General features: G+C 35.6%; 3 protein-coding genes across 9 annotated transcripts; 1 reads left to right on the top strand and 2 right to left on the bottom strand.

Moving 5' to 3' along the window:
• Positions 1-2,339: 2,339 nt before the first annotated feature.
• Positions 2,340-39,691, bottom strand: FAN1 (FANCD2 and FANCI associated nuclease 1). Of its 7 annotated transcripts, none has more exons than XM_074234262.1 (16): positions 39,292-39,607; positions 38,685-38,885; positions 38,403-38,549; positions 35,855-37,293; positions 32,550-32,690; positions 25,669-25,870; positions 21,899-22,132; positions 19,925-20,056; positions 18,100-18,208; positions 16,692-16,811; positions 12,867-13,031; positions 12,119-12,278; positions 8,295-8,398; positions 7,410-7,604; positions 3,757-3,885; positions 2,340-2,559 (listed from the first exon to the last, which is right to left on the bottom strand). In XM_074234262.1, exons 4-16 carry the CDS (start codon positions 37,161-37,163, stop codon positions 2,422-2,424), a joined length of 3,138 nt encoding a protein of 1,045 aa, XP_074090363.1. In that variant the 5' UTR covers positions 37,164-37,293; positions 38,403-38,549; positions 38,685-38,885; positions 39,292-39,607; the 3' UTR covers positions 2,340-2,421. The 7 variants fall into 7 exon arrangements, with proteins under 7 accessions (XP_074090363.1, XP_074090364.1, XP_074090359.1 ...); XM_074234263.1 differs by having other exon boundaries at positions 38,685-38,819; XM_074234258.1 differs by lacking the exons at positions 38,685-38,885; positions 39,292-39,607 and adding an exon at positions 39,635-39,691.
• A 1,280-nt stretch (positions 39,692-40,971) lies between these two features.
• On the bottom strand, positions 40,972-58,654 carry MPHOSPH10 (M-phase phosphoprotein 10). The gene is made up of 11 exons (XM_074234256.1): positions 58,245-58,654; positions 55,225-55,882; positions 50,343-50,497; positions 49,630-49,795; positions 48,999-49,140; positions 47,607-47,674; positions 46,580-46,717; positions 45,414-45,524; positions 43,934-44,041; positions 42,172-42,402; positions 40,972-41,195 (listed from the first exon to the last, which is right to left on the bottom strand). Exons 1-11 carry the CDS (start codon positions 58,349-58,351, stop codon positions 41,046-41,048), a joined length of 2,034 nt encoding a protein of 677 aa, XP_074090357.1. The 5' UTR covers positions 58,352-58,654; the 3' UTR covers positions 40,972-41,045.
• A 33-nt stretch (positions 58,655-58,687) lies between these two features.
• MCEE (methylmalonyl-CoA epimerase) lies at positions 58,688-99,464 on the top strand. The gene is made up of 3 exons (XM_074234257.1): positions 58,688-58,910; positions 69,222-69,562; positions 95,851-99,464. The coding sequence occupies exons 1-3, from the start codon at positions 58,856-58,858 to the stop codon at positions 96,001-96,003; spliced, it is 549 nt and encodes a 182-aa protein (XP_074090358.1). The 5' UTR covers positions 58,688-58,855; the 3' UTR covers positions 96,004-99,464.
• Positions 99,465-106,451: the final 6,987 nt, after the last annotated feature.

Raw genomic sequence — 106,451 nt, 5'->3', positions numbered from 1 at the left:
AACTTGCCCTTAGAGGAGAAAATACTATCAGCTGCTTTTAGAAGACTAGTTTACATTTGAAAATTAGATCATTGTACATATCACTGGGTATTCTATGGATTTTTCTAAAAGTAAACAGTAGTACTTCTAGCTAGCTCTAAGGATAATAGCTGATATGTTTATAGTCCTTTTAGCATTTACAGTGTTCTTAACAACAATTATTTCATTTGGTTTGCATATACCTGAGTGAGATAGAAACTTCAGATTTTATTATCCTTGCATTTTTCCTTTGGACTCAAGGGTTTTTAAGGCCAAAGAATGAATCACTTAAATCCTACTGGCTAAGAACCACTCACTACTCACTGCACTTAACTAGGCCATCCTTGGAAGGCAAGCAGTCTACCCCAGGACTACATATATATATATATATGCCTTTCTGAGATCCATTAGCGTAGTGTCTTGAGAATCCAGGGCCACCCCCATATCATAAGGAGGCATCCAAATAAGAATTATTACCTGTTTAGGCTAAGCTGGAGTTGAGTTCCTCCTAACTACATCATCCAATATTAATTATTCATGAATTATTTTTTCATTTTCATGTCAAAGCAACAGGCCTTCAGGGCCACTAGTAGATCCTAAGCATGTTTGAATTTTGTGACATTCTGGAGAAAAATTACATTATACTTTCACAAGCAAAATACTTTCAATCAGTTCTGGTGCTTGTCTATTGTATAGTGAACTGATGAAAGGTATGAATTTTTAAAAAGTGAATATTTGCATCTGAAATAGGAGTGCAGAAAACTTCCTATTTATAGAATTTCAGTTACTTGCTATGTGATATTATTATCAGTCGGGTTTGTAGCTATCCAACCCAAAGGCATTGAAACATTGTATATATCTCTATTATTTTCTAATTAAGTGTACTAATGGGAATAAAGCATTAGACTCTATTTGCCATGCACAGGGAGTATCTTCTATATATACAAGGAAAGTTCCTGGGCTAATAGAAATATTATACTAAATGCTAGAGATACAAAAGGAAAGAGCTTCTGCTCTCTAGGAGCATACATTCTAATGAAAGAGAAACATAAATAGGTTTATATACTCACAGGTCAGTGTGCTGGAAGAGTGTGAGCTATAGTGTAGAGAGATAGGAAGGAGTCATTATTAAAAGCTTTAAATGACAAACCAAATTGCTCTTGGAAATAATGGAAGTCTCATGCTCACTGAGTGGTGACATGTTCAGAAAATCATCTTGGCAACTGAATGGAGACTAGGCAGGGAGACGAGTTAGCTATTGCAAATCAAAAACAAGCTGAAATGCTGATGGAAAATGGAGAGTTAGCTGGTAAAGATGCTGCTTAACCTAAGGGATCACCAAATGAAATGGAACACAGAGCAGAGGACTCAAGACAGCTTTGGAAAACAACTATGATAAGCAGACATTCATCTACAGGAAAATCCAGTAAAGAAGACTAAGAAGCCATCAGGCAGGAAAAGCACCAGGAGAGAGTAATACAAAAATCTAATGAGGAAAGAGTATCCAGAGTGATCAACAGTGTCAAATGCTACAGAAAAAGGAGGATCCAAGAATGAGAAAAGACCATTTGATTTGCTAACTGGAGAGAGCAGTTGTAGATGAAAGATGGTCATAAAACAAATTTCAAAGACTTTATTAGAGCAAGGAAAGTGGCACTACTAAGTAGAGGGATCTCTCGAAGAATTTAGTTACAAAGAGGAAGAAAGAAAAACTAACCAGGAGAGTATTGAGAGGTTTTACAAGGAAGGATGTGCTTGTAAATAGTAAGCAAGGACCTAACAGATAATGAAGACTAGAAATGGCGGGGGGGGGGGGGGGGGGGGGGGCGGGGATAATTAATGGAGGCAATGTCCTGAAGAAGTTTGGGAACAACAGGATCTGGGTGCATGTAGAAGAATTGGCATTGGCAAGGAGGAGGGCCAAAGTGAGAGAGGAAAGTAGATTTCTGAATGATGTGAGATGGGGGGGAAGGGGGAGCACTTCAAGCACATAGTGGTAATATGCAGTGTTAACAACCTTAATCCACTAAGTAAGTAGGATTCAAAAATGGAATGTATGTGTGGTTAAACGATATTTGGCATAAAATACTGTGAGGCAGATGCTACTTTAGAGAGGAGAAAACTAAAGTTTGGAGAGCTCAGATGAATTACTGATCTTATGCCACGTTCCCTGGATCTTTGTACAAGTCTAACAATGGATTGTGAAAAAAAAGGAAAACTGGTTTGAACAAGTAGCAGTGAAAGTGTGTGATAAATACGTGTGTACCTGCTGCATATTCTCAAACGAGCCCTTAAACCTGGCAACAGAAATAGTCAAAATCAAACATATATATGTAGCAGTAACATTTTATTCTTTTGGAAAAAAAAACAGCAAATGACAAAACATGACTCAAACTATAATCTTTAGCTGAGGCATCTGCTCTTAGCTCCAACTGCAACTACGTGGCAGACTTCTACTTGGGCTCCTAATCGTTGTAGTTCATCCAACCAAACCATCTGCTTGTGGGAAAGACGATCATTGGGTCCTTTAACTTCCACCAACTAGAATTAAAAAAGTGTTAAAATCTGATTAATACTTTTAAGTGAGTAGCTGTAAAAATTTATAACATTTATCAAGGCAGGGTTTTTTATTTTTAACAATTGCAAGTGTTTATTTTTTTCCAATTAATCATTCCAAAGGCCTTCCTTGACTACCTACATTTTCTCGAGCAGGGGAAGGAGGGGACTAGCAGAGCAAATAACAACTCCAAATGTAACAATACTTGTTGAAGAAATTCAAGTTCAGTATCTTTGTCTAGGAATGCTAAGTGATTCCATTATTAGACATGCCCTGAAGAGATCTAAGAAAGAAGGAAATTCTGACCCAAATGCAAAAAAAAAAAATTTGAAGAAGCCTTTCTGTTACAGCAAAACAACAGCCGCAGCAAATGGAAACAAACTGGGCATTTATCAGTTCGAGAATGAATGACTGAATAAAATAGGAGCTATGGATGGGATGGAATGTTAAGAAAAAAATGAAAGGAACATCTGGGAAGTCTAATTTAGTTTGCTTTTTTTTGTTGTTAGGCTTCTTCTTCACTCCAGGCTGACCCCTGCCACCAATTTAATATTCTGCTATATCTTTCACATATTTTTGCAACATCTCAGGGTTGTATCCCGCCCCCCATTATTCCCTTATCTGTCATCTAGTGAAGATGTAAGTCACCTATTATAGTATAGACTCTTTGCGGCTGGACTACGCTTCTCTCATCAAGCATCTTAGTCACCTATGGTTCAGTAAAAGTTAAAACAGTTCATGCTTTTTGTTACAAGGGAGAACTTTGGGGGGGGAGATTTTAGATTTTAGAAGTAATGATAGTGATGTCTTTGATAATGATACAATCATTAAAATGAGAGAAATATCATTTGATATCATGATAAAAAATCACCAAAGAGAGTAGAAGGCAGTTGATAAAGGGAATACAGGCAAAAAGAGAGATAGTAATGCCCCTTAATAGATTTGAAAAAAAATTCATTAATGTTCCTCAAATCTCTTTGTTAAACACCAAAATTACAATCAGAAATACTATAGAGAAGTAGAGGGATTTTCATCTTAAAAAAGCAAAACTATATTAAAAAACAAAAGCTATTATATTAGGTATTAGAACTATCAGTAATTAACATTTAGTAATTCAAAGCTAAACTGAGATAAATGTTAATATAATTAGATATATGACTTAAATTCTATCAAGAGTTTACCTTAAAATAATTATTGGAGGAATTCCATACAACCAGATCTGGGAGACCCCCTCTGTGATGCCGAAGATCTGTAGCTAATATTCTACAAACACCACTTAAGAAAGGTCCTCCAAAACAGGATACCAGGTCCTTTAAGGTAAAACAAGAATATTTTTTAATCCATTTTTTGGTCATTTTTAAAAGTACTAAGCTCCTGTAACTTTAGGACAAACAAAAAGTACCATATTAATCCAATACAGTTATTCCCAGAATGAGATCTTTTAAAGAGAATATTTTCCTTTTAAGGAAAATATACATAAGTATACAATAAACAGGAAAGCACCAGAATAAGGAAATTTTGAGTTTGTCTTACCTCTAATATATACATTGGTTATGTAACCCTGGGCAAGTCAGTGAATCTCTTAGTAGCTCAGACAATTTTTAAAGATGGTAACTGAAAGACTTACTTCCATCGGTGAAGGGAATTTTTTCACCAAGAGTTCCCTTTGCCAATGAAATCATGGATTGGGGTGGAGGGATACACTGAAACAGAGTACCAATTATATGCTGCTCTCAGGTTGTTCTTTATATGAATCAGATTTGAGGTTTTATAACCAGAAAATATAGCAATCATTTTTAAGTTTAATCAATGAGCACTCTAAACACCAAAAAAATACAGCTAGTAATTCTGACTTCTGAAACCATCATAGGATGAATGAAGGAAAATAAAGGGTCAAAGATTATGCTGAGGTTAATAAACCTAGAAAATGGACAGAAAGGTGCTGTCTTTGAATTAAATAAAAGAAGTTTAGAAAACAGATGTGGAAAGGAAACCCCTATCTAGGGGGATGGGGATGGGGAAAGGGGGGTAGAGATAATTCTGTTTTGGACATAATAAGACTGAAATGTCTCTAGAATGGGCAGTTTGAAATGTACAGTTGGCAATTTATGATGCAAAACTAGAACCAGGAAAGGGAATTAAGAAAAGAGAGTCAGAAGGTTGGAAAAAGAAGCACAAAAAACCCAAAATTGGTCAATGGGGGAAAAAACACTTTAGAAAACAACTTTTTTCAATATAGAATTGGCCAAATGGAGAAGGTGGTACAAAAGCTAACTGAAGAAAATAAATCCTTAAAAATTAAAATTGGGAAGTGGAAGCAAACAATTCTGAGACATCAAGAATCAGTCAAACAAAATCAAAAGAATGAAAAAAATGCCCAGAAGAAAATATAAAAAACCTCACCCCCCCAAAAAAAAATACTTGGTCAATGCTATCCCCATCCAGAGGAAGAAAAACAAAACAAAAAAATCCTTCAGAATCTGATGAACACTGCATTCACTTTTTTAAAAAATATCTCTTATGAATCTCTTTCCCTTAGTTCTAATTCCTCATACCAAAAATGACTAATCTATAAACAGTTTAACAAAATGTGTATGTCCAATTTTAACCTGTTTGCTGCTGAGAAGGGGGGGGTAGGAAGGGAGGGTGGAAGGAAATTTCGTAACTTATAAATACACATATGCATATGGATGAATGTTGAAACACCATAATATGTAGTTGAAAAAAATAAAATATCAATTAAAAATAATGAAAAAAAAATAAATCATCAAGGGAAACTGTCCCCATATCCTAGAACCAGGGGCTAAAATAGTCCTTGAAAGAATCAACTGGTCATCTACTGGAAAAGATCCCAAAATGAAAACCCCAAGGAATACTATAGCCAAATTCCAGATCTTTCAGGTCAAACAGAAAATACTGTAAGCATTCAGAAAGAAACAATTCAAATACCAAGGAGCCACTGTCACGATTACACGGGACTTAGCAGCTTCTATATAAAAAGACTGTAGGACTTGGAAGATGACGTTCTCGAAGAAAAAGAATGAGATTACAACCAAGAATCAACTACCCAGCAAAACTGAGCATCTTCTTTCAGAGAAAAAGATAGGTATTCAGTGAAATAGGGAAATCTGAATCTTTCCTGATGAAAAGACCAGAGCTGAACAGAAATCTGATCTTCAAATACAAATCTCGAGAGAAACAGAAAGGTAAAGAAAAAAACGAAAGAAAAAGAAATGATATTCAATAAGGTTAAATTGTTTAAAATTCTACATGGGAAGATGATACTTACAAACCCTTAAAGAACTGTTTCTTGATTGGGGCAGTTAGAAGGAATACACTTAGTCAAAGGGTGTGAATATGAGTTGACTTTGATATGATGATTTAAAAAATTAAGGGGTAGGAAAAAAAGATCATACTGAGAGAAAAGGAAAGAGGAGGCAGAATAGGGTAAATTATATCAAATAAATGGACATGAAACCTATTACATTACAACAGAGTAAAGAAAGGAGGGAGTGAGCACTATTTGAACTTATTCTCATCAATTTGGCACAAAGAGGGAATAACATCCATACTCAGTTGGGTAGAGAAATCTATCTTACTCTATAGGAAAGTAGGAGGAGAAAGGGGAAAGAAAAAGAGGGGAGGGAATTGATAAAAGGGAGGGTTGATTGGGGAAGGTCAAAGAGATGGGGTAAGAAGACACAGAAAAGAATAAAAGAGGAGGAAGGAAGGAGAAAAATAGATAGCAATCACCATGAATATAAATGGGATGAATTCTCTCATAAAATGAAAGGGAAGAGCAGGGTGGATTAAAAAGTAAAAATGACAAGGTATGCTATTTACAAAACACACATCTGAAGCAGAGAGTCAGACACAGAGTAAAGGTAAAAGGCTGAAGTTAAATATATTATGTTTTCAGTGAAATTAAAAAAATGGCAGATGTCTCCGGACATGCCCTGAATATAATCCCTAATGCGTCTTTTGGATTTTCAAGGAAATTCGGCATGACAAAAATATGGTAGTGATACCTACTTCAAGAAGAGCCAAGGGGCGGCTAGGTGGCGCAGTGGATAAAGCACTGGCCCTGGAGTCAGGAGTACCTGGGCTCAAATCCGGTCTCAGAAACTTAATAATTACCTAGCTGTGTGGCCTTGGGCAAGCCACTTAACCCCATTTACCTTGCAAAAAAAAAAAAACTAAAAAAAAAAAGAAGAGCCAAAACAGAGAAAGAAAATTATAAGATCACTTTCCCAAATGAAGATTAATGCAAAAATATTTTAAATAAAGTATTAGCTAAGAAATTACAGCAATTTATTACTGGGATAATATAATATGATCAGATAGGATTTATACCAGGGATGGTTTCAATATTAGGAAAACTAGTAGCATTATTTATTTTTTAGTTTTTTTTGCAAGACAATGCAAATAGTTTTTATTTTCAAGACAATTCCGGGAGTCAGGAAGTCACTGATTTCAAATCCAGTCTCTGACACTTAATGATTACCTACCCGTGTGACCTTGGACAAGTCACTTAATCCCTTGCCTTGCAAGAAAAAAAAAACCCAGAGTCAGGAACCTAGGTTTAAATTTGGCCTCAGACACTTAATACTTAACTAGCTGTGTGACCATGGACAAATCACTTAACCCCACTGCCTTGCAAAAAAAGCCCCCCCCCCAAAAAAAAGAAAAAAGAAGGAATAACACAAGGAAGGAAAGGAGACTACTGTAGTCTTTAGTTGCTGGAAGATGTTCAGCAGAAGCTACCCCTGGTTTATTTGGGAGAGATTATTTTCTGGCCAACCTTAGGGCAGAATGTCAGACACTTCCCCTTTACCTGTGCTTGCTGAAGAGAAGAAAACCTGTCCCAAGTGACTCCTGATGCTACTTTACCCTCCTGAGCATTCCATACATTTGCAATCCAATCTTTCAGTATCTCAGGAGAAGCCTTCTGAATCATTTGAAGCCTAGACTCAATGGCATCATGTCTGTTTTCATAGAAGCTGTCTGTGTAAAAATCCAATGGGAATGCCTGTATAAAAATTTAAATATGTCTAACTGGAATTAGAAGAAATTTTCAAAAGTTGTCAAGTTTTTAAAGGTCAATTTAAATAAAATGTCATTTTCATCTAAATCTTTCTTCTTAAAAGGTAATATAGCCATAGCAGATGTTTAGATGGCTGTATAAAAGTAATTTGTGATGCTAATTTTTTTACTACTGATATAACCTTAAAAAATATTTTTGACTAAATAGCAAGAACGTAATAAATACCCATATGGCATATTCTGAATTCATAATATTTAAGATTGATTTACTAATAATTTGGAATTCAACAAAACAATTATTCAAAATATCAGTTAATAAGTACAGAGTATAAAATAGTATGCTATAGTCCATAATAATGTTATATAGCAAGGCGGTCCAAATGTGACCCACAGTGCAATTTTATGTGTCCCCCTGTGGGTTTACTAAATGCTTTAGTAAATGAAGTTGAGCTATTGCAGAGGTATTATTAAAACGGCAAATTAAAATATATTGTCTATTGTTTCAATAAAAATTTTTAAAAGTAAGGTTGGGCAGCCCTGATATGATAATTTTAGAATAACAAAAAATTTAAAATAAATGTTTTTCATTCTATATCACATATAAAACTAAATAGTAAAAATATGACTTACTAGAAAATTATTTTCTTAAAGTATTACTAAAAATATAGATAAATACCTGATAGGAATTTCTAAAAACATCTGGTATTCCATCCATGAAAATGATGTCCCACAGTAGAAGACTGTATAGTGTAATAAATGTGGACCCTTCTCCATGAATACCTAGGGTAAAAGTCATTTATATATTTTGATATGCAGTAATAAAATGGAAATTTGACAAAGTTTAATTTCTTCCTTTAAATTAATTGCAACAACCCCCAAATAGATAAATATTTACAAAATGCTGAGCTTTTAAATTAGTAACAGAAATTTTCTTTTTGAGGACTATGATACAATATAAAAATACATTATGTATTGGTATTGTCATTTGTTTATGTAAGAAAGCCTGGTTTAGAGAAGCAAAGTTTTATTCCAAAGATAATTAATTTTTTTTCAGTTATTATCAACTATGTCATTCTGGATATTTTCAAAGACCTAGAAGAAATATCTGGAGAAGTCTTGACACATAATACATTAAATCCCTGAAAAGGGAAACCAAGGTAAAGCAAAGAGGCAGGAAGTAGAATCTGATACCTGGTCAATGAAAACTGGAGGGAAAAGAGAGGAAGCCATAGAAATTACCAGAAGATGAATTCCCATCACACCAGATAATAGTTAAGGATATTTACTACTTGTTTTTCAGAAAATTAAAGGTAAGTATGTGCTAACTGCAAATTGAATATTAAGTAATTGGCTGCACAGTCAGTCAGTAATATTTATTAAGGGTCCTACTATGTGCCTGCTACATATTAGAAAAAGGCAAAACAATCCCCTCCCTAAAGGGGCTCAAAAGACTAATGTGGGAGACAAGTAAACACATATGTAGAAACAAACTATATACAGGATAAATAAGAGAGAAGGCAAAATATGAGGAACTGGGAAAGGCTCCCTGTAGAAGATGGGATTTTAGTTGGGACTTCAAAGAAGCCAGGGAAGCCAGTAGTTGTAGATGAGGAAGGAGAGATTCCAGGCATTCCAGCTAAAGAAAGCCTAGTCCAGAGGGTCTTGTCCATAGAACTGCCAGGAAGCAGTATCAAATAGTTTGGGAACTATTTATTCATATCCCTTTATTATTTATATATTGTGAAGTGTTCTTGGTCAAGCTGACCCACCAGTAGGCTGATGCAACAGAACTGAAATGAGGTGGTAAGGGAGGGCCTACACTAGTATGGTGACAACATCAGAAGAGAAAAGGAAGCATCTCAAGAGTTATAGTAAAGGTGAAATCAACAGACCAAGGCAGTAGATTAGACATGGAGGTAGAGGTGGAGATAAGGGATAGAAAGCAAGCATCAAGGAAGATGCCTACATCATTAAGCCTGAGGAACTGGGAGGATGGGGTACAGTAATGGGGGCAGGAATGGGGGGGGGAGGCTTAAGGAAAAAGATGAGAACAGTTTTGGACATGTTGTGTTTAAGTGAAAAACAGCAAGATTTTTTTTTAATGAGTTCCTGAAATAGATGTGGTTTAACTAGAGCAGAAGAGTGACTAACTGGTTTGATCCAACACAACTATAACAAAGACCTGGACACATTCAACCATTGGCTATAGTACATTCAGAAGTCAAAATAGTAGAACAAATGCTATGTAGAAACTAAGTCAGGGGCTGAAATACTAGGATGGAAACTGGTGGAAATTTTAGGGAATCATCCCAGATCCTTACTTCCTAGAAACCTGGGGGAAGATATAGCCTTGCTCCCAAACCTGAGTGAGATTCATTTGTGGGAGTATGATAGGGGATAAGATATTTTATTTTTCCCTGGTTACATGTAAAAATGCTTTTTTTTAACATTTGTTTGTAAAACTCTGAATTCCAGATTCGTTCTTTTCCTCTTGTCCTTCCTCTTCCCTTCCCCTCTATATATTAAGAACAAACAATTTGATACTGGTTATAAATATGTAGGCAAATAATACATTTCCATAATAGTCTTTGCTTTCTTTCATAAACACCCCCTCCCACAAAAGAGAAACCTCTAGAAAAACAAAGTATAAAAATGTATGTTGCAATCTGTATTCAGACACCATCAGTTCTTTCTCTGGGGGATGGATAACATTTTTCAACATAAGTCCTTCAGAGTTGTTTTGGGTCATAGCATTGCTGAAAAAAGCTAAGTAATTAACAGCTGATCATCTTATAATATTGCTATTACTTTGTACCTAGTACATCTGACTTTGCATCAGCTCGTGTAAGTCTTTTCAGGTTTTTCTGAGAGCATCTTGCCCATCATTTCATATGGTAGAATAGCATTCCATCATAATCATATGCCACAGTATGTTAATAAATGCTTTTTGAATTTTGGGGAACTCACTGGAAAGATTCTCCACCTGGCACTTTCATTATTAGATACCCTGGTTCCAATAAAAAAACAGGACCTCCCCCCCCTTCTTTCTTTTAAACTGCAATTTTCAGTTTGGGGGCACATTTCCTTAAAAGTCAAATGAGTTTCTTTTGAGACAATTTTTGCCTGAAAGGATGGTTATTGAGTACTAATATCTATTATATTACTGTAATCCTTTATGTACACTTCAGCTAATGCGAGAAGTTTTTGAATTTTGCATCCCAAAACACTATTGACTAGTGTAGCTTGGCTAAAGCACACTATGGTAACTCATATCTGTTCATATTATTTGCTTTCTCTTTCTATCAGACTTGGACTGCTCACTCTTACCTGTAATATGAATCTATTCATTGAAAATAAAGGTCCATAGGATAATGTTTGTCTGCTGGCATAGAAATCCCAAGTATTCAACTCCAAATGCTTAAAACCTTTTTCCTAGGAGTCTCAACCCTGTTCAGGACTTACTTGATATTATATTTAGCCTACTTGTACTGGTATTTGGTGAATTTGGAATTTCAGTTAAGTGTCCTTGCAATAGAAGGAGACTGGGAATTTCCAAAGGAGATTCAAAGGAAATCCAGTTCAAAGAGGATTAACTTTGGTACCAGGACGCTGAGAGAAATTCTCATGTGCCTGGTACAGAAAGGGACATCTTAAATATTTCTTATGGATTCCATTGAATGTTTTTATATGTTGATAGGATCATAAAAAATTGATCTCTTGAGCTCATCTACCTGAAAGGAGAGTTCCATATGACCTGGGAACTTCTGTAGGGACTAAATTTTCCTTTTTTGAGATACAAAGCTTTATTTTCTTTTCCTATTTAGGTTACTCAGTGATTAGGCCTAGTTTATCCATGGGGTAGGGATTGGGACTCAGAGGAAAGAGATCCCTTTAATAGGAAAGGAAAAATGGAAAGTACCCCAGTACCCCCAAAAATCAGTGCCAGTTCTGTTGCAGCACTTTGTAGCCAACTGAGGAGCAAATAAAGTAACTAAAACATCTATAGCCTTTGATCCAGAGTCCACTGATAAACATATTCCTAAAGGAAGCCATTGAGAAGAAGTTTCTACATATACCAGTCATTATAACAGCACTTTTTGTGGTAACAAAACTGGACATAAAGTAAATGTCCATTGATTGGGGAATGGCTAAACAAAAAGTGTTACATGAATGGAATGGAATATCACTGTGAAGTAAGTAAGACATGATGACTACAGAAAGACATACATGAAAAGTGAGGTAAGCAGAGCCAGATGACTATCTACACAATGACCATAACAATATAAATGGAAAGTACTGAATCTGAGTGTTGTAAAATTATAAAGAATACACCTGACACCAAAGAAAACTATGAGAAGATGCCATCCCTTGCTGCTCTTCAATGAGAGTGGGAATCTTAGAATATCTGACTTTGAAATGTGCTAATTGGCTAGAGAAGGAGATATAAAAACATTAGATATTTTAATAACTATTTTTAAAAAATGTTTTTGATTATTTTACCTTGGTCAAAACCATTCTGTTTGTAATAGGCTAGAGCCAGCTCCTCAACTGAACACATGACTGTGGTTGGAGTAAATTCTTCTCCTGTCTCAGTTTCCTCCATAAGAAATACAGACTTTCCCATTCCACTCTGGGGACACATTTTCCCTTTTATGGTCACCTGAACAATATCAAAACGATATCAAAACAAATTAGTCTCCCTTAATACAACTGTTTTCCTGCAGTAACAAAATGTTCTCTTAATCTCTAGGTGACCATAGTCAGAAGAGATATGTTGTCAGGAGATAACAGAATTATAAAGCTGATAATCTTTACAACAATAAGAAATGTAGAATTTATATAGTTGTTTTCCCCATCTCCCATCCACCCCCATAATAGCATATGACTGGTAGAACTGACTGCTCTGGAATCAATTCAGGATAAAAAATACTAGCAAAATGTCATTGATAGTATTTTTCCTCAGATGATATAAAGAAAAAACATAAGGAGAAGAAGAACTTTTATTCATTTGAAAGGAAGAAAGAAAAATAGCAGACTTTGTATGTTGGTAGTAAATCATACATTCTGTGAGCAATTGCTCATAAAGATAGAAATATGAAAAAAGAACAGATTTTGTTCAAAACATAAAAAGAAAATTTCTAATACTAAGATAGAAAAAAAAGTTTGTTCTTAAGTTGCTGACTGCATAAAGGGAAAAAATGCAGTCAATTAAACTTGACTATGTGGGAACCAAAGGAAATTTACTCACATGGGTAACATCTTTAATAGTTATAACTGGTATTTTATGAAAGAGGTGGCTGAAATTTTTACAACTCGGAGAATCTTTTAGTCGCATTGCTCGTTGGTAAAGAGAAAAACGATGTCCTGTTCTTACATGTGGATCCAACAACCCTTCTGTGATACAGCGAACTGCCTAGAGTACAACACAATCATACTTGAGAATTTTACATATGGAAGAATTTCATTTAGTTTAATGGATTGCTGTGAATTATTCAACTTAGCAAATTAGCGAAATAAACTTCAAAAATTAGGACTGTGCATTGAATTTTGCTTTATGCAGTTCTGAAACTCCTCTGATATTCCTCATAGTAAATGTATGATAAAGTACAACCTAGCTAGTTGCCTCTATTACCCTATTACAGAACACAATAAAAACTAGCTACTAAATCTTTGAAAAACAACTTTTTAAACACAGAATTCAAGTGCTAAATAATACAAAATTATAGATCTGCTCTAACTTCCTCATTTTATAGATGAGGAAACTGAGACCTACAGTAAGTAACATGTCTAAGGTTACATAAATAGAAAGCCGGAACTAGAAATTGGATTTTAGCCCAGGTTTTTCTTGAAATTAATTCTTTCCCAATCTGAAGAAAACAAACAAACAAACCTAGCAGCTTCTAGGGTTAAGTTTAGAGAAATAAAATCTAATTAAATGCAAGGTTAAAAAATGATTGGTTAGACATATGTTCAACAGGAGAAAGCATGCAACAAACACAACACTCAGGATTAGCAAAGGAAGAATCCTTACTTGCCTTTCTTGTCAGTTCTTTATTATAATAGTCTATCTAGTTGATCATAGCTTCACTACATAGGTTTGGAAAGAGTAGAATAAGAATATTCAAGGATGTCAACTAGGTCCTATGAGGAAAGGCTTAAGGAACTGAGATTCTTTAGCAACAAAAAAGAAAGCTGAGGAAAACTTAAGTATCTCAAATACAATAGAATTTTCAGATAGCAACCTTAAATAAATCAATCTAGATATTAATTCTAAACTTACAGGGAAATCAAAGGAAGGCAATGTAGCCAAAATATGTTTCTGTTTTTCCCCTAGTTAAAAAAAGTATGGAGGTAATAAAAGAGAAGAACAAAACACCATAAACATATACTTTTAAAGAGAAAATGATTTTTATTCACTTGAAACTCTTTATGCAGTTTTTTAGATTTGCAGCAAAAAAGAATAAGCAATATTTCCACATTCCATTGTAAGTTCTTTCTTCCCTAAAATCATCATAATTTGCTTAATGTGCCAATGGAAGAAACAAAAGTCCAAAGAGGATCAAACTCAATCATTCAACACAAATGCAAGACTGGAATGAGGATGGGGGTGAAACCAACAACTGGACAGACAAAGAGCTACTGTTCTGATTCAGCTGTGCTTTAAATAGTCTTTTGATTCCCCACTCTGCCCTCTGATCATGTCAGCCAGCAAAACCACTTTCTACTTCAAAGTTCTTCTACTCCACTAAGCACAGTATTAGGTAGGGACAGGTGAAACAAATCAATGGTATGAGGCTAATCATTCAAAATCATATAATCATATAACAAAGTACTAAATAAGGTTTCAAAGGTTTGTTTTCTTAATCATGGACAACATAGTAAGAAAATGGGCAGATCAGGTAGTACCATATTTTGTCATTATCAGCTCAGAGAAGTGCATAGAACTCTGCTTCTGGAATAAGGAAGACCTGTGTTCAAAGTCAGTCTCAGAAACTGTCTAGTTATGTAACCCTGGGCAAATCACTTCACCTGTCTGTCTCAGTTTCCTCAACTGTAAAATAAGAATAATAATAGCACCTCCTTCATAGGGTTATTATGAGAATCAGATAAGATAATTTTAAAGCACTAACCCTGTGTCATAAATGCTTGTTCCCTTCCCCTCTGTCCCTTCTCCCTGAGTCCTCTCATGGATACCACTGACTCTATACATCCTGAATAGAACACCTCCCTCATTCTAAACCCTCTCTTACTCAAGTTACTGTTTCTGTTAACGGCAAAAGCAATCTTCTAATCAATCACTCAGGTGCAAAGCCTGTTTATCATCTCTGGTTCTCTCCATCTTCCCTACTCCCCAAGTTTTATTGATTATGCTTTCAAAATGTCTTTCTACTCTGTCCCACTTCCACCATTTTAAATTCATGTTTTTACCAACAATAATCTCAATTAATACAAAGAGCCTTCTCATTGGTTTTCCTACCTCTATAGTCTTTTCTTCTGCCAATGCATTTTATATATATACACACACACACACACACACACACACACACACACACTATTGGGAGGTTAATATATATATATATATATATATATATATATATATATATATATGACCATTTCATTATTCAAAGATCTTTTTTAGAAAAACCCTTAAAATCAATACTCTTCACTTTAAACAAAGTATTATTAAAATGGCTGCATTGTGTAAGTTATCTAGTTCTGACTAAAAGAAATATGGTCCCTGTCCTCCAATAACTTACATTGTAATGCCTACCAAATATAATCCTAAAGCCTGGTGTTCAATGCCACATTCTGGCTTCAACCCAGTCTTTTCAATCTGTCTTTCACTACCTGCCTTTTTAGGCTCCAACTTATTGTCCAAAACTTTTAGGAACTCCCCCCCCTTCCCTTCCCTCCCTCCCCCCATCTCTTTTTGTCTGATGAAATCTATTTTCAAACCCCAGCTCAAAAACACCTCTTCCAAAAAATCTTCTCTGATCACCCAGAAATGTGAGACCTGGATTTAGAATCAGAGCCACCTGGATTCAAATGTTCATTCTGCCTCCTATTCAGGGGCCTTGGTGTCAGCTACTGAACTAGACAATCTCTCAAGTTCTCTTCCAATAAAAGCTTATGTTCATCTGAGGCTACAAAACCTTACTCTTAACTCTTAGGAGTATGTGATATGTAGTTCTGATATTACATTCCCCTTTGTTGGTGGTGGAAGCAGCTAGGTGGCCCAGTAGATAGAGGGCTGGGCCTGGACTCAGGAAAATCTGACTTCAAATTTAGATTCAGACATTTACTAGTAGTGTGACCTTGGACAAAGTCACTTGACCCTGGTTTGCCTCACTTTCCCCATCTGTAAAATGAGCTGGAGAAGAAAATGGCAAACCACTCCAGTATCTTTGCCAAGAAGAAATGTTATTTCTGCATATACATACCTTATTTCTTCCATTAGGTTATAAACTTCTTGAAGACAGAGAAGGTCTTATGTTATTTCCATTTCCCCAACAGGATTTTTTTGCATAATAAAGTAAATGATTGATAAATGATTGAGTTTAATCTATTATTTTGACACTTCATATTTACCCTCACAAAACAAACTTAGGATGATTAGGATATCTACAATTTTCATGAGCATATCCTATATTCAATCTAGTAAGTATTTCTCAAGTACTTAATGAAATGCTAGCTAATGGAGATACAAAGAAAAATATGAAAATGGTTTCTACCTTTAAGGAGCATATACTCTATTCAAGGGCATATGACAAGTTCTGTTACTAGGACATCATTACTTAAAATTAGTTTTACAATAAATAATAAATATAAGACTTCTATTTGAAAAATCTTCTTTAGAATCCTTATGTAGTTTCTTGGTCAGGGTGGAGGAAATGGTGAAGGATGGATAAACATAAACATCCAACAAAAAAATAAGTATTTTAATTACAATCCTTTTTCAAGAGTCATACTCAAATACTTAATGTTTTTATGGTCTTTTAAAAATATTTTGAAATTGTAGCACAACAGTTGATCATATTTTTTTTAAAATATAAATGTTATATAATAACAATACCTGTTCAGTACGTTTCAGATGTTGATGTAAATTAAGTGCTAGTCTGTCCCACCATCGACCTCTGCTCTCAAGACAATATATTTTTTGTGACAAGAGATTTTCAAGTTCCTTTACTGCTTCCTATTGAAACAAGATATCAATTTAAACAAATAAAAAGTAAATCAAGGTAAATTAAATCTATGAATCAGTAAGAATTGCAAACTGAAGTAACAAATCACATTTACACCCAAAGAAGCTGATAACTGGCTATGTTTCACATGCACCCTGCATTATATCTTTCATGTAGTAAGGAAGAACTGGATAATCACATTTTTTATCAAATCATCCTTGAATCAAGAATAGAGAAGGCTAGTCAGGTTTTAGGAATGTGGTTTGTGTATATAAACTTTTTACAATTTTTCTGGAGGCCACATAAACTGGACCCTGTAAAAATAGTGCTTTTAACTTACTATACTTTGGTCACTTGAGTAAAGTGGTTCAGATATGACTTTATTATAGTCATTCTTTACTAACTTATGAAGTCATCTTTTCACAATGATTGTTTTCCCTTTCTATTTCCTCATTCAAAAATAAAAACTTACAGATTATTCAGACAATCTCTGGAGGACGTTGCAGATAGATGAGATTGCCCAAATCCTTAGGATACATGCTTTTCAATCTTGAGGAGGATTCCAAGTAGATTTCTAAGTAGAAAAACTTACAAAACACAATCTAGTCTAGGTGGGATCTTTCCCTAGGAAATAACCTACTGTCACTGGGATTTCTATCAGAATTTATGGTAAAACAGTTTATGAAAGGAAAAGCCAGTCATCAAGGACTGGATAGAGATGACTCTTCTGTTCAGATTATTGGAGGTGGCCAAGTCTCACAATTGGGTCATATTCTCTGCAGGATGAGCTATAGTCTTTTTGCCTATCTCCTCAATATGTATACCCCTTCTTTGAATGTTATCCAGTGGGAGTTGATTCCACCCTCAAATACACTCCCTTTTCCAAAGACTTTTTAAGCATTCAGAGACCCTCAAAGGTTTGTCTATGTTTTGGGAGAGAAAGACAAATGACTACCATTTTATTATCTGCTACCCATAATTAATAAAAATTGATTATTAATTACCCAGAAATTATGTCTCTCAGACTTTTCATTCATCACAAGTCAAAACAGAGTAAGGATTCTAATAATGTTAGTCCCTTCCTCTCCTCTCCTTCCATTCTCCCCCCCACCAATCCCAATAAATTACTTATAATGACTAATTTAACTATATTATTATTGGCTGCAAAATAAATGGAAAAAAATTCAGAGCAAGTCTACCTTGATAGCAAAATAAGGAAATCATATGCAGAAATATAATTTTTCTTCATAATCTTAGTACTTATCTACTTAAAAGAACAGAAAAGTACCCAAGACATACCTCGTACATGTGTAGTCTCTGAAGTACTTCAACTGCTTTAGAGAAAATCCTTGTATAAACCCATCCAACAGTAAAACACCTCAGGAAAAGAGGTAAATCTTCATGGTACCTAAAATAAAGTTATCATACCAAGAATGTAATGTTGATGACAGGTCCAATAATGCATGCACAGATCTGGGTTTCAGAGTAGATATTACTTATGTAGATGCAGATCACAATCTCCCCTATTTAATTAGAGGTATCTAGAAGATTTAATAGAATCTTCCAGAGTTCAAATCTAGCTTCAGATACTAACTGGGTGACCCAAGACAAGTCATTTGACTTCCATTTGCCTTAATTCCCTCAACTATAAAATGGGTATAATATCATCCACCTAGCAGGATTATTTGAGATAATAAAGTGTTTTATCTCTTTCCCTTCCACATAGTAGTAGATGCTATATAAATGCTCATTTCTTTCCTCTTAATTAGGTAACTATTGCAAACTGTCATTTGATGACCCACCTTCAGTTTGTGGTGGGAGTGTCCTGATTAGGCATCAGAGTGGGACCAGAGTAGATGAGACTAATAATAAAGGCAAATGGGATTTTCAGATAAAAAAATTATCATTATTTTATTTTATTTTATAGGTTTTTGCAAGTCAATGGGGTTAAGTGGCTTGCCCAAGGCCGTACAGCTAAGTATTTATTAAGTGTCTGAGGCCGGATTTGAACTCAGGCACTCCTGACTCCAGGGCCAGTGCTCTACCCACTGCGCCACCTAGCCGCCCCCATTATTTTAAAAACAAACTGAACATCTTTAATTCTATCCATTATTCACCTTATCCATCTATGCTTTTTTCACATTCTAAGCACAAATACAAATAAAATACATATATCCTTGCACCCTTGAAAGGCAGCCTTGCATCCTGAAGAAAAATTCACCATATGCAGGTTCAAATCACCTCTGATACTATGGTGACTGTGAGTCCCAGACAAGTCACTTCTCTCTGGGTCTCAGGCACCCCTCCTAAGATGAAGCTGCAGAACAGCTGCTAATTTGCATTAGTGAAAGGAGCTAGCTCCCTGGAGCACTAAACAAAAGAACTAGTATTCTTGGTTTACTCCACTGGTCACTCCCCATCTATTTCATCCACAAGTCTGAATTTAATAATAAGAGTTACATTCTAAAGAATAACCATTCTGGATGGATGAGTAGTTCATTTAAGTAAAAACTATTTCCTTAAGGGATTTATAATCTAAATAGTCTAAAAATAAAAGGATTTCAGTGATGAATATTTTATACATGTTGAGAAGTGAAAAGAATAAACAGGAAAGAATCTCTTGATATATTAAATAGTGAAGATGCTCAGTAACTGTCACGTAATATGATGTGAGACATCTTGTGCTGACCACATGAAACTTTTAAAACAGTTACTCACTCTAGCTTCATCTACAAAACTGAACCAACTGAATTTCCAATTCATGAATAAATCTTGCATATTTCTCATAACCTCTGCACCATTTCTTTGTTTCTTTTGCATTTCAAATTCGGCTGACTGGTCTGCAATCAATTAAATGACAAGTGAAAAACAGATCATTGTTCACATGAAATGTTGGTGCTCAGAAAAGTGCACTTTCTTAGATAATTGTTCATTTTAAGCTTTTGGATTATTGTTAATGTCACATAAAAGTATCTAAATAAGCAAGAAATGTAATGCTTCCAGTTATATTTTAGGATTAACCACAGAATTAATCAACATAATCTTCATGCCAAAAAAAAAATTTTACCAAAAATGAGCATGCTTGTTGGAATGTGCAATGGAAGACATAGTTCTAAGTTATTACCTTAGAGACGGATGATTTTTCAGCTTGTTCCAATCCTCTTCTGCACATTTGCAGAGTTCATTAGCTTCCTTCCAGTTTCCATTAACCATAGTAGTAGAAATATCATTCAACATATGAGCAGCTGAAGCATATCTGATGGTTTAAAAAGTCATAATGAAAAGGCAAGTAAAAAAGCATTTGTTTAAAAATGAATGAATTTAATCCATTTCTTATAATTAATTTTTCTCCAAGATCAATTTTTCAAAGTTGGAAAAGGTATAGTAATTCAAACCAGTCAATATTAGTTAAAAGCAAAATGTTTAATTTTGGAGCAATAATTTACTAACTAGTTAACTAGAAGTGCCAATACATTTAGTTCCATGAAATAATTCACTCACCAGAAGAAATATAAGATACAGAGATAAACAGATGTGTATATTTTGAAGCACTTTGCTAGCCATCTATTTTTGAGAATGTTTTTAACATTTTCTTATGACTGTGATTCATATTTGATAAACTACTCATTCAAACATAGGTGTCCTTCCCAAGAGGGTCCTTCTCATGTTCTGAAAAGTTCTTGGGTTTTTCAAAAACAATGTCAGTAACATTAATTTGAATGGCTGACAAAATGTCATAAGGAGTTGTCTCAGTATGAAATAAACAGATGGTGTTTATAAATTAAAAACAACAAACCTATTACTTATGAGCCATGAACTTTGAAAACACTGCTGATGAGTTGGTTAGGCAGAAGACAGAGATAGGGTTAATCTATTCTTAAGCAAAGGTAGTCTATTCATTTAAAGACAGTCTAAAATAAATACAGACAGAAATTTTATTTTTTCCAAACCTGAACATTTCTGATCATTTCAAAACTGAGATAAGTTTCACCTATGGATGTTCTAGAATTAATATATTTCAAAGGAAGAAAATCATATCTCATTAGGCACCTGAGGATGTCAAAAAAATCAGCTCTAACACTGGCTTTACATTTGATATAGTCATATTTAAAGAACTTTGCTTTAACTTTTCGAAGGAGAGGGCCTAATAACTGGGATACAAAAACTGTCCTGCTGTCAAAGTAAGAAACAAAAAACAGCAAAAGAAGAAAACACAAAGACAAATAATTTAAAACAGGTCTGAAGACAGAGATTGTTTCACTTCTGTCTTAGTATCCCCAGCACATGGTCCATAAACATTTCAGAACTAAAGATTACAAATTTAACTTCCAGTTCCAATCACTGCTTTCATGTATTCACTTTTTAACCATGTGTTTTCTTAGTAACATATTTGTCAAAACCACAAATCAACAGCCATTTTTAGTTAGTATTTACTATTCAAACAGCAGTAGAGATATGTTAGGGAGGTGGAAATTTGTTATGACATCTATCATAATTCCATGTTCATTAGGGTCAAAGACTGAATATATCATGTAATATTATTTAGGTAAATGTGTATTTCCGTAATATTGTTATTTGTTTTTTGTTTTGTTTTTTAGTTTTTTGCAAAGCAAATAGGGTTAAGTGGTTTGCCCAAGGCCACACAGCTAGGTAATTATTAAGTGTCTGAGGCCGAGTTTGAACTCAGGTACTCCTGACTCCAGGGCTGGTGCTCTATTCACTGCACCACCTAGCCACCCTCCTTAATATTGTTATTAAAGATAAGCTGATGATCTTCAGTCTTGCTAGTGAAAATAATGTATCTCATTTAAAAAAAATATTATTTAGAGTGAGATAAAATAGTGAAACAAAGGGAATGAAGTAGAATAATAAATCAGGAAAAAAATAATAAACCAGCTTTTTTTTTTCTCTTGGAACCTGGAAAGAGTTTATGACTTTAGGACATTAATTCTAAAGTACTGCTTCTAAACAGTTCATGTACTTACAAAATTCAATATTTCCACATTTGAAACAAAAAACTCAAAAGTTTGTTTTTATTCTGAATAATACTGTCAATCAAAAATATATTCGCTATTATAGTCACCTGGCATAATCCTACCTGATGAGATCATCTTTATCTTGGAAGATTGGTGTTTTTCTGTTTATAGAATAACTGGGAAAAGTCATTCGGCCTAGGTTGACCATCAGTACAGTGAAAAGTTGGCCTTGTCCACTGCAAGCAGCATCTTCTTCTTCCACTGAATCAGTCAATGAAAATAACAGCAAAATACGGGAAAACACAGACCGAGGACCTTTACAGATTCTTATAGACTGTCCTACCAAATCCTTTGCCCTAGAAAGAAAAATTTATAATGGATACTTAGTATTATCGCTTTAAATAGACTGTATATATTAAATGCAAATTACTCAAAAATTATTTATCACTAACATCTAAAATGAAAGTGTATATCATTCTGGGAAGTAAAAATCAGGATATTAAAATATCAAAAATTATTAATCATTGCAAAATAATTACATGTTCAGTATAATTTTTAATTGCTGATCTCAATCACTTTAGGAAACAAATGAAAAATAATTATGTGAATCTTTATTATTATTATTATTATTATTATTATCATTATCACTCCTTGATAGAGACATCATTTTGCATGCTTGGAAGTGGTAGAGCAATAAAATAAAAGCCAAGGTGTATAGTACAATCAGCTTCCAACTCTGAGGGCTACCTCTAGTCCTCAGCTATTTGCAGGGATCATTTGATCACACAGTACTTTCAGTGAGGACAAAACACTAGAAACAAAGCAGGAGCCTCCCAAAGAGGATGTAGTTGAGCAAATTATGGAATATGGACAGGATGGAATGCTATTATGCTACTAGAAATGACAAATATAATGCATTTAGAAAAACATAGATTTGTATGAGCCAATACACAGCAACAAAAGCAGAGTCAGTGGAGGACAGACCTGACCATAATAACATAAACAAAAATAACACAAGAGGTCACTGAACCCAGCTCCAATGTCATAAATAACCTTGGTTCTGGAGGGCAAATGACAAAACTTTTCCTTCCTCTTAAGAGATGAAGGACTCTGCATATAGAATACTGTAAATTCTGTCATATGCCATTCCTGGGTTGGTTGATTTTTCTCAGAGTCGGGGAAGCAAGCATGCAACAAACTTTTTTCTTTAAAGAAATGACATAGGGGAAGCTAGGTGGTGCAATGGATAGAGCACTGGCCCTGAAGTCAGGAGGACCTAACCTCAGACACTTAATATTTGCCTAGCTGTGTGACCTTAGGCAAGTCACTTAACCCCATTGCCTTAAATAAATAAAAAAAGTTATAAAAAAGAGATGATATAGTATAGTGTAAAGAGCAGCAGATTGGGAAAATAATAAGAGTCCTGATGTTAAAAGACCTGGATTCAAGTTGTAGCTCTTATATAATGGAGTTGTCTGACCCCCAAGAGCCTTAGTTTTCTCATCAGTAAAATGGAAATAATACCATTTATCCCTCTTGATTCTTAGGGTGGTTATCAGGAAAGTACTTTGCAAAAAAACTGCTAAGTATAAGTATAATAATAACAGATAAATGTGATCTATTTTTAGCATCCTCATAAGCAAAATGAAAAAACACTAGGATCAGATTACCTGCTGCAATCCATCAAGACTCTGAAAGACCTTTTATATGTACCCTACTATAGTTTTAAATAAAAGACAAATAAACAAATAAATATATACACATATAAAGTACAAATGTTAATTTACAGTAGCAGAATAAAAAATTCCTACTGCAATTAAAAAGAAAATTGTAATGATACTAAAATTTGGGATCTACATAGCACTTCTAAAAAGGTTCAAAAGCTAATTTGATAGTGTTTTTAGATAAAACTAAAATAGCCTTTCCAAAAAAAAAAAAAACCTTTTCCTAAGATTAATGACCAAGTTTGCTGACTTCATTTCTTTTATAATCTAAACTAATGGAGAAAAAAGTACACTGACTCGGGAGTCAGAAGAGCTAAGTTCTTTCTGGTTTTAAAGACTCTTTGGACCTTAGCTTTCCCATTTGCAGAAAGAAAATAATAATCTATTACACCTACTTCACAGGGTTCGTTAAAATGATCAAATATGGGGTGGCTAGGTGGCTCAGTGTAGTCACGAGGACCTGAGTTCAAATCAGACCTCAGACACTTAATAATTACCTAGCTGTGTGGCCTTGGGTAAGCCACTTAACCCCATTACCTTGCAAAAACCTAAAAAATAAAATAATAAAATAATAAAATAAAATGACCAAATGAGATCTCGTATATTGGTGAAAACACTCTGAAAACTGCAAAGATCAAGCAAATGTGGGATATCATAATTTGTATTTACTAGTAATACATGTAATATTTGGGAGCTTGTAATAAAACAGCATAAAATGTATTAAGAAAGTGCTGTATGAACAAAGAAACTTAGGAACTTTTTGTTAACTTGTTTTAGTTATAATTTAGTCTAATTCTTCATGACCCCATCTAAGGGCTTCCTTGACAAAGATAATTGGAGTGGTCTGTCATTTCCTTCTCCAGCTCACTTTCCAGATGAGAAAACTGAGGCAAATAGGGTTAAGTGACTTGCTCAGAGTCATACAACTAATAAGTATCTGAGGCCAGATTTGAGCTCATGAAGTTGAGTCTTCCTGACTTAACTTCTATTCATTACATGCTTTTAAGTGAAGCAATATGCCCATGATCTTAGAATCTTTAATAGGGGAAAAAAATCCATTTTATTTTCATTTGGGGTAGTAAGTTGTGTTTCTATCCATGTATTCCTAATGTTAAAATATTTGTCATATCATAAATTATGATTAAAATATTACTAAGGGGGAAAAATTTCCTGATATCTGTGCTCAGAAAAGTCAGTAGATTAAAAACCTAGGGTTGTTGAAGAAATTTATACACAAAAATTTCTTTTTTCTTTTTTGGGGGGGCTTTTGCAAAGCAATGGGATTAAGTGACTTGCCCAAGGTCACACAGCTAGGTAATTATTGTTTGAGACTGAATTTGAACTCAGGTCCTCCTGATCCAGGGCCAGTGCTCTATCCACTGCCCCACCTAGCTGCACAAGCATGAAAATTTCTGCCAAGATTTCAAAATACTAATTACAAGATATAACTCATGAAAGAGCCTACTTCATTTGTTTTTATTATTTTTTCTTTGACTGGAAATAGGACTATATCTTATTTATTTGACCAGATGTGAGTTATCATTGTAGAAAACTCCAAGTAAGGAAATTGTTTTCACTGATAAAAACAAAGTGAAAACCACTTGGCAACTTTTGTTCTTAGAATTCCCTGGGACTCTGAGAGCACAAGTGACTTGTCTGGAGCCACACACCTACTATATGTTAAAGGCTGGACTTGAAACCCAGACCTTTCTGCCACTAAGGATGGTTCTCTATTCACTAAGCCATGCTACTATCTGTTTTTGTTTTTTAGAAACAATCAGGATTAAGTGATTCGCCCAGGGTTACACAGCTAGTAAGTGTCTGGGGATATATTTGAACTTAGGTCCTCCTGACTCCAGGGTGGGTGATCTATCCACTATACCACACAGCTAGCCCTGCTTTCTCTGTTTTCGAAAACAGAAGATTTTTGCCTCTCCCTTGAAAACCCTAGTGTTAAAAGGCAAGTCTGTGTTACCCTTCTATTCAAGCTAGGAATAGTCATATTTGTAATCTTAAGAAAAATAAATTACTTCTCTTTTGTTTTTTTTTTCATTCAAACCAGTTAAAATAAGCACCTGACTTCTACAATGAACATAGTATGTGAAAGCATTATTTCTTTAACTTAAAAAGGCAGTTAGAAGTTTTTATAAATTAAAATCCAATTGTACCTTTTCAAAATCACTTTGCCAATCCCAGGCTGATCCCTGCCAAAACTGAAGACTGAACGCTGTTTGGCTAGTCTGAGGAATGTGTTCACCAGGTGCTGTTTCTGTCCACTTGGATTTGTCAAGTGAAATGTCCTTGCTAAGGTTTTTAGCTCAGGAGCAGAAAGCAGGTCAAGTGCTTCTGAGAGATCTTGTAATTCAGATTCTAGAAAAGTAAAAGCATAAACATTTAAAGTGGAATAAGTATTTAAACTTCAGCTCAGGCTTCTACAAACAATCTTTCAACAACAATCTCATGGATGATTCTTTCTCAAGAGCACCTAGTTTCCACTCTTTTGTCAGTGCAACACAATTTTTTTTATTAAAGATTTTATTTTGAGTTTTACAATTTTTCCCCTAATCTTACTTCCCTCCCCCCACCCCTACAGAAGGCAATTTGTCAGTCTTTACATTGTTTCCATGGTATACATTGATCCAAATTGAGTGTGATGACAGAGAAATCATATCTTTAAGGAAGAAACTCAAAGTATAAGAGATAGCAAAATCAGACAATAAGATACGTTTTTTTTGTGTTGTTTTTTTTTTTTTTGTAAATTTAAGGTAATAGTCCTTGGACTTTGTTCAAACCTCCACAGTTGTTTCTCTGGATACAGATGGTATTCTCCATTGCAGAGAGTCCCAAATTGTCCTTGATTGTTGCACTGATGGAATGAGGGAGTCCTTCAAGGTTGATCATCACCCCCATGTTACTGTTAGGGTGTACGGTGGTTTTCTGGTTCTGCTCATCTCACTCAGCATCAGCTCATGCAAATCCCTCCAGGCTTCCCTGAATTCCCATCCCTCCTGGTTTCTAATAGAACAATAGTGTTCCATGACATACATAATACCACAGTTTGCTAAGCCATTCCCCAATTGAAGGACATTTACTTAATTTCCAATTCTTTGCCGCCACACACAGGGCTGCTATGAATGTTTTTTGTATAAGTGATGTTTTTACCCTTTTTTAATTATCTCTTCAGGGTATAGACCTAGTAGTGGTATTGCTGGATCAAAGAGTATGTACAGTTTTGTTGCCCTTTGGGCGTAGTACCAAATTTCTCTCCAGAAAAGGTTGGAGGAGTTCACAGCTCCATCAACAATGTAATAGTGTCCCAGATTTCCCACAACCCTTCCAACAATGATCATTATCCTTTCTGATCATATTGGCCACTCTGACAGGTGTGAGGTGAAGCATTAGAGAAGCTTTAATTCATATTTCTTTAATAAGTAATGATTTAGAGCAATTTTTCATATGACTATGGATTGCTTAGATTTCCACATCTGTAAATTGCCTTTGCATAGCCTTTGACCATTTGTCAATTGGGGAATGGCTTCTTTTTTAAATATGACTCAGTTCTCTGTATATTTTAGAAATGAGCCCTTTGTCAGAAACATTAGTTGTAAAGATTGTTTCCCAGTCTACTACATTTCCTTTGATCGTGCTTACAGTGGTTTTTGTCTGTGCAAAAGCTTTTTAATTTTATGTAATCAAAATCATCTAGTTTGTTTTTAGTGATGTTCTTCATCTCTTCCTTAGTCATAAACTGTTCCCCTTTCCATAGATCTGACAGGTAAACTAGTTCTTGATCTTCTAATTTGCTTATAGTATTGTTTTTTTATGTATAAATCTGTATCTATTTGGATCTTATCTTGGTATAGGGTGTGAGGTGTTGGTCTAATTTAAGTTTCTTCCATACTAACTTCCAATTTTCCCAGCAGTTTTTATCAAAGACAGTTTTTATCCCAATAGTTGGACTCTTTGGGTTTATCAAACAGCAGATTACTCTAATCGTTTCCTGCTATTAGTGCAACATAATTAAAAAAAAAAGGATGGTTCTTATCCTCTAATGATATAACAATGGCTTGATTCTAACATGGTCTGGAAGATATCTATGCTTCTCAAGAACCTGCAGAACCTTCTAAGAGCTAAGTTATTTTTACAATTAAGTGAGTAAATAAACTATAACTTACATGGTATGGCAGGATATCAAATGTTATTCTACCTACTGAGTCTCTTCTCCCTGGGTCTGCAGTGACTGAAATTCCACTATAAGAGTGTCATTCTTTTAACCCTGACAACTTGGTCTCTAAGCTTTACTATCCAATCACATATATTTCTGTGAAGGATCAGAATTTCATTATTCTACAATTTTGTCAGGACCTATCTCACACACTCCCTTTCCTCCAAAACCTAGTGAAAGCTCTGAAGAACTGAGGATGTTTATTCTGGTGAAAAAAAAAAAGATGCTCCATGGGGAGGGGGAGGGTCTGAGAGAGAATTATAACAGCTGTCAACAAGTATTTGAAGGGTTATTACATGTTAAGAAATTAGACTTTTTTTGGTCTGTCTCTAAAATGAAAAATTAGGAGGAATGGCTGTAAATTACAGAGCAGAATACCAAGGTTTGATGTTAAGAAAAACTTTCTTTCCAAAAAAAGAATCAGCTTTAGAAGGCTTGACAACCACTCAGGAAGAAAGGAAGGAAGGAAGGAAGGAAGGAGGGAGGGAGAAAATGGAGGGGAGAAAAGGAGGGAGGAGGGAGGAAGGGAGGGAGGGGGAGAAGGGAGGCTGGAAGAGGGGAAGGAATGAGGGGAGAAAAGGAGGGAGGAAGGAAGGAATCTTTCACAGAGATATGAATGACTGAATAGATAACTGTTAGAAACCAAATTCAACTCAGAGAATTGTTCTGTGAAGTTCTTTTTCTGTCGAGTTCTAGTTTTGTATGTTTGTTTAATTATAACAGTTTCTCATTCAAAGAGGAATGACAATTATGGATCTTACACAAAAATAATTTATTAACCATCAGCTATGTGTGCTTAAAAAGAATTGTGAAGTTTAAACAAAGACCAAAGACTATTACCTTCAATTTAAAAAAAGTTATCTTATGTATTACATAATTTTGCTATCTCTTATATTTTATTTTTTCCTTAAGGATATGATTTTTCTCTCAACACATTCGATTTTGATCAATATATAGCACAGGAAACAATGTAAAGATCATCAGACTACCTTCTGTGGGAGGTGAGGGGGGGGGAAAGAAGTGAGGTTAGGGGGAAAAATTGTAAAATTCAAAAGAAAAAAAAAACAGAAGGTATCAAAGTAGGAATTCCTAATATCTAAATGAATCTGTGATCTCATCAATTCAGGAGTTTCTCTCCAAGAATGCAGACTGTAACACATTTGTGCTGTCTATCCTGTGTGACTCTAAAAATGTCATGCCAAAAGGTTGCCTTAGGATTTCATCCAATATGCTGGAGGGCCTTCCTTAGTCTCTCTCTCAATAATGTGAGTGGAGTACTGTGGTCTTCCACATGTTATCCCTTGCTACTGCCACATGATCACTCACAATTTGTTGATGATATGGCTTTATTTCTGTCTTTTTTCAGACTTATGCACTGCTTATATGTTGCAATCTGTTCACATCCACCATGTTCCTTTCTATCACCTTCTATATGATGTTCATTATTAATTCTTTGGAGGCAGTGCTGTTCCAGATCTTGCTTCCATACAGCAACACAGGTAAAATATTAGCATTTAAAAGATCAGCCTTTTCTTTCACAGGGACTTTAAGGTCAGGAAAAGTACCCTTCAGTTTCCTAAAACCAACCCAGCCCTCTTTTCTCTTCAATTCTAAATCAAGCTCCCTGTCTATCTATTTCAAGAATTCATACCACTGATCAGGTTTTCAATATGTCTATTCAGAACCATGATGAAAACTCCAGTGAGTTTTCCAGGAAGCTCTGCAATGTCTTGAAGATTGATGAAATCAACACAATGTCTTCTGAAATCAAGACCATCTGGAGGCCCTAACTATTCACAGGGAATCTCTCTTCACCCTAGAATCTATGCTGGTGCTCTTCCATCATAGTGGTGTTGGCTGGTTGGTTCTTGTTCTTCATTATCAAAGAAGACCAAAGTGACAATGCTATGTGAGAGATAGTTTATAGTGTGTCCAACTGTGGCTGATCAAATACGAGCTTCAGTCAAGTATAAATAGTTCATGTGAATACCTAGGGTGGTTACTCTAAACTTGCACAGCTCACATTTCCTTTGAACTGCTTCAATTCTGCCTTGCTCATAGAACACAGTATCCTCTTTGATAAGCACATGCCATGCTGGGCAGTCCTATGCCAGTGTTTCCTATGCTGCACAATCAATTCCAAAGTTCTCAAGAAAGACATTCTGGGTGATGCTGTATCATTACTTCTAACCCTACTGTGAGTACTTGCCCTGTATGAGTTCACCATAGTTTTTTTGGCAAGCATGTGCCTAGCATTCTAACAATATGATCCACCAATCATAGTGGCACTCTCTGCTAACATTTGAATCCTTAGTAGTTTAGTTGGAGAAAGGACCTCAGTGTCTGGTATCTTCTCCTGCCAGGTGACCTTCAGAATCTTCTTAAGACAATTTAAATGAAGTGATTCAGTTTCCTGACATGGCTCTGGTAGACTGTTCAGGATTCACAGGCATATAGCAATGAGGTCAGCACAACAGCTCTGTAGCCCTTCAGTTTGGTAGTCAGTCTAATGCCTCTTCTCTCCTATACTTTCTTTAGGAGCCTCCCAAATACTGAGCTAGCTCTGTGTGTGTGTCAACCCCATTGTCAATGTGTACCACCTTGGAAAGGACACTGCTAAAGTAAGTAAACTTGTCCACAGTACTCAAAACTTCTCCATTTGCTATAATTGATGGTTCCACAAATGGATGGTGTGATGCTGGCTGATGGAGCACTTGTGTTTTCTTGATGTTAATTGTTGGGTCAAAATTAGCACAAGCAGCAGAGAACTGATCCATATTATACTGCATCTCAGCTTCAGAGGCTGTGATGAGTATACAACCATCTGCAAACAGAAAACCATACACCAACATTTCCTCCACTTTGGTCTTGGTTTGTAGCCTTTCAAAGTTGAAGAATTTGCCATCAGTGCAGTAGCTGACCTTGATGCTTTGTTCAACCTCAAAAAGGTGTTTGATAATATGACTGAGAACATCATGCTAAAAAGCATGTGAGCAAGGACACAGTCTTGTTCCACTCCATCAGTAAATACTTTGGCAGGCACATTTTCTTTTAATACATCACTTGATACTTTCTAAAAATAATACTAAAATACGTAATATATGGAAGGGAGAAACCTTGTAAAAGAGCCTGTAAGGTGGCATTACATTCTATTGAGTCAAATATTTAAACATTATCTACAATAAGTACAATGGGATCTACATATTAAAATGTTCAATATTGAATATCCTCTGAGAAGGTCTGATGGTTACTGGGATGCAGGTTCAAAAGGAGATTCTAAAGTCAAAACTAAAGCTGGCATGGGTGCTTCCTCAAATATAGGTTCCAGGACAAACTCAGCAACTAGTGAAGAGAAGGCCACTGTGGTTGAGGTGCAGATGGAAAACTTGAGAGTCTGGGCTGAACCAGGTTTGGAAAAGCAACTATCTCAGAAAGTACTAATTGTAACCATCTTGGAAAGAACAAACTCAGTTCTATATGTCTCCATGGGGTTACAGAAGGGGAGGGGGTCATTGGAGGAGCGGAAAGCTTCTCAAATCATGGCTTTTCAAAACTTCCCCCAAATTCTAGACTGCCTATACAATCATGGTGGAGACCTGATGAGAAGCTTATCAGACTGTTCATATTGTTTGAATAGGAAATCACTATTAGTCCTTCCAGTAACATGGATGATCAGCAAGCCTTCCCCATGTCCTTCCACTATACCATCTAGCCCCTGGTACTGCTGTTTATTTTACTAATATACCCTAAGGACCCCTGGATTTTGCTATCCATTCAGTGATGCAACCTTAGGACTTTCAGACCTTTTTATTTGACATGAAGCTGAATTCTTCTATATATATGTTGTCTCCCCTAATTAAAACAGGGACAATCTTAGCTTTTCTATTTAAATCTTCAGAGTTTAGCATAGTGCTAAGCACAAAGTGAGCACCTAAGCACTTTTTTCAACCATTCACTCAATAGTTTGGAAGGTGAAGATGAGGTGATAAAAAAGTAAAAAGCAAACTTTATTAACATTATTGATTTCAACTTGTTTCAAAATTAGGACTCATTCTACTATTAGGAGTGTCTAGAGTCTCTGAGGGGCATTTCAGATTCCTAAAAAATGGAGGAATCAAGGACAGAGAAATTCTTCCTTTCTGTGGTACTGGCAATGCAAGTGCACCACGTCTCAGTATTCTTTTTTTTTAAATTTTATTTATTTAAGGCAATGTGGGATTGAGTGACTTGCCCAAGGGGTGGCTAGGTGGCGCAGTAGATAGAGCACCGGCCCTGGAGTCAGGAGTACCTGGGATCAAATCTGGCCTCAGACACTCAATTATTACCTAGCTGTGTGGCCTTGAGCAAGTCACTTAACTCCATTGCCTTGCAAAAAAAAAAGTGACTTGCCCAAGGTCACAGAGCTAAGCAATTATTAAGTGTCTGAGACTGAATTTGAACTTGGGTCCCTCTGACTCAAGGGCTATATTATATCTAATATCTAAACTCTCTCTCTCTCTCTCTCTCTCTCTCTCTATACATATATATATATATATATATATATTCTATATTCTATGACTTATCAAAAGAATAAACAACTACATTCCTTTCTTATTTTTATAAAAAAAAAATCCACTCTATCTGCCCCTCAGCATTCTTAATCTGGGCTTTGATCAATCTCAGTTTTAAAAGACAAGTTGTCCCAAACAGAACACTGAATCTACCAATAATTCATATAATCAAGGAATTAATTTTTACTGGTTACCCACAAGAAGCACAGTGTTGCATTCATGTCAAGCAATTCAGATATCATGCTCAGTTCCCATTTCTTATTACTAATCATACCTGTTTGAAGAAATTCCATTTGCTTTAATTCTTCAATCACAGGTGTCAAATCTTGACCAATTTCTCCATAATCTATCTTGTTAGTTTTTATCCAAATGTGCTTGCGTTGGAAAAGTCTTACATATAACTTCTGTCCACTTGCTGCAGTGATTAAAAGGAAAAAAATTTTTTTGAATTTTCTTCATAAAAATAATATGGATTGAATAATAGCTAGCATTTCTATAGCCCAGAGTGCTAGATATTTCTCTAGCCCTACTAGATGCTAAACACTTTGTGAATACCATCTCATTTTATCTTCATACCCTCCCTGTGAGGTAGGTGTTCATCTCTATTTGACAGTTGAGGAAACTGAGGCAAACATAGATTAAGGGATTTGTTCCAGGTCACACAGCTAACAAGTGTCTAAGGCTAGATCTGAACCAGTTCAGTTCTCCTTTGATGGCCCCACCAAGATGTCTCATGACTTCTATTATTTTGCAGGAATATATATATGTAAAAATACTCTTTAAATTAAAAATTTTTTAAAGATTGAATTAAAACACCACTTCTAATAAATCTTTCCTTTCTTTTTTGGAAGAGATGACATAATAAAAGGATTCTGAACCAGAAAGGAAGTTAAAAGTCATCTGCTCTAACTCTCCTATTTTACAGATAATGAAATTATCACCTTTTATAAATTTCAAGTAGAATTTATTTTTAAGAAGGAATGTATTTTATTCAGATTAAAAGAGTCTCCTTGAGTATAGGAGACAATATTGAGCAGAGGGGATAATATCACAGTCCCTGAAGTCAGGAAGAGGTGGATTGAAATTCTGCTCATAATATTATCTAGTTGTGTGACTCTGGGTAAATGACTTACATTCCTCAGTTGAATCATCTATAAAATGAGAGCACTGGACTTGATGGTCTCTGAAATTCTTTCATCTTCTATGATCCTATGATCACTCCATTTAAAAATTTCTGAATCCTGAGAATTGAGTGAAAGCATTTTATCATAACCTATTTCCAACCCCTCCTTCCTATAGCTATTTTCCTTGAAAGGGATCTTTCTGAATCATAAAGATCAAGCTAGTCTTCTTTCCTAAACAATTACTAAGTTACAATTCAGTCTAAAATTTTAACAAGAATCTTCCATTTCAACTATGCCACCAAACTAAAAAAGTCAATTCTTTTATATAAAAACTAAAAAGAAAAAGAAAAAAATAATTTTAAAAAAGGACCTTAGAAATTCAATTACAGTTACTCATAACATATAATTAAATTGTTTTGATATAAAAAACCGACTATACAAATATAGCAAACATATTAGAGTTGAATCTTCTAATTTCAAGTAGTTTTAGTAGTCTGGTTAACTCTACAGAACTCTTCTCAGAAAAATGGGTTGAATTCTGTTAATTTTTTTTTAATTAAAAAATAAAGATGTAATTGTTTTTTCTTATTCAAATTCTTGGATCTTTGAAATCTATCCAGAGACTCAAATTGGGCTATTACAGTCTTATTTTTAATTTTTATAGGAGTCTAATAACAAGACTGGAGTTTGGGTTGGGTTTTTTTTTTTTGAGTAAATTGTTAGATTAGATATTAGATTAATATCTAGATACTAGATTTTGTTAGACCACTGGCCTAGATTTTATTTTCTATAAGAAAAATTTATAAAGTAACTACAAACTAAAGAAATGACTAATTTTGAAACAGTATTATACTAGAAATCAGGAAACCCTAGTTCTAATCACTAGTTTTGCCATTAACTAGTTTTGTAATCTTGGCAAATCACATTCTTTGGATCTCAACTTTCTCATCTACAAAATGAGGCTAAGCTGTATTATATCTAATTTTTTTAGAGCTATATGATTCTATGACTTATTAAAGGAATGAATAACTACATTCCTTTCTTATTTTTATAATCAATATAAACAACTAGAGTTAGATTTCAAATAACACAAAGAAATTATTATAAAAGATGTATGAAAGAGGTGCATAAGAACTAAACATGTAGAACTTTCATTAGGAAAATGGTCATACTTCTCTATTATAATGAAGCACACAACCCATTAACTATTCAATCTGAATTCATGATAATTCTCATTAATTCAGTCTGCACCAGATAGTAGAATTCTGAATGTTCTTAACAGGATAGTAAACTTGATAACATTATGTACTTTCTACTACTGTGAATATAAAAAGAAAGTAGAGAGGGATACAAGGTAGATAATAGGGAATAATTATTCCCCAAACAGATGTTTTTACATGCAAAGATATAAAATAATTAGGGAACACTAAAATGATCACCACACTAAGACCTACAATAGAACTCTTTCTTATCAGTAAGTTTTAAACATTACTATAAAACCTTGTTCATCAACAATATTTAAATATTATTAGTCATTTGTATAGCATCTATGCAAATGTAGGTTACCTGTACACTAGAGGCTAGTAAGGGTTAAAGTCAGCTTTCTGCAACTCCAGTGGGATCTCAGTTTCTTAGAGGAATTCCTTTATATAATTATATGGGAAATCTTATAGTAACTTTTCCTTCAAATATGGACTACTCAGTTCTAGATACAATTGACTTCTCAGGAACAGAGAGGCAGATTGTATGCTTCAAAAAAATTGTTTTTAATACTGTTATGACTCCGGATTTTTCATTTCCTTTTCACCTTCATTTGAGAATAGGTCTAATGGTCCATGCTAAAAATATATTTTCAAAAGGAGTAGGAAAGTTAAAAAAAAATAGTGAACTTCTCCCCAACCTTTGTTTTTCCCCTTGCTAAATAAGAGAATTCCTACTTTTTTTTTTTAAAAAAAAAAGCCAAATTTGGGGCTGCTAGGTGGTGCAGCAGATAGAGCACTAGCCCTGGAGTCAGGAGGACCTGAGTTCAAATGGTTGTCTAGCTGTGTGACCTTGGACAAGTCACTTAACCCCATTATCTTAATAAATAAAATTTAAAAAAAATTTTAAAAACCAAAATCTGTTTTATGTCAAATATATTATCATTTAATAAAATGAGGGTTTCATTATAAACAACCTATCACCTATAAGACAGAAAATACTGCAGAAATAATTATTATTCAACACAGGGACATTCCCTTACATATGAAGTCCTGTGGTCAAGAAACTGAATGAATAAGTTATTATTAGTTCATTGCTGATCTTAAGAAGCTATCATCTATGAAATACTATATTCTTATTAAGATTCTAAAAGCAAATACAACTCTGAAAATAGCTACATTTAACTAACAAACATGTTAGAATCTGGCACAACTGAAACAATTAATTCCCACAAAAATAAACAATCTTTGTATACCTGATAGCTTATAAAACTTTGTTATGATTTCCATATCCTTTTCATCAAAGAGCTTCAGATCATCTTCATTCTCAAAAACTGCTTTTAGTACCATAAGAAAATTCCTAAGGTAATATGGATGTTCTGAAAAATCAGAGGTCAAGTCCAAGTTACCACTAAGATTTACTTTTTCTAATTCATTATCAGCTGACTCCAACTCTTCACAGGACTCCGAAAAAGCAGAATCATGAATGATTTCTTTTTCTGAGTCAGAGTGACATTCCTTCAGAAATATTCTTTTGTTAACCATTTCAGAATAAGCATTTACATGACTATTACTTTTCACTGCCAAATTAGTTGGTAGGAAAGCATTTTGTGGCCACTGAGTCTGGCTTTCTAAGTCAGCAGTCATTATTACTTGATTATATCCAGCTGATTGTACTATACCTTCTCTTCCACTTTTGCTACCCACAGCTTCAAAATTCTTCTCTGTATTAAGAATATTCTTTGAAGTCGACAATTTACTGCCTTGAGTTTTATCTATAACATCAAGTGTGGGTACTAATGTTCCACATTCTTGAATATCAGTTTGACTTTTGTTTTCTAATATTTCTGTATCTTCTAAGGTATATTCAGAAGCAGTGCTTTCTTTATTAAAGCATCCAGAAGGCTTTTCAGAAAGAAAAACATTTTCCTTTTGAGAACCACTGCCCAAAATCTGATCTTCATCACCATCTGTGGTAGAGTTGGCTTCTACTTCAAGAGGCATCAAGCTTTGTGTCCTCAGAACTTCATGCTTCTTTACTCTCTCATTTTTAGCTCCCAATTTTCTATCTTCTATGTGTCGTCTGGACAATTTTGATGACAGGCTGCCTAGTGGAATAATTTTCATTGTCTGATGTTTCGTTTCCCCTTGACCACTGCTTACTAAATTATCATTATTCTTAAAATATGGACTAATTTTTTGTGTCATAATACTTTTTACAGAATCACTTTTGATGGGGCTCAAACTTATCTGTGGGGATGTATCCTCCATGGTGGCTGGAGATAGATTTTTATTTCCTGAGCTGCTGAATTCTGTTGTATCATTTTGAATTGTTTCATTATTGTCCTGCTGACACATTTCATCGATGTGCCTATTTAAATCATATCTTGGTACCATTTGACAACAGATAGGACAAGCAAGTTTGGCTGGAGGTACATTGTTAAAAAATGAAATAATAGAATTGGATTTGAATAACCCTTTTTTAGCCCTGGTTTCATCTTTTTGATTTTTACTTTTTGACAAACTTTTACGAGGTCTTTTTCCTTCAGGAGATTTGTCTGACATTTTAAGAACAAGAAATTAAATAACACAGGTAGCTTCATATAAAATAGAGTAATGCTGACATTCTAATTCTGAAGTGATAAAACTTGGAAATGTTTTGTTTCATGTTCTTTGTCTGGACAATTTCTTCCTCCTATAAGTAAAGAAAAGACTTATTTGAAATAGCTAGTAATTTAATAAAAGGAAAGAGGTGAAAAAAATCAAATGTTTTAAATACTAAATGACAATGGCTTAGAGGAAGGTCACTGGATAGGAGAGAGAAAATTCTAATCATAAAAAAATTGGAAAAGCCCCATATGTTCCAAAATATTCATAGCAGCTCTTTTTGTAGTGGCAAAGAATTGGAAATTGAGGGTCCGTCCATCAATTGGGGAAGAGTTAAACAAGTTATGGTATATGAATGTTATTGTTCTTTAAGAAACTATAAATAGTCGAACTCTAGAGAAGCATGGAATGAATTACAGGATATAATGTTGAATGAAGGGAGCAAAACCAAGAAAACATTGTACACATTAACAACAACACTATGAGTTGATCAATCTTGATGGATAAAGGTCCTCTCAGCAGTTCTAAGACAACTCTATTAGAGCAGCTATGAACAATGCTATCCTCATCCAGAGGAAGAAAAAAACAAAATAAAAAAGATCCCTTCATAATTTGAACTTTAAAAAAAATTATCTTGTGTATATCTTTCCTATCTCATGGTTTTCTTTCTTTTCCCTTAATCCCAATTCCTCATATTGAAAATGACTAATCTGTAAGCATGTTAACACAAATGTGTTTGTACTATATTCACCCAACTGTTTGTGGCTAAGGGCAGGAGAGTGGGAAGGGTGTAGGGAAATTATGTAACTTAAAAATATGCACATGAATATAGATGAATGTTGAAAAAATTTCATAACATGTAACTGGAAAAATAAAATATCAATTAAAAAAAAGAAAAAGAAAAGGGAAAAAATTCAGCAAACCTGATCAATATATTGAAAAAAATCTGGTATTACATACATTTTTCCACTCCTATGGACCCCCTACATCTGCAAGGGAGTCAGAGCGGATTTTTTTATTTGTAGAATGAGGGGTTTGGCCTAGGTGATCTCTGATATTATTTCCAATCCTAGATATGAAAATTGAACTTTAAAAACAGGTGGCTTATTTGAAAGTTTTACCTGTTTCATTACATCACTCATATTTCTAAACTAAAACTGCATTATCACAGTTAGCAAGAATATTTTCTTTACATACCATAAATCAGTCACCTAGACTTTTCCAAAAACTTTTCTTCTGTCCCTCCTTTGGAATAGCACAGATATAAAACAGGAAATAACAAATTTTTATTTTGCTTGTTCATGTTAACCAAGAATCCTTAGTAAAAGTTTCCAAGTACATAACCTGCAGAATTAAAAAGTAGACAGAGATATTCAGATGTAAATATTCCATCTCTATAATACGGAGTGCCAAAAAGGTCTAAAATCTTTACAGCTATACATAAGTGCTCCTCTGAATTTTCACACCATTGATCCTCACATGAGAATTCAAGAGTCAGAGAATGACTGAGAGAGCATGGATCCCAGTGACTTGGGGTGTTTCTCTAAATTAAGAGATACTCTTCTGGTCAGAAGCACGGTTCTTTTCGTTTTTTCTATCCACTAGGTGCTGCTGCTGTTGAGGAAGAAGATCGTGACATCATCGTGACAAGCAAGTGAATTGGATTTGAGTGAGGGGACACTGCAGGTGAATGGAAACTCAAATCAATCAAACTTTATCATCGTTTGATCACAAATAATCAACAGCCTCTGCCTCAGTTTCCAACTGTAAAACGGGGATAATAGCATTTATCATCTCATTTATCATAATAGCATTAATCATATTATCGTAATAGCTATTATCATCTATCTGCCAGGATTGTTGATGGGATCAAATAAGCCTCGAATATGGCAGGTGCTTAATGATGTTCATTGAATTTAACTGGCACATAAGCTTAATAAATACTTTTTTTGACTTTTAACAAGAGATCTAAGTTCCTTGTATATTTTTTCCCTGTACTTCTAGCTGGTAAACATATCCAAAGCTCTATCTTTATAAGAAATAATCTTTTCAAAGAAAAAGAGAAAAAAAGAAAAATTTAACAAACCTCATCAATAGGTTTAAAAAATGGTATTATTGTATCAAGTCGCAAGTATGCATGCTGCCTTTTACCAATAAAATAAAAGCTCCCTGGGGAGGGGCCTCCCTAATCTCCACGTCTTTCCCCCGGGACAAGTTGGCAGTACACATTAAATAAACGTTTCCTTGGGTAAAGGAGGAGCTGGCTAAAGGCAAGGAGCTCCGGCTCTGCAGCCTCCGCCTCCCCCGCGGCGGTGGGGGAGGGAGGGGGGGGCTCAGGCCGGACCGCTCCACCCCGCCCCCACCCGCCGCCTCTGGGGGGAGCAGCCCCCCGGGACGCGCCGCCCGGGCCTCGCGGTTTCCCGGCTCACCTGCTTCACGCGCCGGCGCGCCCAGGCACGCTCAATCGCTCTGCCTCTCGGCACCCGCGCGCGCGCGCAGACACGCAGGAGGAGCCTCGAGCGATCGATGCGGCAGGAAGAGGCGGGTGTGGCGGGCATGCGCGGGGCGCCGAGGAGGCCCTCCGGGTGCTCCGGGCTGGCGAGTCCCGGAACTTCCGGGATGGGCTGGCAGGAAAGATGCGGCGCTTAAAGTTTGTCTTTCCTCCGCATCCTCAGCCGATGTGCGGTCCCATGCCGGTCAGATCTCCACGTGGGCCCGAGCAGCCCCTCGCTGCCCCTGCCCGCTTGGCTCGGAGGATCCGAGGAAACGCCCCAAACGCCAGGCCGCGCCAGGCGTTCCTCTCCCTGGTTACTCCCTGTCTTGGCCTCTGTGGATCTCAAGCTGCCTTAGCCGAGATTCCCCCAGTGCTGGGTGAGGAACACGCAATTTGGAAAACAAGGCAGTTTTCTACTCCATTAACTGAAACCCTCTCAAGAAGGTGCTCCATGAGTAAAGTGAAGGGGAAATTTAAAAATGGTTTTTAAAAGTATGAAACCACTTGTTAGTTCCTATTTTTTTTTTTTTTAGTTTTTGCAAGGCAGTGGGGTTAAGTGGCTTGCCCAAGGCCACACAGCTAGGTAATTAAGTGTCTGAGGCTGCATTTGAACTCAGGTACTCCTGACTCCAAGGGCCTATGCATTATCCATGTTGATCTGTGCTTTTCCAAAGCCAGACTATTCTTTGCCATGCTCGAAGACTTTGCACACCTGCTGAACTGTAGGTCCACGTGAAGGCATGAATACATCTGTACATCACCATTATTTAAACCCAATTATGATCATTTTATTGAAGTGAAAGTTTCCATCTACTGAATGCCATCATTTTTGTAAATCATCACCTGCTACTCTAATCTTGATTGATACCACTACCTCAGTCTGATTGGAGGGCCAGAGCTTTCCTTTAGAGGGTAGACACTGGACTCGGCTCACTTCTCTGCCCGGTTTCAAATCTAGGGAATAAGCTCCTCCAACTGCTGGGTATCCACCGGTGTCCTCCCCCTCCTTGCTCCATGTCCCCTACCCTGCTTTCCCATTCCTTTTGTGCACTGATACTCCACCACCACCTTTTCCCTCTCTGCCCCATTAAATTTTAACCCCTTGAGGGCAGGAATTATGTTTTTTATGAATTGTAACCTCAGTGCTTGGCACAGTGTCTGGCATAGTAAGCACTTAATAAATGTTTAATGGAGGGGATTGTCCCACATCACTGCTCCACAAATATCTGCAAGTTTAGTCTTCAAAACTTAAACTACAAATATTTGCTATAATGAAAAGAAAAATTAATCAAAACTTTATTAAGAAAGCAATATTTTCTTAAACATTTACATTATGATATAAAATGTTACAATTTGAGTTTTTGAACAGAAATTTCTTTTTTCTTCTTCTGCTTTTTTTGTGTTTTCTTGGCATCCTGTATTTGCATTTTCACTTGATCTTGTAACTGAGAAAAGAAAGCTTGAGATGACTTCAAGGCCTTGTCTTTTCCTTCATCCTGCAATAGGAAACAAAGCATGTATAAAAGGTATTTCTTTAAACCAAATTTCTCTTTTACCTAATTGAAGGTCTATTAAAACATATGTATATACAGATTTTAAGTTGCTTAGGCATTTCATTTTTGATGGATTGCTAAAGCATAATTTTTAAGTAAGGTGAATTTCTTTCTTGCTCTTATACATCTTCCTCCCTATTCTGCAGCAAAAGAATGTCCATCATCTTGGCAAACATGCCATCATCACTACCAGAAATATAAATTAAAAGCAAACACTACAGAGTAACTGAGCTCTCTTTCTTTGTAGAGACAGAAAATGCTATTATTTGTTTCAGGAAAGTAGGTTTATATAAACACAACAGTTTCAACATAAGAATCCAAATTACACCAATCCTCAGTTTAAAACATGGAGAAAGAAGTGTGTGTGAGGAGGAGGAATGGGGGTTGGGGGAAGGGGTGTCAGAAAGAGGCTACAAAAAGTTAATAAATTAAGCTTTTAAACATTTAATCATTTTATTCTCTAAACAAACACTAAACATATTTTGTGCTAAATAAAATTGATATTTTGTAGCTAGTTTTTCCTGTTGATTTAGTGACATATTTTAGTGATATTTTCCTTACAAGGAAGGAAATAATTAAATAAGACCTGAAGGGCAAAAAAAGCAGCAGTTTTCAAAAAATACTTGAGATAAAATATAAGCAGCCCAGCATGGTGAAATTCATAATTTTAAATCAAAAGTCTATCTGTATTGCTGGGTCATCAATTATTCTGTTATAGCATATTCTGATTATTGAATTAGAACTAAAAAGAAACTCAGATGCTATTGAAATCAACTTACCTAATCAGGGCACAAGGAATTGAAGTGTATATGTATTTAGGTCAGCTAAACACAGCAGAATCTTGATATCTATTTTTGCACCAATACTTATTTAAAAAAAAAAAAGTGTTTCTAATCAGTCATATTCAGCCATGCCTTACCTTTAGTATAGAAGCTTTGCCTGCTTTAGTTAATTTCTTCAATTGCGCAGTTGCTGCTGCTTTTTTGTATTTTGTAGCCTGTTCAGGCTTGGTCTTTTCTAACAATTTTTGCCGTTTTTCTTTTTCTCTTAATTTCAGACGCTTGTGATATTTCTTCTTTCTTCTTTCTCGTTTCTTGTCTGTAGCTGATTTCTCTGCATCTGTTTTTATGTCCCCTGCTTTATTTTTCTCCTATTAAAAACAAACAATAAGTTTAACTCATCACCCTCAAAATTGAAGGAATAGAAGCAAGTAAACTTATTTTATTAAAAAAAAACCTAAAATGCAATAACAAAGTCTCATAGTTTCAGAACAAATCAGTGATAGAGATCTGATATGACATACAGGCAGTCTTCCAACTTAAAATGGATACATTCCAAAAGTTACTTTTAAAAATTATTCTCAAAAGGATGAAGCACAATTTTCCATAAAAACAATAAAATAAATTGGAGTTGGACTCCAAGGTTGACCCACAATGTAAGTGAACTGTGATGATAATCAGTAAATCACTATAACAATTCAATGGAAAAACATGCTTAGAATTCCAACTTAGTATTCAATTCAAAAAGCAAGGATCAACCCTATATCACTTCAAAGATGAAGTCTTGTTAGAAAAACATGAGAACAGTTGAAGATAAGATTCACAGTATCACAGGCTTAGAACTTTATAGGATTTAAAGGTCCTTTAGTTAAATCTCCTAATTTTGCAAGTAAGAAAAGTGAGATCTAGGGAGGTTAAGTGATTCACTCAAAAACACACTGATTGTAAGTGGCACAGCAAAGATCGAAAGTGTTCTTTCTAATGCCTGTAGTAACAGGACTTGTGATAGAACAGGTCAAAGACCACTATCCCTCTACCACATAGACAAAGAAGGGAAGTGAGAATGCAGAGAAAAATGAGAGAGAGCTAATTTTCATGGGCAGAGGCCAGCAGGACTGGTAATTCATTGTCTGAAGCAACCAATCAAATATAAACAATATTTTTACATAAAAGAGATTGTATATTTAGTGTATCCAACTTTTAACCAGATATTCCAATTAAATTATTAATGCCAGATCCCATTGCTAATAAGAGTTAAAAGGAAAAAAATCTTTTGGTAGATTTTTTTTTAATCAACATTGAATGGAATAACTTAGAAGAATCTTGGTTACTGAAATGTAATATCCCAGATACAATTAAACCCCCACCACCACCACTTTGGAGGGGGTAAGTTCAGACCTGTGGACTCAGCTATTTTCTGTCTTCACTGACACAGGTCTTTAATTCCTCTGTAATTTATGATTTAAAGAGTTGCCTAAGACCCCAAGTAAACTAAAGGACTGGTTTATTATTACATGGCCTAGCCTATATCAGAGGCAGGGCTTAAATAGGTTTTCCTGATTCCAAGGCTAACCAGCTATCTCTATGATTGCTGCCTCTTTATTTGTCTTTTAGGCATTCATGTAGCATTTGATAATTGCTTTTAACTCTTTTCTACTCTTCATAATCAGGAAAAGAAAAAGATTTTAATTTTAAATATTCTCAGTGTGAAGATTCCTAGAAAAGGCAATAATGATTAAGCAGGAGAAAAGACTATTATTCTTGTTGATTTACTGTATAATCCACTAAAGAAACCTTCCCTTCACAAAGGAAATAAGCAAAAAAAATATTAAAAAGCAAAAATGCCAAAATTACAAATCTGTAATTTATAAAAACTGCATGGTTTCAATATTTGCTTCTTACCTTGACTTCCTCTGGAGCTAGGAGTGCTGCATCACTAACGTGTACTGGTGCTACTTCCTCCATAGTTATAGCAGGAAGATTAGAGACAACTTTAATTTCTGGAACAGGCTAGATAATGAAATGATATAAAACATTTTAGGAATCACTAAAAATACAGAAAAGTAGTTATAATGCTACTGATTTGAAATATTGTAATACATATATGATAAAATAAAAATATGTATAAATGAGGTTAACATTCAAGTTAAATACTTTGATTACCTAAATTTAGATAGGATCAGAACAAAATAGTGCTGATGAAATAACTGTAAAGTCATCAGGTTTTTTTTTGAGACCTGCACAAAGCCCAACTTTAAAAGGAGGGAAAAAGAAAATTTAAGAAATTATAGTCCTCAGATCCTGAGAAGGTTTGTTAAGAAAGGACAAAAGAGATGCCAGCTGACATTAGACATCAGAGAAACAGATTTAGAACTGGATGAGGTCATCTAGTCAAGCTCTCTCATTTTACAATTGAGAAAACTGAAAACAGTTTTAATTTTGATATTTGAAAAAAAGCAACCACCCAAAAGAAAACAAGAGAGTGGATAACAATTAAAAGGCAAACTTATTTTCTCTTACAACAGAAAGACATTTTAGTTATAAATGGGATTAGATATTTTTCTTAGTCCAAGAGGTAAGAACAAAGATGACTGAATGGAAATGACAAGGAGGCAGATCTAAGCTGGATCTTAATGGATTAACAAAAATTAGATGAGTGAAAAAGAGAGAGAATGAAATAGATGAGAGAAATAGAGAGTAAGAATAAACACAGACACAGTGTTAGGAAAGGCTTTACTGGTACACTGGTGAGAAATACATGATAACAGAATAAAGGCAAGAAAATGGGGCAGTGAACAGCAGTGAGAGATGGAAGGCATCCAATTGTACAAAGTTTGCCTATCAAACTAAGGAGTCTGGATTATTATTCCAGAAGCCAAGAAGAGGAGAAAGAGTATGAAGGAGGGGAAGCAAAATGCTGACAGTGAGAGTCTGGGGTTAAAGACAATGGCTAGAAGGGGCAAGTACAAGGGAGGAGACCAGTGGAGGAGGGTGACATTTAATGAAACCTTCAGGCTATCACCCCCCTTACACATCTACACCCACTGAATTAACTGTTTGCAGGAAGGAGAGCAGGAAGTGACTTGTGATCTGCCTGGATGGCCCCCCAACCAATGCCACACTCCATTTCTTATGGATTGATGGCAAAGCAATGAATTAGGTTATTTTTGATTACCTCAAGATATTGATTATCTTAGATCAGATAGTTAAATGATAACTGCTATATGTCATAAGAACCTGTTAAAGGTTTATATTTGTGGTAATATCCATTTTTTAAGCATGGTTTTTAATTTCCTAGCGTTCCATATACTTAATTTCACAGAAATATAAAAAGTGTAAGACATCTACAATTCACAAAAATTTTAAATCCTAATATACTTACTGGCTTAGGTGTAAAATGAAAGTCAGAAAGGGCATCCAGTTTTTCAAAGAGTGAATCCATCATCTTCTGAATTTCTACATGCTCTGGGTTTTCTTCTTCTTCTTTCTTTTCCTAAGGTAATGAATTCAATAACTGAGTTTAATACAACCCACAGAACAAAATACAAAGGGGTAAAGTACTTTCCAGGACAGTTCCATTGTCCCAAGAACAACTTTGGGCTTTTGTTTTAAAGGGCAACCTTTAGGAGGTCCATTAACTGCTACATTTAGACCACTATCTATTTCTAATTCCAAATAATTTCATTTGAAAATGGCATTCCTAGAATTATTGAATTTGACAATAATTCTCACATTTCCCCCCTACTAAAATCATTACCATGGTAAAATCAGAGTGCCACAAGTATTATTAGATAAGAAACAAAAAGGAAGGTGAATGGCTATTTTCTTCCATGGTCTGACTCCAAAAGTCTTGAATCTAATCATTCTCAGATTCTAAAACTTCAAAGACTAAGATGGCCTGTTCTAGGAGGAGTAAGGTGGGAGGAACTCAACTAAATCCAAACCCCAAGATCAACTCCTGAGTAGATATGAAATTCTCTTACCACTTCCAAATTACAGAATGCTTTCAATTTCTAACAAATTAATAAACTCTCCCATTCCCAAACAAAATCTAAACATTTTGCCAAGAAATCATATGAGAATTCGTTCAGCTAGTATTTATGAGAATTGCAAGTGTATGATTTATTTTGTCAGTTAATAGTCTTTACATAATTCCATTTAGCTGGGGGGGGGGGATCTCATGTTTTACAGACAATATAATAATTCTAAAAGTACCAATGAGGGGTGGCTAGGCAATGGATAGAGCACCAGCCCTGGAGTCAGGAGTACCTGAGTTCAAATCCGGCCTCAGACACTTTAATTACCTAGCTGTGTGGCCTTGGGCAAGTCACTTAACTCCATTGCCTTGCCAAAAAAAAAAGGTGCAAAATAAACTGTCAAAGAAAGTAATTCTTTCTATTATCTCACAGAAAACACCCTACCCAATCTAACAGATTAAAAAACCTTATCCAATCTAACTCACTTCAATGATCAAAAAAAAAAAATTCATGAAAATTCCCAGTTTCTCTTTCTTTAATAGCAAAGGGTGCGTGCTACAAGGTTTCTTACCTGATTAAGTTTGAGGTATTCCTGCTCATAAATTTCTGCGAGGCTCAATTTACTCTTTTCATGATCTAATGTTAATCGCTTCTTATATTCAAATGCTTCTTCCTTTGGTTTTTCTTTACGTACCACATCATCCCAAGCCTAAAATATAAGTAAAAGAAAATCTAATTTAATAATTTCATCTTATGGTATGGCTTTCCTAAATTTGTAGTGAATATATATATATATATATCTATGAACAATTCATTTCTAAAACATTATTTTACTGTTTCAACAGAAGCAAAAATAAATTCTTCCAAGATATTAATAATACTTGTGCACAAAATACTATTAACCTATACGCACAAATAACTTAACAAAATACTATTTATTTAACATCAAGTCTGCCATGAAAAAAACAAAAAACATTCAAGTATATTTTATAAAGGGAAGAATATAATTTTATGTTAGGAAAGCACAGATAGGTGAAAGGACAATTTTTAGCTAATAAAATTTTATTTTAATGGTCCCAGAATAAGATCAATTAAACAAAACTTTGATTTACTAAATAGAAAATGATCATATGTCTGATATTTAAAATATATTATTACTCACCAGGTTATAAGATGTACCTAAATAAAAAATCCCTATGTTGTCTACTATAATCACTGATTTCAAAATCCAATAGATGCACTATCCACTCTTTTCCTTATACCAGTTCAGGATGGAAACATTTGGCTTCTAATCATATCCTGCTCCTTGTAGCTCCTCAAAAATTTAAAATATCAGCAAGGATAACAAAGCATAGAAATGGCTTGAGCTGCCTCTCCTCATTTCACCCCATCCTACTAAATACAAAAAAAGTGAATATCTTTATAATAAAAAAGGCTGAAGAACCTTGTCTAAACAACTCAAATTTTTAGTGAAAAAATAAAAGTATTTGAGTACTTCTAAAATAAAAAATAAAGATCACCGACCCAATTAATTAACACTCAAAGAATCTCATATTCATTTCTGTAAAAATCAGTGCTATAAATGAAATCTTATTAACCTGATCTTTTATCCTTTGTTTGATGATATCCTCAAGTTGCAAAGTGGTTTCCTCAGTAATCACAGGTGCTAAAACGAACATAAAAGAGATTATTAAAATAAATATTAGCAACAATGTGCTATTAATTTTTTAATTTCAATACTTCTACAAAGGTCCTTTCTACAGATCACAATATTTTGGAAAGCCAGAAGAACTCTTTTACCAAGACTGCTTGAATTAAAAATGAAGTCCAAGCTCACTTTAGATCACCTGATAGAAGGAAGAGTTCTACCAGCAGGAGTCCTTAGTTACCTTCAGAGGATAATGTGTCAGAGATCACTAACATACCCAGAGAATTGGAAACAATCACATGGACCACCTACTCCAACATCTTCATAAGATATATGGCAAACGATTGTCCAATTTTCACCTGAACCTTACTTGTCCAAGGAACACTTGGACCAGCCACCACTTCTTAAACCAGACCATCCAAATTTTAGACAACCTTATTGTTGGGAAGGTGTTTTTGATATTAATCTTAAATTTATTTGTTTTTTTTATCTCTATGTATTGGCCCTCTATTTATTGATTCCCTGGTGGAGTCAAATTCAACAGATCTAATTCCTATCCCACATGATAGTGCTTCAATTACATGAAGACACCTCCCTCAACAATTTCTTCTTTTCCAGATTAAACAAATTCTTCAAGTGATTTTCAAATGACATGGACTCAAGGCCTTTAGTGAAGGGCATATTCTGGAACTTTTAAAACCCTAGTAACCAGAACTAAACACAATGCATAGGACAATAGGGTTATCATCTCCCTTTTCCTGGAATCTGCCTTTAAAGGCAACTCATTCTCACAGTTGTTCCCCTGGCTGTCATATCAAAGTGCTAACTCACATTGACCATACAGTCCACCAAAACTCCCAGATGTTTAACATCACTATGGTATAACCATGCTCCCCTCCCCCTTATAATTATGAGGCTAATTTTTTTTACCTAGGTGTAAGACATTTTTTCTATCAAAATTTTTCATGTTAAATTCAGTCAAATAGAGCTTTGGACCTGGAATTAGAAGTTTTAAGTTTAAATCCTACCTTAGACACTAACTGTACAACCTGGGGCAAAACACTTCAAGCATCTGTCTTACTTTCCTCATTTATAATATAGGGATAGCATTGACCTCCCAGGGTTGTTGTGAGGTTCAAATAAGGAAATTGTAAAATTGTAAAATGCTCCTCAGTTTACAAAGGAGGAAACTGATGCCCAGGGAGGTAAAGTAATGTTAAAATTCACATGGTTAGGATTAAGCGTCATTCACTGTTTTAGAAAATAAATGTTAAATTCCTTATCGAATACTATCTTAAATATGGCACATAAACAAATACTAAAGTACAAAGAAAATATTTACCCATCCTGACTGCATGGTCAAAGTGTAATGTTTCTTCTAGAAGGCTGTTTTCTGGTCTCTTTTGTCCTGTCACTTCCCCTTGAAGCTGCCAAGGCTTTTGTTCCAACAACTCTTTCTCTAAAGATTTAATTCTTTCTGCCATCTGAGGATAAATGGAGAAAAGTACTTAAGTTTATTACAGCATATTGAGGAAAGTGCTTCAATATTAAACCCATCATTTTAATAGTGGGATAGACTCCATATATACTGGTCATAATCCCCTTTATGTTAATAAATGGACACTGAGAGGGGTGGTAGCCAATATGAGGATAGCACTCTGAACATTTAGACCAGGCAATGGACAAGGAAGGATTTAGATTCTACCAGAACTTGTGCAGGCACAGATTTCAAGACCACATGGATGACCTTCCATACATCAGAAGACTTTAAGATTTAGGAAAATATTACATTACTATTTATATAGCACTAATAGTTCACATTTATATATATCACTTTAAAGTTAAAAATCATTTTATATACATTTTTCTCAACCAATATTAAGAAATGGACATTGCTATTGCAACCAAAATATTTTACTTTTTTGCAAACACAGTATTTTGCTTCTTTGTATAATATATTGGCTACACATTACCTTCTCTTGTCTTTGTTCAAAAGAGGATTTTATTCCAACAGAATTTTTCATTTCATTGGAAATATTGGTGTCTTCCATTTCTTTGTCCTCAGGCAAATAAAAGGTTACTTTTTTCCCAGCTTCATGTCGTTCATTCTCATTTTCTTCAGTTTCATCATCTCCATCCCTAAAACATCAAGACATTTGGAAAAGGAAATACCATTTACATATTCTTAATGTGAAAGGAAGGAAATTCTTTTCTAATAATAAAAGTTTTTCCATTTAAAATATACAACACATAAAAATCTAACTAGTTTCCTATGCTTTTAAAATCATGAAAACTTATAAAAAGTCAAGAGGGAATCATTCTAAATCAATTTCTTTATAGCTAAAAAAATAAAGAGTTGGTAACATTCATTTAATACATTAATATTCAACATTCAATCAAACATATTCAAAGGGCAGGCTTAATAATATATTAATGATTAATAACAATTTCTAATAACTGATGACATAATGTTGACATTAGTGATTTTTATTGAAAATAGAAACCAAATCAAAGAACTATATTGCAAAACTATATGGATTCTTTGGGGGTCAAATTAGCATCTTGAAACAATAAAGTAAAATATTCCTAACTGAAACATAAGACAATTTACATTATAACCAGACCAAAAAACTTAATGAGCAAATTACATTACATTACTTAAAAAGAATGACTCAAAAATGCTTACTCTTCAGAAATTTCTTCCTCTTTTTCATTATCACTTTCAATATCCTCATCTTCAGCATCATTCAGATCCAGTTCATCATTATCACTTGCTGAGTCTTCACTTTCAATTGGGTCAAAAAAATCTTTATATTTTAGGTTTCTGGAACTTTTGCCTGACTAAAACAAAACATTTAAACCTTTGCTTAAGGAGAGAAAATGATTTTAAAGATAAACTTTTTAAAAAGTTCTTTCTACGTGCTGAAAATTATTTTCTAATTTAATAATTGAAAATGCATGTAGGGGGGCGGAGCCAAGATGGAGACATGAAGGGATCCAGTCTTAGGAGCTCTCTGATAAAACTAAACTCTCGAGAGACAGAACCCACAAAGGGACCCAGTGAGGCAGTTCTCCTACTCAAGGTAACCTGGAAAAGAACAGAAAGGCTCTGCTCCCTGGGGTCGGAGGGGCGGCCCGCCAGAGGGGTGGTGGGACAGAGCCAAAGAACTTCAGCCTCCTGGAGGCAGCCCCAGGGTGCTGGGAGCCATGGCTCACAGCAGCGAGGGAGTCTCCTGAGCTGCACCCCGGGGACCACCAGGCACAAAGTGGAGGAACAGGGGGGGACCTCTGCCAGAGCGAGGACATGGAGCCCAGCCCACATGGCACACAGCTAGCAGCTTGGTCTTTCAGCAGCCCAGACCTAGAAACAGAAGCAAGCGGGGCTGGTAAGCAGGAGCCCCCAGGGCATGAGCCCATTGAGCTGAGGGAGGGGAGTGAAGAGAGACTGCAGAGCTGTCCTCTGCCTCTGGAACAGGACTCTGGGGCTCTGACCACATTCAGATCCTGATCGCAGTATAGGCCCCCCAATAGATCAGCAGGGCCCCCCACCACTGCAGCCCCATAGCAGAAGGGGGGTACATATGGTCATTCACAGACCAGGAGGGAGGACAGAGCCTTACACACTAAGACCCTTGTGGGAGTGTCCCAAAAGCTCAGGAAGCACCCCCAAAACCAGGCCCAGGCTGGGAAAATGAGCAAGCAGAGAAATAAGAGGAAAACTATTGAGAAATATTTTGCAAATGAGCCCAAGAAGGATGAAAATACTCAGTCTGAAGATAAGGAAGCACAAGCTCCTGCATCTAAAGACTCCAAGAAAAACAGAAATTGGGCTCAGGCTATGATAGAGCTCAAAAAAGACTTTGAATGAGGGAGTTGGAAGAAAAACTGGGAAAAGAAAGGAGAGATGCAGGAAAAACATGAAAATGAAGTCAGCAGCTTAATCAAGGAAATCCAAAAAAATGCTGAAGAAAATAGCATGCTAAAAAACAGCTTAGGTCAAATGGATAAAACAGTTCAAAAAGTTATTGAGAAGAATGCTTTAAAAAGCAAAATTGGCCAGATGGAAAAAGAGATAAGAAAACTCTCTGAGGAGAACAAATCCTTCAGACAAAGAATAGAATTCAGGGAGATTGATGAATTTACCAGAAATCAAGAATCAATATTTCAAAACCAAAAGAATGAAAAATTAGAAGAAAATGTGAAATATCTCATTGAAAAAACAACTAATATGGAAAACAGACTTAGGAAAGATAATTTAAAAATTATTGGAATACCTGAAAGTCATGATCAGGAAAAGAGCCTTGACATCATTCTCAAAGAATTACTACAGGAAAATTGCCCTGATATTCTAGAAGCAGAGAGCAAAATAGAAATGGAGAGAATACACTGATCCCCCCGAGAAAGAGATCCCAAAAAACCAACCCCTAGGAATATTATAGCCAAGTTCCAGAACTCCCAAGTCAAAGAGAAAAATATTACAAGCAGCCAGAAGGACACAGTTCAAATATCTTGGAGCTGCAGTCAGGATCACACAGGACTTAGCAGCAACTACATTGGAAGCTCCTAGGGCTTGGAATACAATATACCGGAAGGCAAAAGAGCTTAGAATGCTGCCAAGAATGAACTACCCAGCAAGGCTGAATGTCCTCTTCCAGGGAAAAAGATGGACTTTCAATGAAACAGGGGAATTTCAAATGTTCCTTTTGGAATGGCCAGAGCTGAACAGAAGGTTTGATCTTCAGATACAGGACTCAGGTGAAGCATGGAGACTGGAGGAGAGGGGGGAAATATGAGGGACTTAATGAGGATGAACTGCATGTATTCCTGCATAGAAAAATGACACTGATAATACTCATATGAACCTTCTCAGTTAATAGAGCAGGTAGAGGGAGCTTTTATAGTTGAAGCACAGGAGAAAGCTGAATTCAAAGATAAAATATGGTGTAAAAATGGAGTCAATAGAAAAAAAGGGAAATGGAATGGGAGAAAAAAAAAGGAGAGGGGGAATAGGCCAAGATATTTCATATAAGATTTTTCTTTATTATAATGAGCTATTGCAATGATATGGAAGGGGGGAAGGCAAGGGGGAACAAGGGAATCTTCAACCTCATCAGAGGTGGCTAGGAGAGGAAACAGCATATATACTCAATGGGGTATAGGCATTTGGAGTAAGAAGGAGGGGGGGGGGGGACAGGGGGAAGGGGGGGATGTGAGTGATGGAGAAGAGGATGGACCATGGGGGGAGAGTGGCCAGATATAACACATTTTCTTTTTTACTTCTTGCAAGGGGCTGGGATTGGATGGCCTGTCCAGGACCACAGGACCAGGTAGATTCTGGGCCTAAGGGGTGGTATGGGGACTCGGGGCCTCTTGGCCCCAGGGCCAGGGATCTGTCTGCTGCACCACTCAGCTACCCTACAGCAGAGTCAGAGTGAAAGGAGAGAGAAAATATAGTACGTGGTAGTGGAGAAATAAGAAAGGAGGGAGTTGCGATCAGCAATGGCAATGTTGGAAAAATATGGAAGTAACTTTTGTGATGGACTTATCATAAAGAATGTGATCCACCCGTGACAGAGTTGTTGGTGTTGGAACAAAGACTGAAGCACATTTTTTGTTATTATTATTATTTGGGGGAGGATGCAGGGCAAGTGGGGCTGAGTGGCCTACCTGGGGCCACACAGCAGGGTGATCTTTGGGTGTCTGGGGCCGGATTTGGACCCAGGTGCTCCTGGCTCAAGGGCCAATGCTCTGTCTGCCACCCAGCCACCCCTACTATTATTACTATTTTATTTTATTTTGGGTCTTTTTGGTTTTTGCAGGGCAGTGGGGGTCAGGTGGCTTGCATGTCACATGGCTGAGTGATTGTTGGGTGTAAGGAGGCAGATATGGACTCCGGTGCTCGTGGCCCCAAGGCTGGTGCTTCGTCCATTGTGCCACCTGGCCATACCTACAATTATTACTATTATTTTTTAAATTTTAATTTTTTTCTCTCCCCTTTACTTTTTTCGCCCAAGCAAGTATATCTATATTCATGGGGGGAGGGGTATTTTGTTTACTTGTAAACAAGAATATTTCATTAATGTAAAAAAAATTTGTACAAAATGAGAATAAAAAATAAATTTAAAGAAATGCATGTAAAAGGAAAAATGCAGCGTATAACAGCAGCTTGCAGATCATTCACTGATTTTTAAGCATAAAGAAATGTTTAAATTTGGCAAAAAAGAACCCAGAATTCTACATCTTTTACTATAAGAACAATCAATTGATAAGCATTTTCTGTGTTAGACATTAGGAATACAAAAATAGAATTGAAAGGAAACAATCTTCTTACAAGAAACATACAAGTGGGGCGGCTAGGTAGTGCAGTGGATAAAGCACCGGCCCCGGAGTCAGGAGTACCTGGGTTCAAATCCAGTCTCAGACACTTAATGATTACCTAGCTGTGTGGCCTTGAGCAAGCCACTTAACCCCATTTGGCTTGCAAAAACCTAAAAACAAAAAACAACAAAAAAGAAAAAATACAAGTATGTATGTTATGCAACACACACACACACACACACACACACACACACACACACAAGATCATGCTCAGATAAGTACAATAGTAGAAGAGAGCACAAAAGATTTCCTGTAGAAATCTGTAGAATGGAACCTGTAGAATGGGACCAAAGAGTCTAACAGGCAGAGGGAAGAGGGAGTGAATTTTAAGAGAAGCTTACTATATTATACATGAGAAAACAACAAGGTTAGTTTGGCTGGACTGTAGAACATAAGAAGAGGAACAGAAAAGGCATTTGGGTCCACATTGTGAAAGTTCTCAAGTGCCACACGAAGGAGTTTGTATATCATCTTAGATGTAATGAGGAACCCTAACTGTTATGGTCAAACCTGTGCTTTAGGAAAATCACTTGGGCAACAATTAGAGAATGGAATGGTAGGGAAAGGCTTGAAGCAAGGATACTACTTAGGAGGCCCCTACAATAGTACAAACAAAAAGCAGTAAAGTCCTGAACTAGAAGTTGGACTTATGAGCTGAGAGAACACTTTAGCTCCAAGATATTGGAGTCAGAACTGACAATTCTGGAAACTGATTAGATATGAGGGATAAAAGAGAATGAGAGGTAAACTCAGTCAACTCCAAGGTTTCCAATGTGAATGATTAAAAGAGAAGGATACTGATGTTCTGAATAGATACTGGAAAGTGTGAAAATAATAGGTTTAAAAGGAAAGCTAAAAACAAAGATGAAGTATACCCAAGTCAAGACTAAAAGAAATACTGAATAGACTTTAAAAGAAATCTTTCTATTTTGGTTTTTAAGGTTTTAAGGGAAAGCTGAATATATCAGAATATATACCCACAATTTAAATAGCAATGAGATGTATTAGAATAAGAAGTGATGGGTCTCATAAAAAATTTTCAATCATTTTTACTTGCTTTGACACATCTGAATTATTCATTTCAGCTCCTCAACTGACAGAAAGGAAGTCATTTTTGTATTAAAGATATTTTAAATATCCAAAAAAGGAAAAGGGCAAAACTAAATCATTAGACAAAAGAATTTCTTTACCTTCTTTGGAGAGTCTGTAAATAGCTCACCATCCTCATCAGAAATAATGTCTTCAAAATAATTAACATCATCTTCATCAGTTTCCTTCTTTTCTTTCTCCTCTTTTTCTATATCTTCCAAAAAGGACTCCATTTCAGACAACTTGAAAAATTTATCATCCACTATGGATTTCTCTTTTGATTTAATAAATACTTTTGGTTTCTTGTTTTGGCGTTCTAGTTTATCGATATCAAAGTCAATGTCAGAATCCTCATCACTGAAATCTGAAGTTTTCTTTATATCAACTTTTTTTAACTTTTTATTTCTCTTAATCTCTTCCTCAAGACCATCATTAACTAGATCTGACTTTAGCTCCAGCTTTGAATTCTGTTCTGTTTCTTCTTCATTGTCAAAATCCATCTCTGAGTCAACCTCTTTACTCTCTGGAAGAAGACGAAGTTCCTTGTCTTTAATGTTTTCATTAACAGTTTTCTTAAAGTACTGCAAAACTGGTTCATTCTGCAATTCTAGTTGCTGCCAAATCTGCTCATCATCAAAGTTTTCTATAACCAATTGTTTTAAAGGGCTCCCAAGAATGACATCAGTCTTGAGTGATTTATGTAAATCATAAAGAGTTTTTGTTAAAGACGTAAAATTCACAGCCAATTCATCTTGAACACTATTAAAAGAAAAAGGAAAATTAAATTTAAAATAACACCTTCTATATTTGTAGTCAATTTAAAAAAACCCACATCAAGTAGTAAAATAAAGAGAACTTTTGCTATTCAGTAACTCAGCATTAGAGTTTGTTGAGGGAGGGTGTTAAAAAAATCTACAGTAAGACAAAGTTGGAGATAAGCAAAAGATTTCAATTATTCAGACAGAACTGACCTCATCAGTCACTTGGTCAATAAATTTCAGTAGCTTTCTGTTACAATCAAGATCAAATATAAAATCTTCTTTGACTTTTATGCCCTTCATTGCCAAGCTCCTCTTTACCCCCCCCCAAGTCTTCTTACACCTTACTCCCTTTCCATGTACTCTATAATCCAGTGACTGGCCCCCCTCACTCTTCCTCATACAAGACATTTTCCCTGGCTACCTCCTAAGTCTGGAAATTCTCTCTACCAATCTCTATTTCCTATATAGTTATTTGGATATTGTCTCTCCCTAATCCCCTACTCTCATTAGATTGAGCCTGGAGGACAGGGATTATGTAAGCATTTCTTTGTATCTCCATTGCTTAGCTTAGTGTCTGGACTGTGTTAGATGCTTAATGATTGATAAAAGCTGTCCTTGTTTGTAAGACATATACAACATATAAAATAATAAAGAGTGGTGGTTTCATGGGCTATGACCATTAATGGACATATTTTGTACACTGCTAGAGACTACAATTCTTAAATGTCATCCATTAAATCTTCCAAAGGTCTTGGGTGCCTTCCTTAACAAACTAGACAATGCAAGTACCTTTGGCTTTTTACCTTATTTACAGACTATAATGTATAATTATAGGATTAGATTGGGACCTACAGACATCTAATCCAACTTATACTTGAAGAGAAATTCTCCAACCACATAATAAATGGTTGCCTAGGTTCCACTTGAAGTTCTCTGGTGGTGAAGAGCTCATAACCTTCTGAGAAAGCTCATTCCACTGTGGCCAGCTGATTTTTAAGTATTCTCTCTTTATCTTCTGTCTACTGTTTCTAGTTTGGTTCTCTGATTATCAAGCAAAAATAAATCTAATTCCCATTACATAAAACTGAAAACAGCTAAATCTTCCCTAGGCTAGAGAGTTCTAATGCCTTCCATTGATCCTTATATGGCATTATCTCAAGTTCCTTCTTCTTAATACACTCTAGGATAAGGGGAGGTTCTTGAAATTCTTTTTTTTTTTTTAATTTTGCAAGGCAATGGGGTTAAGTGGCTTGCCCAAGGCCACACAGCTAGGTAATTATTAAATGTCTCAGACCGGATTTGAACCCAGGTACTCCTGACTCCAGGGCCGATGGTCTATCCACTGTGCCACCTAGCTGCCCCTTGTTCTTGAAATCCTTAAACTCGGGTACTACTTCCTTAGTGAAGCAACTGTCCTGATAGAATTATGGAAATCTAAAGGCAAGAATGGAAGTTAAGGATCCTGGCCCAAGAAATAATTTTACCACATTTCTGAAAGGCTATGCCTGAATTCTTTCCCAACATCCTTTTGAGGAAGCCCATTCCAATTTTAGACAGTTCTAATAAGATATTTAATGATCAAGGCTGCATTTCCTTATATCAAATTGAAATCTGTCTTTCTGCCACTAGTATCTTTTACCCAAAGGGAGCGATCTATTTTTGTTTTTGCTCTGTATCAGAGATCTTCAAATACTTAAAGAGCAAACCCTAACCTTTACAAATATCTCAAATTGTCGACAAGAACTTGAAAGCTCTGAACTTCAGCAGGGCCGTTGTGTGTTCAGAGCCCTCTGTAAGCCGCCCCTCTACCCGGGTTCTTCCACCCAGTGATGCTCTTTGACCCCGATGCTGTCATTCTCCCTGACTGGTCCCCAAACCCGGGATTCTCTCCCATCCCGTCTCGGCCCGCCTCCCTCTTCTTCCTACACCTTGTTTAGAGCTTGTTTGCACCTGGTTGTTGGGATACGGTCTATCCCTGACACCCCCCCCCCCCCGTTAACTTGAGTCCCTGGAGGGCAGCAGCCTGCGGGCTCCCCGAGGGCAGCGGCTGTCTCGGGCCCCTCTTTGCATCCCCAGAGCTTGGGAAACGACTATTCCCTGACCCCCCCCAAATGACAGAGACAAAGGGGAGCCCTGGCGCGTCCAGCGGAGTCACAGGTCTCGCTGCCCGGGCAGCCTGTCCGGAGCGGCCGGCGGGTAGGGTCTGGCCTCTCAGCCGCCTGCCAAGCGGGGCTAACCAGCTAAATCCTCTTTTCTCCCGCCCCTCGGCCCGGCCGAATGAGGCCGGAGGAGGAAGCGCGATCGAGGGCCGAGGCCCGAGTCCCCACTAGGCCGCCTTCCCCCCGCAGCAGAGTGCTTACGTGAGGAACTGCTCCGGGTGGGCAGTGGCGGCGTCCAGCTCCTTCAGGCAGCGCTCCAGGACCTGCCAGCGCCTACCCCCGCCCCGGAAAGTTTTCTTCCCCGACATCTTGGGCCGTCTAAGTCCCTCATGGAGCGGAACAGGAAACCGCGAAGACTGTTCAACCAAGAAGCCGGTCCTGCTGCGGGGGACTTCCGCCCATGGGAGGATAGTTCCGCTACACACAAGTTCCTAGACCCCGCCCTCCAGTTCTCGACCAATCCGCGGCGCCTGCGCCTACGCCCTAACGGAAGTCACCGAGAAGCCGTTCTGGAGGAGAGCCGCTGCGCGGCTTATCGAGTTGGATGGAGAGTCTTTAGTGTTGAAAAAAGTTAATGTCAAGCTTGGGATGGTCGATGGGGACTCTGTTCTCTGCCAGACTGTCAATAAAGTTGGAGTTGAAAACCCTCGCCTCGGCCTATCAGACGGCTGGCCTTGCCTCCTCGTGGTCACCGGTCGACCAATCGAAGCAGTCGTGGCTCCCGTGGCACGCCCCCTCCCCCAATCCGGTGGCCAATCCGGTGGCCGCGCGTGAGCCACCGCCTCCCCCAAGCCGAGCTCGGCATTTGGAAGATGGAGCATGTGCAGAAGGCGGTGCGGCGGCTGGCAGCTGCGGCCCCGGGTGCAGGTGACTACCCCCGGGCAGGTGCGGGTGGGCCTCCCGGCCGGAGGCTGAGGAGCTTCTGGGCGCCGCTTCGGGGGCAGGGAGAGGCTTAGAGCCGGAAGAGACCGTAGGGATTCTCCAGTCTTTTCCATTTGACAGATGGGTAAACTGAGGCGCCAAGATTGTGAGCAGGCCCCGGGCACGCACGTGGTAATTGCTAAGAGGCTAAATTTGAACCCAGGACCTCCGACTGCCACGTAGTGAGCAAGGTGCCCCCTAACCCACCCAAGGGCGTCGGGGGCGCTGTGCCACCGCTCCGGGAAACGGAACCAGTTTAAAGTACTTTATCAGCTTTCAGCAAGCCTGGACCGACGTGGGATTTCGAGGCGGGGGGGGGGGGGATTAGGGAAAGAGGAAATGATTTGGAGACAAAGGCGCCCCAACTCCTGGAGAGGACGTTCTGCCCTGTGGAGGACTCACCGGGCAGGTGCTATTTCCAGAGGGCATGGAGATTAAGCAAGTCGGGGAAAGGGCATGAAAGAAGGCAAGAGAAGTTCTTTCACTCCAAACCGGATTGTCCTAAATGACTCGTTTCTTTTAAACTTCAATAAGCTCAGTGGACAGAGCCCTGGAGTCAGGAGTACCTAAGTTCAAATCTGGCCTCAGACACTTAATAATTGCCTAGCTGTGTGCCCTAAGGCAAGCCACTTAACCCCATTGCCCTGCAAAAAAAAAATAAAAAATAAAAATAAAAACATAAACATAAACATCAATAAGAGAAATCATCAGTTTTAGCTCAATTACCATAAAGTAGTAAAAGACTCAGATCCAAAGTTGATGAAGCATCCACAATGACTTATGATTATGTCCCATAATGATGGTGAATATACTGCCTTTTTAGACACTTATAATAGTACCAACGTTCATAGACCCTTTTCTAAGTGTTTTTCAATGATTATCTTATTTGATCCTCACAACAACTCTTAAAAGCTAAGGTGCTGATATGAGGAAACTGAAGGAAACAGGGTTAAATCACTTACCCAGGGTCACACAGGTAGTAAGAGTCTGAATTTGGGAAATGAGTCTTCTTAATTTCAGGTCTAGCACTTTTTCCAGGGTACCACCTGACTGCCCCACTATGCTAAGCCCTTGGGATAAAAAGAAAGACAACAGTCCCTGCTCTCAAAGAACTTAGATCTAATAACTGCTTCCTAATTTATCTTTCTAAGTAGTTCTGCCAAATACTGCTTAATTAATCTTCATAAAGCAGTTCTTCAAAGGCAACTCCTTTTGAATAAAGGTCATGCTTAGCCTGGCCTTCAAGGTAGGCGCTGTGTCTCTGTTTGTGTGTGTGTTTGTGTGTGTGTGTGTGTGTGTGTGTTTGACTTTGCCAAACCTCCTTTCAATCAATCCGAAATTTGTTAAACAATCTAGAATTATGGTAATCCCTGGGATACAATAATCCAAACAATCACTCAAGTACCTTACACTGGAAAGAAAACAACACATAGGTATATATTAAACACAAGCAAAGCACATCCAAGGCAACCTTGAATGGAAAGACATTAACAGCTAGCAGGACTAGAATCTGGAAAGTTGTCCATATGCTAAGTCTTGAGGGAAACTAGTGATACCAGCAGGTAGGTATGAGGAGGGAGAGCATGAGGGACAATAATTATAAAGCCTAGAAAGAGTAGAAGAAATATTCTGTAAGTAATAACAAGGGAGTTAGTATGGTTGGATTATAGATTTCATGAAGGAGAGTACTATGCAAAGAGATTGGAGAAATTGAAAAAGTCCTGATGGGAAGGCACCTTAAATGCCAAGCAGAAGAATTTATATTTGATCCTGGAGGTAATAGAGAGAAATTGGATTTGTTGAGTTCAGAGCTAATACAGTCAAATCTGCCCTGTGTATAAAATATTTTGAGGTAGGGAGAGACCAGTTAGGGTATTGCAAGAGTCCAGGAAAAAGGAAATGAATATCTGAACAAGGTCCTAAGTAGGAAAAGGGAGTCTTGTTCAAGGATGTGAGGATAGACATCGCAAAGTTTTTCAGTTGATTGGGTATATGGGTCAAGGAAGGGTAAGGAGTCAAAGATGACCTCCTAGTTGTAGTCCTGGGTCATTAGAAAGATGATTATACCCTCAATAATAAATAGGGAGATTGGAAAATAGTGAGGTATTTGGGGGAAAGGTATTGAACATAATTGATTTTGAGATATCCAATTCATAATGATCAGTAAGAAGTTAGTGATATGGGACTGAAGCTCAAGAGACTATGACTTGGGGGAGCTAAGTGATGCAGTGGATGTGACTCCTTCCTGGAGTCAGGAGGACCTGAGTTCAAATTTTGCCTCAGACATTTAATACTTAGCTATGTGACCTTGGGCAAATCACTTAACCTTGCCTTGCAAAAACCAAAAAGGGGCAGGGGGGAGGGAGAGAGAGAGAGAGAGAGAGAGAGAGAGAGAGAGAGAGAGAGAGAGAGAGATTATGGCTAGATCTTTAGATGGATCTGAGGGTATCAGCACAAAGATGTCACTGAGAGAAATTAGGCCCCAGGATCAAACCTTGGGTTACATTCACAATTAGATGATCCTGGAAAAGAAAGTGAAAAGTGATCAGACAGGAGCAGACCCAAGAGAGGAGAGCATCACAAAAACCCAGGTAGGAGAGAGTATTTAATGCTATACAGAGAACCAAGAAGACAGAAGACTGAGAAAGGTCTGTCCACTAGAACCAGTAAAGAATCATTGAAAGCTTTGAAAAAGAGCATTTTAAAATAATTACAAGGTCAGAATCTATTTTGCAGAGGAATTGAAAAGCATGAAGGGAGGAGAAGTGGAGACCTGTTTTTCCATTCTCTTCACTTAACTCAACCAAACTTCAGCTAAGAGGGTCTTAATATTGTTTTAGCTTTTACCCTATTTCTCCAGACATTTCCTCATATTTGCTCTCTAAAATGCCCTTCCCTGCCAGCGCCATACATGTTATTCCTGCTCATCTTTCAATATCTAACTCATACATCTGTGAAATGTCTTTGCTCATCCCAGCTAAGAAACTCTTCCTCTGAATTCACCTATCACTTTTAACCTTTTTATTGGACTATATTTGGGATATATAAACTGTATCTCAGGTGATCTTTCTATACTTCATTGGCATTAAGGGCACTGCTTTGGACATAACATTTAATAAATATCTGTGGAATAAAGGATTGTGCATTTCTTTTTCTTTTTCCTTTCCTTTTTCTTTAACTCCTCCAAGCAGAGGAGCAACTATTGTTTTGATAAGAAAATAGAGAGCTGAAAGTGGAGAGCTGAGCCACCCTAGGTGAGGCTGAGGTTGGCAGTCTTCTAAATTAGTTTTAAATCTTAACTCAGGCATTGGCATCCACAGGCACCATATGAGTTGATTTTCAATAGAAGACTACCACCACAGCGTTAAGTAAAACTACAAATGTATCTTGACTTCCCATCTTGAACCCTTTGCCTTACCTCTTCTTCCTCCTTCAAATGCTCAATATTCTGTTGCCATATGTCCTTTATCCCCCTCCAGATCTTCCCTCCTGTTCCAGAATTGTCTTATTTTTTAAAATAAATGTGTTCATTCCCCTATCTAATAAGAAATCCTAATCTTGACTCTTACTAATCACAGCTATTGTTGGTCTGACTAATTTATAGCTCCAAGCACAGGACTTTTTTTTGCTATGGTATGAATAACTTAACCCAGGCCTAGCACCAGGTCCAATTTGCCATCATGCTGCCTCTCATACAAAATTGCCATAGAAATTAGTATATGATTAAGTCAAACATCAGTGTGCAAGAATTTGTAAAGGAAGGAATCATTTAGAATTAATTCAATCATGTATGTATGTATTATAATGATTCTTATACAAACTAGATTTTTAGTACCACTTGTGACTAACATTAAGTGAAGAGGCAAGGCAACTAGGGAGATGCAAATACAAGCAATTTTTGAAACTACTAAGTTAAAAAAAGAACTTTTACCAGTCCATTGCTCCCATGAGCCAATTTTGTAGCCATTACAGATAATACTGCACATTATCCTATCCTCACTGCATGCTAGCTTACCATTTTACTATTCCTTTGATATAAATATTAAAAGATAAATTTATAATTCATGTGATCTTCCATAGAATAATGTAGTGGTTTAAAATATCAGCTTGATTGGATATATCCCCATATTTGTAAGACTGATTTTAAATCTCCAGTTCACTAGGGTTTCATCAGGCCATTGTCCTTGGGAACTGGCTATGTTATATGCTCTCTCTACATGAAGACCATTATGATTGTCTTCTGGGTAATTCAGTAATTATAGAACATAGTATGGAATGTAAGAAAAACCCCATTCTGTTTCAGTGCCTTTTTTAGCCTTGAAGTTCCATTGTACAATGTTATTAAGACAAACGAATTCAACTCTAGGGCCATTAAATTCCCTGTGACCTGAAATTTTACCAAAATGTAGTTTAAAAAAAAGTAACTTTGTATAGACTATCAGAGTGATTTTCTTTAAGAGCTAGCGACAAATCAGTGTTGGCTAATCTTTTCTGGGGCTAAATTTTTTGCTTTTACATAAATTGAGGTTTTATAATCTAGATCAGAGCTGTCCAACCTTATTTTTTAAAGTTTTTATTGAAATAATAGGCAATATATTTTGGTTTGTCATTTTAGTGAGAGCTCTGGTGTAGCTTGGCTTCATTTACTAAAAGCATTTAGTAAACTCAAAGGCAAGTGGCAAAAAAATCACACTTCAGGCAGCATTTTGGACAGCCCTGATCTAGATCATACTTGAACTTTATATTATCAAAAATTCTAATCTTAGATTGTTTTCTTTATGTGATAATGAAAATTTTTTTAACACTTGATAATTAACAACAAACCTCAGTAACAAATAGCTGAGGAAGTGTTTCAGAAACACTCAAAAGATATTGGATTTGAAGAAAAAGAAATGGATTTTTGAATACCATCTCTGCTACTTTCAGCCTTTGTGATCTTTGTAATATCACAATCTTTCTGGGCATCAGTTTTGGTTCATCTGGCATTTACTAACTGATATATAAAGTCCCTTCTAGCTCTAAAGCTGTCCTGAAAGTCTGTTTTGATCATTAAGTTGCATAATTATCTCAAAGATAGGTGTTCAATTGTCCCACAGCTAGCTGCACATTTCTATCCTTTATCCTTTAATAGGAGGAATAAGAGTGGAATAAAAATAACTGCTATCATAGAGGAAATTCTTGTAAGTAGTTTTAGTGTTTCCTATGATCTTCAGTTTAAATTTTGTTTTTTTTCTCACTTCACTATTTTTCCAATTTAATTTTCTATAGATAAAACAGATTTTTTTTATATTGCTGAAGAGTATTCATTTTAATGAGTATAACCATAGAATTTGAGAAAAGTAAAATTGTTTCTTAGGAAAAGAGGTTGCTTCAATATATATGGTTATTGTTAGTTTAAATTTAACTTATTAGGCTTTATCCTTCACTCTTCTTATTCTATACCTTATTACCTGTTGATGAAATGTGATATACTTTAAGGATTGATAATTTTGTTGTTGTGGCCATTCTCTCCAGGGATCGAAGCATATGCACAATTTAATACTTAGTCTGTAAGAGTTAGCCTAGCTATCAGATTAATCACACTGTAGTCAACCTGGATTTCACTGGACTCCTCACTGGACATCAGATATACTATCACCGAGCCATACTGAAAATCTTTCCAGTTTGCAAGGACCAGGCAGAATTTGGATTCTGATAGTTGCTTTTAGCAAACCATATTGGCCTGCTATGTGGTATAATGGATAGAGGTCCAGCCTTAGTCAAGAATACCTGTGTTTAAATCCCTTCTTGTATACTATGGCAAATCAAAGATGAAATGATTGAGGAAAGAAAAGTTCAAGTTTCTGAACATATTGATTTATTAAGCAATTACATAACAAATCAGGACCAGATTTCCTCAGCTTTGGTGCTGGACCCTGAATACAGGGAAAGACAAATTTTTTTATATATTCAAAACCATCAAATAAGACCAATTAATTAAAAGACCCCCCCGATGCAAAATTAGGTAATATTTCTAATTGAAGGAAAGATTAGAGACTTTCCAGAGTGGGGGGAAGCAAACAGGCCCAATTCCCAGAAATTAGAAAGAGATGTGTTCTCCCCCTCTCTGTATTCAATCAAAGGAGCATTGAAACATAACTTACTGATGAAGATGGACCCAGTTTTGAGATAAGACTTATGGGTTACTTGAAATGAAAACTCCTTGCCTCACTCTTTGGATCTAACTGGGTTTCCAGAGACCCTTAGTTAAGCAACAGGGAGAGGCAGTCCACCTTCCTAGCTATGCAAGGCTAGGTTCAAACAATGCAATAATGTTTTCTCACAGTTTTGAATAAAGTCTTCTCACAAGACAGAAATTGAACTCACCCCATAGTTAAATATAAAGGGAACTGAACTAGCTTCAAAATTTCATTAAAAGATGAAGTCAGGGACACAATGGATAGAGCACCAACCCTGGAGTCAGGAGCACCTGAGTTCAAATCTAGTCTCAGACACATAATAATTACCTAGCTGTGTGGCCTTGGGCAAGTCAGTTAACCCCATTGTCTTGCAAGAAAAAAAAAAAGATGAAGCCAGTATGGTTCTCTCAATCCCCACTACTACTTCATGTTTTAATTCTCTAAATCATATTGCATCATTTCAAACACGTCCAACTCTTTTTTTTTAATTTTAAAGATTTTATTTATTTTGAGTTTTACAATTTTTCCCCTAATCTCACTTCCGTCCTCTCACCCCACACACAGAAGGCAGTGTGTTAGTCTTTACATTGTTTCCATGCTATACATTTATCTAAACTGAATGTGATGAGAGAAAAATCATATCCTTAAGGAAGAAAAATAAAGTATAAGAGATTGGAAAATTATATAATAAGATAATTTAAAAAAAAAATGAAAGGTAATAGTCTTTGGCCTTTGTTTAAATTCCACAATTCTTTCTTTGGATATAGATGGTATTCTCCATTGCAGACAGCCCCAAATTGTCCCTAATTGTTGCACTGATGGAATGAGCAAGTCCATCTTCCCCACACCACTGTCAGGATGTGCAATGTTTCTTTGGTTCTGCTCATCTCACTTAGCATCAATTCTTGCAAATCCTTCCATGCTTCCCTGAATTCCCATCCCTCCTGGTTTCTATTAGAAATATTTCTGAATACTGCCACCTCAGTGTGTTTGCCCTCCTATATCAACTCCCCCTCCCCTTTCTTTCCCCTTTCCCCTTCTTCCTTCCCTTCTGTTAGTTCCCCCTTTTCTCCCCCTTCCCATCCCCTTTCCCCCTTTTCCCCTTTTAATACTTGAAAGGTAAGATAAGTTTCTTAACTGAGTGTGTCTAAGTTAACTTTAAGCCAAGTCTGATGAGAAGATTCAGGTAGTTCTAACCTCCTCCTTTCTTCCCCTCTATTGCAACAGGTCTTTTATACCTCTTAATATAATGTGATTTACCCCATTGTCTCCTCCATCCTCCTGTCTCATCACTGTCCCCCTTTTTATTGTTTTTAAATCATTCTATTTGAGTCACAGAAAACTTATGAGTGTCCATCACTTCTGGCTAAGTATATTCTCTAATAGAGTTATAATTCTCAAGAGTTATTAGAGTCTTTCTCCCAGGTAGGGATAAAGCCAGTTTCATCTTATTGGATAGCAGTTTCACAGACAAGTCATGAGTGTCCATCACTTCTGGATAGGTATATTCTCTCTGTTTGAGTTACAATTCTCAAGTTATGAGAATCTTTCTCCCAAGTGGGGATATAGCCAGTTTCATCTTATTGGATAGCAGTTTTTTCTTTTACCCCCCCCCCCCCCCCTTTAACCTTTTCATGTGTCTCTTGAGCCTCTTGTTTGATGTCCAAATTTTCTATTTAGCTCTATTCATCAGGAAATGCTGGAAATCTCCCAGGTCATTAAATGTCCATCTTTTCCCCTGGAAGAGAAGGCTTAGCTTTGCCAGATAGTGGATTCTTGGCTGCATTCCCATTGCTCTTTGGATTATCTCATTCCAGACCCTTCAATCCTTTAATGTTGATGCTGCCAGGTCCTGCATAATCCTTACTGTTTCTGGCTGCTTGTAGGATTTTCACTTTTATCTGATAATTCTGAACTTTGACCACAATATTTCTTGGCGTTTTCATTTTAGCATCTCTTTCCACAGGGGATTGATGTATTCTTTCAATAACTGTTTTGCCCTCTGGTTCCATGATAACAGGGCAGTTTTCCATCACTAAATCCTGTAATATTAAGTCCAGGCTTTTTTTCTCTTCAATGTTTTCAGTGAGTTCCATAATTCTCAGATTGTCTCTTCTTGATCAGTTCTTGAGGTCAGTAGTTTTGCTGATAAGGTATTTTACATTTTCTTCTATTTTTTTCTATCTTTTGGTTTTGTTTAACAGAATCTTGTTGTCTCATGAAGTCATTAGTTTCCACAGATTCCATTCTTTTTTTTAGAGAAGAATTTTCTTCATTTACCTTTTGCAACACCTTTCCCAGTTTATTGATTCTATTTTTGAAGTTTTCCATTTGCCCAGGTGTAGTTTTGAGAGAATTGCTTTCTTTTTGCATTTGCCTAATTGAGGATTTGAGAGAATTCTCATTTTGTATTTGTCCAATTGTATTTTCCAATGTTTTGTTTGACTATTGCGAGATGTTAATTTTCTCTTGCAATGTGTTAATTTTCTCTTGAGTTTGTTTCCCCAGCTTTTCCAATTGATTTTTTAAGCTCCTTCCTGATTTCTTCAAGGAAGTCTTTCTGGGGGGGGGGGGGGGGGGTGTCTTTCTCTGGAGTGATTGAAGCCCTCTCCCAATCTTGGAGGGAGGGAGGAGGGGCAGCAGGGTCTGAGTTGACCTTGAACTGTGGGCTGGAGACCAATCTTCCTTTAGCCCAGTGTGCTCCTTAGTCCACACCTGTGCCTGAGGGGATTGGGGTGGGGCTACTGTTTGTTCCTGGAAGAGTGCTCCAAAAGTATGGAGCTCAGGTCCCTCACTGAGCTGGATTTCCAGGCATGCAGACTTCCCCTCCCCCTGGCTAAAGACTGCTGCTAAAGTTGCTTCTCTACCTGCTTCTAACCAAAGTCTCTGCTGCTAGGGTCTCTCACCAGTCTCTGCAGATAATGCTAGTCCTTTGACTTCCCCTCCACTGCTGTCCCTACACTGACCTTCTGGTCTCCTCCCCTGGTTCACCCAGGTTCCCCTGAGACAGACCTTGTTGTTAGGTGTTCTTCTCCTAGCTTCTTTTTCTGGGTTTTGTTGATTGAGTTTCTGTTAAAAGGTTTCTTTCATGTTATTTTCGAGGGGACATAGGGAGCACTTAATGCAGTACCTGTCCTCTCTGCCATCTTTGACCGGAAGTCTTGTCCAACTCCTCATGAACCCATTTAGGGTTTTCTTGGCAAAGTTACTAGAGTGTTTATAATTCCTTCTCCAACTCATTTTATAAATGAGGAAGTAAGGCAAATAGGGTTAAGTGACTTGCCCAGAATCACACAGCTAATAAGTATCTGAGACAGGATTTGAAGTCATAAAGATGAGACTTCCTTATTCCAAGCCCAGGACTTTATCCACTGCATCGCCTCACTGCCCCATTTCTCTCAATACATACTGGCAGTGTGGCATAACGGATAGAGGACCAACCTCAATTGGAAATACCTGGGTTCAAGTTCCTTGGATGCTATGACAAGTGAAAGATGAAATGACTTAAGAAACAAATTCAAGCTTCTAAGCTTCTGAGCAAATCATTTAAGCTCTCAGGACACCTAGTAAACTATATAACCTGTAGAACAAAGACCTCATTGATAGAAGGTTTTTCTTTTCTGGGAGTTCCCTATACCATTGAAATTAAGATCCATTCAAACCAGGGTTAACACCACACTAATGCATTAGAGTAGGATTAATGGATGACCAAAATACTGCTGATTTAAATATATGATTATCTTTTAAATTCTATTAAGAAGTACAAATGATTATGAAATGTATCTTCTTTTTACTGGTCTTCAGTGTTCAGTGAAGCTTTAAATTAACTTTTCCATAATAATAATAGTTATTTGTAATAGAGCTAAACATTCATGCTGAGAATTCTTCATTTACCTTTTCTGCAATTTCAGAAAAATGTTAGCTATACATAGAAAATAGCAACAATTCCTCTTAATTTTATATTTCTGTTAAAAATAATGATAGTAGAATGAATATACATATTTAGATTTTTCTTAATAGTAGGAAAGATGTACATTGATCTTCAAATGAATTATACCATTGTTATTCAATTTTACAGGGTCTTTCATCAGGCCACAACTTCTCACTCCAATAGTAAGAACTTTTTCACAGTCACACGATTTATCTCAGAATGTTCCAGGAACCTTGTGGAATCTAGGTCGATTAAATCATGTAGCAATTGCAGTACCTGACTTGAAGATGGCCAAGTCTTTTTATAAGAATATGCTAGGGGCCAAGGTAAGTGAAGTGGTCCCTGTTCCTGAACATGGTGTTTCTGTTGTTTTTGTGGAACTTGGAAATACCAAACTTGAATTACTGCATCCACTGGGAAACCAAAGTCCAATTGAAGGCTTTCTGAAGAAAAACGAGGCTGGAGGAATGCATCATATCTGTATTGAGGTAATGTGACCAAATATTTTAAATATTTCTTTTTTTCCACAATTATATTTGACTTTCTAAGACTATTAAAGATCTTCATGGATTATGTTGTAATATTCCCAAAAACATATAAAACAGTCCTCAAGAAATTAATCAGAGAAAATACTAAAATATGGGAGTTTATTTCTTCTCCTAAGAGTTTGTGTGATTTTTAACATTTGATTTGTATATGATAATAAGTCCCGGAAAAAACTTGAGCCTTTCAAGAAGAATATATATACTATAAATCCTTGAACTACAGAATGGCTGCCTATTTAAATTCAGATAGAATTGACTTTTGAAGTACAGGACAAAAGTCACATTTTAGTTAGACATCAGTTTTTAGGACCTCAAGAATACAGCAAAATAAAATGTTGAATTTGAATATAGGTCAATTATAATCCAAAAGAATCTTGGGTTTATTTTGTGGGTGACTACTGTAATTCTTATCTTTCCTTGAATTGATTAAGAGTTATATTTAAGAACCTTAAAACCACTGAAGCCTGTAAAAATGAGAATTTTTGCTCACTAAAAATAGCTCTTATTCTGAGTAACAGAAAGCCAAACCTCTTAGAATTGCTGTCATTTACTGTCAGCTGTCACTTTGAGTTACTGTCATCCTATTTGCCTCTAGCATCTCCCCACACTTGATCTTAAATCTACTCTGGCCTCCAGACTTTTTGGTATCACCATCTGACCTGCCAGTGTTACAGCATAAGGACCATCCATGCACCATGCAGCTTCAATGCAGCTAGGGGGTTTCGTAGTGCCCAGAGCAGTGGACCTGGAGTCAACAAGTCTCATCTTCCTGAATTCAGATCTAGCCTCAGAAACTTGCTAGCAGTGTATGTAACTGGACAAATCATTTAACTGAGGCAAGCAAGCCTCGGTTTCCTCATCTGTAAAGTGATCACAAAAAAGGAAACCGCAAACCAGTCCAGTATCTTTGCCAAGAAAAATCTAAGTGGGATCACAAAGAGTCTGACATGACTAAAATGAACAACAAAGCAGCAATTTATATTGATTCCCTCAATTAGAATGTGAGTTCCTTAAGAACAAACAGAACAAGCACTTAATAAATGTTTTTCATTCATTGTCAGTCAGTCATTGATTCTCCTTGAGTAATGTTCTGCTTCCAATTCCCTATAAGCTAGGTAACCAAAGAATCAAATTTACTTGCAATGGTCTGAGAAGATAGAATGCCAAGTGTGTCTGAATTACATTTAAAATAAGACTAATTTAGTTTTGGGGGAAGAGTAAAGTATTCATGTAGTATATGAATTTTGTGAAATATATTTCGGCTCCCAAAGGAACTTTTTGGATTTCTTTCTTGATTTGAGCTGTCTTCCAAATACCTAAACTTTGAATAACTGACCTCTAAATAAAAAAAGGAGAGATGTGACGGGGTTAACTTCAAATTCACATTGTTCAGAACAGTATTCCATGACTGTTGCATTCAATTATATGGAAACTAGTTTTAAAGTGAGTCAGAATACAGTTTAACTTATGAAATTAGATAGTTTGAAGAATTTTACATAGATAATTGAGTACACCAATCAACAAACATTTTTATCAGTGCCTTCTCTGTATCAGAGACTGCAATGTACAGGGCATACATAAATAAAATGAAATAATTTCTTCCTTTGAGGAGCTTATAGTTTAGTTGTGAAAAATATGTGCATATGAAAGAGGTATACAAGAGACAACATAATTTGGATGGGATGAGTAATAGCATCTAAGGGAATTAGGATGGGTTTCATGTATAAAGTAGAAGTTGAGCTGAGCTTTAAAGAAAACTAGAAATCCTAAAAAGACAAAGTGAGGAGGGAGTGCAGTCCAGAAATGTGAGCTAGCCTATGTAAAAAGAGCAAAAATGAAAGAGGAAGTGATGTGGCTAAGGAGCAATGACAAGACCAGTTTAGCTGAATCACAGTGTGTATGAAGGCGGGTAATATGTAGTAAGTCTGGAAGAGTAGTCGGGTTATGTTGTGAAGAACTTTAAGTTCCAAACAGAGGATGTATATGTGCTCCTGGAAATAAGAGAGAGCCTTCCAAATGAATGAAGTTGGAGAGTGGAATAGTCAGAGCTGCACTTTATAAAAATCTTTTTGGCAGTTTTGTGGAGAGTAGTTTGGAGTAAGGAAATATTTAAGGTTTTTGGATAACAATTGGGAAACTATTATAATAAACCACGCAAGAGATCATGAAGACTATATTTGTGTGGCAGCCATGTGAGTAGAGAGAACAGAATCAATAGATAGAAAAGACAAAATTTAATAGGAGTTAATAGGTATAGAACTCTAAGGTTTGCAGAGCACTTTACAAATATCACATTTTATCCTCACAATACTTCTGTGAGGTATGTGCCATTATTTTTCTCTTTTTGACAGATGAGGAACCTGAGACAAATAGACACTTAGTGATTTGCTCAGGATCACTCAGTCAGTAAATGTATAAGGCTAAATTTGAACTCAAGTCTTCCTGACTCCATGTCTAGTGCTGTGTCCATTGTGTCATCAATCAGCTAATTGGATAAATGGAGTGAGGGAGAATGAGGAGGTGAGACTGATGCCAAAGCTGCATATTTGAGTGACTTTAAGGATGATGCTTCTCTTTCCAGAAATAGGGAGGTTTGGAAAGGGAGTTGGTTTGGGGGAAGACAGTTTTGTTTTGCACATGTTGAGCTTAATGTGCCTATGGGATATTCAGTTCAAACTTCCCAATAAGTATTTCCCAATATGGAACTCAGGAGAGAGATTAAAATTGGGTAGATATGAGAATCATAATCATAAAGATAATAGCCATATGAACTAATGGAGTCACCAAAAGAGAAAATGTAGAAAGAGAAAAGGAAACAGATTAGAATAGCCACTGTTGGAGTGTTTTAAATGAATGGTGACTGAGGAAGAGCCAAGTAGGTCGAACACTAAAAGAGTATAGTCATTAAAAACCCCAAGACAAGAAAGCAATTAAGAGGAAAGGATAAGTCAGTGGTGTTCAATTCTACAAAGCAGTCTAGAAGAATGAAAACAGAATAGGTCATACAATATGGTGCCAAAAACATCATCACTAACTTTGGAGAGATCAACTTCAGTTTCCACATTTCAAATATCTGTGAAGAGAATAAGATAAATGGGAGGGAAGGCAACAGATATAAACATCTTATTCCAGGAGACTGAAAAGGGTATGGGAAATATAGGACAATATCTCAAGAGGGAAGAGTTTAAGAGATATTTTTGTTTTTGTTTTCTCAAGTATAGCTAAGATGAGTATATTTTTTGTTTGTACCAAGAAGGAACTGATAGCCTGGGAGATATAGAAGTAGAGAGAATGAAGGCATCATTATGGGAACAATTTGCTATAGAAGATAGGGATCAAGAATTTGACCTTGGCAAAGATTGGGGCTTTCTCTTCATCAGAGACTGGAGCAAGGAGGGAAGAATAGAGGATGATGTCTTAGAGATGTGAGATGTAGAGAAGGGGAGAAAACAGAGTTTACAGCAAATGACTTCTATTTTCTCAGTAAATTGAAGACAAGGTCCTGACCTGTGAGGGTGATTAGAAAATCATTGTGGAAGTCTTGAAGAGGGAAGAGAAAACAGTGCAGATGACAATATCAATTTTAGCAAAAGTCCATACTTTCTCCTTGTGCCCGTTCTATTAAAATATTCTTTATTTAAGAGGCAAAGTGATCCTTCAACTTCATTATATTCCCCATCTTTTTCTGTCATAAGTGGATGTTTTAATCATGCTCCATATTTATTAATCACCTAGTATTAAAACTTCAGGAACCATTCTCTATATTTCTTGGTGCAACAATCTTGAAAGCAATTAGTAGATTAGAATTAACAAGTAGCAGTCTGAAATACTATTGAGGCTTAGACTGAATCCCCAATTCTTAGTTGCTATGGTGACTTGTCATTGGGTGAAAATGCAATTAAAACTTATTTTTATTAATTTAGATATTCATTCAAAATTGGTATGAATTGGAAACTTCTCATGTAAAGCTAATAGCTATGAAAGATGACAAGACTTCTATAGAGTGCTGCACTTAACTTAGAAAAAAGGACTGCTGATCAAGATTAAGGTCAATAGATGAGTGAAGAAACTTTTAAATTGTATTAGCAACACATCCCAAGAGTTCAAAACTCATTATAATCATTAATTAAGTCTTTTAATACCCTTGTGAATAAGGTAGAGGAATTCATATATCATGGAGATGTTAAAAAGTTAATTGAATGACTAAAGTATCTAGAAATAAACTCCAGCTCATTTCCATTTAGTTCATTTTGTCTTCAGGACTTAAAGTTTCTTATATGTATCGTGTTTTCCTGAAATAACTCAATGAATTTATATCCTCTTGAGTGTTACTGAAACATAATTCACTATAGCATGTCTGAGATGCTGTCAAGAGAGTAATAAAGCAGATATCTTTAGATTTTTAATGGTCAAGAACAGTGATTTTCAAAGTGGGGTATCCTTACTCCATAGAATGTGCAAGACAATTCATTGGGATGAAGAAAGAAAATATTAAAATTTAGAAGCAGATCCTTTAGTCATGCTTAGCATGAAATGTTAAACAAAGATCTTAAAAAATAATGAAGTATATTCAATTTTCATTGTTCTTTATTTGGGAATAAAAAGATGTTTTAATACTTCAGAAATAAATTTTTTAAAATTTTTAAGTTATTTCATCTTTATCTCATAATTTTACATTTCTATTAGTATAGTAGTGCACATATATATGTGTACATAATTTGTAAACATATATGTGTTTATACAGAGTTTTAAAAGAAATTTGAAGACTTCAGATCTATATTACTAGAAAGACCTAGTTATTTAAAGCCTTAGTATTATATAAGAACCCTCCTTAATAGTATTAGAGATAGGACTCACTATAGTTTTTTTAATCTAATATCTGATTGATTAACTCATTTCTTACAACATTCCTGAAAAGGAAAAAGATAAATTTCCTCATTTTTCAGATAGAGAAATTGAGGTAAAGAATATGCAAGTAATCAATAGAGAATTTTAGTCAGAATTGAATTTGAACATAGAACTCAAGGTTGGTTTCCTAACCTTTTTTCACAAATTCACTGCTTGCCTTGAGAAATATCATTAGCAAGTGGGAACAAGGCAAAATTACTACAAGACAATAGGTCACCTTCTTCTGGATGAATTCTATTTTCGAATAGCAGAAACTATCTACTTTTCATCTTTATGAAAGTACCTTCATACCTATGTCATAGATGTTTAATAATTATTAGTTGAATGTAGAAATAGACTAGCTTTGTTTTCAGATAAGCATGCAGTTTTAAAATGCATTTTAAAACTTTAAAAGCATGCATTTTAAACCTTCAGTCCCTCAATCTCTTACTTCTATCCTAGGTTATCACCCTTACACCAGCTAAACTTTCCTCTTTTCCCTTTTTTTGACTCAGTAACCCAGTTCAAATCTACACTGACCTCATCTAATAAACCTTTTGCCCCTTTATCATATTACTCTCAGCCTTGGTTTTCTCTTACTTCTTTTTCTCCTTTCTCATATGCTGCTGGACCAAAGGGGAGAAGAATCACAAAACCATGCTACATATTCATTCTAAGAGCTCTTTTATACCTTTCCTACTAACTCACTATCAGAGAGAGCTAGGTGGTACAGTAGATAGAGTACTGAGCCTGGAGTCAGTAAGACTTATGAGTTCAATTCTAACCATAATTATCTACTATGTGCCCTTGGGCAGGTCACTTAATCAGTCTTTGTCTTAAGTTTTCTACAGTTGTCTATAACTTCTATTTGGTGTTTAAAGCCTTTTATAACCTGTTTTCCCCCAAGGTCTTACTCCTTTTACTCTTCTGCCCTTCCTCCCATTCCCTGTATTCTGCAATCCAGAAACACTGATCTCCTTGCTGTTTCTTCAGTTAGACCTCCCATCCTCTGACTACAGGCATTCTCACTGGCTCTTCTCCAGACCTGAAATTCTCTCTACCTTCATTTCTGCCTCTTTATTTCCCTGATTTGCTTTAAGTCCCAGCTAAAATTCCACCTTCTACAGGAATTCTTTCCAATTCCTCTTAATTCTAATGCTTTCTCTCTTTAGCTTATTTCCAAATTAGTGAATATCTTGTTTATTCATAATTATTTGCACATTGTTTCTTCCATTACATTTTGAACTAATCAGGAGCAGAGATTTCCATTGCCTAGCAAAGCCTTGGCATATAGTGCATAATAAATATTTGACCAATTGATATTCAGAAATTATTTTCTTAAAAAAATAGCCTTGAATTTCTGTCTGGCTTTATGGGTAAATGATTTTTTTTAACTCTCTGTATTTAACTTTCTGTTGTCATACCTTGCTTTGAAATGCCAGTCACCCATCAGACAAAAAAACAGTTCAGTCATCTGTATTAGTTTATTCGAGGCTCTCATTATTTTTCACTTGATGATTGCCATAAGCTTTAATAGGTCTTCAAGCTTTTGGTCTGCTCCCAAACATCCTACCCATCACCTTTAAAGTTCTCAAGCTCAGTTTTGATGATAGCACTCCTTCCCCAAAAAAAACCTTCAAACGCTACCAATTTTCTATCCAAATTCCTTAGTCTTAGTATGTTAGACCAATCATAATTTGGCTTGCATCTGACTTTCAAGCCTTTTCCCATATTGCTCCCCCTCAAATAACCCTGCTCTCTAATCCAAATAAACTAGTCAATCTTCTTCAAACTAATGTTGCCATTCCCCCACTTTGGGACATTGTTGAGGTTGTATCCAACTCTCCATTTATTTTCCTATCTTCTCCTTTGTAATCTTTCCCTCAATTCAAAGCCTTCCTCAGATGTCCTCTCCTTTATTCTTCCATTTTTGAGCTTAGTGCTACTTTGAGTATTTGAGGTACCAAAAGTCTGATGTCCAGATTATTAAAGCATTACAATGTTTAGAAATTGTTTAGAAGTATCAATTATTTTAATATCTGTAGGCAATTTTATTCTGCTAAAACCAGAATAACTTTTAAGTTCTTGACTAGACTTGCCAATAACTTAATCTCTCAGAAGGTAAAGAGAAAGAAACTGCTATTTAGGACTTAGTTCTGATGAACAAGGAAGAATTGATTTGATATGCAAATAATGGAAGCCTTGGAAACAAATGCTAATTTGATTTTTTAGCTTATACTTTATAGTATAATAGATACTTAATAAATGCTTATTGCTTAGCTGTTTGACTAGAAACTGCTGACCAATGAACTTGATTTCAATATCTACCAAAATTCCATAGTAATTTTTTAACCTCATGTCTTATAAAGATTTTATAAAGAAAGGATTCATTGGAACTAGCATTACTTCAGCTAGAACATTACTCACCACACAGGTCCTTAGATCTTTGGGTAACCTGTGCACAGGAGGGGAAGTAATAAATGATCTTTTTTTTTAATAAGGAAGAATTAGTTGAAGTTTTTTTTTCTTTTAAGTTTTTGCAAGGCAATGGGGTTAAGTGGCTTGCCCAAGGCCACACAGCTAGATAATTATTAAGTGTCTGAGGTCGGATTTGAACTCAGGTACTCCTGACTCTAGGGCCAGTGCTCTATCCACTGTGTCACCTAGCTACCCCCTAGTTGAAGATTTTTTAAAGGTGAATTGAAACTTCAGTAGATTGAACTCAAGATGAAAGAATTTAGGATCCTTTTGAGAAAAAAAAGAGAAAAAGAAAACAAATTTAAGGACAGCTAAACTCAGGAAACCTAGACAATAGTAGGAGAGAGCCAGTGAAAGAGTAAAGGTTTCAGTTTCTAAGAGGCAGAGAATTCTGTGATAGTTGAATGTCTCATAAATCTATTTTGGGTTCAAAAATAAATTACAGTAGGGATAGGTACATAAAGGATAGCAAGAAATCCTTTTGACTAAATTGAAAACTATAGTGATCTCAAAGGTAGAAATCAGGGAAATACAAAGAACACATTCTCTCAAAGTGAGTCAAAGAAAGCAAAGCAAACAAACAGCACATAAACATACACATACACACACAGAGAGACTAAGAGTTATAAAAGAACAGAGAAAATGCTATTATCTCAGTTACAAAAAACTTCAATCAATAATAAATAACTTCCTCCTTTTTTAGGGAAAATATTAAAGTTTAAAAGATTTAAAGAAAAAGTATAGAGATGAACAGATTCTGGTGACATACTTTTTTGGGATTTTGCACATGTTATTTTAATACCATTTTTAGTTATTTTTGAGAATGCTCATAAGACAAAAAGTGTCTGAGGCCCAGAAATCATTATTTATAGTACCCAGCTTTTAAAAAAGGAACAACAGTGATTGCAGCAATTAAAATTCAATCAGCTTACCTTTAGTGTCTGAGAAGATTCAGAATATTTTCATTAGTTGATTTTCAAAAATCTAGGAAAGGCAATTTATTTCCACAAAATGTGCTACAAAATTAATTTCCTTCTGTGACAGTTATATGCCATGTGGATATGTTAATATAATATACTTGGACTTTGAATAAGACTTTTGATTCCATTCCATATGGAATCCTTAGCTACACACACACACACACACACACACACACACACACACACACACACACACACACACAAAGTTTGCATTATACTACTATTGGATGACTGAACAGCTGACTAAAGGATTGTTCCCCAAGAATGTTGTTTATTGCTTTTTAGTGACAGTAGGTTCTTTTATGATTGATGCTGTCCAGCTTTAATTAATATAGGGAGGGCTAGAAGGCAGGATCAGGCTTACTTACATAGATATAAAGACATCTACTCTTTGAGTCCAATGAAAATAAGATTCAATCAGTGCTCATCCCTACCTTCTTTTCCTCTACTATAATAGGTCCTTTGTGCCTCTTCATGTGATGTGATTTATCCTATTCTCTTTTCCCCTTTTTCTCCAAGTTTTTTTTCATGGAATGTCCATCACCCCCCCCCCCCCCCCCCCCCCCCCCCCCCCGCCAAAGATAAAGCTCATTTTTGCTGGGTAGTTGATTCGTGGTTGTAATTCAAGCTCCTTTGTCTTGTTAAATATTATATTATTTTATGTTGAAGCTGCTAAATTCCACATAATCCTGACTCTGCCTCTGTGGTATTTGAGTTATTTCTTTCTGGCATATAAATTTTCTACTTGATCTGATAATTCTGGAATTGCCTATAATATTGTTTGATATTTTCATTTTGGGATCTCTTTCAGAAGGTGATTAGTGGATTATTTTACCCTAGAACTAGGATATCAGGGCAGTCTTCCTTGATAATTTCCTGAAAGATATTGTCTTGGCTCTTTTTTTCATTGTGACTTTCAGGGCATCCAATAATTCTCAAATATCTCTTTTAGATCCATTTTCCTGGCCAGCTGTTTTTTTCCTATGAGGTACTTAACATTTTCTTCAATTTTTCTAGTCTTTTGATTTTGTTTGATGGATTTGTGATGTCTCATAGAATAATTAGTTTCCACTTGTTCAGTTCTGATTTTTAAAGATTTATTTTCTTCAGTTAGGTTTTATACATCTCCTTTTCCATTTGGTCAGTTCTATTTTTTTTAATTTGTGGGATAATGGGTCGAAGTGACTTACCCAAGTTCACACAACTCAGTAAATATTAAGTGTCTGAGGCTGGATTTGAACTCAGATCCTTCTGACCCTAGGGCTAGTGCTCTATCCACGGTGCCACCTAGCTGCCCCACCACTATGCCATCTAGCTGCCCCTCAATTGTACTTTTAAAGGTATTGTTTTCCTCAATGGAGTTTTTCCATGTAGCCAATTCTATTTTTTTAAGGAGTTGTTTTATTCAGGCAATTTTTGTGCTTCATTTTTAAGCTACTTACTCTTTTTTTCATAATTTTCCTCTATAATTCTCATTTCTTTTTCCAATTTCTCCTCTATCTCATTTGATTTTTAAAATCCTTTTTGAGCTCTTTCAAGAGGACTTTTTGGATCTGAAATCACCTTTAAGGCATCTTGTAATTTTTGTTTTCTGAATTCACATTTTGACTTCCCCTATCACCTTAGTAGCCTTTTATGATTAGAGTTCTTTTGGGATTTTTTTGCTCATTTTTAAAAATTGAATTATGCTTCTGGGGTACAGGGGGCACAGTCTTAAACTTCTTGTACTGAGGACCATGTGTCTGGTCACTGGCTTTTTGAACTGGGGCCTCAGGTGCTGGTGGTTTGCTCCTTTTGTCCTTAGCCCAATCCAATCCCACCTATTGCACTGGGAGTTCTGGGGAGGCGGGAGGCCTAGCAAAATGCCTTCTATGCTGGGACCCTCACTGCTGACCCACTGTACTGTTGATCTGGGACCAAGGGGTCTCATTTACTGATCTGCCCTGTGGTTAAAAGCCTCCCACTGGCTTCCCCTTTCCCTGATTGTGCTGGGCTATGCTCTCCTTTTACACAAGAGACAGACCTTTCCTGAAGTCTTTCTAAGATATTTGGAGCTGGAAACATGTTTCACTGTCTTTTTGTGGTGCTCCAGAATCCATACAGAAGTTTCATTTAAAGCTGTTTCAGAGGGAAACTGGTAACAGCTCAGGCAACTTTCTGGCTCTCTTCATCATCTATTACCTTCTATCTTCTTTTATTTTTAGGGGTTTTTTTTTTGCAAGGCAGTTGGTTTAAGTGGCTTGGCCAAGGCCACACAGCTAGGTATTTATTAAATGTCTGAGGCTGGATTTGAACTCAGGTCCTCCTGACTCCAGGGCCGGTGCTTTATCCACTGTACCACCTAGCCACCTTACCTTCTATCTTCTTGAATAAAATATTTATAATCTATGAATGTGAGCATTTTGCCTCTTTCATTTCTTAATCATGTAATTCTTGTTAGAAGGGCTTGAATGTTAATCCATTTCCTTTTCTTTTCTTTATATTCTTATATTAAGCCTACTTTATATTTATTGCTTTGGAAGTGGACTTGCAGGGGACTGGAGGGATATGAGTCAGATTCGGTTATTCTAAGAGGAGGCTTCTGGGTGATAATTACAAGCCATCGAGAATCTTATTAAACACAACTTTCCAATAGTGAATCCAGCCTGTCTAGGGACCCTAATTGACATAGATTTCAAAAACCCACAGCAGATTAAAAGCAACAGATTATAAATAGACAGGTACCCTGATAAGGACTGAAAATTCATGAATGATATAAAAGGAAAATATATTTAAAAAAATTAAAAGCAAACAACAATATATAAAAATTCAGAAACCTCAGTTTGGGAACCCATTTGAAACTATATACAGCATAATATAATAATTAATATTCATAATGAAGTTTTTTATAAAGACAGGAGAACATCTTTTGAAATTTTCCATCTAAAATCATTAAAATAATTTTCACAATTAAAAGGATAGAACCATGACCATCTTCAAAACAGCTACCCATACTTATTTCCTGAGGATACTAGATAGCTAGGATTTTATTCTAATTAGACATATGTGGAAATCACTGTTTAGCATTGTGAATTATATTGAACCACTTATTGAATGTGAGTTTATATTATCTTAAATAGCTACTCACTTTTAGCAAGTGAGTTCTTTTAATCTTCCCTGATTCTCTATCCTCCTTACAATTCCAAAACTTTTTTGTTAAATAATAGTTGCAAAACTTTTCTTCTTTATTTAAATCTTCCACAGGTTTTTTTCCCTTCACTAGACTCATAGTTGAGACCTTTACTCATACTTCACTGATGAAATAGCAACTATCTTCTGTGAGCTGCTTCTTTTCTCCTTTGTATCTCCTTAATAGTCTTCTCTAGCAGATTGCCCCTCATACATCCTCTTTTTCTTTTTCTCTCTTTTCCTCCTCTTCTAATCTTTAAGTCCTATTTACTTGTTCCTTCTTCCCTGTCTACAAACATGTTGAGGTCTTCCCCATTTTTTAAAACACTCTCACTAGACTCTACCATCCTGTCAAATGACTATCCCTCATAGTCACTCAAATTTCTAGAAAATGCTATTTTTTATCTTTACTACTTCTTAATCCTTTGTCATCTGAATTCCAACATCACCCTTAAATTTTCTTTTTTTTAATAAGTATTTTATTTGTTTTCCAATTATTTACAATAGTAGTTTCTACCTAGCATTTTTCTGTGAGGTTTTGAATTTTTCAATCTCCCCCTCCCCACAGAAGGCAGTCTGACAATCTTTACATTATTTCAATGCTATATGTTGATCAAAATTGAATGTGTTGAGAGAAAAATCATATCCTTGAGGGAAAAATAAAAATATTAGACAGCAAAATTATGTAGTATATAAGACAACTTTTCATCTTTGTTTAAAATCCACAGTTCTTTCTCTAGATTCAGATGGCATTCTCTGTCGCAGATACCCTAAAATTGTCTCAGATTATTACACTGATGGAATGAGCAAGTCCATTAAGGTTGATCATCACCCCCATGTTGCTGTTATGTGTACAATGTTCTTCTGGTTCTGCTCATCTCTCTCAGCAACAGTTCATTCAGGTCTTTCCAGGCTTCTCTGAAATCCCATCCCTCCTGATTTCTAATAGAACAGTAACATTCCATAACATACATATACCACATTTTGTTCAGCCACTCCCCACTTGATGGATATTCACTTGATTTCCAATTCTTTGCTACCACAAATAGAGCAGCTATGAATATTTTTATACAAGTGATGTTTTTACCCTTTTTCATGATCTATTTAAGGTACAGACCCAGTAGTGGTATTGCTGGATCAAAGGGTATATTCATTTTTATTGCTTTGGGCATAATTCTAAATTGCTCTCCAGAAAGGTTGGATGAGTTCACAGCTCCACCAACAATGTATTAGTGTCCCAGATTTCCCACATCCCTTCCAACATTGATCATTGTCCTTTCTGGTCCTATTGGCCAATCTGAGAGGTATGAGGTGCTACCTCAGAGATACTTTAATTTGCATTTCTCTAATCGGTAATGATTTGGATCAGTTTTTCATATGACGATAGATAACTTTAATTTCCTCATCTGTAAATTACCTTTGCATATCCTTTGACCATTTGTCAATTGGGGAATGGCTTGGTTTTTTAAAATAAATTTGACTCAGTCCTCTCTCTATATATTTTAGAAATGAGTCCTTTATCAGAAATACTGGTTGTAAAAATTGTTTCCCAATTTACTATTTTTTTTATCTTGTTTACAGCGCTTTTGTTTGTGCAAAAGCTTTTTAATTTAATGTAATCAAAATTATATCTTCCTTGGTCATAAACTACTTCCCTTTCCATGGATCTGACAGGTAAACTGTTCCTTGATCTCCTAGTGTGATAACAATATTGTCTTTTATGTTTAAATCCTGCACCCATTTTGATTTTATCTTGATATAGGGTGTGAGATGTTAGTCTAATCCAAGTTTCTGCCATACTAACTTCCAATTTTCCCAGTAGTTTGTAACAGTGAGAGAGTTCTTATCCCAGAAGCTGGGTACTTTTGGGCTTATCAAACAACAGATTACTATAATCATTTCCTGCTGTTTCTTTTGCACCTAATCTAATACATTGATCTACCACTCTATTTCTTAGCCAGTACCAGACAGTTCTGATTACTGATCCTTTATAATATAATTTTAGATCTGGTAAGGTTAAGATACCTTCTTTTGCACTTTTTTCATTTAACTACCTTGATATTTTTGACTTTTTGTTTCTCCATATGAATTTAATTACAATTTTTTCTAACTCATTAAAGTAATTTTTTGCAACATTGGTAAGGCACCAAAAAAGTAGTTTAATTTAAGCAGAATTGTCATTTTTTATTATATTAACTTGGCCTATCCATGAGCAGTTGATATTTACACAGCTATTATTTAAATCTGATATTATTTGTGTGAAAAGTGTTTTATAGTTATTTTCAAAGTTTCTGAGTCTTCCTTGGCAGGTAGGCTCCCAAATATTGTCTGAAGTTACTTTAAATGATATTTCTCTTTCAGACTATTACTACTGTATCTTGCTAGTAATATATAGAAATATTGAGGATTAATGTGAGTTTTTTTAATATCCTGTGTCTTTGCTAAAGTTGCTAATTGTTTCTAGTAGATTTTTTAGACGACTTTTTAAGATTCTTTAGGTATAACATCACGTCATCTGCAAAGAGTGAGAGTTTTGCTTCTTCCTTCCCAATTCTAATTCCTTCAATTTCTTTTTCTTCCCTGATTGCTGAAGCTAACATTTGTAACACAATATTGAATAGTAGTGGTAATAATGGCCATCCTTGTTACACCCCTGTTCTTATTGGGAATGCCTCTAGCTTATCCCCATTGAATATAATGCTTCTTGATGATTTTTAGATAATACTGCCTCCTTCAGTGTGGTTGTCCCCTTATATCCAATCCCCTCCCCTTTCCCTTTGCTCATTTTTATTTACTTTCCTTCTGTTCCCCCTCCCCCTTTCCCATCTTAATACTTGAAAGGTAAGATAAGTTTCTGAACTTAACTTGGTATGTATATGTTAATCCTTCTTTGAGACAAATCTGATGAGAGTAAGATTCAGACCATTCTCACCACCTCTCTTCTTTCCCTCTATTGCAATAAGTCCTTTGTACCTCTTCGTGTACTATTCTAAGATAGATACTGCTTATCATTCTATCATACACCTTATTCCAGTCTCTTGTGGTTTTAGTAGCAATGGGTACTGCATTTTGTCAAAGGCTGTTTCAGTATCTATTGAGATCATCATGATCTGTTAGGTTTGTGTTGATATGGTCAATTATACTAAAAGTTTTCCTAATAAATCCTATTGGTCATAGTGATATCCTAGTGATAAATCACTATAATTGCTTTGCTATGATTTTATTTATGATTTTGTATCCATACTCATTAGAGCAATAATTTTCTTTCTGTTTTTACCTCTTCCTGGTTTAGATATCAGCACAATTTTGGTGTCATAGAAGGAATTAGGCAGAGTTCCTTCACCTATTTTTCCAAAGAGTTTATATAGAATTGGAACCAATTGTTCCTTAAATGTTTAACACAATTCACTTGTGAATTCATCTGGTCCTGGAGATTTTTTCCTAGGAAGTTCAATGATGGCTTGTTGAATTTCTTTTTCTGAGATAGGGTTATTTAGGTATTTAGTTTCTTCTTCATTTAACCTGGGAAACTTATATTTTTGTAAATATTCATCAATTTCACTTAGATTGTCATATTTATTGGCATACAGTGGCAAAATGATTCTAAATTATTACTTTAATTTCCTTCTCATTGGTAGAGTTCACCTTTTTCATTTATGATACTAGTAATTTGTTTTCTTCTTTTTGATCAAATTAACCAAGAGTTTATCAATTTTATTGTTTTTTCATAAAACCAACTCTTGGTTTTATTTATTAGTTCAATAGTTTTCTTGCTTTTGATTTTATGAATTTCTTCATTAATTTTTAGAATTTATAATTTGGTATTTAATTGGGGGGGTTAATTTGTTCTTTCTCTAATTTTTTTAGTTGCATGCTTAGTTCATTGATTTCCCCTTTCTCTATTTTATTCATGTAAGCATTTAAAGAGATAATATATACCCTAATAACTGCCTTGGCTGTATCCCATAAATTTTGGTATATTGTCTCGTTATTGTCATTATCTAGGATGAAAACATTAATTCTTCCTATAATTTGTTGTTCCACTCATTCTTTTAAAATGAGGTTATTTAGTTCCCAATTAGTTTTAGGTCTAACTCTCCATAGTCTATTATTGCATATGATTTTTATTACATTATAATCTTAGAAAGAAGTATTCACTATTTGACTTTATGCATTTGATTAGAAGGTTTTTATGCCCTAGTATGTGGTCAGTTTTTCTTTATTTTTTAAATTTATTTTTATTAAAGATATTATTTGAGTTTTACAATTTCCCCCCAATTTTACTTCCCTCCCCACCCCCCACCCCCATGGAAAGTAATCTGTCAGGCTTTACTTGGTTTCCATATTTGTACCTTGATCCAAATTCAGTGTGATGAGAGAGAAATAGTATCCTTGAAGAAGAGACAAGAAGTCTAAGAGGTAACAAGATCAGACAATAAGATATCTGTTTTTTTCCTAAATTAAAAGGAATAGTCCTTGAACTTTGTTCAAACTCCACATCTCCTTATCTGGATACAGATGGCATTCTCCTTTGCAGACAGCCCAAAATTGTTCCCGATTATTGCACTGATGGAATGAGGGAGTCCATCAAGGTTGATCATCACCCCATGTTGCTGTTAGGGTGTACGATGGTTTTTCTGGTTCTGCTCATCTCACTCAGCATCAGCTCATACAAATCCCTCCAGGCTTCCTTGAAATCCCATCCCTCCTGGTTTCTAATAGAACAATAGTGTTCCATGACATACATATACCACAGTTTGCTAAGCCATTCCCCAATGACATTTACTTAATTCCCAATTCTTTGCCGCCACAAACAGGGCTGCTATAAATATTTTTGTACAAGTGATGTTTTTACCCTTTTTCATCATCTCTTCAGGATATAGACCCAGTACTGGTATTGCTGGGTCAAAGGGTATGCACATTTTTGTTGCCTTTTGGGCATAGTTCCAAATAGCTCTCCAGAAAGGTTGGATGAGTTCACAACTCCACCAACAGTGTAATAGTGTCCCTGATTTCCCACAACCCTTCCAACATTGATCATTATCCTTTCTGGTTATATTGGCCAACTGAGAGGTGTGAGGTGGTACCTCAGAGAAGCTTTAATTTTCATTTCTCTAATAATTAATGATTTGGAGCAATTTTTCATATGGCTATGGATTGCTTTGATCTCATCTGTAAATTGCCTTTGCATATCCTTTGACCGTTTGTCAATTGGGGAATGGCTTTTTGTTTTAAAAATATGACTTAGTTCTCTGTATATTTTAGAAATGAGTCCTTTGTCAGAATCATTAGTTGTAAAGATTGTTTCCCAATTTACTACATTTCTTTTGATCTTGGTTACAGTGGTTTTATCTATGCAAAAGTTTTTTAATTTAATGTAATCAAAATCATGTAATTGGTTTTTGATGATGTTCTCCAATTCTTCTTTAGTCATAAACTGCTCCCCTTTCCATAGATCTGACAGGTAAACTAGTCCTTGATCTTCTAATTTGCTTATAGTATTGTTTTTTATGTCTAAGTCCTGTAACCATTTGGATCTTATCTTGGTAAAGGGTGTTAGGTGTTGGTCTAATCTAAGTTTCTTCCATACTAACTTCCAATTATCCCAGCAGTTTTTATCAAAGGGGGAGTTTTTATCCCAATAGCTGGCCTCTTTGGGTTTATCAAACAGCAGATTACTATAATCGTCCCCTGCTTTTACACCTAGTCTGGTGTACACCACTGGTCCATCACTCTATTTCTTAGCCAATAGCAAACAGTTTTGATGACTGGGCTTTATAATATAATTTTAGATAAGGTAGGGCTAAGCCACCTTCTTTTGCACTTTTTTTCATTAAGCTCCTAGAAATTCTTGACTTTTTATTTCTCCATATGAATTTACTTATTTTTTTTCTAACTCATTAAAGTAATTCTTTGGAATTTTGATTGGTAGGGCACTAAACAGATAGTTTAGTTTTGGTAGAATTGTCATTTTTATTATATTATATTTATTATATTATAATATATTGTATATATTATATTTATTATATTAGTTCTACCTATCCATGATATTTGCCCAGTTATTTAAATCTGATTTAATTTGTGTGAGAAGTGTTTGATAATTGTTCTCAAAAAGATTCTGAGTCTCTCTTGGCAAATAGACTCCCAAGTATTTTATATTGTCTTAGGTTACTTTGAATGGGATTTCTCTTTGTAGCTCTTCTTGCTATATACACACACACACACACACACACACACACACACACACACACACACACACAAATTGCTAATTGTTTGCAGTAGTTTTTTGGATGATTTCTTGGAATTCTCTAGGTAGACCATCATGTCATCTGCAAAGAGTGAGAGTTTTGTCTCTTCCTTCCAAATTCTAATTCCTTCAATTTCTTTTTCTTCTCTAATTGCTGAAGTTAACATATCTAATACAATATTGAATAGTATTGGTGATAATGGACACCCTTGTTTCACCCCTGATCTTATTGGGAATTCCTCTAGCCTCTCCCCATTGAATATAATGCTTGTTGATGGTTTGAGATAGATACAGCTAATTATTCTAAGGAACAGTACATTTATTCCTACACTCTCTAGTGTTTTTAGTAGGAATGGATGCTGTATTTCAGCATCTATTGATATGACCATATAATTTCTGATAGGTTTATTGTTGATATAATTTAGTATACTACCTAATATTGAACCAACCCTGCATTCCTGGAATAAATCCTACTTGATCATAATGTATTATCCTAGTGATAACTTGTTGTAATCATTTTGCTAAGATTTTATTTAAGATTTTTGCATCTATATTCATCAGGGAGATAGGTCTGTAATTTTCTTTCTCTGTTTTAACTCTTCCTGGTTTAGGTAACAGTACCATATTGGTTTCATAGAAAGAGTTAGGCAGAGTTCCATCTTTCCCTATTTTTCCCAAAGAGTTTATATAGAATTGGAACCAATTCTTCCTTAAATCTTTGGTAGAATTCACTTGTGAATCCATCAGGCCCTGGAGATTTTTTCTTAGAGAGTTCAATGATGGCTTGTTGAATTTCTTTTTCTGAGATAGGGTTGTTTAGGTATTTAATCTCTTCTTCATTTAACCTGGGCAACTTATATTTTTGTAAATATTCATCCATTTAACTTAGATTATCAAATTTATTGGCATAGAGTTGGGCAAAATAATTTCAAATTATTACTTTAATTTCCTCCTACTTGGTGGTGACTTCACCTTTTTCATTTATGATACCAGCAATTTGGTTTTCTTCTTTCTTTTTCTAATCAAATTGGCCAGAGGTTTATCAATTTTATTGGGTTTTTTCCCATAATACCAACTTTTCATTTTATTTATTAATTCAATAGGGTTTTTTTGCTTTCGGTTTTATTAATTTCTCCTGTAATTTTTAGAATTTCTAATTTGGTATTTAATTGGGGCTTTTTGATTTGTTCTTTCTCTAATTTTTTTTAGTTGCAAGTTTAGTTCATTGATTTCCTCTTTCTCCAATTTATTCATGTAAGCATTTAAAGCTATAATATATCCCCGAGAGTTGCTTTGAATGAATCCCATAGGTTTTGGTATGTTGTTTCATTATTATAATTATCTAGGATAAAATGGTTAATTCTTTCTATAATTTGTTTTTTGATCCACTCATTTTTTAAAATGAGCTTATTCAATTTCCAATTTGTTCTGGGTCTATATCTCCTTGGCCCAATATTGCATATGACTTTTATTGCATTGTGATCTGAGAAAGATGTATTCACTATTTCTGCCTTTCTGCAGTTGATCATTAGGTTTTTATGTCCTAGTACATGGTCAATTTTTGTATAAGTTCCATGTACAACAGAGAAAAAGCTATATTCCTTTGTATCCCCATTCAATTTCCTCCATAAGTCTACCATATCTAATTTTTCTAACAATCTATTTACCTCCTTAACTTCTTTCTTGTTTATTTTATGATTCGATTTATCTAGATCTGATAGGGGGAGGTTGAGGTCTCCCACTAGTAGAGTTTTGCTGTCTATGTCTTCCTGTAGTTCTTTCAGCTTCTCCTCGAAGAATTTGGATGCTATCCAACTGGGTGCATATCTATTCAGTATTGAAATAACTTTATTGTCTGTGGTACCTTTTAGGAGGATTAAGTTTCCTTCCTTATCTCTTTTAATGCTATCTATTTTTGCTGCTGCTTTGACTGAGATAAGGATTGCTACCCCTGCTTTTTTTACTTCAGCTGAAGCAAAATATATTTTGCTCCAAAATTTTACCTTTACTCTATATGTATCACTCTGCTGTATTTGTCCAATTGATGATGTGAGAGATTTATTCTCATTTTGTATTTGTCCATTCGATGATCTGAGAGATTTATTCTCATTTTGTATGTGCCCAATTGAGGATCTGAGAGATTTAGTCTCCTTTTGTATTTGTCCAATTGTATTTTCTAAGGATTTGCTTACTTGTTGCAAGGTATTAATTGTCTCTCCCAAATTTTCCAGTTGATTTTTAAGCTCCTTCCTTATTTCTTCAAGGAAGTCTTTCTGTGCTGAAGACCAGATTGTATTCTCCTCAGAGGTTCTAGGTTTTTCTGAGTTAGGGTCTTTCCCTTCCAAGAATTTTTCTATGGATACACCTTTCCACTGACCCTTCTTCATTATGCTAAGACCTTGAGTTGGGGAGGGGCTGTTTCACAGGGGCTTGGGATCGCTAAAGGCTTTACTCACTGAATGCAATTTCTCTGGCTGTCCAGTAGGAGGTGCTTGTTGCTTTCTCTGGAGGGTCTGTGACCTTGATTGAGGCCTTCTCCCTTTGCTTGAAGAGTGGAGTTGGAGCTACTGAATTCTTTTGCCTTCAATCACTGGTGCTCTTTACCCTGGCCTGAGGTCATTCCTCAGCTGGGCTGGTTCTTCTGCTCACACATCTGTGCCTAAGGCAGAAGTAGCCTGCAATTGTTTGTTCCGGGAAGAGGCCTCAGCTGTAATGGAGGTGTGAACTCAGAGTTCCTCAGGGATGGTGTCAGCAGCTCTCCTGCACCAGAACTCTCTCCCCAGCCCTGTCGGCAAGCTCCAGAGGGACAGCACCAACACCAGTGCCTCTGCTCCCTAATTGACTCAAGCCCCTGCCATGTAGCCCCACTGCTGATCCAGCAGGTCCGACTCTCAGGCCCTCAGACTCCCGGCTTCAATTCAGCTGCTAATCTGGCTCATCTGGGGCTGATGCACCCTCTGAGCCCAGATTCCCCCTCCCAAATTTGTCCAATGCTGCTGCAGGAGACAAATCCTGAGGTAGATGTTCTTTCTCCTGGCTTTTCTTTCTGGGTTTTGTGGGTCGGATTTCTGTTAAGAGGTTTATTTCATATGATAGATGGGGAAAGAGCAGGAGACTTTAGAACTGTGCCTGTCTTCTCTCCACCATCTTGGCTGGAAGTCCCAGTTTTTGTTTAAGTGCCATGTACTGCAGGAAAAAGAAAACTATTCTTTTCTATCCCCATTCAATTTTCTCCAAATGTCTATCATGTCTAGGTTTTCTAACCTCCTTAACTTCCTTCTTGTTTATTTTATGGTTAAATTTATCTAAATCTGAGAGAGGGAGGTTGAGGTCTCCCACCAATAGAGTTTTGCTGTCTATGTCTTCCTGTAACTCATTCAACTTCTCCTCTTAGAATCTGGATGCTATACCACTTCGTGCATACATATTTAATATTGAAATTGCTTCATTGTCTCTGGTACCATTTAGGAGGATACAGTTTCCTTCCTTATCTTTTTAATAAGATCTATTTTTGCAGCTGCTTTGTCTGAGATAAGGATTGCTACCCTCTACCTTTTTCACTTCAGATGAAGCAAAATATATTCTGCTCCAACCTTTTACCTTTATATGATTCTCTCTACTTCAAATGAGTTCTTATAAGCAGCATATTGTAGGATTCTGGTTTTTAATGCACTCTGCTATTTGCTTACACTTTATGGGAGAGTTCATCCTATTCACTTCAGAATTATAATTACTAACTTTTTATTGCCCTCTATGCTATCTTCCCTCTGCTTGTATTTTTCCTTTTTTTCACCTTATCCATATTCCCCAGTATTTTGCTTATGAATACCACCTCCTTCATTGTGTTTGACCACTTATATCCAAACCCATTCCCTTTCTTTCCCCTTTCCCTTTGCCCATTTCTATTTCCCTTTTGTTAGTTCCTCTTTTCCTCCCCCTTCCCCCTTTCCCCTCTTAATACTTAAAAGGTAAGATAAGTTTCTAAACTTAATTTAGTATGTGTATGTTAATCCTTCTTTGAGACAAACCCGATGAGGGTAAGATTCAGGCCATTCTCACCTTCTCCCTTCTTCCCCTCTATTGTAATAGATCCTTTGTACTTCTTCATGAAATATGATTTACTCCATTCAATCTCCTCCATCCCCATAAGGAGGTATTATTTTTAAATCATTTTATCAGTCATGGAGAAGTCATGATTGTCCATTACTTCTGACTAAGTATATTCTCTCTAAATAAAGTTATAATTCTCAACAATTATGAGAATCTTTTCCCCAGGTGGGGTTATAGCCACTTTCATCTTATTGGATAGTAATCTTGAGTCTCCTGTTTGAAGTCCAAAGTTTCTAATTAGCATTGATCTTTTTCACCAGGAAAAGTTAGAAGTCTCCTAATCATTAAAAGGCCATCTTTTCCCCTAGAAGAGAAGTTTTGCCAGATAGTGAATTCTTGGCTGCATTCCAAGCTTCCTTGCTCTTTGGAATATTGCATTCCAGGCCCTTCAATCCCTCAATGTTGATGTAGCCAGGTCCTGTGTAATCTTTACTATGGCTCCTTGGTATTTAAATTGTTTTTTTCTGGCTACTTGAAGGATTTTCTCTTTTATCTGAGAGTTCTGGAATTTGGCCACAATATTCCTTGGTGTTTTCATTTTGGGATCCCTTTCAGGAGGGGATCAATGTATTCTTTCAATAACTATTTTGCCCTTTGATTCCATGATATCAAGGCAATTTTCCATCACTAAATCCTGAAATATTGAATCTAGGCTTTTTTTATCCTCAGTGTTTTCTGGAAGCCCAATGATTCTTCTTCTGAATCTATTCTCAAGGTCTGTCATTTTACTGTTTTACATTTTCTTCTATTTTTTTCAATTTTTTGTTTTATTAACAGATTCTTGTTGTCTTGTGAAATCATTAGTTTCCTTAGATTCCAGTCTTTATTTTAGAGAAGAATTTTCTTCATTTATCTTTTGCAATTCCTTTTCCAGTTGGTCAATTCTGTTTTTGAAGGAGTTTTCCATTTACCCAATTATATTTTCCAAGGATTTGTTTTCTTGTTGCAGGATGTTAATTTTCTCTTGCATTTCTTTTCCCAATTTTTCCAGTTGATTTTTAAACTCCATCCTAATCTCTTTTAAGATATCTTTCTGGGCTGGAGATCAATTCCTTTATCCTCTGAAGTTCTAGTCCTCTCTTTGAGTTATGATCCTTATCTTCAGTGTAGTTTTCAATGGACCCCTCCTCCCGATGACTTTTCTTCATTTTACTAGGATCTTGTTTTGGGGAGGGACTGGTTCACAGACCTTTGGAGTTGAAGTCCCTAACAGGTTAGCTCACTGGGCTTAGTAACTCCACTTAGGCCAGCCAGTAGGGGGTGCTAGAGGCTTTCTCTGGAGGAGTCATGACCTTGATTTGTGGCCTGTTGTGGGGGAGCAGAGCAGCAGGATCTGGATTATCCTGAAACTTTGTGGGCTGCGCCCCCAGACTATATAGTTAATCTCCTTATTCTTCACTCAGTACTGATAGAGATTTGCTGCCCACACTTGAGCCTGGGGAAGTGGGGGGGGGGTTGTTACTGTGTTTATTCTTGGAAGAGTCACTTTCTCCCACAGGGATGGGGGGGCTCAACTGGAAATATGGGGGGCTCCACTGAAAATATAGGGCTTACGGCCCTAGTCTTCCAGACCAGCTGAGCTGACTGGATTGATGTCTAGTCATACTCTGGAACTCTCCCACCCACTGCTCACACAGTTAAAGCTTCTGGGACTGTTCTCAGGTTAGTCCCTGGCCTCACCCCACCACCCCAGGGATGGCTGTCTGCTCTCTGCCCCTGGCTCACCCACTCTCCCCTGAGACAGACCTTGGTGGTTGATGTTCTTCTCCTAGGGCCTTTTTCTTGGTATTGTAGATCTAAATTGTGTTAAGAGGTTTGATTCATGTTAGTTCAGAGACCTGGCTTCTCTCCACCAGCTTGGCCAGAAGTCCCTTCGAAATGACACTTTTTCAAAAAAAAAAAGCAAGGAAGGAAAGAAGGAAGGGGAAGGAATACTTTTATAACCCTGCAAAGAACAGCAAAACAAATTCTGTCATTGGTCACACCTGAAAATATATGTCCATCTCCCCATTTTTAAGTTCAGCACTTCTCTGGCAGGAATTATGTGTTTTATCTTTAATATTCTGGACTTGTGATTTACAGTTGCATTGATATGCTTACTAAAGTCTCAAATTTTTGTATGTTTTTTCTCCTACTATGTGGTTGTCATAAAAATTGTTCTTCTAGTTCTGCTCATTTCACTCTGCATCATTTCATAGAGGGCTTTTCAGTTTCTTCTGAAACTTTCCATTTTGCCATTTCCAGTGTTTGGCTACTATGAAAAGAGTTGATGCAACTGTTTTTTTTTTCTTTCTTTATCTTTTTGGATTATTGAGCCTAGTAGTGGTGTTGTAGTAGTATAGCTAAGTCAAAGGGTATTCATATTTTAGCAACTTTGGGGATACAGTTCCAAATTCCTTTCCAGAATGATTAGGCCAGTGACTCTACCAACAGTATATTGGGTGGGCTTGTTTTCCACAGTTCCTTTAAAACATTTGTCATTTTCCTTTTTGTCATCTTTGTCGTCTGATGATAATGAGATAGAACTTCAGTGTTGCTTTAATTTTCATTTCTCTTGCTTCTCTCCTGATTTTAACTGCATTAGATTTCCTTATGCAAAGCCATTTAAAATTAATAGAGCCAAAAATGGACATTTTAACTTTAGTGAGCCTCTCTATTGCTTATTTAATCATTCTATTCATAGCCCAAAGGAATAATTTCTTCCTTGTACCTCATATGTGTTTATGATGTGACCTTTTATAACTAGGTCCCATTTTATTTTAAAAGTTTTCTTGGTTTATGGTATGAGGTATTGGTCTAAATCTAAATTCTGTTACTGTTTTTCAGCTTTTCCAATAGTTTTTCTCAAGTTTTATTTCTTTTCCCATCCTGCCATCTGTAACTAGATTTGAACTCACCATCTTCCTGACTCCAGACCCAGAAATCTATCCGCAGTGCCACCTAACTGCCCAGATTATCATTTCCTCATTTTGGACCCCTGTCTGTCTATTAATACAGCATAAGATTATATTCCAAAGATGCTTCTCACCAGTAAGTGATGAATTCTCAAGCCATGACAGCCCATGAAATAAAATACAAAATAGTCCTCTATCCTCTTTTGCTTCTATAGTGAATGTGGCAGAGCAAAAGAAAAAAAGCACAGTTCTAAGAATCATTCCTTTTTCAAAAAGTTTATGTGTCTTAATTTAATTAATGTAAACCTTGGTATTCTAAATGTGGGATCATTGTTAAAAGCAATTAGTAATTCTACTGTAGGAACTGAACCATATTGATACTGACATTCTATCCATAAATGAAAACACAGGCAATCTATCTCTTCTGAAGCACTCTTTCTCTTCTAAATAGTCACAGTTCATCACTTTAATATGTTCAAGTATGTTGCTAGGGACTAAATAAATGTCATAGGTTTATAGTTTGAATACTCCATCCACTTCCCTTTGCAAAGTATGGGAACATTTGTACTTTTCAATTCTTTGGGACCCATCCTGTTCTCCTGATTTTTCAGAGATCACTGATAGTGGCTCAGCATTCACATCTACAAGTTCTTTCAATAGCCATGGGTGTTAATTTATCCAGTTCTGATGATTGAAACTCACTGAAAGCATCTAAAGACTTTCTATTCACATATGAAGGTTTTACAGTCAAGATGGTACCCACATTTTTTTGAGTCTGAAAGATAAATGAGATACTTGTTGATAGAAGGAAATCTGAGAGGTGTGAGGGACTTTAGTGACCACCTAATTTCAATCCATACAATTTACCCATGAGAATTCTTAAATATTGTAGTTTTTTACAAAGTAAAATAAGCTATCTCCTTCCCTGGAAGTTTTAGATGATTTAAGTGTAGTCTTGACTGAAGACATAGGATACAGTTTAAAACATACAGTCCAAAGGCTACATGCAGCCTCCAATGAGATGTAGCCAGATTAAAACGTAATTGGGAAATATTAAAAAAAAAGATTAAAATGTAAGTGGGAAATATTAAAAAAAATAAAAATACCATCAAAACATAGAGTTTTTAAACTAGATGGCTCAAAGGATTCTTTTGTATGTATTAGTGGCCTATGTTTCTATTTGAGTTTGACATCATTGGTTTAGATCAGGGCTATCCAAAATGCTGCTGCTTGTGAGTTTTCTAAATGTTTGAGTAAATGAAGCCAGGCTACTGCAGAGTTTTCTCTAAAATGAAAATTCAGAATATATTGTCTATTTTTCACATTTTCTATGTTTGAATAAAAACTTTTAAAAGTCATGTTGGACAGCCTGGTTTAGATGATTTCTTTAGGATCATTTCAGTGTCAAGATTTAGTGATTTCCATGAACATATGCGCTTGAACATGTTTTTTTTTTCTTTTCACAAGGTGGATGATATAGAAGCAGCTGTGACAGATTTAAAGGAAAAGAAGATCCGTATTCTGAGTGACAAGGCTAAAATAGGTGCACATGGCAAACCGGTCATTTTTCTTCATCCTAAAGACTGTGGTGGAGTCCTTGTAGAACTTGAACAAGCTTGATCTAAAGTTATGAAAAATTTATAATGAGAATATTTCCTATGAATTATTAAGTTGTATGTGATCTTTGTTCAAATCATGAGTTTTTATCTTGACTTAAAAGTTCAGACATCATACTGACAGAAAATTAAATGGATAAAATCACAATAATATTATTTATTTTTACTTTTCCCTAATCTGGGTGAAACATTGATTATTCAGATCTTTAATACAGTTGCAAAAATCTTGTTTTTGGAAATAAAATTATCCATATCTTTAAAACAAAATAAATACTTTCTGAATAATGTGTGCCAATTATACCAGAAGATTGTGTACTTGGAAAAAAAATGTGTGCTCTCTATATGGAGAGACTAGCCCCCAAATCAGAGCAGGGCACTGACACCTTAATGTAGATGTAGATTGCTAAATGTTTAAGACTGTTGATGTAGATGTAGATTATTAAATGTTTAGGACTGTTCTGTTTATCAGTCAAGTTGTTCTGCAGGCTATTTGGGGACAAGTTTTTCTTTTAAACTAAAGCTGTCTAAATTGTTTAGGACAAATTCATTTTCAGAGCGGACTACTTTGGACCAAGCTGGTTTTGGTTGTTAGAATAATAGAACAAGAGAATTGAAACATATGTGGAAGTCTGAACAGATAAATAATTTGATGACTGAATTTGACTGTACAAGGTTCATATTAATGATTTTTATTGAACAGAATACTAATTATTGAATCTCTAGAGGTATACAAAACAAGTGAAAACTACTTCATTTGTAATATTTATATTCTAATTGAGAAAACATTTATGAATATACTTTTAAAAAGTATATTAAATGTTTAGAAAGGGAAAAAATAAAAATAAAAAAGCAATAAAAACACAACCATAAAAAATTTTAAAATAAAAGCCCCCCAAAATTTATTGTATAAGGGGGGGACAATTGAATAAATCAGGTTTTCTCATCCCACTTAAGTAAGTGTCAAGATGCTATGCCCTGATATTTTAACCAGATAAGATTACTTCTTACTGAATTAATCAGTCATAGATTTTAGACTAAATGAGGAAAAAGTCCTTGACCAAATTTAGATGTCTGAAAACCACTGGATGAACTGAAAAGATTTTGCACAGGAAGTGTGTTTAGATTAATTGGGGAAACTCAGTCAGATCCTGAGGTCTTTAAAATAGTAAACCAGTTAAGAATTGAGGTTTATTTTTGTTTTGGTTTTTTTAGAATCTAGTTTAGGGTAGGAAACTTCCAGCCAAGCCCTAGAAAGGAGGTCACTTGGTCTTTGTCTCCCTTGACTAGAAGAGAACCTTATGGATTTCAAATAATAAGAGGATAAAGACTTTTCACTAGCATCCTAGCAGCTTCCCCAGAATACCATCAGTGACTGCACTGCCTGCAGCGGTCACCAAAGATAATTTGTACATGATGAAAAAAAAGCAGATTCAAGGCTTTTTAAAGAATCCAACAGAAAAATACTGTTAACCCCATGAGCTCTCCAAACTTGAGCTCATCCCCCCCCATACTCTTTATATATTGTTAAGGAAAAAGTAAAAAATAATCATAGGTATTTGGGGGAGAGATTGTATCATCTGTGCCACTATATACAGCTAATAAAGTCTGATGAGTTGTTATCAATGAGTAATCCTGGAAAGATTCACCTTCATGTACATTCATGACTCACTGCTCCCCTTCGAACACCGAGATTATATTTAGCAGTTGCCCTCTGGACACCTTACCTATCATTGCCAGTGAGAGTTAGGAGAGTATCTCCAAAACATTCATTATAATTATAAATTCAATAACTGTAAATAAAAGCAATAAAATAAATAAAATAATGAAAAATTTTATTCCAAACCCTCAACCTATAAAAAGGAAAAACTATATGAATTAATCAAGCAATTGAATTAAGCAAATAAAGTGTTTTTGTTTTGTTCCCTTTTTGTCTTATGACAAATCTTTTATTTTATATCCTTTTTCTTTTTTCTTATGTAATATAGCTTTTTTATGCCTCTAATCCATATCTTAATTTTTTGATTCCAGTGTTTTTGATTTGGAACAAAATAGTATTTATTTTCTTCCTTTATAGATCCCTGCTGGGTAAAATTATTCTAATAAATTAACAGTATGAAAGTGACTTTGAATATTGTTAGATATGCTTTTTTTGTTTGTTTTTGCAAGGCAATGGGGACAAGTGTCTTGCCCAAGGTCACACAGCTAGGAAATTATTAAGTGTCTGAGTCAAATTTGAATTCAGGTCCTCCGGACTCCAGAGCAGGTGCTCTATCCTCTGTGCTGCCTTGCTGCCTCTTAATGTTAAAGTTTTTTAAAGAGAGTCAGGTTGGTGATAGACTTAGATTTAGGAAGACAAAGTTCAAATGTATCTCTTTTATTTTTATAATGGCCGTATAATTTTTTAAGCTGTATAACCATGTGCAAATCACCTGATCACTCTTGTGAGTCTCTGGCATCTCACTAAGGCTTTTCAACTGTTAGAAGTGAGCTGTAATTTGTTTAGATGGAAAGAATTCTCATAAAAAAGATACCACAAATCCTTGACATTTTTACATTTTGAAAGCAGCATCCACAACTGGGAAATAGAGAGTGTAGGTCCTAGGGAATGAACTAAGAAACATAGAAAAAGCTTAGCAGAGTTTTGTCAAAATTTTCAAATGGAATATTGGTAATGGAAGTAGATGATGAAGCTGATTTTTTGGGGGAAAAATAGGTGAAGGGTACTTAGTTTTTTTAATTCAAAGAAAGGCATTTATTAAAATGGTATAGTAAAAAAATAAAAGTAGCAACAAAAGAGTTCATCTAAATGTTTGAGCTCACTATCTCACAAATGCAACTTTAGCAGGAACAATGAAAGAATGAAAGAAGAGACTATTTGAAGGGACAGACATGCCACAATGTGTGTGGTCATCCATACATCTGGAGGGCTAACTTATGTTTTGATGCTTCAAGGCCACTGATATCTTTTTTTTAGTGATATTGTACCATTCACATTGAACCTGCTTAGATGATAGTTACTTAATTTTATCCCAGGAATTTTCCCTTTTAATAGAGACTTTGGGAAACTCAGAACCACACTCCCAGAGGAGTTTGATTAATTTACTATCTCAATAATTGATTGGTTTATACACCATAGTTCCTGATTTCATGAGAAAGGGAGGGAGAATTTGTCACTTAATAGTACTCATTTTTTTCCAATTATACTTAACAATAGTTTTCAATATTCACTTTTGTAAAATTTTGATTTCCAAATTTTTCCTTCCTTTCTCTCCCCAACTCCCTGACAGCAAATAATTTGATATAAGTTATACATATACAGGGTTTCACCAATATAAGTCCTTGATTGACTATAAGTCATCATTGTTAACATGCTAGCATGTTAGCTTGTAAACATCACATTTTTCCATTGCCTTTTGGTCATTTGTATTTTTATTCTCAGATTTTGATCCATGATTTCAAACAGGTAGCATTATAAGAACATGAGTATATATACATATATATATATATATATATATATATATATATATATATATATATGAAAGGCATTAGGCAAATATCCATGAATAATCTATGGAAAGACACGGGCAAGATTCAAATAGAATAAGATCTGAATTAGTAGAATAGGTAGTATCAACACTAAAGAAATGAGATCCATCCTATACAATGTGATATACTACAACTTTGTCTTTACAAATGATATACACAGGTTGGCTAGGTGGCACAGTGGATAAAGCACCAGCCCTGGAGTCAGGAGTACCTGGGTTCAAATCCAGTCTCAGACACTTAATAATTATCTTGGGCAAGCCACTTAACCCCATTGCCTTGCAAAAAAAAACAAAAACAAAAAAAAACACCAAATGATATACACAGTCTTTTCAACACATAATGGAAAGAAGACTAAACTTAAGTCCAGGAAGATCTGGATTGGAATCCTAGCTCCAACTCTAACTGTGGTCATGAGCAAATCACTTAAATTTTCTAAGACCCAAATTCTTCATATGTAAAATGAGAATATTAATTCTTCAACAATACAACTCAAAGGATTGTTTTAAGCTTTAAAGGGTTATTTAAATATGGACTAGAGCAACTAACTACTAGAAAACCAATTACGTAAGAGGATTTGGAGGGCCTTAGAGATTTTCTAGATCAATGCTCTTATTTTATAGATGAAATCAAGACTCACAGAGGCTAATTAACATGTTCAAGGTAATACAGGTAATGAAAGGTTGAGGTGACTCTCTGATTCCAAATACAGTACTCTTTCCCTTAGCATATTCAGATTTCAGCAAGAATTATTTTATAGTTAAAGATAATATCTTTAACTAAATGTAAGTATACAGGCTAGGTTATGTAACAGCTAAGTGAATTTGGAACAGTTTATTAGACAAATAAAGTGTTGATAAAAGGTTGAAATTTAAGTGATAAAAAAGACTTTATTGTAGGCCCAGGACTCTACTCTTGGTCATATTTTTTGGTCAAGAATTTTATCAAGCGCTAAGATGAAGGTATGCTTATGAAATTTTAAGATAGTTAAAAGCTAATACTTTAGATGACAAAATTAGCACTCAAAAGGTTTCAACTAGCTGGAATAATGGAACAGTCTAGTAAGGTGAAATTTGGTGGACTTAAATATAAAATTTGATATTTTGGATGAAAAAATCCTCTGGTCAAATGCAAGATTAGGAAGATATGATATGATAGTTGAAATGAAAAGGGCATGTATATTTTAGTGGACTAAAAGTTCAATACAAATCAGTGGTTTGGAGTGACTAAAAAAACTTTATTACAGCTCTATTAATATGACTATATATGCCCTCCACAATATTTATTTTGCAAAGAGAAGTGAGAAGAACCAGGAGAACATTGTACATAGTAATAGCAATAATGTACAATGATCAACTGGAAATGACTTAGCTATTTTCAGCAATACATCCAAGACAATTCTAAAGGTCTCAAAACTACTCTCCATCCCAGAGAAAGAGCTGATGGAATCTGAATGCAGATTAAAGCATTCAATTTTTTTTACTTTCTATATTTTTTCCTCATTTTTTTTCTTTTTTGGGTTTAGAAAAAATAAGATATATTAAGAGCAAAAACGAATATCTAAAATTGTTTTTACATATAACTGGGGAAAAGTAAAAATATTATTAAAAACATCAGAGTATTTGAATAGGTATTTGAATGAAAAACACTTCAAAAGATACTACCAAATTGGAAAGGCTTCAAGTTTTGGCAACAGACTGATACTGTTGTATGAGTACCTACTTAATTAAATATGCATTGGCTAATCTAGTTGACTGGTCACTGGGTCATGAATTCTTTGGATAGATTTGATGAAATAAAAGTCTAAAATGACCTTATGACCTTCAAATCAATAATTCAATCAACAAGTATTTATAAGATGTCTATTATGTGCCAGAAATTATTCTAAGTGCTAGGGTAAAAGAGGATAGTACTTGAAATGAACCTGAAAAGAAAAGAGGACTCTGTGAGTTATAAACAAGAAGAGAGTGCATTCCAGACAAAGGGGTAGGTCAGTAAAAAGGAATGGGAGAGAATGTCTTTATGTGAGAAATAGAAAGTCAGTTTAACTAGATCACAGGGTATAAAAGGGAGAGTAATGTTTAATGAAGCTGGAATGATAGATTGGGTCTGGGTTACATAGCATTTTAGCAATGAAAGACAGAAGAATTTATATTTATTCTAGAGACTAGGAAGGTACTGGAGATACTTGAATGTGAAAACATAATAAGATCTGCATTTAAGGAGATTGATGTATAGGATAACCTGTTGTAGGGAGATACCTGAGGCAAGAAGACTAGGCCATTTCAATAATCTGATGTAATTGTAATGAGAGTCTCATCTAAGGTGTAAGTACCTCTGTGAATGGAGAGAAGGGCATAGATCCAAGAATTGTGTGAAGATAGATAGCAAGATATGGTAACTGATTGGGTATAACAGATTAGAGAAAGTGAAAATTTTAGAATAAGACCAAGATTATTACTCTGAGACACTGGAACAGAAATAGAAAAGTTTGAAAGAGATAGGGTTTAGAGAGGAAGAAAATAAGTTCAGCTATTGGTCATATCAAATTTAAGAAGTCTTCAGAACATCCTGGGTGAAGTCTTTGTTTTTTTCCCTCCTGTAGTGTTAGAGATGGAATGATAGAAAAGGGAGCTAAAATACTAAGAACGATAAGTTTTCAAAATGTTAATAAAACACTGAGCTCAATATGAGATGTCCCTCTAATGACCAAAAAGTTGATAAACTTCTAGAGGAACTAAACCATAACAATATTGACTTTCTTAAATAAAATAGAAGTTAAAGAAACCTTCAAACTAAATTTTAAAATGGTTTTCAGGTTCTTGAAAAAACCATGATAGTGGAATTGGTTCTATCAAGGCAGCTATAAACATCATTTGTGGAACATATGGTCAATCTCACCTTGTAGAAGCAAACAGAAAGACAGTCAATGAACATAAAAACAGTTTATGCACCAATATCATTTTCAGAGTATAAAGAAGCAGAGTAATTCTGTGAAGGATAATATCCTCTAAACCAAGTCACATAGACTGATACTTGAAGTGTATACAGAATCAATACAAAGGTAGACACAGGAGGATAATGAAAAATAAGCTAAGAACATTTTAGAATAAGAAATAAAAAGATAAAATTTATAGCCTATTCAGAAAATTTATGCATATATATATATATATATAGATATATATCATGAAAATTTCTTTAAGGAGATAGCATCACACTAAGCAAATACATTGTAATAGAAAAGTAGTATTGAAAGTGAGTTATTTTTTACAACAACACTCTATATGAAAAAGTCTAGACCAATAACTAGTTAGGGCAAAAGTAAAAATCAATATCAAAGTAAAAAGATAAAAATGAGATGTTGCATGTAATTATAGTAGCTCTAATCTGCCTTCTTCAGAAAAATTATTGATGCTGAAACCTGGAAATTAATAAAGTAAAAAGCATATACTTTGGTTTTCACCATTTCCTTTGGAAGTTTATTTAAAGTAGTCACCATGATGAAGAGAACTAAAGTCAAGAAACCATGTCAGGCAGAAAATAGTTGATATCCTTGCCAATCAGAGAGAGAGTAAGGTATGAACTCTCTTGTAAAATATGAGAGGAGAATGAGAGATTATGAAAAGCATTGCCTCAAAAATAGCAATAAGCAGTAAAAGAAGAAATAAATCTGTAGAAAGCTTGTTGAGATCTTACTAATAAGATCACCTAAAAAGCATTTACCATTTAAACTAAAAGAACAACAAACAGAAAAAAATGGAACTGATTTCCTGTATTTCTATAACAATGAATTTTCATCATTGGTAGAATGTGATAGGAAAATTTGGACTCAACATCACACATCCAGATTGCTCTAGGACTAAATAGAAATCACACTTAAGATGAAATCAGCAAAAGTAAGTGGACTAGATCAAATTCAGATGGATGAAATACAAGCTGTAGGTAATATAATTTGGAAAGTACTTATGGATTTATTTTCAAGAATTCAAAAGGGAAAGATGCCAAGAAATAGGAAAAATTATATTATTGTTATTATCCAAAAAGGATGACTTCTGGAAGTCAGAAACTGCAAACATTTTTACTTATTTTCTCATCTCCATAAAATCTTTATGAAAATGTTCTATTTACATATCAAGGACATCTTTGATGAAAGTATGAAAAATAATAGGAGGGCTTTCTTAGATGATTTTGTATAGGAAACCACATCATTATCAATTGACTGAAAGATATCTATAAGACATTGCTGAGTTTACTGTTTATCGATTACAAAAAAGCATATGCTTTATAGGAGTGAAATATAACCTTAAAGATTTGATTCCAAGAAAGTATCTTACAAATATATGTTAAGATCATGTAAAATTCTCTAATAGAAGCACTCAGAAATTTTTGTTCATTGATCTGAGTAATTACTATTAAGTGAAACATAATGCAGCTTGATGATTGCACATAAAAATTTTTGTCATTCTATGGAGGGATTTTGTACAGAGATGGACTGGAAAAGCAATTTCCTGTAAAAGGTGCTCTTATTTATGGATGCTATTGTATTGATTTCAATAAGCCCCAGAATACCACAAGTCTACATCAATAAAATTCATTTCCATCTAACTGACATTTCTACATAGCAAAAAAAACAAAAGGATGAAAAATACCTATCACCTTGACCATGTTATATATATTTGGGCAGTTTGTTGAATTACTCCATCAATAACATATAATTTGGAAAGACACTGTAGATAAACAATGAACTGAGATCAAAATTGAATTGGGGAATATGAGCATCCTTTCTTTACCTTATTTGAATAAGTTTCATATATATATGCTAACTATATATTCGTATATACATATATTTATTAATAGTAGTAGTAAAGAAGGGTCCTTCCATTATGATTCTTAGCATTCATAACATGAATGAATGCTTTATTTGGTCAAAGGTTTTTTATTATCTATTGACATAAACGTGATTTTTGTAGTTTATTGAGAGATTAGTGAAGGTCTATAAATCAGAAAAGATATATGAGATACACAAGATGTCTGAACAGCTAGGAGAAGGCATTTTCTGGGTTGCTCTAAAAAAAAGTTGAATACGTATTATCTGAAAAATGATTATAGTAAGTAGTAAGCTGTTCCATTGAACTGAAAGAAGCATACTTCCCATAGGGAAAAAAAATTCCTAATTAGAATTCCTTAACTCATCTACCCATATATATTTAGGAGGCTCCGAAAGAAAGCGTGTGAGAGAAGAGGTATTAGACTGACTACCAAACTGAAGGTTTACAGAGTTGTTGTGCTGACAGTGCTGGATACCTGTGAAACATGAACCAGCGCCATGCTAGGAAACTGAATCATTTCCATTTAAATTGTCTTAGGAAGATTCTGGATCACCTGCCAGAAAAAGACAGCAGATACTGAGGTCTGTTCTCAAGCTAAACTGCCTAGCATTCCACCATTGCTCAAGGTCACACAGATAGGTAATTATTAAGTGTCTGAAGTCATATTTGAAGTCAGGTCCTCCTGACTCCAGAGTCGATACTCTACCCCCTATGCCACTTAGCTGCCTCTAAGCACATTTTCTAAAGCTGCGATTGCAAGTCCTGATCTTTTGAAATATATTGATGTTTAGTAAATTTTACTCTACCTATTCTATTTCATTTTATCTTTGCTTTTTACTTTTTTATTTATTTAAGGCAATGAGGTTAAGTGACTTGCCCAAGGTCACATAGCTAAGGCAGTTATTAAATGTCTGAGATCACATTTGAACTCAGGTCCTCCTGACTTTCATATTTGGACTCAGGTCCTCCTGACTCCAAGGCCATTGCTCTATCCAACTGCACCACCTAGCTGTCCCATCTTTACTTTTTAAATATGTTTCTTATATTCAGCAACATAAAGGTTTCATTTTTGTTTCATTAAAACTCCACAATTCTTTCTCTGAATACAGATGTTATTCTCCATCACAGATTCCCCTACAATTGTCCCTGATTATTGCACTGATGGAGTGAGCAAGTCCATCTAGGTTAATCATCACCCCTATGTCGCTGATAGGGTGTAGAATGATCTGGTTCTGCTCATTGTACTCAGCTTCAATTCATCTAAGTTTTTCCAGGTTTCCCTGGAAATCCTATCCCTCTTGGTTTCCAATAGAACAATAGTGTTGTACACAATTCCAAAGGGCATTAAAAATGTGTGTACCCTTTGATCCAGCAATACCACTACTGGGTCTATGCCCTGAAGAGATCATGAAAAAAGGGTAAAAACTCTACATGTTTAAAAATATTTATAGCAGCTCTGATTACAGTAGCAAAGAATTGAAAACTGAGGGGAGCCCACCAATTGGGGAATGGCTGAAGAAACTGTGGTATATGTATGTGATGGTTATTTGTTTATTGGAAGTAGTTTTAACATCTTCATGAGAATATCTAATGGATATGGCAATTGAAGTAGAAGTCTTACTATTATTCTCTATTTGTATTTGGACATTTAGGGAAATTGGGATCAGTTATGGTACAGTTGTTAAATTGTTTTTAGTGGAGCAATAATATACCAAGTAGTAAAAAGAGGGAAGTGAATACACTCTACCAAATTCAGATAGAAACTGAATTTTTGCAAGTTTATATAGTCTTCTTCCTTTCAAGTAATTTTAAAATCTTAAATTTTCATATATCATACTTGCAAAAAAGCAAGGATTCATCTATATTACAAATACAGTTAAATCACCATATTTTTTTAAGTGTGAAGAAACTGGTAAGACTGACAAAGATAATTTTTAAATGATAAATAAGGCTTACCAAGAAAACTTGATGAAACTCAGGTTGTTCATCCATGAAAGAAGATCAGTTAAGTGGGGACTTGATTACTACTTTGAGTATATCAAAAGGTTTTATGCTGGTGATGCTGATCAGTTATTTTTCA

The sequence above is a fragment of the Macrotis lagotis genome, chromosome 4 (assembly GCF_037893015.1).
Source record: "Macrotis lagotis isolate mMagLag1 chromosome 4, bilby.v1.9.chrom.fasta, whole genome shotgun sequence".
Taxonomy (NCBI): Eukaryota; Metazoa; Chordata; class Mammalia; order Peramelemorphia; family Peramelidae; genus Macrotis; species Macrotis lagotis.
The sequence above is the reverse complement of the archived record's forward strand: the minus strand, read 5'-3'. Positions and strand labels throughout refer to the sequence as shown.

Excerpts from the sequence above, each read along its gene's own strand:
- FAN1 (XM_074234258.1), bottom strand. The coding sequence starts at position 37,163 with ATGTCAGACAAATCTCCTGAAGGAAAAAGACCTCGTAAAAGTTTGTCA. Across the intron at positions 16,812-18,099 it reads AGAGACTACACATGTACGAG|GAAGCAGTAAAGGAACTTGA; the intron begins GTATGTCTTGGG and ends TTGTTTCAATAG. Across the intron at positions 8,399-12,118 it reads ACAGAATGGTTTTGACCAAG|GTATTCATGGAGAAGGGTCC; the intron begins GTAAAATAATCA and ends CTTTTACCCTAG.
- MPHOSPH10 (XM_074234256.1), bottom strand. The coding sequence starts at position 58,351 with ATGTCGGGGAAGAAAACTTTCCGGGGCGGGGGTAGGCGCTGGCAGGTC. Across the intron at positions 49,796-50,342 it reads GAGGAAGAAATTTCTGAAGA|GGATGGAGATGATGAAACTG; the intron begins GTAAGCATTTTT and ends TTGATGTTTTAG. Across the intron at positions 41,196-42,171 it reads GCAAAGCTTCTATACTAAAG|GATGAAGGAAAAGACAAGGC; the intron begins GTAAGGCATGGC and ends TTCCTATTGCAG.
- MCEE (XM_074234257.1), top strand. The coding sequence starts at position 58,856 with ATGGAGCATGTGCAGAAGGCGGTGCGGCGGCTGGCAGCTGCGGCCCCG. Across the intron at positions 58,911-69,221 it reads AGCTGCGGCCCCGGGTGCAG|GGTCTTTCATCAGGCCACAA; the intron begins GTGACTACCCCC and ends TCAATTTTACAG. Across the intron at positions 69,563-95,850 it reads TGCATCATATCTGTATTGAG|GTGGATGATATAGAAGCAGC; the intron begins GTAATGTGACCA and ends TCTTTTCACAAG.